The 144179-nt window shown below is 39.1% G+C and overlaps 5 protein-coding genes and 1 pseudogene across 12 annotated transcripts in view; 1 reads left to right on the top strand and 5 right to left on the bottom strand.

The window, feature by feature from the left end:
* Window positions 1-1749, bottom strand: part of LOC127414056 (eukaryotic translation initiation factor 5-like) — a 12488-nt gene extending 10739 nt beyond the window's left edge. For 2 of the 3 annotated variants that reach the window (XM_051651749.1, XM_051651751.1), the window contains exons 1-3: window positions 1640-1749; window positions 1287-1485; window positions 99-378 (exon numbers count right to left, since the gene is read on the bottom strand). In XM_051651749.1, coding sequence (XP_051507709.1) covers window positions 99-170 — 72 coding nt within the window. In that variant the 5' untranslated portion in view covers window positions 171-378; window positions 1287-1485; window positions 1640-1749. Of the gene's footprint in view, window positions 1-98; window positions 379-1063; window positions 1138-1286; window positions 1486-1639 lie in introns of those variants that run through there. The other variant, XM_051651750.1, reaches the window with a different exon arrangement.
* Window positions 1750-24377: 22628 nt separating this feature from the next.
* Window positions 24378-51828, bottom strand: LOC127414319 (tumor necrosis factor alpha-induced protein 2-like; annotated as a pseudogene).
* Window positions 51829-61113: 9285 nt separating this feature from the next.
* Window positions 61114-81370, bottom strand: exoc3l4 (exocyst complex component 3-like 4). 3 transcript variants are annotated; one of them, XM_051650674.1, is made up of 14 exons: window positions 81060-81370; window positions 78685-78993; window positions 78289-78372; window positions 76807-77022; window positions 72201-72819; window positions 69399-69516; window positions 69005-69130; window positions 68506-68606; window positions 67113-67211; window positions 64392-64515; window positions 63921-64043; window positions 63198-63350; window positions 62400-62518; window positions 61114-62012 (listed from the first exon to the last, which is right to left on the bottom strand). In XM_051650674.1, the coding sequence occupies exons 2-14, from the start codon at window positions 78977-78979 to the stop codon at window positions 61796-61798; spliced, it is 2394 nt and encodes a 797-aa protein (XP_051506634.1). In that variant the 5' UTR covers window positions 78980-78993; window positions 81060-81370; the 3' UTR covers window positions 61114-61795. The 3 variants fall into 3 exon arrangements, with proteins under 3 accessions (XP_051506634.1, XP_051506635.1, XP_051506633.1); XM_051650675.1 differs by having other exon boundaries at window positions 81255-81370; XM_051650673.1 differs by lacking the exon at window positions 81060-81370 and adding an exon at window positions 79371-80125.
* Window positions 81371-82102: 732 nt separating this feature from the next.
* On the top strand, window positions 82103-89544 carry si:dkey-45k15.1 (exocyst complex component 3-like protein 4). 2 transcript variants are annotated; one of them, XM_051650677.1, is made up of 14 exons: window positions 82103-82201; window positions 82705-82762; window positions 82965-83105; window positions 83215-83833; window positions 84272-84380; window positions 84485-84613; window positions 85654-85754; window positions 85837-85950; window positions 86040-86163; window positions 87726-87848; window positions 87931-88083; window positions 88161-88282; window positions 88385-88526; window positions 88788-89544. In XM_051650677.1, exons 2-14 carry the CDS (start codon window positions 82741-82743, stop codon window positions 88788-88790), a joined length of 1902 nt encoding a protein of 633 aa, XP_051506637.1. In that variant the 5' UTR covers window positions 82103-82201; window positions 82705-82740; the 3' UTR covers window positions 88791-89544. The 2 variants fall into 2 exon arrangements, with proteins under 2 accessions (XP_051506637.1, XP_051506636.1); XM_051650676.1 differs by lacking the exon at window positions 82103-82201 and having other exon boundaries at window positions 82629-82762.
* A 10512-nt stretch (window positions 89545-100056) lies between these two features.
* LOC127413501 (protein LBH-like) lies at window positions 100057-113430 on the bottom strand. 3 transcript variants are annotated; one of them, XM_051650686.1, is made up of 5 exons: window positions 112817-113430; window positions 104402-104486; window positions 103268-103484; window positions 102379-102451; window positions 100057-101127 (listed from the first exon to the last, which is right to left on the bottom strand). In XM_051650686.1, the coding sequence occupies exons 2-4, from the start codon at window positions 104483-104485 to the stop codon at window positions 102399-102401; spliced, it is 354 nt and encodes a 117-aa protein (XP_051506646.1). In that variant the 5' UTR covers window position 104486; window positions 112817-113430; the 3' UTR covers window positions 100057-101127; window positions 102379-102398. The 3 variants fall into 3 exon arrangements, with proteins under 3 accessions (XP_051506646.1, XP_051506648.1, XP_051506647.1); XM_051650688.1 differs by lacking the exon at window positions 112817-113430 and adding an exon at window positions 108226-108384 and having other exon boundaries at window positions 102407-102451; XM_051650687.1 differs by lacking the exon at window positions 112817-113430 and adding an exon at window positions 108106-108365 and having other exon boundaries at window positions 100059-101127; window positions 102407-102451.
* Window positions 113431-115474: 2044 nt separating this feature from the next.
* Window positions 115475-128256, bottom strand: LOC127413490 (neuroblast differentiation-associated protein AHNAK-like). Its single transcript, XM_051650670.1, has 4 exons — window positions 128242-128256; window positions 127762-127915; window positions 127491-127660; window positions 115475-127395 (listed from the first exon to the last, which is right to left on the bottom strand). The coding sequence occupies exons 1-4, from the start codon at window positions 128254-128256 to the stop codon at window positions 116596-116598; spliced, it is 11139 nt and encodes a 3712-aa protein (XP_051506630.1). The 3' UTR covers window positions 115475-116595.
* Window positions 128257-144179: the final 15923 nt, after the last annotated feature.

Here is a 144179-nt window from a genome sequence, read left to right as displayed (position 1 = left end):
GAAAAGAGAGGATAGATTAGACAATATATCCTTAAGCTTTTATATTAAAAAAAATGCATTCAGCACCAAAAACAGTCTCTTTTTGGCATGACAGGTACCTTGGCAATCAAACGGGGCATCTTGTAGCGGTAGAACTGATCCGACACATTGCGGTTGACGTTGACAGACATTTTGAGTGATCTGAGGCACTATCAGCAAGATAAAAAGATCTCGAATGGGACTTTTTGGGTATCTTCTGTCTGGAGAAGAGGGGATGACATAAACAACTGCAAGTGTGCTCGGTCTCTGACATGAAAAAGATCTTGCCACAGTGGCTGCAAACTCTTTGCTCCTGGACTAGGTTTCCCCCGCTTGCGTTCCAACAGCTGTGCAACAGCTCTGAAAGGTGAAGAGAAAAACACTGTATTAGATTAGAATACAAATACAATGTATGAGTCACATGGCCATGAATATAGGGCTTGTATGCCTCAGAGGTACATCTGCTAGAGGCAAACAACTGTCTTGTCGTGAAATGAGAAAAGAAGAAGAAAAAATTAATGTAGCAGAGCCCCTGATCAAGAGCTCGACTACATACGTCACTGACTGCGTCAGCAGATCCGAGTATGACTCAAGCCAAATGAACACGTGGTGAAAAATAAATTTAAACGCAGTGTTACTTAACGGAATAAACTTTCTAATACCAATCAAATGTAAAATTACAATTATAGCATTTTATCCAGCGCGTGTCCATCGGCTAGTACAACTGAATAAACAGAATCTTTCGAAAAAACAAAGCGACAGATATAAAACCACGACTGCGCATACTATTTCAGTATTCGTTCTTTATACATACATATATATATATATATATATATATATATCGATATAGATAGATAGATATACACACACACACTTGTTTTGAGGTACAGCGTTATGTCGCGTCACTTGTTTTAGCCCAAGGTCGATATTCACATGGTTAACCAATCAAGCACAACCCAAGAAACGCTGTTTTCCCATCGAAATAGTGACGTCGAATGCCAATAACGTACCACAGCGAATACTAAATGATTAAAACAATCCAGACCTCAGAAAGAGTCCGTAAAGTTGTGTGATCGTCGCGCTGCTTCTGAGTGCGCAAAAGCACAATGGCGCCATTTTGTTTCTGTCAAGCTACCTCACACCCATTAGCTAACGCGGTGTACACGTTTAAAAAGGCCTCAAAGACAATCATGTCCACCTCGTCTGTTCATATAGCTCACGTGTATGTGTAATACACATTAAGAGTAACTAGTCGCTCGTATACTCACCGTTTCCGTAAAATAAAGACATAAACACAACGCTAGTCGTCCAGCGACGCAGTGAAGGGTTGACAGCGGAGATCCTGGAGATGGTTTGGGTCGTGATCCAAAGAATGTAACACGACACAACGGGAAAGACAGATTAGACCTGGGAAGTGCTGAGCGATGCAGCCGATCAGAAGGGGGGTATCAGATCTCCGGGGAGAAGCTGGATTAGGAAGAGAGAGCTGCTTTTGTCAAATGTAACTTGGTTAGGCACTTTCTGTGACACTTATAAAGCTAACCAGTCGCTAAGGATATGTCTGGGAAAAATGAATTCACCAGCAGTTTGTATTTTGACATTCGTTAACAACACGCCTTACCTCTCCAGAACCTTCTTGCTCTACGCAATGGTAGAATGAGCTGTGCGTGCTGCTCACGACGCTCAGTATCCACATAGTCCCGCCCACTTCGGTCACTCATTGGACAAACTCACTTCCTGTATCGAATATAACAACACTGACTTGCTCCTTTTAACGACAATCATCGCTGTACCACCTATAATTACCATTTTGTCTGCGTTTTTTTCATATAACTCCCTTGCAATACGCAATGGAAAATTATAGGTTATGTAAGTTAGCCTAGTTGTCTGTTTTGTATAATAGAAAAGTAGACTTTAATCTACACACTGTTGTCTAAATAGTGTTAAATACAATAACATACATCTGCATTAATGGAATGAAAAATAATAGATGTGCGGTGGAGTTAAAATCAACGAGGGCATCATACAACAGTCAGTATAGGCCAACAAATGAAACCTTGAACTTTGCATGCTATCAGGGTGTAAAAACAAGCAGAAGCTAGTCATAACCCTGCATCTTAAAGGTGCACTAATCTTTTCTGCATTAAAAAAGTTTTACTCCTAGTTGTTTTATTCTACATGGAGAGGGTCCCCTCATGGGGGCTGCCATGTTAGGATCACATGACCAGCTGAATACTACTCACTAATGCAGCCTTCACATACTATCGGAATTATCGTAAATACGAGTTTCCCACTCTGAACTTGCACACAAATGACCCCTCAAGTCGTAATTACGACTGGGAAACTCGGAGATAATTTTGATACCGAGTTTCCGAGATGGGAGCAGTCCTAAACTTTCAACATGGCGGAGGAGAGTACATTTTTGTAAATACAGCTAATTGTTAGCGCTTGCCATTTTGTTCATATTCATTTATGTATATCAGCAACCATTCTATGCATGTTGTACATTTTTACACTGTGAAAATAGCTTGTATTTGACAAAAATTCCATTATCGTCAGCAAGCTAACTGAATGATATGTATTATGGTATGTATGAATGAACCTGGCGTCATCCATGTTTCCTGTTCTTTCCTACAACAAAGCACTAGAGACAACATACTCTTAATTACCACTTCAGAAGTGGGAAGTAGGGAAATTTCAATAGCACATGAAGGCAGCATTAATCTCAGTTACCGCCCTCTTATTGGACCGTGTACTTCCACACATGGATTAAATTAATCATGGCTGACTGTGAATAGTGAATTCTACAATGGCATCAATAACTGAAAACTATTGCAGCTTGATTTGATTTGTATGATGCTGCATTCCAACATCTATAAGCTGTCAGTATATGTCCAAGACAACATACATAAAATATTTCTAAGTGCACCTTTAAAGTAGCCCAGGCTGGTCTAGTTTGATGATTTTAGAGTTTTTTTGTTGTTGTTTTAATTTATTTATTTTTTGCACTTGTCAGCTGGTCAGGCTGCGAAACCAGCTGGTGGACCAGCTGAACACCAGCTTGGCCAGGCTGGGTACCAGCTTTAACCAGTTTAGAGCAGCAAACCACCTTAGGCTGGTTTATCATATAGAGCTATGTAGCATAGGACCATGACTACTAGCCTGAGATAATAGGCCAACAAGGCCCTTCTTATTCAGAAGAGAGTTAAAAGATAAGGCCAAACATCCAGTTTAAATTGATATACTTATTAGAAGCAGGCGTACACTATCCTTCACATTACTTCAGCATCAAAACACCAATCAGCAAAGGTTTTTACAGAGCCAGATGTTTTACTGTCGTTTCGTGGGCGACTAGTAAAGCTGTAACTCCATGGTAGCATGTAGGGGAAATAGCTGTGCTCTCTATTTAATCTTGACTTAGACAATAATGCCTGAGCTCACATGTTGTGTGTTGGTTCAATAAGCACTGGCAAATCCAAGTTCTGTTTCAATTTCATTTTCACTTTCATTTCAACATTTGCCATTCTGTATTGTTTTTTTAAATGTTCGAAAGTTGTGTTTTGATTTTAAATTATGGCACACCCAAGGGTTCACTTTCACTTTCATTTTCATTACATCACGTGATGTAATATCATGTCATCACCCTTTATCCATAAACCTCCAACAAGGGGAACTAGCCATGAGGAAAGTCCCAAGCAACCTAGAAAATCCCCATAAATATGCCTGGTTTGAACAATGCAATCTCAACATTTTCTTTGGTGCAACTGTAGAAGAAATGAGTTCTAGATTTGTCTCTGTTAAACAAGTAGTATTTAAAGAAAAAAATATGTTACGGTTACAGTGGCCCAGGCGAAAAAAGAAGGGCAGGGATGCAGATGGTCGGAAACCTCTGCTGGACAACGTGACTAAACCGCACACAGAAACAACAGATGGTAAAATACTTGCTTGTTATTGTTCTATAATTACCATTGTTTGAATTCCAGGACCTTTTAAACTAGTTAACTAGTTATGGTAAAAAGTGATTAAAATGGTGTACAACTTAAAAAAAAATTGTGCATTCACATACATTTTAATTATCATAGATTCAGGTTATTTAAAATTTGTGCAATAGTATGTATAAACTGCCAGTATTTAGGATTTTAAGATTTGTGGCATCGGCCAATAACTGTGCCTAACAGGCTAACCAGAAGGTGTCATTCTACCAAATGTCAATTCCCAAATTTACTGTCAGCCTTGTCAGTAGATACTGCACATTTTCGTTTTCAAATATTTAAGTGAATTGTTGAGTAAATATTGTGTAAAATAATTTTTCATTAAATTTCAGCAATTTCTGGGTACATCTCATTTGCTTTCATTAAATTATTGTGTTATTTGTGTATATAGTTGTATTAGATCAGAGTTGTATACATTTTTCCAACACATTAAAGATTACTGATTAATCTGTAAGATTAAACAACATGAGAAAACTGTCCTGATAACATGAGCTCATGAAATTATAGCATATAATGAATATACTAAAGTATTAGCTACTTTTTAGGAGTTACTCTGTTGAGAATTCCTCATGATTAGACAGTCTAGGTAGGATATTGCATAACACGTAGCATGGTTTTAAGGAAACAATGTATTCACAATGCATTCTGACTAGCACAGTTTAGTTAAAGTTTACCTGTCCATTCTCTTAATTGAATTTACCTGTCTGTGCAGATTTAAGTTAACATTACATTTATTTTATGGGTACAGCTGATTAATCTTACATAAAGGATGTGTGTGAGTAAGGTAATTAACCCGTTAGGTAAAAGTTTATCAAGACAAAGCCTTGTCTGAAAGTTTAAAAGTTAGTTTTATAAGTAAGTTTAAAGGTCAAACAGACATTACAGTTAGGCATACAGCCAGCCAGCCAAACAGATAGATAGATAGATGGATAGATAGAAAGATAGATAGATAGATAGATAGATCGAGCAATGTAAAGCAGATTAAAGGCCTTGTGGTTTGTTTACATTTTAATTTTTGACATTTGGAGTTTGAATTAATGAGCATTCCGTTGGCACATTTACACATTCCGTCAAAACAAGTTCATTGGGATGCTGCAAAAACTGTATTCCGATCAGTTAGAAAATAAATGGCACACTATTCCAGAACAGTCTGGAGGTCTGTGCCAAGTTTGATGGATGTAGCTTGAAAGCTTGGTCTTGGTGAAGGGATTTTGAATAAACTCTAGAACATGTTTGTAGAATAATAGTATGTTGGCTTCGTCAAGCCAACATAACTAAAACCTTTGTCGTCATGATGCATCTTTTTCATCTAGTCTTAGTTATCATTGACAAAATCAAAAAACCCTTCATCAACGAACAGTTTCATCAGTAATTTCATTGAGATTAACACTAGGAACCACTAATCTTTATGAGTTAAGAGCAGCATGAAATGATGCATCTCATTTGATTTTAGAATGAACAAGGTTTTGAAGGAATTACATTTTCATACACAAATTCAATTTATCTGATTTTAACAGGAGAACAGATATTAAAATGCATAGAAAGTACAGACCAGTCTGGAGTGTATTTTCATCTAATTGCTCCAGAGGCTGAAGTAAATGGGGAGCAAGTGCTCAGTATTCTCAGACAGATTCTACATGGACAGTCAACCCCCCAGGAATTTGACGCTGCAGCTGCCATGGTGAAAAGCTGGGGCAAACTGAATGGCATTACCACTGGAAAGAAAGAAGGCAGATATGCACAAGGCTGGCTCTGTGAATACCTGCAGGAAATAGATCAGTTTGTAGAGCAACACTTTCCCACACTGCCAACAGAGGGACCCAAAGGATCTCATACGCAGTTAGAAGACTATCTGAAGCTTGTGGGGAGAGACATGTGTAATGAGGTGCTTCGATTAACATCTGTTTTGAATGATGCTGGACTGCTAGGTCATTTGATTAACAGTTACAGCCATCACCTCTTTACCAAGTTGGACCTACTTTTAAACAGGGATCTTTCAGTGAATGAGACCTTCCACCTTCTACGGTGGGGAAAATGGGTATTCTTCAGGTAGGCAGTTTATTTTTCACTGTGAAAATCAAAGGATACTTGAGAGGCACCATTTGGGATTCTTCAGATGCCACACTAGTGGAATTCTCTGGAGAACCTTTAGGCACCTTTTAAATCACAAATATCCTATTCATATACAGTATACAATACTTGAGTAATAAGTGTTTCAAAACCTTTCCCTCATTATGGGGTTTATGAAGGAACTGTTTACAGTCTTATTTAAAAGTTATTTCAGGAACTAAAAATAATTTTCTGAGGGAACTGAAAGGGTGTCTAGAGGTTCTTCTGAGGGTTCCACCAGTGTGGCATCTAAGGGAAACCCAAATGGTGCCTCGAGAATCTTTTCATTTTGTACAGTGTAAATTCTTGTACATTCTAACTAATGAATAAACAATCAAGTTTGAACTGTTGAAATGTATGTAAATATGCACTTATTTACATTTCAGTCCAGACCTAGCAGATGTCTTCAGAGTCCATGACCCTCTGCTGTTGTCAGGGTGGTTTGAGAGAGCAAAGGAAAAACTGCTGCAGGTATTTCAGGTAGGACATTTCAGAATATAAATGTTTGTATGAATGAATTTCCCATTATGATAAAGCACACACCATTAATGTGTAAGAGGATCCAAAACAGTGTGATATTTTGCAAGTGATTAACACAAGTATCTTTGTCCCACTTTGACAGAAGGAAATCTCTAATACTCTACAGAACATTCTGTGCTATGAGGAGCAATATAGACCTAATGGGGACTCAATGGATGAAGAAGATTTCATCAGAGTGCACCTTGATGTTATTCAGGTAGTTCTTACACAGAGAGAAAACATATTTGTCTTGGTTGTGCAAAAGGACTACAAGAGGGGGTTTAAAGATGATTTATTGCATTCTAATTCTATGTTCTATCTTTACAGTGTCTGAATGCTGTTATTCTAAATGCCAAAGAATTTAGTCTGACCTTGACACATGAGGTACAAAAAATCTGTTGTGAAGAGCTTCATGGTTTTGTTCAGATGTAAGTAAAAATAAAAAATAAATGAAAAAAAAATCTTCGTATTAACAAACATTTCTTTTAAAATGTGTTTGTTTTCTGTCTCTGTTACACCACAATACCAAAACGACATGAACATAATATCCTTTTGAAAATAAAATACTATAATACGAATTTATGAGTCCTACGTGTGTTTTCAAAGGTTTGTGCATACAGAGAAAAAACATCTAGAAAAACTGCAACCGCTGAAGACAGAAAACGCTGTGTATCTTTTTTGGCTAATCAACACCTGTAGGCAACTCAGGTGAGTTTTTATCTTTAATGGTGAATTCAATAATCTGAACTATGACTCAAATATGACTCAAAGCTGTATAATTAATTGGCTTTTCCAAACAATTCAAGTATATTAATTCATATCCCTGCATGTAACTTTACTGCTGTTTTCTGCTGTGTCATCATAAAACCAGTGTTTATGCTTCTATTTTTCATTTGCTGTAGATTTTTTGCTGCTGAAATCAACAGTCTGGAGATAAACAACGGGGATGACCTAGTAGACATGGTCTTTGTGTTACAGAAGATGGAAGATGACGTTGTATCTATAGTACAAAAGATGATGAAACACATGGCACAGGTGCGTCATTACAATCATCAGCACACAAGTTTTGGTAATTCCCAAATAGACAGGATTCTAAATAAGGGGAGATCCCTGAAACTCCATTGTATTAGTTAGGCTACATATCTGCCTATCAGGTTCTTCAACAATAAAACCACTGTGACATCAACAACAATACTGTAACCTTTCCTGACACATTGTATGGAGTGCTTGATCGATGCATTCTTTGTGTTTGCATCAAGTTATATTATTTATTCTTAATGCAGTTTTACAGTAGATTAAATTGAAAAACTGACATTTTGAAATTAATTGCAGTTTATCTGTAAATGGACATTTCCAGGACAATTTAAGAAGTTATTTCAAACAAGGGAATGAGCATATTCATAAACTGACAGAGGCAATCCTAAACCTGTGTGCATCTCTACCCCAGACTGATGTGGGAAAGGAGATCCAAATGGTGGGTTCTCTAATAATAAATCCAAATCCTTTTAAACTTCATTCTACTAAAACTGAAAACTGAAATTACTATCCAACCCTCATTTCTACCCCTCTCTATCTTTCTAATAGATCATTGTGAATCTAGCTTACGACTGTGTTTCCCGTGTGTACCTGGATTGCCTCATGAAGATCAAGTTTAAACAGCTAAAAAAGAGATGGGGAAATGTTGAAGAAAGGATAAAAGAGGATGTTCTCTATTTTCACGAAACATTCACTGAATGGGTAAAAAATAAACGTAATGTATTTGGCTTTTAGAAATAACAATATAAAGAAATAAACAATTTATTTGAGCATATAATTATCACTGATTGATGAAGTGTTGAATGGATTCCTTTTACAATTATTAAATGAATAAAAAGGGAACTGATTTCTACCCTCACTTATTAAAGCGAGCCAAGCAGTGCAATGTAAATAATCCAAAATGATTTTGGCAACATTTTTGCAAAATGATATTATGTGGCTCCTTACATGTATCACAGCAGTTGCATGGTGAAATGTCCACTGAGGGGTGGTAAAATTGAGTTGAATTTTCTCCTAAATAGACGAGGTTAATACTCTATTGATCTCCTTACCATAAACCTTAAACCTAAACTTAAACAATAGTGTCAGAAAAAGCAAATAGAAAAACAGATGAGATTTTTAAGGTTAATGCTTGTGACAAGGTTCTTTCACTCTCTCAAGGAGGACGCGGGAGACGGCGAATCAAACTCAAAAGGTATCTTTATTTTCGCTCACTCTAATGTTTTTTTGTACACGCAAATGATGCCCACACACACACACACACACACACACACACACACACACAAGTGCAGGCTCGGCTTGGTTCTGGATCGGCCTTTAAATCACTCTTCGCTCTCACTGCAAACACAAAACAGCGGTTAGAGGTGATTTCTCACAGGTGCCAACCCTTACCGCACTCACTCTCTCGGCCTTACTCTCCACAGATGTCGCTCGCCACACCCCCATCACCACATACCACCATCGCCCGACTCAGGCCAGGGAGCCATCCGGCCTGTCACTTACTCCCCCACCCATTTCTGGAGAGGAAATCCACAACAGCCATCTGCGTCCCCGGCCTGTGGACCACCTCGAGGCTGGAGAGCTAGATACCAACGGGTGATCTGCGCATTGGTATCCTTCATGTGATGGAGCCACTGGAGTGGCCCGTGGTCTGAACAGAGGGTGAAAGTGCGCCCCAACAGATAGTACCGGAGGGTTAGGACCGCCCACTTGATGGCCAAACACTCCTTCTCGATTGTGCTGTACTTAGTCTCTCTCATTGAGAGCTTGCGGCTAATGTACAGCACAGGACGCTCCTCCCCCTCCACCATCTGGGACAATACCGCTCCCAACCCCTGTCCGATGCATCCGTCTGCAAGATAAAAGGGAAAGAGAAGTAAGGAGAGTGCAATAATGGCTCACCACAGAGTGAAGTTTTTATTTGTGTGAACACTTGCTGACACGGCTCCATCCACTGGACCGGATCTGGTGCCCCCTTTTTAGTAAGATCAGTAAGCGGGCTGGTGACGGTCGAATAATGCACAAACCTACGATAATAGCCAGCTAGCCCCATGATCTGTCTTATCTTCTTTTTGGTCTTAGATCTTGGGCCAGCTGCAGTCACCGCGGTCTTATCAATTTGCGGCCGCACCTGTTCATGACCCAAGTGGAAGCCCAGATACCGTACTTCCACCCGTCCAATTGCAAACTTCTTAGGGTTTGCCGTGAGTCCTGCCCATCTCAACGACTTCAGGACAGCCCTCAGATGCTGCAGGTGCCGCTGCCAATCAATACTGTAAATGATGGTATCATCCTGATAGGCAGCATCGTAAGCAGCGTGCGGTCTGAGGATTCTGTCTATGAGCTGATGAAATGTAGCTGGGGCCCGAACAAACCGAAAGGAAGGGTGACAAATTGGTGTAGGCCGAACGGTGTGGAAAATGCATGTTTTTTCACGGGACATAGGAGCCAATATCCCTTTGTCAAATCCAGTGTCGAATAAAAGCCAGTATCCTAACTGATTGAGCAGTTCATCAATGCAAGGCATTGGATACGCACCAAATTTAGACACCGCATTGACTTTTCTATAATCCACACAGAACCGGACCGACTTGTCACACTTTGGAACCAACACCATCGGGCTAGCCCAGTCACCGTGGGATTCTTTTGTTACCCCCATATCTAGCATGGCCTTTAATTCTTCCCGGACCACTTTTTTTTGTGTTCGGGTAATCGATAGGGACGACTGCGTACCACTACCCCTGGGGTCATTTCGATATGGCGCTCTATGAGATTCATAAGACCGGGAAGAGGCAAGAACACGTTGGAGAATTCTCCTTGCAACCTGGCAACATCTGTGACTTGTGACGGTGAGAGGTGGTCTCCGTAAGTGACTGGGGTGACTCAGTCGGTGGCTTTTAAGTTAATCTTCGGTCCGAGCTCCTCCCTCGCCAAAACCACCATTACCAACGTCACGGGGATCACCTTTCTCTATGGTTTTAGGAGATTGAGGTGATAAATCTGATGTGCTCCACCTCTATCCATTCATTTCACCTCACAATTGATTTTCCCAACCCACCGTGTGACCTCAAAGGGTCCTTGCCACTTGGCGAGTAATTTAGAGCTCGACGTGGGGAGTAATACAAGGACTTTATCTCGCAGTGCAAATTCCCGTCACTGAGTAACCCTATTATACAGCCGGCTTTGACGTTCTTTTTTTACATTTTCTCCTCTTTTTCTCCCCAATTTGGAATGCCCACTTCCCAATGCGCTCTAAGTCCTCGTGGTGGTGTAGTGACTCACCTCAATCTGGGTGGCGGAGGACGAATCTCAGTTGCCTCCGCGTCTGAGACCGTCAATCCGCGCATCTTATCACGTGGCTTGTTGAGCGCGTTACCGTGGAGGCTTCACGCCATCCACTGCGGCATCCACGCACAACTCGCCACGCGCCCTACCGAGAGTGAACCAAATTATAGCGACCACGAGGAGGTTACCCATGTGACTCTACCCTCCCTAGCAGCCGGGCCAATTTGCTTGCTTAGGAGACCTGGCTGGAGTCACTCAGCACGCTGGATTCGAACTCGCGAACTCCAGGAGTGGTAGCTGAGCTACCCAGGCCCCGGCTTTGACATTCTTGAGCCTGGAGCAAATTCTCCTGTGTTAATTGCCCCAGTGTGTGGAGTTTTGCTCTCGAGTCAAGAACGTATTGAATTTTGTTTTAGCTGTTTGAAGGTTCCTCCACCCAATTTTCCTGTTGGACAACGAGCATACAGTGCAGTCGATGCCCATATAATAATTCAAATGGGTAGAACCCCGCGGAGGCTTGCGGGACCTCTCGTACTGCAAATAATAGGGGCTCGAGCTACTTGTCCCAATTTCGAGTGTCTTCCTGCACAAACTTGCGAATCATATTCTTTAGTGTCTGATTAAATCTTTTGACCAAGCCGTCTGTTTAGGGATGGTAAATGCTGGTCCAAATCGATTTAATCCCCAATAATTCTTACAGTTCACGTAGTGTACATGACATAAACATTGTGACCTGATCAGTGAGGATTTCTTTCAGAATCCCCACTCGGGAGATTTTTCTGAAGAGTGCCTCCGCAACACTACGTGCTGAGATGTTGCACAGAGGCACTGCTTCTGGATATCGCGTTGCGTAGTCCACCAGAACCAAAACAAAGCGATGCCTGTGTGCCGTCCGCACTAATGGCCCAACAAAGTCCATGCAAATTCGTTCGAAGGGGACCTCGATGAAGGGAAGGGGTCGCAATTGCGCTCTTGGGGTGGCCGGTGGATTCACCAGCTGACATTCATTTGCGAACATTCCAGTGAATGCCCGGCCAATAGAAACGGGCCATTAGATGGTTCAGTGTTTTTTCCTGCCCTAAGTGACCCGCCATCGGATTAAAATGAGCCGTCTGGAATAACATTTCCCGATGGCTCTTCGGTACTAACAATTGAGTTGTATTTTCCTTTGTCTGAGCGTCCTGTGTCAATCGATATAACCGATTCTTGATAATTGAAAAATACGAATATGTGAGTGCAATGGCTGGAGACGCTGACCATCAATCACTTTCACTTGATCAAAGGCGTGTCTCGTCTCGTACCTGTTCCAGAGGGAAATCCCCTGCAGGGAAGCTGGTACTTCCCTCTCCCTTACATCAACCTGATGCGGAGTTGACGTAGACGGCCCCGGCTCCACCTCCCAAGCCAATTCATAACAAACCACTAACCGAGACACTCTATTGAGGGAAATCTGTGTGGATGGGTCCTGTAACAAAGCAGTAAATGCCGGCCAATTCGTACCCAAGATTAGTGGATGGGTGAGGCGGGGACTAACCACAGCCTCTACACTATGCTTTTGCCCCCAAAATTGAATGATGACCATCACTAACGGGTAATCGTGAATATCCCTGTGCACACTTTACCTTCACCTGCCGGCTTGTATCCAAAGCCACGGATTGAATCAAGCTTTGGTAAATGGAGGTTTGATTACAACCTGAATCCGCCAAGGCTTTATATGTACCCTTTTTTATACTCACAAGTATCCGGTACACTCCTGCTCGATCGGGGGCGGCCTGTGGCACATCAGGGACTCGGACCAATGTCTCCACCTTCATCGTAGGGCATCGGTTCTGGAAATGCCCAGGACCCTGCTCCAGCAGACCAGCACAGACTTCACGCCCACACCCGCAGCAGTGGATTCACCAGCCTGTGAAGGAGAGCTTAGAGGGTTAGGGGAAGCCAGCGGGATGAACGGCCCACAGGACCAGGGGACTGGTTTTGGGGAAGGAATTCCCCGTTTCTGGGGAACAGGAACAGGATACGGGGAAGGGGAGTGGGAGGGAAGGGAGAAAGAGGGGGAGAGAGAGAGAGAGTAAGAAAATGGCTCGCCATCCTTTTTATACACTGCTATATGGTCCTCAGCCAACTGGATTGCCTCCTCCAGCGATGCCGGATGGAGGCACTGGACCCACTCCGCCATCCCTTTTGGCAGCTGGGAGACGAACTGCTCCACCACCACAATGTTGATAACATCGTCGCCGTTGCCCTTCTCCTCAGCCAGCAACCACTGCTGGCAGGTATCACGGAGCTGTTGTGCGAAGGCGAATGAGCAGCCGACTTCGCTCAGCGTCAGTGTGCGGTACTGCTAGCGATGCTGTTCCGGGCTGCAGCCAACCTGTTGCAGGATTTCTTCCTGAAGGTTGGCCACCGGAAGTTGGTGTGCCACAAGCTGGGCTTCCCCAGACAGCAGTGGTAGCAGATGGACTGCCCACTGTGAGCAGGGCCAATTTAGGGCTCTGGCTGTGTGCTCGAAGAGCTCCATGAAGGCCTCCGGGTCGTCCTGCGGTGTCATCTTCGCTTGCGTCACATGGGGTCCTGCTGCTGCTTGGGTTACAGCCGAAGCCCCCGCCTGGGGCAGCAAGCTCCGCAACACCCGCCGGTCCTCTGCTTCAGCCTGGAGGAGCACCTCGAAGCGGTTCTCCTGCTTCATCCGCAGCTCCATGAGTGCTTGCTGTTGTGCTTGGTGGATGCTGATGAGGGACTTGAAGACTTCTTCCAGCAGTGAGGATGGCAGCGTCATGGCAGCGTATGCTTCCTCCTTCCCGGGTTTCGGCACCACTGTGACAATGTTCTTTCACTCTCTCAAGGAGGAAGCGGGAGACGGCAAATCAAACTCAAAAGGTATCTTTATTTTTGCTCACTCCAATGTTTTTTTGTACACACAAATGATGCCCACACACACACAAGTGTAGACTCGGCTCTCTCTCTGTCGTTCGGTGTTCTGGATTGCCCTTTAAATCACTCTTCGCTCTCACTGCAAACACAAAACAACTGTTAGAGGTGATTTCCCACAGGTGCCAACCCTTACCACACTTACTCTCTCTGCCTCGCTCTCCACAGACGTCGCTCGGCCACACCCCATTACCACAATGCTCAATCGAGTTTAAAACAAAACCTACCTACCTCCCTACCCTAAACCATAAACCTTGCAGTCAGTAACTTTTTGTTTGTGTCATCTTGGACTTACAGTGAGACTTAGTGGTGTGCATACAGTACCATTCAAAATAAATAGTTTTCAGTTACAGATGCCATTTTAGAAATTCACTATTCACAATCAGCCATGATTAATTTAATCCAAAAGTGAAAGTGTCCAATAACAAGACGGTTATTGATATTTAGCAAGTAGTATTCAGCTGATCATGTGATTCTAAAATGGCAGCCCCCATGAGGGCATCTCTGCCCCATGTAGAATAAAACTGCTTTTATAAGGTTACTGATATGACTAGAGTCCTTATCTCATGTGAGTGCTCATAATTTTATACATATGTTTCTGTGGTGATGTGGGCGTGGCCGAGCGAAGTCTGTGGAGAGCGAGGCCGGGAGAAGAAGAATGGTAAGTAATGACACCTGTGCCATATTAGCTGGAGGGGGATAAAAAGGGTGTCCAGACTGCCGGAGGGGATAGAGAGAGACGCACGACACTGATGGAGTGTGATTCTGTTTGGTTCACCCGGCTCCCGCTTCCTCCTTCAGAGTGAGGAAGCAGGAGCCGGGTGAACAATCCGAAATAAATTTTTCAGTTTTTCTTCAAATGTGTTCTGGTGAAGAAAGAAAGCCATACACACCTGGGATGTCATGAAGGTGAGTAAATAATGAGAGAATTGTAATTTTTGGGTGAATTATCCCTTTAAAAATACTGTCATAAAAGCAAATGTGAGATGAAAAATGCGATTGCTGAAGCAACCACAGTATTTGTGGTGCTTCTATATGTTACCATCCAAATTGTGAATTTAATTTATGCGAAAAACCATTATATCACAAAAACAATGTGTGACTAAAGCTGCGTTTCCATCCCATGTGTTCAAAAGAACAAAATCTCCACTTCTGGATAAATTGTAGCCTCTGTGACAATTTTATTAATAAAATACTCAATGTTTGAAAATGCAGACAAAACACTGTAAATAACTTTATTTCATGTCAGGGAGTGACAGCGCTCCCAGGACTGTGTGACACGCTATGTGTGTGCATTCCTCCATCCTTATGACTTTACAGTGGAGATCTATAAGATATTTTTCTAAAGTTTCAATAAACCTGCTCTTCGGCTTAGTTCAAGTTTGTATTTGACTTATTTGACTTATAAGTCCAGTTATGAGCAAATTATTCAGTTACATAACTTTTTTGATGCGCACCTTATATTCCTAACAAATTCAGTAGGAGTTTATTCTGTAAGTGTGTTTCCATCATAGTTTATGCGCATTTCTTCTTATCGAATAAAAAAATTATTCACCTCAAGTGAGCGAGTACGTTTTAAATGCTCATTTTGGAGATTTTATTCGCATCTTGATGTTTCCATCCAGCAGTTTTTATGAAATATCCCAAAATGCACATAAAAATCCATGGATGGAAACCCAGCTTATGACACTTTCAGCACATATGTCGACTCACATGCTCTTCAGGACTCATACCCCAGTCCTTTGCACCAGAAATGCAATGCTCTATCAGTTGAGCTGCTGTGTAATTTGATCGCATTTGAACAAGCTTCTAAATGTGGTTTGTTATGTTATATAAACATTAAAATGTATCACCTTACAAGTCATGCATTATATTAAAAGTGTTTTGATGTCATAACACGTGTGAGGAACAGTGTGAAAAGTGTTCATGAACTGACAGTCTGCTGTTTTACCCATGATTTGTGTGAAATGGAATAAAAGTCAATGTTGTTTGTAGTGCCTCTGGTGTTTATTTCACCAGGGAACTGCTGCAATACATACAATGAGCCATGAAAAAAAAAAATCACTAAAATGTAGGTGTAGTAATGTGATTCTGTGAGAGAGGAATGACGTTATTGCTCCATTGCAATGGAATATTTATGGACAATGCACAGTAATGTATAAGTCTCTTATTGCCTTTTTCCTGCAGAATGGGAGTGATGACCCACAGAACCAGCTCCTTAAAAGAATGAGTGAAGTATTGTTGCACTGTGATGCAGAGGCAATGAAACTTACCTGTGCTAGTTTGTTCAAAGACTTTCAAGAGGACAGGTAAACTCATCCTTGCCAATAACACTCGACTCGTCTCTGTAAAGCCTATAGCAACTTTAAAGCTCCAAGAAATGCCTATGATGAGTGCAGTTACCTTTCCTGTGTTGACATATTTTCTATTGAAACAGGAAGTTTACTTTCTTTAAATAGCCATTAGGATTTAGTTGACATCACAGCCATGAACCATGATTTATTACTTCCTATTGATAATCAGAAGAACTTGGTATTAGGTATTGGATATTAATAGATGGTTTTTGTGAGAGTATTCTGAGAAGTTATTGGTGTTTATGAAAATGAGGATTTAGTATGTGCCAAACAGATGAGTGAAGTCTTCTCAATGTTTTTTAGCAAGCAGTATTTACCTGGTTTGCTGCGCTGGAAGGGGGTATTATCTGAGCAAAAGGTGAGGGAAGTACTGGATGCAAGCCGACAGGGATGTCCAAATCCTGGACGTGTCAATCGTCATCTCCTGATGGACCTTTGCTGTTGTCTTTGTTATGAATAACAAAGAACCGTCTGTCAGCTTTCTTCAAAATGTGTTTACAAGTGTAATGTGAGGGCGTGACTGTTTAGTGACATAGTTATGAACTTGACTGTTGTTTTATTACCGGTATGTAACACAGTTCAATGGAAAGGAGGAGGCGAGAACCGGGTTAATAATATTTTAATAATAAACTTAAGCAAAAAGAAAGACAGACACATACACACATTGAATTGAATTGACGCTACTGTTTACATGTCCAGTTATGAACTTTAATTAATGTTCTATTATATTTATATAACTTATATTATTATTTGTTTATAATATTATATACAGTATTTATACTATGAATATTATCTTATGTCTAAATGAACTTGACTTACCGTTATTTTATTTATTGCAAATACAGTCATACAGAGAAGCCTATACTGTGGTGTAGCTGGAGTATAGAGATAGTACATGTCACTGTAAAAATAATTTTGCCTTTTAATTATCATAAAATAAAATGTAGAGTTAGAAAACAGCCTTGAATTGAGCTTGTTGAGATAACTTAATGACTTAATGATGGTTTTTGTTGCTAAACCATTCAGCTGAAATCAAACATATAATTCAAGAGAACTACTCACATCAAGCTCACATATTCAGATTTCCAGCATTCACTGCGGCATGACTAAATTTAGCAAATTGCAGACTGTTTTTGTGCTGATTGTCAGAAAGTCAAGTGTACTTAAAAAGACATCAAGCTCATTTAACAAGTTATATTGATTTTAAGTAAACTTTATGCTATGTTTAAAAAACTTTGTCTCTTAAGCTGACAACTTACATTTAAAAGGCAGCACGAACACTTTTTGAAGTTGAAACCAGTTTTTTTTATACAGTGCAGATATGAACAGTTATGAACTGAATTTTTGTTTATAGAAATGTTGGACAGCATTCCATTTTTAATAATTATCCATATATGTGCAGAGACAAGGAATCACTTGCAACCACAGCAACACTTGTGGTAAATAAAACATTATTTGAATTTAAAATAAATAAAACAAACCAACAGGTTTATATTCAAATAATTTTTTTTTTTTATCGCAAGTGTTGTTGGATTCCTCTCTTTTATAAAGTTGATAGACAGTCAATTTTTCAAGTATAGGAAGATGGAAGTAAAAACATATACACTACAGCTACATTCTGCTTTCTAGTACAGCACACAGCTTGTCAGGAAAGCTTCATTAACAGAGCCTTTAAAGACCTTCAGGAACTTCACACCTATTGTGAAAGCAGGTGGGTTTTCTTAGTGTTTTAAAAGAAGCCTTGTACCTTGAAACACCACTAAACTCTAGCACATAATATCATGTTGGTAGACATCCATTATAGACTTTCCTAGAATCCAGTGGCTGCTGTATCACACATAGCTGCAAAGATAAGTTTTGTGTAAGTGAAGTATTTGATACTGATTAACATAAATCAGTTTCTTCAGATGAACATTTTTATTGGTTGATTCTCAAACATAACACAGAACAAAGCAAAATATACATGCACAGAGTCAACCATTATCCCCCTTAACCCCCATTAATTCCCTATCCCCCTCCCAACCCCCAACAATCATTCCCATGGTCTAAGCTTGAGTATACACATATAAACATGAAGAGAGAAAGAGAGAAAAAAAGTGGTTTCTCTCCACATGGCCCTCACCAAGAGCCTTCCAGAAAGGTCATGTATTTGTCCCATTTCTTACCATATGCATCTAATCTGCCAAGCTGTTTGTATGACATCTTTTCGAATGCTGCCACCCTGCCCAATTCTGTGAACCATTCTTGAAATGAGGGAGTGCCAGTTGACTTCCATCCTCTAAGAATGATTTGTCTGCCAATCATTACACTAGTTTGTACCCAATTTTTTTTATATTTGTCACCTACTTTAATAACCGCCCCATCACCCAATATACATAGACTGGGGCAGAATGAAATCTGAGTATCTAAAACCTCACAGATAAAATTCTGGACTCATATAAAAACTTACCCAGAATCATTGAATCTTAGCACAGAACCACAGAGCATGGGCTATGTCTCCATCCTCCAACTGACATCGCCAGCAGGTAGGTGTGTCTTTTAAACCAAGCCTAAACAATCTAGAGGGAGTCCAATAGAAACTATACAAAATCTTAAACTGAATAAGGCGTACCATTGCATCCCTAAACATAGTTTTAATTTTTTTTTATTCTTTCCCACTCCCCATCCTCCAATACCAAGTTCAAATCTCTTTCCCATAACCACTTAAGAGCTGTTAAGGCCCCTTCACCAAGACTCTGTAACAACAAGGAATAATACACTGAAGCTTCATACCCCTTTCCAAAGGATGTGAGCACCATACAAAGAATGTCTGCAGCTTTAGGGTGTTGTGTACTACCACCAAAAATAGTACAAAGTAAATGGCGCAACTGTAAATACCTAAAAAATTGAGACTTAGAAATCCCAAATTGCTGTGTTATATTTTCAAATGATTTCAAAGCTCAGTTTTCATAAAGGTCACCAAGTGTAGCAACACCCCTCTCCAACCATTCTTTCCAGAAAAATGGGGACTTGTTAATACATACAGTAATTTGGGGTTCAGCCATATGCTTGAGGAAACATTTAGGTAAGTATCAAAATTTAACAAACCTTTGTCCATACTGAATGTATGTGTGAAATAATGGGATTTTTACTTCTCTAGGCAATTTAATCGAAAGACTTTACAATGGTGAAATTGGGGCAAGGACAGCTTGTTAAATTTTGTACCAGGGATGGGCTCTCTCAGATGGAAGAGACCAGAGGAACTTCTAGAGGGAGAGACTGTAGTAAATAATTGAATTTGAGGATACAATTATTTTTTATAACACTGACCTTCCCAGCCATAGACAAATGTAGTGAAGCCCACCTATCCACATCACACGAGAACTTTTTAATTAATGTGTCAAAATTAACTCTATTATTAACAATTTTTTATTGATTCCAATCATAAAACATACAAACACAACATAAAAAATGGAATCAATTATTCACATTAAACCCCTCCCCCCGAACATAACAGCCATCCCATCACCCAGGATACAGAGTCTGGGGCAAAATGAAACTTGAGTGTCCAATACCTCACACATAAAGCTCTGAACACTCAACCAAAATTCTTGGATCTTAACACATCCCCAAAAAACATGTGCTGTGTCCCCATCTTCTGACTGGCACTGCCAGCAGGTGGGTGTGTCTTTAAGACCCAACCTATACAATCTAGAGGGAGTCCAGTAGTAATCTAGTCTAGTAGTAATCTATGCAAAATCTTAAATTGCATCAGATGGACCCTTGCATCTCTAGATGTAGACTTAATGCTTTTTAGAATCCTAGCCCACACTCCCTCCTCCAATACCAAATTTAAATCTTTCTCCCAAAAAAGATGAAGCTCCGTCCCCCAGACTCTGAATTAACAGGGATTAATACACCGATGCCTCATGACCTTTTCCAAAAGCAGTAATCACCACTTCCAGAGTATCTGCCACTTTAGGGGGGTGTATGGTGCTCCCAAAAATAGTACAGAACAGGTGGTGCAGCTGTAAATACCTAAAGAACTGTGATAGGATCTTAAAATGTTGAACCAAATTTTCAAAAGATCTCAGCACTCCACTCTCATGTAGGTCACCGAGTGTAGTAACCCCCCTCACAATCCACTCGGGTCAAAATTAACTCTAACTAAATCTCATATTCACTGGAAATAAAATGGATAAAAACCTAATGCCTTGCTTGGGCCACTGAAAGGCACCAGGTTGGAAAGCTGTGGTAGGGTAATATGCTGTCAGAGCAAGAGCTTCCAATTTAGACCAATTCACCCTGTATCCTGAAAATTTGGAGAAATAATTAATAATCCGGTGGAGGCTTGGCATAGATCTTCTAGGGTCAGAGACAATAATATGTCATCTGCATAGAGTAAAAGTTTATGCACCACACCTCCTACTACAATACCAGTAGAATCATCCTCTTTTCTTATTATGGCTGCTAATGGTTCCAGGGCAAGACAGAACAGCAAAAGGGAGAGAGAACAGCCTTGCCGGGTTCCCCTTCCAAGACAAAAATAATCTGAAATTAATCCATTGGTTTGCACCGCCCCTGATATTTATAGAGTTACTTAATCCATCCAATAAAACTGTTCCCAAACCTGTAAATTTCCAAAATCTTAAAAAGATAGTCCCATTCCACCCTATCAAACGCCTTTTCGCCGTCAAGTGAGATGGCACCAAGCGGGGTCTGATCATTCGCTACTGACCACATAATATTACATCTTATATTATCAGAAGAACTATGACCATGAATAAACTCCACTTGATCTATATGTATAAAAGATGTAATTACTCTGCTTAATCAATTAGCCAGAATTTTAGACAATATTTTTCCATCTAACTGGATCAGGGAAATTGGATGATAACTTTTATATTCATTTGGGTCTTTTTTCTTTTTGAACTGATCAGGGCTTGCGTCATGGTTGGCGGTAGTTCACCTTTCTTTAATGACTCTGTGTAAACTTCTAACATAATTGGAGCCAGTTCTGTGACATAAGATCTAAAACATTCTGTGGCAAAACCATCTGGCTCCGGTGCCATACCTGTTAGCAAGGCTTTAATTACCTCAACAAGCTCCTCCAAAGTAATATTTGAGTCAAGAAAGTCTTTTTGGTCATTCGTCAATTTAGGAAGTTCTAATGGCTCTATGAAGTTGCTGATATCCTTATCGGTAGATGAAGACGTGGAACTATAAAGACTGAAATAGAATTCTTTAAAGGCCTTTTTAATATCTCTAACAGAGGTAAATATATTGCCTCCAGAAGACTTCACTGAATGAACGGTGGAAAAAAACTCTTTCTGTTTTATGTATCTGGCAAGAATTTTCCCTGCCTTTTCTCCCGACTCAAAGTATGTCTGTCTTTCCCTGAATAAGCAAAACCTTCTGTGACAGAATAGTTTTCTGCCTATATTTTAGCTATGTTAACTCTCTAAGACCATTGGATGACATTCTGTTTCAGCACTTTTAACACTCTTTCTAATTCCATGACTTCCTGTGCTTTGATATTTTTAATGAATGAGGCATATTGTATGATCCGCTCCCTAAGAACTGCCTCCCATGCCACTCCTACAGAGGACACTGAGGAATAATTGGCCTCCATAGAAACATTAACTTCTGTCTTTGAAATGCTGGGTCCTGCAGAAGGGATGTATTAAAATGCCATCTATATGATTTTCTTTTTTCTATATGTGGCAACATCTCACAACACATCAAAGCATGATCTGAAACTAAAATGTTCCCAATTGAGCAAACGGTGGCAAATGGAATAAGTGATGATATATATATATATATATATATATATATATATATATATATATATATATATATATATATATATATATAAATCTATTCTAGAGTAAATCTTATGAATTGATGAAAAAAAGGTGTAAACCCTCCCAGATGGATTCAGAAGTCTCCAAATATCTGTAAGACCAATATTGTTACACATCCTCTGTAGTGTCAACATTGCTTTAAAGGGTCTACACACTTTTGCATCACCATGACTGAGGACCGGATCCATTGAAAGATTGAAGTCTCCACCCAAAACCTTATCAAAGAGGATCCCAACGGCTTGTAAATTTCTCTCAAGATTCAAGTTCTGATCATCAGCATTGGGTGCATAAATATTAGCCAAAATAAGATTTACCCCGTATTTCAGCCAAAACAATAATGACTCTTCCTAAATTATCTTTAATCTGTTTGAGACAATTAAATTGTAAATGCTTACTTATCAGTGTGATGACTCCCCTGCTCTTCCTCGAACAAGCACTGCAAAACACATGCCTACCCCATGCTCTACCAATTTGTTTTAGCTTCCTGTGCAGATAGGTGCGTTTCCTGAACAAACACTATATACAATTTTTTATGCTTATGAAAAGATATAGCCTTCCTTCTTTTTATAGTGTGCCCCAGCCCATTAACATTCCACACTGAGAGAAACATTTTACCTATATTAAAGTGTGACATATTGACATGCAAAAAAAAAAATGTTGTACCCAAGGCTAAATTATATAGACCATGATTCAACATTGATGTAACCATAAAATTCTTAATAACCCACTGAACAGAAAAAAAACTTCAACCTTGTGCATAACAGTCCCAACTGATGTCCATCCCCGGAAATCTGACAGTCCATTCACGCACATGAGACACCATTGCTACAAGATTGCTTCAGTTCAGTGTTTTTTTGTTTTGTTATTTTTGTTTTGTTTTTTACATACACCATACAATTGAACTGCACATAAAAGTTTTCAGTGAAATAGGCCCCAGTAAATAACATCAAACCCACAAAATTAACAAATAAACTCAATAATAAGCCAATAAAGGAAAAGAAAAAATGATAATAAAAAAAGTATATTGAGAGAGATAGACAGTGGGCAACCAACCGCATAACAAAACCTCTCAGACTGCATCAGCAAAATGCACAATGTGTAGTCCCACTGATTCAGTGCTGGCAAAGCCACCCACTCACTCCATTGATTTAATGAAGGCCATACCTATCCGTGGGCATGTGAAAGTCTTATGTCCATCCTTGGCATCAATTGTCAGTTTAGCTGGGAAAAGCAATGTGAAGCTCACATCCTGTGCATGAAGTAATTTCTTACACTCTTTGAATCTCTCCCGTTTCGCTTGAGTGACACTTGCAAAGTCCGGAAAAACCATATTGTTGTAATCCTCCCAGCACAACTTGCCTTTATTCCTCGCCGCACATAAAACAAAGTCTCTGTCTGCTGACTGCAAGAATTTTGCCAGAATGGATTGGGGTCTGTCACCCGCTCTGGGAAGCCGACCAAGAGCTCTGTGCACGTGCTCTATTTCCAGATGATGGCGTGCTGTGTCAAACAAATTCGTAATAAGCCCATCCAGGAACTTGACCATATCTTGACCTTCCTTTCTCTCTGGGATTCCAATGAAACAAAAATTATTACGTCTGCTTCAATTTTCCATATCCTCTAATTTTTCCCACACCTGATCCACATCAGTTTTGATGGCTGGCGGGTTAGTCTGTAGCTCTTTTCTGGCTGCTTCCAGAGACTCAATTCGCTTTTCAGCCTCATCCATTCTTGTGATCAGGGCGGAAAGTTTCGCCTTCATAGATGTGATCGCTCTACGTATTTCCGGGAGGCCCTCCATGTCGGTCGGTTTTCTTTAGCACTACAAAAATGTTCACAATATCTTGACCTACATCCTGAGGCATGCTGTCATTCCCATCCGGACCCCTGCCATCTTGCTTTTAGAAGCGTCAGACGTGTGTGACCGTAAATGCTTTTTAATGAACCCACAGGCCAACGGTTTCAAATTCTTCGACATCCTACACTCCCCGCGCTGTTTAACAATCAAAACTAAATCAGTTCTCACCGAATAATGTTGATTGAAAGGATAATAGTAGCAAAGTGTAGCGGAGAACTCCACTAGGCTGCTTCCACTAGCATAGCGTCATGTGAATCCCCATAAATACTGTTTCTTTATACACATAATCCGCATTACAATTGAAACTAAAAGTGCAACACATTATGAAGGATAAAGATAAATATTAAAGAAATAAAGCAAGAAATACTTAAAAATGTTGATTTGCAATTTTATTACACAAAGAATTTCAGATATATACAAAATGAATGCACAATGCAGTAGCTTAATCAGAAGCAATCTTCAAACGTTAAGCAAAATGTACTTAATCCTCACTATGAAAAAGAAGCTCTTGCTGAGCTGGAGTGAGTCCTGCTCTTCCTTGAGCTGATCCTGACTGCAGGTGATGCTCTTTAGGATGCTCTTTAGGACTGAGGCAGAAAGATTTCTCTTGAGTTGCAGCCAAGCAGAAATATGACATTCGCTATAAAAACAAACCCACAGAGCTCAGTCGTGAGAGAGCAACAATGATCCTTTGCCTGAATAATTCTCTGACAATGAACCACGGCATATGGAAACAAGCATACCTGAAGTCAGGGTAATCTCTTAACAGGTTAAGCAGCTCTGACTTAATTCTGTCTGGATCTTGAAGTTTTAGCAGTCCCGCTAATTTTGGAAGAATGTCTTTCAACCAGTCCATGTTGGATCCCTGTAAATAATGAATTCACGTAGCATTAAAGAGAGACTCTAACATTCTAAAAGGAATAATTATCTTGGCCTTTACCATTTGTGTGCATGTATATTCAGGTATTTAAAGGCAAAGTGTGTAATTTCTGCAGTGCACCATAAGGCCAGAAACATACTTTACGCAAGTACAGTATGTGTATGTATATGTGAGTGCTTGGTCAACACTGTACATTGCCAATGTGCAGTCCTGTTGAAAATACATAACGTGTTCTTATGTTAGTGTGGCAGTAACAAACCTCGGTACTCAAAGAGGCAATAGTTTTCCTTCAAAGGTTTGTGCTACCTGGCACGACGCCACAGAAATCCAGGCGATCAACAAAATACCCCTTTGCTCTTGAAAAAAGTGCAACCAAATGAACTGCAAAAATAATGACAATTTACGAACAGGTTTCCCAAACTCTTGTCCCGCCTGCCAATGGTCGAATAAACACATAGCCCTGCCCCCAAACTCACGCCATTGGTTGAGCCAATGTTGAAATGTTGGGCAGGTCAGATAGCTTAAAAAAAACAACAACAAAAAAAACACTACTGAGCCACAGCATTACACTTTTCGGTGAAATCAGTTTAGGAATGGCTTACTTATAGTTGTCTCTGCAAATTAAGCTGGGATAGGGAAAGTATTTTAACATCAAAAAAATTACACACTTCCCTTTTAAGTAAGAGTACACAAGGGTTTTGTAGTACTTACAGCTGCAGTCAGGCGTGTATGTATACTCTCACTATTCTTGCAAAGTGCTGCTGCCTGTTTTTGCTTTTCTTTATCTGCAAGTCTGATCATTTGCTTCATCAGTTTCTATACATATTCAGCAAGAAACTCCTTATGCAGCCCACCAAGCAGCTCCTAGTCATGAATTAAACAAATGAATGAATCAATCTGTGCTTTACTCAATCCTTATGAATCCTTACCAATCTGTCCTTGGATATCTGCTGTACCTGGCAACTCTTTCTGTCCAAGTTGTGGAACTTCTGAATATGCCTGTCGACCTTTGCAAGCAACTCTTCACATATGCCTTCACTGTCCTTGAGCCAATTGTGGGAACCCAACTTTCTGTACAACTCCTACAAGAACATATATTATTATACATAATGTAATTTAACTCTAGTCATAAATTGGACGTGGCCCCTTTAAGGGTTTTACGATACCCGCTTTCCAGCACTCTCTCGTGTTAGAAGCGTAAGAACATACATTGTGCAAGAGAGCTCCCGGTTTTGTTCATCGGTTGGAATTCTTTGGGTAAATATAAAATTTGACACAAAATGCTGATCAATTACATGAAATACTGTATGCGTTCAGAAGAGTCTCATGTTAAAATTGAGTGTTCTCTTTATAACATTAGTTCGAAATCTCACTATGGGGTAATCCCTTGGGCGTAGCCAATCCTGGAAGCACCAATAACACCCAGTCTGTCAGTTGACAGACCAATCACAGCAGTGATGAGGGAGTCCCACCTCCCTATATAAACCACTGTCATAGGTGCCTAATTCATTCTCGTTCTCTTCCCCATGAAGCTATTTGGAAGCTATCCTCAGCAGGACTCGTAAGATGTGATCGCTTAACAGTTCATCAGGTGAGCCATTCAGGTACGTTGCAGAACGGGGCTGTTCTTTTTGCGAGTATATTCTCTGTCAAATTGAATATATTTTCTGCTGTATTGTTTTGTTTTCTCTGGGTGGCATGAACCAGCGCATTGAGGCAAGTTTGCGTTTTTTTCTGCAGAGCTTCTACCTCTACGGCAAGAGGATTAACACAGAATCAAGTGGCACGTTGTGATGAACTGCTTCTGTGTTCTTGAGGTTGGGTTCTGTCATGGTAACTGCAAGCTCGGCAGAGTGAAGGGAAGGATCCCTCCCATCTGTGCGCTTGTGTATCTATGATCTCGCCGAAGGATTCCCACCCGCTATGTATTGACTGTCTGGGGGTCAGGCATGCACAGGCCTCACTCGCTAATCCCGAGTCTTGCCTGCATTCCTAACGTTAGTATGGAGAGTTTTGGAAAGGAGGGTGTGGATCACATAATTGAATAATGAGGATCCCTATTTTTCTCCACTGCCAGCGGAGGAAGACCCCCCACCCCAGCTGCAAGGACAGCACAGCTGGGGAGATCTCATGGACGAAGTCTCCCCCGATCTTCCTCCCCTCTTTGAATCAGCCCCTTTGGCAGGGGACAGGGAAGAGGAGGAGGAGGAATATGACACTGATTTTCATCTTTTGGAGGACAATGGTGAGGAGGATGAAGACGATGCCATTCTTCCCGCTCTTCCCCCTTCCCGGCCGGGTAGCACAATGGACGCGTCCCCCTCTCCTGTCCAAGGAGAGCTGGACCTTATTGAGATGTGTAGGAGGGTGGCAGCCAAGTTCTCCATTGAGTGGCCGTCACAGCAGACTGGCCAGGGTACAGAGAGGGATCTGAATGAAGGCAAACGGCTGCCTTCTCGTGCTGCCCTGGTAAAGAAATGCATTTCAACCATCCCAGAGTGCATCGTGGATATGCGTCAGTTTTGGGACTTGCCTTTTTTATACAGAGTGCCTGTTAAAGGTTACTCTATGCTGGATGTGCTTGAAATGGAGGATCTGAGGATGTCCAGCCCCCCTCCAGTCGAGGCGTCAGTGGAGAATCACCTTCAATCTGATTGGCGGGAGGTTTTTTAGTCGGCTCCCGCTTCATTGCTGGAATGGACGGAGAGATTGTCGGCCTCCTTTTACCAAAAGATATACTGATCTTCAGCCCTAGCTGTAAGGGCTCTTAACGCCACCTCGCTCCTCGCAGCATATCAGACCGAGTTGATGGAAGAGATGGGCCGACAAATTGATGAGGGTATGGCGGATGTGGCATTGTGAGAAGAGCTCTGCATTATTACGGATCTCAATCTATGTACAGTAGGTCAAAAGGGGCTGTCCAAAGCTGCGGCCGCAGAATGGGTCTTGCGTTGTGGGCGAATTGTGCAGTGTGATTTGAGGAAAAAGGATGGGGAGGCATTCGAGACCTGTCTTCCTCAAAAATCCACTGCTCGCCCCCCACTGGTGTCAAGTTCCAGGTTCACAATCCATTTTAGAGGTGGACAATCTGGTTTTAGAACCCATACCAGGCCTCCCCCACCACCCCAGCAGTCAGGGCAGGGAGGGGCACAGCCAAACAGCCCCAGCCAAGAATCAAGGCTTCTTTCATGGTGGTGCGGCCAAACATCGTCCATCTAACCCTCAGGGGAACAAGAAGATACAGACGACTTGACCAGTGTTTTGTTTCCGGACACGGAGTGGGTGAACAGCACTCATGCCATCTCTGTTCCACTCCTCCCTCAAGAAGTGAGTTTGTTTTCCACAAGAGGACCCAGAAGGGGAATCAAACCATAAGTTTTGTGTTGCACGGTTCATACTCAAATGTATGTTTTGTGTTGGCACCAGTTCCCCCAGTGCCTATCAGTTTGCATCTCCCCTCTCCACGGGGTCAGAAAAGAGAGAGGAGGAAGGTTTGCACAAAAACATGTATGTGACAAAAATAAAAATCTCTTTTGTGCATCCAGGCAGTGGGCCAAGGGCACAGCAGTGTGTGAAAATAAATCACAAAATAATACCAAACTCAGAGCTGCAATCACCAGCTCCACCGCTAGTGAGCAAAAGCTTCAGTGGGCCCCTCTGTGTTCACTCAGAAAGTTGGCGCGCATGCACAGTTCATCCCTGGGTTTTATATATACGATAAGACAGGGTTATCGGCTGCAATTCGCTTTAAAACCACCTCTGTTCAACAGTGTGTTAATGCAACAGTGGAGGGGGAGTCAGCTCAGATTTTAGAGGAGGAAATAGCCAATTTTCTGAGCAAAAGAGCAATAAGGATTGTGCCGCTGGAGGACAGCTGTCAGGGCTTTAATCCCCAAGAGAGGAGGAGGTCTCCATCCCATTCTGGATTTGCGAAACCTCAACAAATACCTCAGTGAGGTAAAAGTTCAAAATGATCATGCTCAAAACACTCCCTCAGTTTATTCGTCCCAGAGACTGGTTTACGTCAGTCGATCAGAAGGATGCGTATTTTCATGTGGGCATCTACCCACCACATAGAAAATTCAAAAAAGATTTGCCTATCAAGGAATAGCTTACGAATTTTGGACGGTGACTTTCTGACTTTTATTGGCACTGAGAGTCTTCAGCAAGTGTGTGGAGGCAGCGCTAACACCGCTGAGGTTAACGGGTCTCAGGGTGTCTGCTTATCTATACGATCTACAGCTGTGCGTGCCATTACGGCAGCAAGCAGAGATAGATACAAGAATGCTGGTGTCTCATTTAGCGAATCTGGGTTTAAAAATAAATGAGACAAAGAGCTGTCTGATGCCCTCACAGGAAATAATTTATCTGGGTCTCATATTGAACTCCGATCATTATCGAGAGTTCCGGGATCACGATCGGTATTGAGCATCACTCACAGGTTGGGACGTGGTGTGTGAAGAAAGAATAGTGAATGGAGTTTGGCCCAGGTCACTACAGAATACACACAGAAACTTTCTGGAGTTACTGACAGTGTTTTTAGTGTTGAAGCAATTAGTACAGTTCCTCCAAGGCCACAAAGTCCTAGTCAGATTGGACAGCACAACAACAGTGGCATACATAAACAGACAAGGAGGCAAGCATTCACAGCGGCTACACAGCCTTGTACAAAAGCTGATTCTGTGGAGCGGTGCACGCTTTATCTTATTATGAGCAACGCACGTTCCAGGAGCGATGTATTCAGGGTGGATCTCCTGTCCAGGGGGAATCCTCTTTACAGAGAATGGAGACTTCACCCTCAGGTGGTGAGTCAGCTGTGGGAGAGATATGGATGAGCTGCCGTAGATCTCTTTGCATCACACAAAAACGCTCATTGCCCTCTGTTGTTCTCTCTGGCGAGAGACGGTGTTCCTATGGGTGTGGATACTCTAGCGCATCCTTGGCCAAACGCGCTACTTTATGCATTTCCTCCAATGAGTCTCATCATTCCAACTCTAAAAAGAGTAAGAGAATATGGAATATGATCAGTCATACTGATCGCCGTGAACTGGCCGGGGAAACTGTGGCTGGCGGAGATAATTTGACTTTTATGCACCCAGCCTTGGCAGCTACCACTGCGCAGGGATCTGCTGTCGCAAGCACGGGGGAAATATTTCACCCCACCCCGGACAGAGTAGCTCTTTGGCCCTGGCCCGTGAAAGGCTAAATTGAGTGTCACGGGTTTACCCCCCAGGGTGATTAAAACAATTCAGAGCATGAGAGCTGCTTCAATGTGCTCCGCGTATGATCGGAAATGGGCTGTGTTTGAGCAGTGGTGTGCACACAGACACATTGTTCCATTTTTATGTTCAATGGCAGATGTTTTGTGTTTTCTGCAGGAACTTTTAGATAAAGGCTGGGCCTTTTCTACTGTCAAAGTTTATCTCGTTGCCATATCGGCTTGCCATGTGGGAATAGACTTGAATACAATGGGCCAACACCCGCTTGTTTGTAGGTTTATGATGGGTGTCATTTGAACGGGGTGTCAAAACCACTGGTTCCATCATGGGATTTGTCCGTGGTCCTGAACGCACTCTCAACCTCCCTTTGAGCCAGTTATAGTATAGAATTGAAGCTCCTTTTGCTAAAAGCAGCTTTATTGTTGGCCTTAACAACTGCAAAGCGGGTTAGTGAACTACATGCTTTGTCAGTTCATCACTCTTGTATGAGCTTTGCAGTGGATTTAATCGAGAGTGTCTCTTAAAACAAATCCAGCCTTTGTATCTGAGGTGAGCGACTCCGCGCTCAGCTGTAAGCTGGTGGATTTGCTAACTTTTCACCTGTCCCTTTTTCCTCACCAGAGAAGGAGCGGCTTCACTGTTTGTGTCCAGTTCATACTCTGCGTTTAGACATGGAAAGATCGAAGGCATTGAGGAAGAGTAATCAGTTTTTGTTTCTTGGGCTGATTCCTGTAAGGACAAACCCATATCATGACAGCACCTGCCTCATTGGGTAGTAGAGGCTATTATATGAAACTGTAATAGTCTGGGGCTGTGACCTCCAGAGGGTTTGAGAGCTCATTCTACCAGAGGCATGCTACCTTGTGGGTGCTGTTTAAAGGCATTTCAGTCCAGGACATTTGTGCAGCTGCGAGTTGGGCATCGCCTCACACTTTTGTCCAGTTGTATATATTGGATGTAACAGAGCCGACATTGGCTCATTCAGTCCTTGGTGTGGGTAGTCAATCTGCCGATGTGTAAAAAAAAAAAATCAACAATAACACAGTGAAGCACATGTATGTTATTTTGACCCGTCCCCCTCCCCCCATCCATTCTTTGCAAATTGATTGGGTGGGTATACATTGGACACTACAAGTCGGTTGACGGTCTGCTTCGGACAGCATTTCTGCAATATGGGAGTTGGCTATATCCCATAGTGAGATACCGAACGAATGTTAGAAAGAGAACTTTAGGTTACTCACGTAACCCCAGTTCTCTGAAAACAGGAGTGAGGTATTTCAACACACTTGCCTCCTTGCAGTTGCATGGAGAAGAGATATGCGGAGAATGAAGTACCTATGACAATGGTTTATATAGGGAGGTGGGACTCCCTCATCACTGCTGTGATTGGTCTATCAACTGACAGATGGGGTGTTATTGGTGCTCCCAGGATTCACTCCTGTTATCAGAGAACCGGGGTTACGTGAGTAACCTAAAGTTTGTTATGGATCATTTTTGAAGGATGCATATGGATTGTGGAGTGTGGAGTCTGACCATGTTTTTGCACAGGTGAGAACTGGGTATGTAAATTTAGTATTAATCTTATCTTATTTAATTATTTATAGCCCAGAGTGTTTTCCATTTAAGTGAACATGTGTAATGAGAATTCTTTTTTTTAAACTGTTATACATGTCCTTAAAGCCTGGTTAAAAATGCAAAAAATTATTTGAGTGATTTAAGCATGTGTTAAATGCATAAAGTGATGTGAATGATAAAGGCATGTATTAAGGTGATGTATGCTGAAGCATATGGGTTGGCTAATGACCGGTTTGTATTTTCTTTTGACATTAGCCTCTACCATATTTCTTTCTTTTTTTTGTATTACGTTGAACCATATTTCATTTTTGTATTTCATTTCTGTTTTTTTTTTTTTTTTTTTTTAAAGCAGCTGACAGAATAATACCCCAAAATATATTTTTTGAATCCGTGGTGATCATTTACAACCCACCGGCTACACAAATATAGTGAATACTAAAGGAATGGGTCATAATGTGGACCAGCTTAAGCAGTAGTTTATGTAGTCATCTGATGAGTCAGATAAGCAATCCCAAGAGCGAAATTAACAAAAGGATTTAAACATTTTTTTTTTATCCAAATGGAAGAATGGAGACCTGACAACCAACACACGTGACAGTATTTTGTGAACTTCAGTTCAGCTTTCAACACCATCATCCAAGCTATACTCCAGAATAAATTACACCAACTCTCTGTTCCCTTGTCTATCTGTCAGTGGATTACCAGCTTTCTGACAGACAGGCAGCAGTTGTAAGATAGGGGAAACTCACTTCTAGCACCTGTACAATCATCACTGGTGCCCCCCAGGGATGTGTGCTCTCCCCACTACTCTTCTCCCTCTACACCAATGACTGCATTGCCAAGGACCCCTCTGTCAAGCTCCTGAAGTTTGCAGATGACACCACTGTCATCGGCCTCATCCGAGATGACGATGAGTCTGCATACAGAAGGGAGGTTAAACAGCTGGCTGTCTGGTGCAGTCAAAACAACCTTGAGCTGAACACGCTCAAAACGGTGGAGATGAATGTGGACTTTAGGAGGAGCACCCCAACACTGACCCCCCTCACCATTCTAAACAGCACTGTGGCAGCAGTGGAGTCATTCAGGTTCCTGGGCTCATCCATCTCACAGGACCTGAAGTGGGAGACCCACACTGACTCCATTGTGAAAAAGGCCCAGCAGAGGTTGTATTTCCTTCGCCAGCTTCCGGGAACGCGGAGGAGCATAAACAAGCCAGTTATGCCCTCCGAAAAACTATCAGAACAGCAAAACGCCAGTACAGGAACAAGATTGAAGGACAGTTTAACACCACCAACTCTAGAAGCATGTGGCAGGGAATTAACATCATCACGGACTTTAAAGGGAATAAAAACTCCGCCATGAACACCGCTGCCTCTCTCCCGGATGATCTAAATACTTTTTATGCTCGTTTTGAGGGAAATAACACCACCCTCGCGGAGAGAGCTCTCGCTGCCAAAGCTACAGAGTTTAGTTCACTCTCCGTCTCTGTAGCGGATGTAACCCGATCCTTCCGACGGGTGAATATCCGCAAAGCTGCGGGCCCAGACGGCATTCCGGGCCGTGTCATCAGAGCGTGCGCGAACCAGCTGGCTGGTGTTTTTACAGACATTTTCAACCTTTCCCTCTCTTTGTCTGTAGTCCCCACATGCTTTAAAACATCCACCACTGTGCCTGTTCCAAAGCAATCAAAAATAACTTGCTTAAATGACTGGCGTCCTGTTGCTCTGACCCCCATCATCAGCAAATGCTTTGAGAGACTAATCAGAGATTACATCTGCTCTGTGCTGCCTCTCTCTCTTGACCCGCTGCAGTTTGCTTACCGTAACAACCGCTCCACTGATGATGCCATTGCATCTACACAACACACTGCTCTCTCCCACCTAGAAAAAAAGAACACTTATGTGAGAATGCTGTTTGTAGACTACAGCTCAGCATTCAACACCATAGTGCCCTTCAAGCTAGATGAGAAACTCCGGGCTCTGGGCTTAAACAGCTCGCTGTGCAGCTGGATCCGGGACTTCCTGTCAAGCAGACGCCAGGTGGTTAGAATAGGCAGCAACATCTCCTCATCACTGACCCTCAACACTGGAGCCCCACAGGGCTGTGTTCTCAGCCCACTCTTGTATTCCTTGTACACACATGACTGTGTGGCAACACATAGATCCAATGCCATCATTAAGTTTGCTGATGACACGACGGTGGTAGGTCTGATCACTGACAATGATGAAACAGCCTACAGAGAGGAGGTGCACACTCTGACACACTGGTGTCAGGAGCACAACCTCTCCCTCAACGTCAGTAAGACAAAGGAGCTTGTGGTGGACTTCAGAAGAAAAGACAGAGAACACAGTCCCATCACCATCAATGGAGCACCAGTGGAGAGAGTCAGCAGCTTCAAGTTCCTGGGTGTCCACATCACTGAGGAATTCACATGGTCCATCCACACTGAAGTCGTTGTGAAGAAGGCTCATCAGCGCCTCTTCTTCCTGAGACAGCTGAGGAAGTTTGGAATGAACCGCCACATCCTCACACGGTTCTACACCTGCACTGTAGAGAGCATTCTGACTGGCTGCATCTCTGCCTGGTACGGCAATAGCACCGCCCACAACCGCAAAGCACTGCAAAGGGTGGTGCGAACTGCCAGACACATCATCGGAGGTGAGCTTCCCTCCCTCCAGGAAATATATACAAGGCGGTGTGTGAAAAAAGCTCGGAGGATCATCAGAGACTCCAGCCACCCGAGCCATGGGCTGTTCTCACTGCTACCATCAGGCAGGCGGTATCGCAGCATCAGGACCCGCACCAGCCGACTCCATGATAGCTTCTTCCCCCAAGCAATCAGACTTTTGAACTCTTGATCTCCCACGATCAAAATACATCAGCACTGCACTTTATTACTCTTACTCTTATATCTCACACCGGACTGTCATAAATTATATAATTATTATATATATTCTCTCTTAACAACTGACTATCAACCGACAGCCTGAATGTCAATACAGTACAATACAACCTACTGTACATTCTATATATACTACTATATATACTTTTTTATTTTTTTATTTTTATTGAATAATGTGTATCTATATTGTGCGTATTGTATACTGTACAGTGTATGTTATTATTTGTATATTGTGCTGTGTGTAATTATGTGTATATTAGACTTTAAATTGTGTTGTGTTAATTTGATGTTTACTGTAAATTGATATATGTCTCATCACTGTCACGACTGCTATATTGATCGGAACTGCACCCAAGAATTTCACACACCATTGCACTTGTGTATATGGCTGTGTGACAATAAATGTGATTTGATTTGAGCTGAGGAAAATCAACCTGCCACAGACGCTGCTGATACAGTTCTACTCAGCAGTCATTGAGTCTGTCCTCTGCACTTCAATAACTGTCTGGTTTGGTTCAGCTACGAAATCAGACATCAGAAGACTACAAAGGACAGTTCGGACTGCTGAGAGGATTATTGGTTGCCCCCTGCCCCCCCCCCCCCTTCAAGAACTATACACTTCCAGATTGAGGAAAAAGGCTGGAAAAATCACTCTGAACCCCACTCACCCTGCCCACTACCTTTTTTAACCTTCTGGCCGACGCTTCAGAGCTCTGAGCACCAGAACCGTCAGGCACTGGAACAGTTTTTTCCCTCAGGCTATCCATCTCATTAACAGTTAAACTGCCCCATTGAGCAATAACTATGTGCAATACACAGTTTAGTCTTTCTTATATTTATCCAACACATCCAACCTCTTCTGCCATTTCATTCCTCTGAGAAAAAAAAACTAAACAAAAAAACCTTTACACTGTACATAACAGATTTGTATTTACACTGTACATAACAGATTGTATTAGATTTGCACTACCCATGTGTATGTGTGTACAGGTGCATCTCAATAAATTAGAATGTCGTGGAAAAGTTCATTTATTTCAGTAATTCAACTCAAATTGTGAAACTCGTGTATTAAATAAATTCAGTGCACACAGACTGAAGTAGTTTAAGTCTTTGGTTCTTTTAATTGTGATGATTTTGGCAGTGGTGACATTTAACAAAAACCCACCAATTCACTATCTCAAAAAATTAGAATATGGTGACATGCCAATCAGCTAATCAACTCAAAACACCTGCAAAGGTTTCCTGAGCCTTCAAAATGGTCTCTCAGTTTGGTTCACTAGGCTACACAATCATGGGGAAGACTGCTGATCTGACAGTTGTCCAGAAGACAATCATTGACACCCTTCACAAGGAGGGTAAGCCACAAACATTCATTGCCAAAGAAGCTGGCTGTTCACAGAGTGTTGTATCCAAGCATGTTAACAGAAAGTTGAGTGGAAGGAAAAAGTGTGGAAGAAAAAGATGCACAACCAACCGAGAGAACCGCACCCTTATGAGGATTGTCAAGCAAAATCGATTCAAGAATTTGGGTGAACTTCACAAGGAATGGACTGAGGCTGGGGTCAAGGCATCAAGAGCCACCACACACAGACATGTCAAGGAATTTGGCTACAGTTGTCGTATTCCTCTTGTTAAGCCACTCCTGAACCACAGACAACGTCAGAGGCATCTTACCTGGGCTAAGGAGAAGAACTGGACTGTTGCCCAGTGGTCCAAAGTCCTCTTTTCAGATGAGAGCAAGTTTTGTATTTCATTTGGAAACCAAGGTCCTAGAGTCTGGAGGAAGGGTGGAGAAGCTCATAGCCCAAGTTGCTTGAAGTCCAGTGTTAAGTTTCCACAGTCTGTGATGATTTGGGGGTGCAATGTCATCTGCTGGTGTTGGTCCATTGTGTTTTTTGAAAACCAAAGTCACTGCACCCATTTACCAAGACATTTTGGAGCACTTCATGCTTCCTTCTGCTGACCAGCTTTTTAAAGATGCTGATTTCATTTTCCAGCAGGATTTGGCACCTGCCCACACTGCCAAAAGCACCAAAAGTTGGTTAAATGACCATGGTATTGGTGTGCTTGACTGGCCAGCAAACTCACCAGACCTGAACCCCATAGAGAATCTATGGGGTATTGTCAAGAGGAAAATGAGAAACAAGAGACCAAAAAATGCAGATGAGCTGAAGGCCACTGTCAAAGAAACCTGGGCTTCCATACCACCTCAGCAGTGCCACAAACTGATCACCTCCATGCCACGCCGAATTGAGGCAGTAATTAAAGCAAAAGGAGCCCCTACCAAGTATTGAGTACATATACAGTAAATGAACATACTTTCCAGAAGGCCAACAATTCACTAAAAATGTTTTTTTTTTATTGGTCTTATGATGTATTCTAATTTTTTGAGATAGTGAATTGGTGGGTTTTTGTTAAATGTGAGCCAAAATCATCACAATTAAAAGAACCAAAGACTTAAACTACTTCAGTCTGTGTGCATTGAATTTATTTAATACATAAGTTTCACAATTTGAGTTGAATTACTGAAATTAACTTTTCCATGACATTCTAATTTATTGAGATGCACCTGTATGTGTGTGTGCGTGTACGTATGTGTATAATTATTTTTTATTTATTATTATTATCTATGTCTTGCTGCTGTTTTTGTATTGTTGTACACTGGAAGCTTCTGTCACCAAGACAAATTCCTTGTATGTGTAAGCATACTTGGCAATAAAGCTCATTCTGATTCTGATTCACTGCCAAGATGAACAGTCTCATTTAAGGCCTTTCTAAATTAAAATAATTAAAAGCCATTGTGTTGGCTGTGGTCTGGTTCATTCAAAGTCACAATTAGCACTGATGTTACAGCCACTTAACTTTTTTTGAAAAACGCTGTCCATTACCGCATACTTTGGACAACAGTGATGTTAGGAAACTGAAAATAGAGGTTTTCAAATGGAGTAGTGTTTATGTGGCCTAAATTGTGAACAAAATTATCTTAAAAGTCAAAATAAGCACGAGTGCAGATGTTACATTAAGAGCTATCTCTACATGATCTAACACTTAAAAGTACTTTCTTTGGTGTAACCCAATTTATTTAGGCTCATTCAGTATTATAATTCAGCATTATTATTAAATAATTAAATAACATTATTATTCAATTATTATTAAATAATTTCCATGATTTGAATAAAACCACTTAATTTAAATTACCACATAAAATACATATTTTGGTTAAACAACAAAACATTTTTACAGTGCATCCGTATGATATACTTACATCGTAAGATCATTTACACTATACAGTATGTACACTTTATAATGAGAAACGTGTGGTACTAGGAATTTAAACATAATTAATGGTAAAATATAAACAAATATATAATGTCATGTAAAAGGAACTTGAAAATTGATCATTCCCCAATGTATAATTTCTTATAGCTCACCAGCATGGTACTAGCGACACCATGATCATGGGTTTGATTCCCAGGGAACACACAAAATGATAAAATGTATATCATGAATGCACATTAAGTCACTTTGGATAAAGAGTCTACCATAAATATAAATGCAATTTATAGCATCCTAAACTGGAGCATCAACATACAGAACCCTCTTGAACTTCATATGTTAATAGCTTGACACGATTGGTATCATACAATAATGTTTTTGGAATGAGGCTGACTTTGTTTTTGTCATGACATTACACTGAAAGAACTTTACCTTAAGATCTTTATGTACATTAGCAGTGAAGTAACGGTGGCTGTCCTCTCTCATGGTAGTCAAAAAAGACAGACAATTTGTTTTGACATCTTCAGGGAACAGATCTGCATTCTTTATAATGTACTCCCTGTGAAAACAAAACACTCTTAGCAAATCTCAGAGAGATTTTATATAATGTTACAGTTGCTCAGTATGACTCATCTGAACTGTGTGATGCATGAGAGGTTGGCCATCAAAACAGCCTCAGAGTTTGTTTGCTTGCTCTTGATGACTTTGTCATTAAAAGCTTTGTATCTGTGGGAAAGAAAAGTTAAGCTCTGCATCATTATAATCATTTACGTAACATAGATATCATACAGGTATAAATTACAATGCCATGGACGATCATCATATAGAATATTGTTGGTAAAGTTTTTTCAGTGAACACCCCTTTTAACTTAATCATGTTAAAGGAAGGGGGCCTGGGTAGCTCAGTGGTAAAATATGCTGGCTACCACCCCTCACTAGTTTGCTAGTTCAAATCCCAGGGTGTGCTGAGTGACTCCAGCCAGGTCTCCTAAGCAACCAAATTGGCCCAGTCCCTAGGGAGGGTAGAGTCACATGGGGTAACCTCCTCGTGGTCACGATAATGTGGGTTGTTCTCAGTGGTGCACATGGTGAGTTGAGCGTGGATGCCGTGGTGGGTGGCATGAAGCCTCCACACGCATGTCTCCATGTCTCAACAAGCCATGTGATAAGAAGCGGGTTGACAATCTCAGACATGGAGGCAACTGGGATTTGTCTTCCGCCACCTGGACTGAGACAAATCACTACGTGACCACAAGGACTTGAAAGCACACTGGGAATCAGCCATTCCAAATTAGTTCACCCAAAATTAAAAGTTCTCTCATCATTTACTCACCCTCATGCCATCCCAGATGTGTATGACTTTCTTTCTTGTGAAAAACACAAATGAAGAGTTTTAGAAGAATATTTCAGCTCTGTACCTCCATACAACGCAAGTGAATTGTGGCCAGAATTTTGAAGCGCCAAAAAGAACATAAAGGCAGCATAAAAGTAATCCATACAGCTCCAGTGGTTTAATCCATGTCTTCAGAAGCGATATGTGGGTGAGAAACAAATCAATATTTAATTACTTTTTCACTACAAATGTCCATTTTCACTTCCACATTCTTCTTCTTTTGTTTATGGCAATTCACATTCTTCATGTATATCACCACCTACTGGGCAGGACGGAGAATTCATAGTTAAAAAGGACTTAAATATTGATCTGTTTCTCACCCACACCAATCATATTGATCAGTGATTGAAGTGGAAGAAAGTCATTGTTAGTACTAAACTTGATTTTTTCGGGGAAATATAAGATACTCTGAGGCGCAGTCTCCGTTTTTGTTTACACCGTATGCATATTTAAAAATAAGTAAATAAACTTGGGGTTTTATTAACTGAACTGGGGCCAAACTTTTAGTTCCATATTTAACTTACCTAACACTTTTATTGTAACTAATATTTTAACATGAAAAACAAAACTGTTAATAATATGTTTATTTACATTAAAATAGTATTTAATTACATTAAAAGAGGTTTTTAATTAAAATGTTCAAGTTCTGGCCGTATATTCCTGTAATTTATCTGATCTGGCTGAAGAACAAATATGACCTCACACCCTCAACTAACAAATAGGTTTTGATTAACTTTACTTTGAAATTTAAAACATACAATGTAGTGTTATTGCTTATGAAAACAGAGGAAGAGAATTTAGATATGCTAAAGTCTGATCTTTCACAATATCAACCCACATAAGAGAACAATGGCAACCTAATGTAGAACTGTCTTTTTACACAAAATAAATGTAGCCTAAAACTGAAAAAACAACATTATGTCTGTTTTTCCTTTTTCTTATCATCCTCACATTCAATGAAGGCAAAATTAGCCTTTCCTTGTCCCGCACACATGAATTTGCACACAGGAGCCAGATAATTGTGCAGATAATAATCATTAGAAAAGGTGAACAAACTGATTTACATTTATGCATTTGGCAGACACTTTTATCCAAAGCAACTTACAGTGTACTTATTAGAGGGACAATACCCCCATAGCAACCTGGAGTTAAGTGCCTTGCTCAAGGACACAATGGTTATGGCTGTGGGGATCAAACCAACGACCTTCTGATTACCAGTTATATGCTTTAGCCCACTACACCACCACCACTGATTTGATGATATTCAGGATTGTGAACTCTGACACACATCTGTATATAGAACCAAACACTGTCAGGGTTTATGCATGTATGCCGGTTCAGCTTCACATAATCTTTTTACGGGCACTACAGAAAAGAATGGAGAATAAAAAGCTAATTTTCCTGTGTATTTTTTTGAAGGTTCTGTTTTTGTCATCGATTTGCCTTTTGTGTAAAAAGGTTGTGCATATACACCGATCATGATTGTTGGTGCCAGATGGGCTGGTTTGAGTATTTCTGTAACTGCTGATTTCCTGGGATTTTCACATACAACAGTCTCTAGAATTTACTCTGAATGGTGCCAAAAACAAAAAGCATCCAGTGGCAGTTCTGTGGATGGAAATGTCTTGTTGATGAGAGAGGTCAACAGAGAATGGCCAGACTGGTTCGAACTGACAAAGTCTACGGTAACTCAGATAACCGCTCTGTACAATTGTGGTGAGAAGAATATAATCTCAGAATGCTATTCTGAGATGCAGGTTGCCGCTGTTTTGGCGGCACGAGGGGAACCTACACAATATTAGGCAGGTGGTTTTAATGTTGTGGCTGATATAAATAACAATGCTACCATGCATTGTTGTCCATTACCTCAAACACTACCATGAGAGATGTAAGCTGACATCACTACTGTAACAGCTTAGTCTGTAGCACTCAGCATAGAATAAGACATGATAAAATGTGCTTACCCAAAAGTTGCTGGAGAAGAGAGTAAATGAACTATGCCCAGACAAGCTTAAACACGCGTGCTCCGCTGGAACTGGACCATGGATCTCAAGCACCTGTTGAGTGTTGTTAAACTCACCACTAAATTTTGCGCAGAGAGCGCTCGGATGTTTACCACAATTTTATCCGAATCATTTGGAAGGTCAGATAAAAGTGATTGGCGGACCTCATAGAATCACTGACTTTTTAAATAAAAATATTATGTCGTACCGGGAGACTCAGAGAAGTGGTGGTACGAAAAAATACTAAATTAGAGAAGTGCAGGTAGGCCTACTGCGTACCGGTGTGTACCCACCCACTTCAAGCACTTATACTGATTCTGAAGACATGGATTAAAACACTGGAGTTGTATGGATTATTTTTATGCTGCCTTTTGTGCTTTTTGGAGCTTCAAAGTTCTGGTCACCATTCAATTGCATTGAATAGACCAACAGAGCTTTCTCCTAAAAATCTTAATTTTTGTTCAGCAGAAGAAAGAAAGTCATACACATCTGGTATGATGTGAGGGAGAGAAATGAGAGAATTTTCATTTTTTAATGGACTATTCCTTTAAGCACAGTCATAGGATGCCAAATAAATGTTGTTTTGTCTGGAAGAATCTGACTGGCCTGCCTGAAGCCCATGTAGTGTTGGGTAATCACATACTTTTGTAATGTAGCATAACTTATAGTTACTTACTCTCTCATAAAATTGCTCATCTCACAAGTGACCCTCTGTGCTTTTGTGCCATCGCCCAGCACCTCTCGAGCAGACATTACACTGCAATGAATGCACTAGGAAAAATGGGGCAGAAAAATAAATATTATCCTCCAGAATTCCATTATTTGGTGTAAGAAAAGTATTGCTAGTTATGTTGTTCATTCCCCCAGACTTAAGTACCTCAATGACATCAATAGCGAGAGCACAGGAGTACAACTAGTCCCTTGTTTCTGGAACTGCTCCCTCCTTCCAGCTTGCTTCTGCTCTGATCAGAGCTCTGTGAAACCATGTGCTCACCTCATTCTAGCCAACAATAATGTGAGAAAATAGGACAAATGACATATTTAAAACTCTGGCTTCATATTTGTGAATAACCACATTAGTTAATGCATTAAGAACTAACATTGAACAACTGCATTTTTTTTTTTATCAATTAACACTGACCAAGATTACTAAATGCTGTTAAAAAGTATTGTTCATTGTTAGTTCATGATAACTAATACATTTTAAAATGTTAACAAATGGACCTTTATTGTAAAGTGTTACCTCTAAGTGTGCACAATAAAAAGCACATTTAAAGTAATATTGAAAACATGGAAATGCTTAAAAATTTATTGAAGGCATTAAAAAGCATCAAACCCCCTTGCTGGTCAAAAACTGTTGTTCGAGTGGTCTAATCATCTCTTCCGGAAACAATAGCTCAAGTTTTGTGTGATCAATAACCTCTTTTATCTTTCTGTCGTTTAGAATACTGCAAGCAAACAAACAAAGATAAAATAAAACTCTATCTAGAAATTGCACTTCAACCCATAGAAAAGAAAGCTAAAATACAGTATCATCAATGAGACCAACGAGATAAATATTTCAAGTGATCCTCCTAGATGGCAATGGAGAGCAAATTCTCTGGACTGTGAAATCCAAATTAATTTTATATACTCTGTACTTATTTTATAATTCACTTACTTGGGGTAATAATAGTTCACCCAGAGCAGTAAATGGAAGCAATTATCATCACACAGTCCATACTGAGCAATGTCTCTAAGCTTGGCACTGAAGGTCTGATGATACAGCATGGCATAAAACTGGCACACATTCTCTTGTTCTAGGTAGCAGCTGATCGCCCATGTCACGACTTTCAACAGGTCTTCCTTGACTTGTTTTCCTTTACTAATGATAGATTTCTGCACTGAAAAATGTACATTAACACTTGAGTCCAACTGTGTCTCTTCCACCCGACTCTGAACCAGCCGCTCCAGCACTGCATCATGGTTCTGTTTACAATGACTTGGCCTCCATGGTGGGCGTTCATTTTCGTCATACCCTTCTCAGCATCTGTCCTGTTCCTCCTCTTGTAGAATGGCTTGGACTGCCTCTCTCAGTTCCTCCTGTTCCTGTGTACACTTGAGGCTGAGGGAATTCTCCAGCGTTCGCACCACAGACTCCAACCTGAATTCGAATAAGGCTCCACAAGAGGCGGATCATGCACCGTGTTTCAACTCATTCATAAGCATTCTGCAACGTGTCTCGCTTCCTCTCAGCATTATTGACATATATTGACATATATTGTACAGCAGGAGGCAATCATACTCCTAAGGAGCGAATGACCACAACTGTACCCTTCAGTAATGATTGCAAGTCCATTTCTCCTGCATATCTGCATGCCGTACAGAGCCAAAGCTCTTATTTCTCAGATCATTTTATGCTGATTTTCACATTGTTTATTAAGATGTACTGTATTTCCCAGCACATATCTCCTGCATTTCTGTATGCAGTGCAGAGCAGCAACTCAGTGCATTCCTAGATAATTCACACCTATTGCTATGTGATGCATTTCCTATGCAAGAAGTATATTGTACTACAGGTGACAGTTATATTCCTAAAGAGCGAATGGCCTTAAGTAAATCCTTCAATGATGATGGCTAGTCCATGCATATCTGTATGCAGTACAGAGCCAAAGCTGTTATTTCTCAGATCATTTTATGCTATTTTTTCACATAGTTTATGAAGATGTACTGTATTCCCTAGCACATTCTTTCTAAAGTTTCACCTAAATATGATTATTTTGTCTTTTCTACAGCAACGCCTGAAATTGTGCCTTCTGCAGGGTCTCACCAATATTACTTCCAGCAGGTCTCTGTGTGAGCCCATCTAAATTCCTGTCACTGGATTGTATGCAGGTTTACCTCTCACTTTCTCTATCTAGGTGTCTTTCCAAGACTTCACCATTACCTACCGAGGAGCCAAAGATGGTAACCATTTTAGTTAAGAAAGCACAACTGCGGTGCTTCTGCCTTCGGCTCAAAACATCCCTAAGCAGCACAAATGTGCTGTCCGCGTGCCACAACTGCGGCGTCTTTTGGGTTATGCAACAAACCCCCACGACACCGCAAAACAGCGCAAACATGCTGTACAGGTGCCGCAACTTCCGTGTCCTTCAGGCCATGCAACAAAATTCCACCACACCGTAAAGCAGCGCAAATGTGTTTTTTCCAGGTGCCGCAACTGCGGAACCTTTCAGGGCCTGCCACTAAATCTCCCACAACACCGCAATCATGTTTCCTGTTTCCTCTTATGTTTCCTCTTATTAAGACTCGAGGGGCACAGCTCAAATGTATACCCATCAAACCGCTATTCAGCAAGGTTCTTTACTCCGCACCACCCACCATTCGAATGCAGTGTGGGCTCTCCCGTTCGAATGCAGCGTGAACCTCAGCGCATTGGTCGCAGGCTCTCCCATTCGACAATGCAGGATTTTCCGTTCGAATCACAGGGTGGGCTCTGCAATTCGAATGCAGTGTGAGATTTCACGTCATTCATTCCGTGGGCTCTCCCGTCCGAAAAGTAGTATGAGCACTCCTGTTCGAGTGCAGTGGTGGTGTAGTAATCTAAAGAGCCTTTTAGCTTTTCCTGTTAACCGTGGCATTGGCATTTCCTTTGCTCATGGTCTAAATGAGCCCGCCAAAATGTGATAAACTATGTGTGCCCTATTTGATACTGCAGCCACATTACCCCACCAGATAATGTGCTGCAGTGCCCGCCCACGCTCGATACTGCCACAGCATTGCCCGCATACTCTCAATTATGCCACAGCATCACCCCTTTCACATTTTGATACTGCTGCAGCAGTGTCCAGCTATGACAAACGTAATAAAGTTGTATTCTTAACTAATTTTTGCTTTCCTCAAAGCTGCATATGAACGTAATTGACACGTTTTCCATAACTAACCTTTTGCTTCCCTTACAGATGTATATAAAGGTAATGCATTTACGTATTCCTAACTAACCATTTGCTCCACTACACGTAAGTACAAACTAACCTTTGCTTCCATTACAGGTGTTAATAAATCTAATGAAGTCTTTTGTGCCCTACTCGATACAACAGCAACAGTGCCCACCCATACCAAATGTGTGTACACAGTTGTTAATATTTTCTTCACAGGCGCTTTCAATGTCTAAGTTCGTACTTTCATAGAAGTGCATCTACAGCAATGGAAACACAGCAGCGCTCCCACAGGAGCTCCTTCACTATGCCCCTAAATACTCAATCCACTGCTGCCACAGTGCTTTAAACTCCGCTCCCACAGAAGGCCCACTTTACTCTACTGCCGCAGCAGCTTTTTTACCATGCTTCCGCCGAAGCCTTTTTTTCTTCGCTTCTCAGCAGCTGCAGCTAGCATTATAGGAGATAGCGGTCACCACCTCCTCTTCTCAAAGCACCATATTTCCCTATCTATGGGTAGTCTATTGAGTGAGGCTACCCCCGCAAACAAGCCCCGTTCCTCTCCTTCTCATTTTCCCCGTTCGATTGCTTGCTGGCCTTACCCATTCGAATGCTGTGAGCGCTCTCTCTCTATGGAGCAGTTTCCCGTTCAAATCGCAGTGTGAGCCCTCCCTTTCGAACACAATGCGAGTCAACTAGTGCTCACTTTCCCCATTCGATTGCCTGATGGGCTTACCCGTTTGAACGCCGTGAGCGCTTTCTCTCTATGGAGCAGTCTCCCGTTCGAATCGCAGTGTGAGCCCTCCCTTTCGAACACAGCATGAGCCTTCTCCCCATTCGATTGCTTGCTGGGCTTACCCGTTCGAATGCCATGAGCGCTCTCTCTCTATGGAGCAGTCTCCCGTTCGAATCGCAGTGTGAGCCCACCCTTTCGAACGCATCGCAAACCAACTCTCATTCTCATTCTCCCCGTTCGACTGCTTGCTGGGCTTACCCGTTCGAATGCCATGAGCGCTCTCTCTCTATAGAGTAGTCTCCCGTTCGAATCGAAGTGTGAGCCCTCCCTTTTGAACGCAGCATGACCAACTAGTGCTCACTTTCCCTGTTCGACTGCTTGCTGGGCTTACCCATTCAAATGCCGTGAGCACACTCTCTCTCTCTATAGAGCAGTCTCCCATTCGAATCTCAGTGTGAGCCCTCCCTTTCGAACGCAGCATGACCAACTAGTGCTCACTTTCCCTGTTTGACTGCTTGTTGGGCTTACCCGTTCAAACGGCGTGAGCTAAACCTCTCTCTTAGAACAGTTTCCCGTTTGAATCGCAGTGTGAGCCCTCCCTTTCGAAAACAGCATGAGCCATCTCTCATTTTCACCATCCCTGTTCGCATACCGTGAGCCCACCCACTTCTACGATGAGTGATAGTCTCTCATTCGAATCGCAGCGTAGACCTCTCGACCAGCAATCGTACAAGAACGCACCTTCAAACAAATGCTTAAAGCACTCCCTCTGTAATCAGGACTCGAGTCGAGTCTCGAGCTCCGAGCCCTCCAGTATACGGACAGCAAGCTAAATATGTTTACTGCTTCAACATAAGATTACATTAACATATGAACTACTGAATAACACGTATTACGCTTTTTCACTAAACTGGAAAACACCCTGGGCTATAAATCATTAAATAAGATATGATCAATACAAAATTTTCATACCCAGTCCTACATGTGTAAAATGTGGTAAAACTCCACACATGCAATCCATATGCATCCTTCAGAAATAACCCATAACAAACACTCATTTATAACATACGACTCTTCTGAACACATATTTAATGCAATTATGAGCATTTTGTGTAAAAAATGTTTTTTTAATAAATGATTTTATTGCTGATTTGAAATATGTTCTTTTTTTTTTTTGTAATTAAAAGTTTTATTGATTCATATGCACATGACAGTGAAAAACTCAACACATATATAAAGAATCAACATTTTACATTTAAACCCTACTAATACAATCCCATCCTGACCCCTAACAAACACCCCTGTGGTCCCACATAACACACACACACACACAATCCCCCCAAAATAAATAAATAGAATAATAATAAGCATACATGATTAAACTAAACTACACTCTCCACATCCGCTCCCCGAGAGTCCCCCAAAAAAACTAAATATTTGCCCCATTTTTGAACAAATAAGTCCCTAAACCCCAGCCTTCTACTAACCGCTTCCTCAAATGCAGCTACCCTCCACATTTCCACACACCACTCCGAAAATGAGGGTGCTCCACTTGACTTCCAACCCCTTAAAATTACTTGCCTGCTGATCATGAGACTGGTCAGAACTCAATTTTTAATGGGATTATCCCCTAAATTCATGACCACCCCATCACCCAAAATACAGAGTCTGGGACAAAGCAAAACCTGAATGTTCAAAACATCACACAAATAACTCTGAACCCTCAACCAAAACTCCTGGATTTTAACACACCCCCAAAAGACATGGGTAGTGTCTCCAACTTCTGATTGGCATCGCCAGCAGGTGGGTGTGTCTTTAAGACCAAGCCTATATAATCTAGAGGGGGTCCAATAAAATCTATGTAAAACCTTAAATTCCATAAGGTGAACCCTTGCATCTCTAGATACAGACTTGACATTTTTCAGAATCTTAGTCCAGACCTCCAATACCAAACTCAAATCTTTTTCCCATACTCTCTTGAGAGAAGTCAAGGCTCCATCCCCCAGACTCTGAATTAGCAGGGAGTAATACACTGATGCCTCATGACCTTTCCAAAAACAGCAATCACCTCTCCCAAAGCACCTGCTGCTTTAGGGGGGTGTTTGCTACTCCCCAAAACAGTACAGAGTATGTGATGCAGCTGTAAATACTTATAGAACTGAGATCTGGGAATCCCAAAATGATGAAACAAATTCTCAAAAGATTTCAACACTCCACTCTCATACAGGTCGCCGAGTGTAGTAACCCCCCTCACAATCCACTCTGACCAGCAGAAAGGGGACTTGTTGATACATAATTTGGGGTTCAGCCATATGCTTGAGGCAACATTTAAATAAATGTCCGAATTAAATACTCTGGCCACTCTTGATTTTTCTACAATTCCCTTAACAGAAATAACTTAAAACCAACAAAGTATCCAAAGAGAATCACCCGTTTCCCATATTGTGTGTGTGTGTGTTTGAGGGGTGAGCAGAGCTTCAGCGTGTCTTCATTGGGAGACAGGCTTTGAGTTTTCATCACATCTGTAATGTTTGTACTGTGTGACTATACAGAAAATATAGTGATTTCTGGATTACTACATCAACATTTTCCTGGGATGATGGATATAAATAATTTGAGAGTGGGTAATTGAAATATATTATAAACGTAACCATTATGAAATCTAATTTAAATGAGGAAAGTGTTTCGTGCCTGTTACTGCATAGTTGACTTGCATCAAGATGTCGTTTTTAAGTAAATGAGTACAGTATTTTATGTTGATTCATAAAAGCCTTTATTGTAAAAGATGGTGTTGATAAATACTAGGTTTAAAGTGCATTTACTTTCATTATCTTCAGGAGAATGGCTATGGTCAGAAGGCCTTTCAGGAGCAAGAAACAGCACATCTACAGTCCTCCTGGCTGTGAGGAGCCAAGAAGGCTAGATTTTCTGCCAGCAGAAAACAATGTCCGACTGAGTTGGCCTATTGACAACCAAATAAAACGAAATATTTTGGATAAAATGTTTTGGATGCTCATTAAAAAATAAATTAAAAAAATTACCCAAAGAGACCAATTAGAATAAAGAGTTCAGATTACTGCTTCATAAAAAGGGAAGGTCTTTTTCCTTGTCCCGAGACTCGTTCTGCAGTAGTGCACATTAATGGTGTTCATCAGAGGTTTCCTCTTCGTGCAGCTGCTGTTGGGCTTTCCATGCATCATTCCTCATGTAGTAGAAGATTTTTGTGTATGTAAAGAGTTTTTCATGAAGAACCACTCTCCTGTAATTCCTGGTGTTTTAAACAATTTAAACTCAGTGGATTCAAATCCCTACAAAATAATCAGGGTGAGAACAGGTATGCGACACTCTCCGATACAAAGAACAAAATTCTTGTGTTCTGTTCTCAGCCTACAAATACACTGGAAAAGGCCATTTCACGAGACCAAACCAAGAATGGATGATTGAATCAGAGGTATTGCTTATCTAACATTCTTTTCTAACATTTTTATGTTTTTCAAAGAAATGTGTTTGATTATCTACAAAATGTATTGGTAAAAAGCTTTAAATCTTAACTACTTAGTTTCTCTATTTCCTCTACTTTTGTATTAAGTTTTGTTTTTTAGCTGTCTATTAACCATATTTGTTTATTTTTCCTTTGCAGCTTGAACCACAGAACAATGAAATGATTGAGCCATTTGTCAAACAGGCTAATAACTACTCCACAGACAGAGACAAACACAAAGTTAACCGTGGTCACTTATTTCCCAGCTGTCACGCAGCTGACATTACTGCGCAATCTACATTCGCTTTCACGAAATTGTGCCACAGAAAGTAAGCTTTAACATAAGCTGGGCTCACATGGAGACAAATGTTACACAGATCATGGAAAAAAACTGCACTGATAATAATTATATAGTCTTAGCCTATGTCCTGACAGGAGCTATACCTGGCAACCAAATGTTAAACAAAAGAGTAAACATTCCCTCAATGATGTGGACGGCTTTTTGCTGCTATGACAGTAAGAATAATTCATAGGTCTCCAAAGCTCACAGGGCCAGAAACTATTGAACCAACCAGCCGGCAGAATTTACAGGATCACTTGAATGAAATAGAGGTGAATGGAGTGCAGCTCTTCATGGAGGAGTGTATGAATGATTTATCTGTGAGTGGTAATCTGTCTCCATGATGTCTCCATCAGAAAAAGTCTGTGAAAAGGAAGAAAAAATTTAACATCTACAATGTCCAGACAATCAGCCTCCATCTGACAAAGTCTCTAAAGAAAAAATTAAACATCGAAAATGTCCAGACATTCTGGCTTCATCAGACAAAGTCTGTAAAGAGAAAGAAAACATCTTTGGACATCGACAATGTCAAGACGATCTGGCTCTATCTGACAAAAGCTGTGAAAGTGTCATAGATCACCTTGTGACTAATGCACTGTTTCCAACACACTGCACAGGAGCACACATTAAAACAAATTCTAAATCCATTAGTCAAAGATTGGAAAGAGAAAGAAAATACTGGACATAAAAATGACCAAGAAACATCTGACACCCCCAACCAATGGAAGAAAACATTGGGCAAAAGTGTGGCAAATTATCTACCTTATTTGTCAGCAAAACTAGGGTGCCGCCATTATCAACCTTGAATGTGGACCACTTCTGGTATAAGCCACTTAGAGCTATTTTAGCTATGCAAAATACTGCATTAGGCTGCTTTATATTACAGGCTCACAATAAATGGCGACATATTATCATTAATTACGATTTTCATAAACATTGGTTTTGAGCGCATATAGTTTTACCGTTTATTACATTTTGCCATTGTTTAATCACACACTGTTGCACCGGCAAAATGAATGAAATCAGGCGCTGACATGGACAGTCCTGGGTGCCGGCTGAAACGCCTCCACAAACTTTACACAACCAGCAGAGAGAAGAAAGATGCTGGAAAAATGCTGCTCCAACTTTCTTTGCACCAAAACTGCATCTTGTTTCATCTTGGCAAAATAATAAACGCATTTTACTCTCCGTTTTTGTCAGAGAGCATTCTCTCTTTCTTAGCGGTGCATAGTAAACAGACACGAAGATCTTGCATTCAGCATCTCAGCTAGAAATTTTTTGTTCTAAAGATGTTCTGAGAACATTACCATGCAATGTTCTAGTAATGTTTTCAGCGGCAAGTTTTCTTTTTGTTCCTAGAATGTTCTCCTAAAAGTTAGGATAACATTGTCTAAAAACATTCTAAAAATGTTTAGTGGTAACCTTCTATAAATGTTTAGTGATAATATTTTTAGAACATTATGCCCTAACATTCGTAAAAAGTATTCAGCGGGAAGTTTTCTTTTTGTTCCTAGAATGTTCTCCTAAAAGGTAGGATAACGTTCTCTAAAAACATTCTAAAAATGTTTAGTGGTAACCTTTTTTAAAATGTTTAGTGATAACATTGTTAGAACATTATGCACTAACATTCTTTAAAATAATTCTGTAAGAAGTTATATTTTGTTCCCAAAATGTTCTCCGAAAAGGTAGGATAACGTTCACTAAAAACATTGTGAAAATATTTAGTGATAACACTGTTAGAACATTATGCCCTAACATTCTTATGAAGTCAGGCTTTTTTAATGTTCCCAGACAGTTATTACTTGAGTAGGATAACATGCTTTAGAAACATACAAATGTTTTGTGGTAACAAACTGTTTTTAACTCTATTAGAACACACAGCTTCACATTCTTTCCTCCACTGTTGAAGCTCTTTAAATATTCAATGCAAAACAAAGGAATTGGCGAAATTACATAAAAGAAAATATGAAAAAATGAGATTAAGAACATTTCAAAGAACATTTTAAAACATTTGTGTTCATTTTGTTGATTTATTCAGAGCTCACAGACTTCGACAACAGTGAGGGGCCGCTCCTCTCAGGTGCTGCTATGTCTTCATGGCGAAGAATCAATGGACTTTCATTGCCCTCAGTCACAGATGCTCCTCCATTATCCACCTGCATTATGACAAAAATATGAATTAAAATCAGAATAATTTCTGATTCCTCAGGTCTTTTTTTTAAGCTGCAACCAGCAGGTAGTACAAGTCACAGCTGGTCAGTTCTTCTGTCTATCAGCCTCAAATCTGAAGGGTGCAATAACGATTTGTGCCACATACTACACATAAATAGGGGCTGCTGTTGCTTTTCATGTGTGCTGTAACTCACACGAACATACAATAGGGATTGTGGTTGTTAAAACAACAGGATAGCATCTGGACTAAGGCAGTGAATAATTCCTCACAAATTCTTCATCAATACTATACAAATAATTGATTTATATTTACTACTAAAAAAAGACGGATAAATGAACCAGTTAAAACTGGTAACTCCATTCTAGTCCTGGGCAATGCGGCTTTGATGTAAATTTTTCTGACAAAGTAGTAGTTTCTTTGGTTTTGACAAATGAAAAACTTTCTATGAAAATGTACATTATCATCTCCAGAGTCACCAAAATCCAATTTATACCATGTAACTTCACAGCTATGTCAGCTTCACCCTAATCAAACCACTGTCTGTCTCCAGTCCATTTTCCATAATACTGCGAAGGTCAACAACAACATCATCATCAAGAAGGTCAAGATTAGTTGGCTTTGACAAACCAAAACAGAAAGCCAATGGGAATACTGAGGGAGGAGATAAATTCAATTGGCACAATACTGGCCACAGTGTCTGCTTACTACTTTTGAAAAGCGGCAAGCCATCAATATTGAAGGAAATGTCAGTCAAATCTAGTTCATAAATGTCCTTTAAAGGATACATTTTTAAATGTTTCAAAAGCTGGTCTTTGCAGCCAAGGTAAATATACTGCATTCCCAATTTAATCTCTAACTCAGCACTTTTGCCAGTGGCAAGCAAAGTTTTTGCTGTCCTTGGCAGCTCTGGGTGTCATTTTCTATCAAAATCTTTAACAAAGGATCAACTGCATTGTGTTTTACATGAAAGTCATTTGCCCACTGTGCAATGGAATGTCTGAGTGGGGGGTTAGTTTCCCTATTGCTGCTCTGAGACAGTAAATCATCAAAATCTCTCTCATTTGCACTATTCTGTTCGACAGAAGCCTCGTCTCCTGTATGTTCTTTATTGATAAAGCAGTGAAGTACACTGAAGAGGGATGTCTGTCCGTAAAAACTCTGATGCAGCTATTTGAGCACTTGCACATTTTTCTTCTAATCTTTTTGCCCTTTTCCAACGGGATAAGTATTTTCTGTCTGACATCGCAACTTTCCTAAATCCTGAACACACGGCAGAAAAAAAATACTGATGAAAGATCAGAGCAGAGGAAAAAAATTACCAAAAAAGACATACCGAGCATAATGTGAAATCCTTGCTGTTTTCACTGTAAAGAGAGAAGAACACAAACAAATGGCAGTATGTGTAACATTCATGTGAAGTGAACCATGATAAGTTAATCATAATAATAATGACACAACATCCCTGGATAAGTGCATTTTATAGGTGTCACAAGAAGAAGATTAACAATAAATCACTAATGATCATAAAAATATCAGATAGCTGTCCGACTGCAAAGTGAACTTTTCATCTCTGCCCTTTCTTCTGAGGCCGAGAGATCACAGAATTCAAAATGCAAGACGTTTTCAAGATCAGTGTCTGAAAATGACAATTTTTCATACCTTTTCAAATCTTCAATTTCAAATATGACTTTCGAGACTTTTTTAAGACTCGCATAACCCTTGAATGGTGAATGTAAGTAACTTAGCAGGACAATAAGCATGTGCAGACCCTGTACTGAGAAAGAAATTAAAAAAGTCAGAGCGGGAATTTTTTGTTTTGTTTTTGGTAACGTTATTGAATAAAGGTAAACTACATATTGTGACCATCAGTATCACCCGAGCAAAATGCAGTATAATTTCCAACAATTAGGCCTACCTTTGCCATCATTTTGTATGCACAAGTGACTAGTAAATTAGCATTAACAAACACATCACCCTAAACTAATCCTTTTTACCCGGTCTCTCAGCACTTACTGAAAATTAACACCCCTCATTCGCTGTCTCTTGTCACCACTGTGTAACTGCTAAGATTACCTTTTCCCAGGCTAACTTCCCGTCCACATCAGGGAAATGATAATGCTAATAGCAGATGGACAACATTAATAACATTAGTTATAACGTTAAATGAAATAAGGAAGACGGGCCTAGTACTAACTAATGAAAATAATAACTGCTAATAAATTTGTGTCATTTCTGAATGTTTACCTATATTAATTTACAATGCGGTGAGTTACATCATTAGCTTACCTTCATGTATCACAAGCAGCAGAAAGCCCGGTCTGGCACGGTCTATTGGGGAAAAATTAACGGTTTCAAGTGTGTCCTTTTGATTGACATATCGATGGAACCAATGGATCAATGGTTATCTCAGAATCAAGAGAGTTGTTTTGCTCAATCGTCAGTTTAGGAAGATCTAATGGTTCCACAAAGTTTCTAATATCTTCATCAGTAGACGAAGATGTGGAACTATAAAGATCAAGATAGAACTCTTTAAAGGCATTATTAATATCAATAGCTGAGGTACAAATTTCACCACCAGCAGATTTCACTGAGGAAATTATAGCAAGAGACTCCCTCTGCTTTATATATCTAGCCAAAAGCTTCCCTGCTTTGTCCCCCGACTCAAAGTATGACTGTCTTGCCCTGAATAACCAAAACTTCTTCCACGACAAAATAGTATTATATTTATATTTCAATCGGGTTAATTCTCTGAGGCCATCAGATGACATATGGCGCTTCAGCTCTGCCTCTGCACTTTTAATATTTCCTTCCAACTCCACAAGTTCTCGTGCTTTGGATTTTTTAGTGAATGAGGCATACTGTATGATCCGACCCCTAAGAACCGCCTTAAGTGCCTCCCAAGCCACGCCCACAGAGGATACTGAGGACCAGTTGGTCTCCATATAAACACTGATTTCAGTCTTTAACATTTGTTGGAAATCAGGATTTTGCAATAGGGACACATTAATGTGGCATCACCTCTAAACTCACCAGAGCAAGATCTGAGACTAAGATATTTCCAGATGAAATTAGGGATTTGGATATATAGAAAATCTATTCTAGAATAAATCTTATGGACTGATGAAAAAAACGTATAGTCCCTACCAGATGGGTTCAAAAGTCTCCAAATATCTGTAAGACCAAGATTTTTTACACATCCTGTGAAGCGTCAATTTTGCTCTAGGGGGTTTACACACTTTTGCTTCACTATGATCAAGGACTGAGTCCATCAAAAGATTAAAGTCTCCTCCCAATATTATATCATGAGGGGTGCCAGCGGCTTGCAACATCCCTTCAAGATCTATAAAAAAGCCCTGATCATCAGCGTTAGGTGCGTAAACATTAACCAAAATCAACCTTTGCCCTTGAATTTCAACTAACACAATAATTACTCTTCCTAATTTATCTTTAATCTGTTTGAGACATTTGAATTGTAGATGTTTATTAATCAATATAATGACTCCCTTGCTCTTACCACCCCATATCTTCCCAAATTTTTCAGCTTCCTGCGGGGAGAGATGTGTTTCTTGAAGAAACGCAATATCATATTTTTACTTTTAATAAAAGTAATAACCTTCCTTCTTTTTATGGGGTGCCCCAAAGAATGAACAAAAAGAACGTGTAGATTCATTCACAGAACTGTCTCAAAGGTTTGATCTTCCACAAAACAAATTCCAGCTGATATAAAACCGTTCAGATTCCTCGGACAGACAAACGAATATTCAGTGAGCCGGCTGTTATGAGTTCAGCGAATGACGTAATCATTCCAATGTCCTGTAAAAATACTCAACAAAACAACCTCCAGCCAGCAGAAGGAATAAGCACGAAGAACAAACAGATTAATGCACAACTGTTCCAAAGGAGTGTTATTCAACAGAACAAGCTCCAGCCGCTAGAAAAACCGGCATCTCGGTTCCCCGGATGGTCGAGTCAATTCACTCAGAGGCCGCAAAAAAGTATATACCATGACTTACACGTGTCAACTTTATAAAAGACATCCTTTGTGTGAGCATGTAGATATTTTGCGGTCATCCGTAGTGTCCACTCTCAAACTGGCCGGGAACTTCAATGCAAAAGTAATCTTTCATCAATGCAAAAGTTTCTTTAAGGAAAGTGTTATTCACAAAACAAACTCCAGCCGCTCGGCGGAGCCAACGGAAAAAGAAAAAAGAAACCAAAATGATGCCCAGCTTCCTCAAAAGCCAGAGTAAGTACATCGGGTTGACCCACTCACATGAGAAACATCCAATGGTTTACTCACCCATTGATTCAATAAAAGACATTGCCTGATTGGGACATGTAAATACTTTGCGACCGTCCTTCGTTTCTATTCTCAGTTTGGCCGGAAACATCAGAGCAAAAGTGATCTTTCACTGATGTAAGAGTTTCTTACATTCCTTGAACCGATTGCGTTTCTCTCTTGTCGAACTCACAAAGTCCAGGAACAAGAAAATATTATTGTTCTTCCAAGAAAGCTTTCCTTTGCTCCTCGCCTGGCGCAACACAAAATCTTTATTGGATGATCTCAGAAATCTGGCCAGAATCGATCGGGGCCTTCCTCCCTCAGCAAATCTGTGAGCTGGGACTCTGTGAGCTTGCTCGATTTCCAGCTTGTGGCCTGTTATGTCGAGCAGACTCGGGAAAAGCTCGTCTAGGAATTTCACCATATCTCTGCCCTCCTCATACTCAGGAATTCCAACAATTCGAACGTTGTTCCTGCGGCTTCTATTCTCAAGATCTTCGAGCTTTTCAAGGAGATGTTCCAGATCAACTTTGGTCGCGGGCAGATTAGCGGTTAATTCCCTCTCCAAAGATTCCAAACAATCGATTCGTCTCTCAACATCAGTCACTCTCGTAACTATCTCAGAGAATTTTATTTCCATCACTGAAATCGATCGATGTATTACAGCGAGATCCTCCAAGTCAGCAAGAACCTTCGTAAACATCACCGACATATTGGACAACTGACGCTGGATCACCTCTCCCGCTGCGCCATCCAAATCGAGTACCCGGTCTGTAGGTCTGTCGGGGCTTTCATCCTGAACACTTAAATGTCTTTTAATGTCTCCAGAGCCTGAGGATTTTGACTTCTTTGCCATGTTTTGCCTCAAAGAGCAAATGTGTAACTGGGTGTATCAAATTTCACCAGATTATAATATGAAAATAATGCAAAATTTAGCAAAGTGCGCAGAGCTCGTCGCTCACACGTCTGCTTCTTGTATGGCGTCACGTGACCTCCATTTTGTGTAAAATGTGATATTTACCCAAAGAATTCTCAAAGGATGAGCAAAATTGGGAGCTCTCATTCACAATGTATGCTCTTATGTCTCTAACACGAAAGAGTACCAGAAAGTGGGTGTCACAAAACTCGATTAAATTACACAAAATTTCTCCACTTGGCTACATATAAAATATAAAACTTATGTAAAATTTCTATAACTATCTAAAACATCTTTTGTTTGCATTACAATGCTTACATTACAATGTTTACATTTCTTTCCGTAAACCAAAACAACAGCAAACCCCTGCAGTACCCATAAAATAAAACTTACAAAAGACTGATTTAATATTTGAACAGTACTGCTGATATGGGCCTGTATCAGAAGTCTTAGGCTCTTGTTGAATGGAGGTTGTACAAAAGCACGCTTGTGTACTTCACACAAATTTACACTTTTTAGGGGTAAGTTGCTTAATTTGTAGCAGAGAAATATTGGAATATTGTAATTGAGACACACAAAGTCCCTAAAACCACATTACAGATGTTGAAACAAAATGTGTTAGAACACTCTCCAGTCTCTCAACGTAACAGCAATGAATGTGAGAGCTCATAAATTCAAGACATTTGATTTTGTTTTAATATTGTGTATTTCATAAACTTTCCAAGGAAAAAATAAATTCAGCTCCTAAACTCCATCAATAATCCACTACACAAAAAAGCATTTCTTGATCATACACAGTTACAGTTTCAAGGTATCAATATCTATCTATGATAATAAGTAAGTTGTTACACACAACATAAAAAGTAAGAAATTTACATTTGAAATTAAGGGCTGTGAAATAATAGTCATTTGAAAGATTATCAAAAACATCTCTCAACCTCACCTGCAATTATGGAAATAATTTTAATCTCATGATCCATGAATGGCCAGCTCCAAATCAAAGCTCTCCATTGCAACGTGTTCAGTTTATTTGAAGAAGAAATGCACCCAACAGTGTAGTGAAGTTCTTACCTTGAAAATGTATGGTCGGTGACTTCTTTCTTAGAGAGTGTGCAGCCTTTATCAACCTTACTGCCACTTTTACCTGAGCCAGGTAAACTTCTTTGACTTTCATTCATTTTTTTCCCCTTTAATCTAGGCCTAGGGGATTCTGGAGCTAGTTGCCACACTTTTTACTCTGCTGAATATTTCTAGGGTAGGTTTTCTTTTGAAAGTTAATTTGTGTGTGGACACACATCCAAATGTCTTGTCTATAAAAAAGTTGTTTAACATCAACACATTTATTGGTTGAAAGGAACAAAGATACAGTTTATTGAACACACACCGAGCTTTTGTGACCATGATAGCAGGGCATATTATCACACTACACTCACAAAAAAAAAAAAAAAAAAAAATTGTGTTTGGCTGAACTTGATTCAGTCATGGACAGTGGTTTTACCAGTTTTCTTTTCTTAAATTAAAATGACCATGTTAACCATCTGCTAATGACTACTTGCATGTATCTAGCCCTCTCTGACATATTTGGCCCTGCAGTTTTGTCTTTACTCTTGGATCTGTTGGTGCAACAGCATACAAACTTGCATAGTCTGAAGATGGGTAAACGCAAGACCATTTCTGGGCAGAAGAAAGGAGAAGACGCTCAACCAGACTCCGCTTGAACCACTAGAGTTTATAACTTCTACAGAACCAGAATCGGAAGGCACTGACAGAGTGCTGGAGAATAACCTACTAGAAATTTCCTTAATGCTTTTGTCAGGTTGGAGTGTGTAATGACTGTACAGTGGCCCCAAAAATTATTTGGACACTTAAATCACTCTTAAAAATGGATTGCATTAGATGGCAATTTATCAAACCAAGTGACATTCATTTTAAATAAATATATTACACACACATTTTTCAAGCAAAACATTAAAACATTTTTTTTTTTTTTTTTTTTTTTTGTGGGCACATTTCCTACTTTGGTCAGTCATACAGGTTACTTCTGCTGTTTCAACATAGTTTTGCAGGTTTCAACTTGTCCTCCTAAGCAAAAGTGACCTAAAGTAGTTTGTCCAAGGATGTCCAAACGTATTCAAACATCTGAGGATGGCACAAAGAAAGTGAAAGTTCAACTAAAAGTTAAGGTTATTCAATGGATTTTTTGCAGGACCTTAAATTAATCTCATAAACAATTGTCTGCTTTATAAGGTTCTTGAGATGGCTATACAGTTCTTTGGAGTTCTTCATGTAACATTAGATACATAGAGTATACATAAATAGTTTTCTCTAGAATTAGACAATAGAAAGTGTTTTGAAGAACTTAAAATGTTTTCAGGCAAAGAGAATTTGGTGCATTTTATTGAGTGCTAAACAAATATACTACTTTAGTATAGAGTGAGTGGTTGTTGAAATCTGTTTGTCTATGTTTTCAAATGTCACCAGGATCTATAATCTATTTTGAATCTTTATTGTGACACTTTTCAGTCACTTTCACATGATATCCTAAAACGGCACCAAGAACATATTTCAGTGACAGCCGCCCCTGGAGTAGCCATGAGGTTAAGTGCCTTGCTCAAGGGCATGATGGTGATGGCTCCTATAGCCTACTCCTTGTAAGGACAGAGTCAGTCCTGAGCCAAAACCACACCAAAGGGGACTTTTGTGCTGTCACGGAGGAAGTGTGCAGGACAAAGAAAACACTTGACTGAACAGTTGATGGAAAGTTTATAACCTCAGAAATCTCCTGCAATCTACTGTCGCATTAATAATCCTGTCAATAGAGGGCGATCAAAAGTAGTTTTACCCTTACCTGATACTGATTACTGATTCTAGGAACTAAAAAACTTTCAGAGAAGATTGCCAGCAAGTTTACAGACAGAGAGCGAATTGGAATGCTCTAAATAAGCAGGTAAAATGCATCATGCAGCTCCGTGCGTCATTCAAATAGTGCTCCTCACGCACAGCACACAAGACTCGACTCGCAACTGATTTCAATACAGATTACCCCAGAAAAATGACGCAATACTCTAACGAGCATAAATATGCACAGCACGCAATTTTTGGGTAAAATATTCGGTTTTGCATCACATTAAACTGTCATATTTATCAATACTTTTTTAGTATTGAATGGATTACAAGTATATTTACAATAAAAATTTCTCTCACTTCATCTGGCATCTTGGATTTATTTTCTGGCAAGTTCATCACGGTGCATTCTGGGATCACCTACCCTGGGAAGGATACATGTGATGCTACCTTAGAATGTGACCAAAACAAGATATCTTAAGAGGCAGCATAATTAAGATATCTACCTTTTGGAACAGCCTTCATGTTGGGAGCACGCCTATGATGTCTTAAAATGCTGCCTCCGGAGGACGCTCACTAGGTTTTGGAACAGACCCTTAGTGGCAAAACTATCATTCCATACAGTAGTTTGTGCATTCCGGTTAATATTGACCAATAGCTCAAATAGCCTCAGTGACACCAGTTGAAAATGAAAGCTTTTTCAGAGGTGCATAAAGCATGTTATTACATTACACAAAAGCTAACAAAGACAAACATTTTTTACAGTGTTCTTTGTGAAGAAAAAAACACACTAAAGGACCCCTTGAGTTAGACACATACAACTATGCTAACTTTTTGCTAACCAGTCATATTTTCAGTTTCAGTAAGGGGCGGGACATTTCCAGCATCTAATGCTGATGCACAAGCATCCCTGGAGTAACCATAATATACGCTGTAAATTTATTTCCTTGCTAAACGTAAATATATACATATACATTTAAATTTAAATTATGCAATTCAACTTTGTGAAATACTGCATGTTATTGCACCCCTGCTAGTTTTTGATGCTCTTCGCAGATGTTGGACAACTGTGTCCCGTAATAATATCAAATGTCTTTTTTTTTTTTTTTTTTTTTGCCCTTTACTGCTGTCGGTGGTGTCTTTTTCTTGTGATATCAAATAATTTCAATTTATATTTCTAAGTAGGAAAACACTCACTATACACAAAAAAGCATATCATAGTACACAAATAAAACAAATAAGCATTAATTCTTATGTAGGCTTTATATGGTAATACAAGACAACGTGTTAACGTGAACATTACTAAACTCATATTAACTATACAATGCTTAACAGTTTATTGTGTATTATGTATGTATTAGTTTATTAATTTGAGTAATAATAAAGTATTAACAATTTTCATATTAGCCTAATAAAATGAGCCTTAATGAGAACTATTAATTTAAATGCATATTTAACATCAAGTTACCATACCATTGTTCTTAGCAGTGTATTGTACACCATGCCAGCAAGAAACCTACCCTGACATACATTTTGTACGTTTATGTGGGACTATAATTACAACAGTCACTACTACACCACTGCTTATAACCTCTATTGCATCAAGTGATGCCCAAAAAGTAACTGAGAATTTTTTTCACAAAACATCTTACAATACAACCACACTAGATTTAAAGTGTGATCCTCAATAACAACACATGATTACAAAAAATTGCACATTAATATTATATAAACTATATTTTTGTATATTTTGCTTAATTTGCATGCCGGATAATCTTGTAATAATACAAGATTATAAAGGAGACATAATAACATAGTATTGCTCATTGTTCATATCACGAGGCATACAGCCGCTATTATCTACAGTGCAAGCATCGTGTCCACTTAAAATCAAATGATGTGCCTTTCTTTGGATTAGCTGTCTGGCACAATGAGGGAAAGACATGAGAAAGGTGTACCAGCAAGGCAGTCTGTGTTAACTGCTGCTTGAATCTCACTGAAGAGGGCATACTCTTTATTTCCCACATTCCCAAAGCTCTCTTTCAACTCTGTCAGCCGCTGCAGTATAATATGTTTTTCCCTGCCTCTGATAATTCCTCGGAAGTACAGCACAGCGGAGAGATGGCTCTTTCTGGAATGGGTGAAACAATAACAGATGTCAATGAATACTTTTCAAACCATAAAATATCCACTAACTTTGAAAGGTTTTCCTACCAACTTTTACAATGACAATTTTAAGTTGAACAAACACACTGGAAACCTTGTTGGCATTAAGAGCAACATACATGGGGTCAAATACAAGCAAATCCTTGAGGTCAACCTGTTTCAGCAATTTTGCATTTTTGAAATTTTTTGTTCATTCTTTAATAAATATATACAAAGCTCATAACATGCATACTTGGGAATGTTGTAATAAATACTGAAGCACTATAGAAATGACTTGGGGCTGAACATAAATCAGTTTGTTAAATGAAAGGACATTGTAAACTTTATCCACAGCAAGTAGTGCAAACCTCACCTGATGTCTGGATAGTTCTCAACCATTGGCTGTAGGTACATTTTTACATCAGTTTTTTTACATCCAACAATCTTGCTCAGCTGGTTCCCGACTGGATGAAGCCAATCTAAGGTAGAATTCTGTGGAGAATGATGCAGTAATATGCTTGTTTGTTTTGATTACCAAATTCACATTATAAATGCAACTAACAAAATGCATAGATAGGATAACAAACTAAATAGGCTTTTACAAGTGATGAGAAAAAGCTTCCCATATCTTTTGTTATTGAGATCAAAGGCTGTGTGTCCAATCATACTCTACAGTACTCTGACACGAATTCATCGGTCACTTTGTAAAAGCTAGCCAAGAGTTTGCGTGACATGCCTTTATCCTCAAAACTATGCAAAGAAAAAAAACGGTTTACTTGCAGTGAAGATAAAAATGTTTGTGCTGAGCACAAATTGTTTTGTGCTGTCAAATATTGGCTAAGAGCCAAGAGCATGCCATTGAAATGCAAGAGACATTTTGAAAATACATATTTTCCAAATCTGTTATGTTAATAATTTTGCACATTGTTGGGCCTATGCAGTTTATGGTAATATTAATGCATTTTAATGTTTGATTTTAAGGCCATTTTTGTTTACTTTTATGGATACAATAAACAACTGTGGTATTGTTTTGGGTCACCACTTGATGTCTAATGTAAAATCTGAGCCCTAAACCAAGATAAGAACCACTGATTTTTAGACAACATAATTGAGTATGCTCAAACACAATTCAAAAGCACTGACATTCCAAGTGGCATTATGTGGATTTTACCATATCTTGAAAAAGATCCTTCAGTTCCTCCCATTGCATCGTGATCTTAGAGGCAGCTGTCTCATTCTTCCTGTTTTTGCATGAGTAGTTATTCTTCATCAGCTGAGATACATATTCTTTTACCACAAAAAAGTGTGCTTCATTCACAAAGGTCTAAAGATGCATAAACATGGGAGAGACAAATAGAGATAGAGATTTTACATAAGAATACTTGAAGATGTGTTTTAAATAAATGGCCATAATTTACATATACTGTAGATGGCACATTGTATCTGTGGTGCAGTAGTTAAAATCCCACAATTTCAAATCCAATTCTACCCCCCACCCCATACTGCCCTGCAAAGGCAAAATGGAGTAACTACAGGTTTTGTCAAACTTGATTTTCGTATAACTGAAATCAGGTCTCTTGTGCTACGATCTGTCCTGTGACAGGTGGGTTTGACTCAACTATGCTCAGATTCAGAGAAAATGGAGTGACACTATTTTATTATACATATACACTACCGATCAAAAGTTTTGAAACGCTTACTCATTCTTTATTATAATTTTTATAATAATTTATAATAATTTGTGCAGAACAAGCCAGATCTGGCACCTATTTTAGAGGATTCCTCTATATATTTTTCATGTAAAATTAAGTAAAATAATAATAATTGTCAATATACTGTATATATAGATATATGTGTGCATAAGAAAACACATTGCGAAAGATCACAGTCTCACCTGTTTAAATGTTGGGCTCATGTATTTGCTTTGTTCAGACAGAGTCTTAGTCCTGCTGACCAGATTTGTGAAGTCTTCATCAAATGAAAACCATTTTCTCGTCATTTGTCTCCTGAGAAAGGGCTGCAAAGAGAAGCTTCTTGTTAATTTTTTTAATCATTCCCTCCACTAATAAACATATTCAATTATCTCAGTTTGCACTCTCATATCCACAGGCATTATGGCACTGTTATAAATCAGTGATTCATTTTCTGCTGCTTTTTAGAGCCCTGTACCTCTAAGTATAGCCATATACTTATTGCCTTGAATTTAAATAAATAAGTAGTTCCTAAGAACTTGGCATCATGCCAGTCATGTCAACCGTCTACATGACAAAGTGAGTCTTGAACTCCTTAGTTATGTCTCTCAAATAGCAGAATAGCCTGTGTAGGTGTTTAAACTGAGAAATGTGTGTTTTTCAGAAGCTCACACCTTAACATCTGTTTTGAAGTGGTTCATCAGAGTTTGACTCAGTCGGGTGGTCAGTCCATCGATTTCCCTTTGAACCTGCTCAAACTGAATTGGACAGCTCTCCTTATAGCAAGCCATGTGCTCTCTGGAGAAATAATGCTGACATTAAAGTGACATTACAGCACAGAATGTAGTTAGCTACACTACAAGTTACTATCAAAAAGTAGCTAGCTACATTGAAGCTAATTAATGAGGCAATATTTGTTTTACAATGTTACTATCAAACCAATAATATTAATAACAAAATTTACTCTAATAGCATTTATTACCGTATTTTCCAGAAATAAAGTCGCATCTGTATATAAGTCGCACTGACAGAGGGTGCAAGATTACATCAGCATCTACGCATCTTATCACAGAATATTGGGGCTTGTTTTTATCAGGAGTATTTGCGTAATCGTGTATAACAGTTTTTCATATTTTGTTTATGTTTCATGAAACAAACGCGACAAATAAGCCACATCTGTTGTAACTCTATGCTGTGCACAAATAAACAGCTTTTAGTCTGTGAGTAAAGTAGTATGCCTGTTGTATTCTATTCATTCATTAATATTAGCGACTGTCGATCTGTGGATATTTCTGATATTTGCAATCCTCTTTGCTACAGTATACACTATCCTGTTCACTAACATTAATGATTTTACTAAAAGTGTGATAATACATTATTTTATGGGCATGCGAAGAGTTGCGTTTAACAGCGGTCTTGTTACAACAATAATGTTATGATGGACAGAATATTTAAACTGGTCGCATAAAGCACTTTGTAAATGAATAATATTCTGAATAGACTATTTTAAAACATTACTAAAATCTCTATGACTGTTGTTTTCATCTGTTTGTATGTAAGCAAATGTGTTTTATTGTGCAGCGTGTTTGACCGGCTGGTTACATAACCCCAAAATTATGTATAAAAGTCATTTCGGACTATAGGTCGCAGGACCTTTCAGATGTTGAAAACAATAATGCAACTTATTTTCCAGAAAATACAGTAACTAATAAATGCAATAATTAAATAAATTAAATGTATTTAATACCCCTGTAGGTCTTGTAAAAGTAAACACACCGTGGTTGATCGCTTTACATCAACATCAGACAATCTCTTCTTATCCAAGTGTGCTGTAATAAGCTGGCAGTAGATGGCGGTAATGCACTATTTTAGTTTGTGATCTGCTGTTACAAAAGAAGAAGAAAAGCCACTGCTTGATTCCGAGCAGCAGTCAGAATACGCTTCAAATTCGTCAGACGTTTTGCCGGTAGGAGTTTGGCTTCTACGCAATAAAGAAGGCTATTAGTTATAATCTGACCAAAACATGATGTAGAGTTTGGTTGCGCTACACAGCTGCTTGCTGGAAAAAGTAGTTTGCTCCTGGAAAAGCTACACTGTTTTAGAAGCAGCTGAGCTACTGTCAAGCTACAGAAAGTTACGTTTAAAGTTAAGTTAGTGGTATCGCTACTTGTAGTTACCTACTCCCCAACAATGTTTTTACTATCAATCTCCACTTTCACATTCTTCCTCTTTTGTTTTTGGTGATTTGCGTTCTTCGTGCATATCGCCACCTGCTGGTCAGGGCTGTTCAAAGGTGAAGATTTACAGTAACAATGGACTTAAATTTTGAACTTTTTCCGACCCACACCTATCATTTCACTTCTGAAGATATGGATTTAAACTCTGGAGTCGTTCGGATTAATTTTCTGCAGCCTTTATGTGCTTTTTGGAGCTTCAAAGTTCTGGCCACTATTCACTTACATTGAATGGACCTACAGAGCTGAAATATTCTTCTAAAAACCTTAATTTGTGTTCTGCATAAGAAAGACACATCTGGGGTGGCATGAGGATGAACTATCCCTTTAAGAAAACTGACTCGTTCAGTTTGTAAGAGGAAGTGACAAAAAATATCAACATCTAACAACATAAATGTTGATTTAGATGTACATAGAATAATTTGACAAATTTTACATCTGCTGAGTTGAATCCTCACTAGATGTTATCACACCTGATTTATCTCTTCTTCTCTGTTTGCTTAACTCCCACAAGCATACTGCAACTTTATGTCATGCTTTCTGGGTTTTGGGTTGTAGTTAAGAAAATATGAGCAAAAAATTATGTGAAATCTCTGAATTTTATGAAAAAAAGAAAAATATTCTTTACACAGTAATATAGGCATGATGCAAGAACTGGGCTTGGTGGTTAGGTCACTGCTATGCCCCAGTCACAGGCATTTCCTCTCCCAGCAGCCTTATTGTGCTCTATTTTGGATTCCTTGAAATCACGTGATGATGTTTGTGTTAAGGTATGTCTTTAGAGAATGTACATTGCTTCTTAAGCCACGTATATTCAAATTCACCACTGCACTGAAGTCTATGTTGAACTGTTAGCTGTTACATGAATATTGTAGTGTTAGCTCCAACGGGTATGCTTTAATTCTCAATATGCTCACAACATTTGCAAATCATCCTAATTTTAATCTCTCTGTCTGTGTGCATCTGGGTTTGTAATTGTACTCTTTGTGAGTACAAACCTTCTGAATTGGTCCTCATGAGATAACGAGGAACAAAACTTCTACAGGTGGCTAAATATAATTTTTACTCCCAAACACATGTAAAGAAAACAGCAACAACAAATATTACAATCAATGCTAATTCAGGCAATGTGTAAAGTTAACAACTGACAGGATGACTTACTTTAGGGCACTAAAGCTGTTCATATAGCTGATGTGATACTCTGCCCAAAGAGAGGAGTTAGAGAGAGCATTGCTCCACTCAACAAACGCTGACTCAAATCTTGAAGAAATAAAGAGATAAAAAATTAAATACTATTTACAATCTAATGCAAAAAAATGAAAGGGATAGTTCACCCCAAAATTATGATTCTCTCATTATTTACTTACCCTTCTGCTGTCTCAAATTTGTATGACTTTCTTTCTTCTGTGGAACACAAACAAAGATTGTGTTCAAGGATGTATGAGCTTTTCTTAGTCCATACATTGTAAGTCAATGTGGTCCAAAACTTTCAAGCTTAAAAAAGGACATAAAGGCAACATAAAGGCGATCCATACGACTCGAGTGGTCTAATCCATGCCGTCTGTAGTGATACTATCGTTTTGGGTGAGAAACAGACCAAAATTTAAGTCGTTATTCATTATAAATCTTGACATCCGGACCGATTGCAACAAAGCACAGGCTTCCAAATGGTGATGCTTTGACGCTGCATGCAGTTGCCAGGTCCTCAATCCTGATATCATTATACATCAATAAGATGTTGCATTTTTATTTTCTAGTGTTTGTTGTAAACCTTTTGGCGACTGCAGCACATTTTAAAAGTATTCCAAAAACACTCAACCCGTGACTCAATTATATTAAGATCTATACTTTCAAAATCGTCCAACTGGGCATGAAAACTGTGAAACCCTGTACACTGTGTCTGGTTTGTGCACAGCACATGCCTCAGTTGCGTAGAAGAGTGTGAATGAGCTACTCTCATTAGCGTGCAAAGGAGACTGCTGATGTCAAGATTTTTAGTGGAAAAGGAGTAACATTTGTATCTGTTTCTTACCCAAAAAACGATCGTATTACTTCAGAAGACATGATTTAAACCACTGTAGTCATATGGATTAATTTTATGCTGACTTTATGTGCTTTTTGGCACTTGAAAGTTTTGGACCATGGACAAAAACACCTCATACACCCTTCAAAATATCTTTGTTTGTGTTGTGCAGAAGAGAATTATATGAGTGTGAGACAGCATGAGGGTGAGGAAATGATGAGAGAATTATCTTTATTTGGATGAACTATGCCTTTAAATATTGATTTGGTTTTAATTAATGGTTTTACAAAAAAATAAAAAAATAAAAAAATTAGGTAAGCAACAACATTTTAAGATCCAGGTTTATCTAGATTGCTTGATTTCTGGACCGCTATATTGTTGGGAGTAAACAAATGTGGGAATGTGTCTCATTTAAACATGTGGCATTAAATAGGCACATTTGACACAAAGAAAACTGAAAGTGATTTGGCAACTTGAACTTCTTGAAAACAGAATGATTGGCAATTATCATGTTAGTTCTTTATTACAAACCGTTTTGGAAATAGTTTCAGTTCCTCCAAACAGGCACGCACAACCTTCTGCTCAAGGTTCACATCAATCCGTCCGGATCCTTGAACAAGCCCTTTAATATTCTGGAAGAGACAACAACATACATTTATGGTGACCCCAAAAAGTATATATATAAAAGTTTTTTTTTTTTCTAGTTATGAACGGTATATCTCTTAACATTTTCTTTTGTGAAATGTTTTGCTTGAAAAGTGTCCTTGTGCTATCTTTCTCTAAAATAAACTTGGTTTGATATTTTGAATGCAATGCAATGGCATTAATAATTTTTTAAGTGTGGCTTAAGTGTCCAAATACTTTTTGGGGCCACTGACTGTGTATGAGCAGAAAGGACCTTTACTTCCCTCTACTGGTAAAGCAAGGCCCTCTGCAGTGTGTGACCATAAGGAAGGAAAATCAAGGGACTTCCCTTTAAAACTAATGTGAGGGAAGATTTGCCTTATTATGATCAGGCAATTATTCTCACCGTCCAGATATCCATGTCAATGTGTGAGCTGTAAAGCCCTTCGTCAGTCTCCGGTTTTCTTCTTTCTTTCCACATTTCCTCATTCTCCAGCTCAATAATTCGATCAAATGATGTTCTCATGTCAGCCTGTTTAGAGCAAAGGAACTGATATTTCATTCAGAAACTCTCAAAAACTCCATTAAAGTTTCTCTCATCTAGAATATTTACAGCATAATATGGCCACATAAACAATTATGCATTTCCAGGAAGTAACCGCATCAACAGAAGTTGCATTAATTTTAAGATTCAGGAGCGTTTCTACATTCTGCCGCCCAGTTGTTTGCCTTTGATATTGTACTTTCTACTAGATATTCTACTAGAGCTACCTCAGATTGCATATGTATATATATCTCACCTGTAAGTGACTGCAGTATTTGCTCTTTATCTGATTAAGGAAATCTTTGTCCAGTGGCAGTGCTCTCTGATCTTCCTTCATCTCTGGTTGCAGGGAACAGCTACCCATTATCTTATCACTGTGGAAAGAGAAATTAGATAAAGTATTAGCTATAATCAAAATCCTAACCCTTACAGTTATAACTATAATCATACACATAAAATTATAATAATTATAATCATATTATAAGTATTATACATATAATCTGATGACTAACATCCCTATTCTAAAGCCCATGAATATTATTTTGAGTTCTTCATAATGAATCCTAGTGGATCACACATAAGTTCCTGTATAAGGTCTGAAGGAGACTGGCATAAATTAAAAAGAGCTGTATCTCATCCTGAAGTAAAGCGAGCTCATTCTGTAGGTGGGTCTTTCAAAAACATATTCTTATTTATTAATTTTTTTAATTTGGAATGCCCAATTCCCAATGTGCACTAAGTACTCGTGGTGGCATAGGGACACGCCTCAATCCGGGTGGCAGAAGACGAATCTCAGTTGACTCCGCGTCTGAGACCGTCAATTCACGCATCTTATCACGTAGCTTGTTGAGCACGTTACCGCGGAGACATAGTGCATGTGGAGGCTTCACGCCATCCACCGCAGCATCCACGCACAACTCACCACGCGCCCCACCGAGAGCGAACCACATTACAGCGATCACGAGAAGGTTACCCCGTGTGACTCTACCCTCCCTAGCAACCGGGCCAATTTGGTTGCTTAGGAGACCCCGCTGGAGTCACTCAGCACACCCTAAACTAGTCGAACTAGCGAACTCCAGGGGTGGTAGCCAGCGTCTTTACCACTGAGCTACCCAGGCCCCTCAAAAACACATTCTTGAGACCACAAGACCTTTCCCAATTTGGGAAGTGGATGATTGAAGCTCTGCACTGTCGAGAGCTTTCAGTTGATGCACACAATTCTGACTGGGCTTTATGAGTTGAAACTCACAATGATATGAAAGTAACACCCTTTCTCTTTATTCTCTTTTATGTGTTTAACATACAATTAATTTCTATAGCCCTTTATATAGCCCTTTATAACATCCCCTGGTCTGGCAAGTACATATAGTAAACTACAACGCAAGCATTACTTTGGTGTTTGGTGTATTTATTGGTGTATAAATGACAATGCCAGTTTTATCTTTTTGTGAACTTTGAGCTTAAAGGAATAGTTCACTCCAATATGAAAAGTCTGTCATTATTCTGCAGAAGAAAAAAAATCATATTTTAATTTTTGGGTGAATTATTGCTTTAAGCATTAGTAAAAACTATGACTGCAGTTTATTAGCATTTCCCGTTTTAAGAGTCAAGTCAGGCTTGAAATCAGTGTCATTATATGGACCACTTTTATGGTTTGTTTTAGTAATTTAGGAGCTTAACAGCCAGCCTGATCTCAAAGTGAAATTGGAAAGAGTAGGTCGACTTTTCTTTAGCAAAAATCGGTACATGATGACCGAATTTTAAAACACAGCCCCCAGTGGCCAAAGCAGTAAGTGTTGTAGGGTATACAGGCACATGTGAGCTCCATTTATGTCCAGGAGAGGTTGCCAACAGCTAGATGTGAAGGCAGCTATTTTCAGCTGTACAGGATGTAATACAGTGAAGAGTAATGAATATTTTATGGACTCCACCCCCCAACTCAAACCTAAACCTAACCATTAGTGGAGTAAAAATGAAATATTGGAGGGAAAAGTGCAACTTCTGAATCACGTGCATTACTGATTAGGCGATAGCGATTACTTCCTGGTTTCAACATGGATACGAACCCGGGTGGCTGCTGACACAATGTGTTGCTGGTCAAGCCATGTGGGAAGGTAAACACTCTGAAACCGATGCAAAAATGTACTGTCACCGATTCTAAGGTACCGGAACTTTCGGAAACAGTGTGCCGATTTCCTGTGTGATCATACTGCAGCACCCGTCCCCATTCACTTTCATTAGATGGACTAGAGCAGTGAGTATAATCTTCAAAATATCTCCTTTTGTGTTCCAGAGAAGAAAGGAAATCATAGGTGTTTGTGATGACATAAAGGTGAGAAAATGATGCAACAAATTTTATCCTTGGTGAACTCTTATTTTAATAAAAATAATAAACATTAAATGATATTGACTTAAAGGACCAATATGTAACAATGACATGAAGTGTTTAAAATATGTACTGCAGTCCAAATTCAAAATATTGGAGAGAGTTGTACCCCCCCGCCCCCTCCTCCTCAGACTCGAAGTTCAGGCGGGTTGCAGGTTGAGGACTCAGCATCCGTTTTAAAGTGTCTCTGGGCTTTAAGCTGTCTCCATCTTCCAAACGCATCTCCAATATTTATCCGCGTTTTACTACACCTCTGATCATGGAGCTTTTTAGATGGATGCCGAGGCTTTTTAGGTCGGGTAGAATCTGTTATCTCAGATCCAGTTCGTTTGCTGGCATCCATTGCTGCAGCGCACTGTGTTTGCTTGCTAACTTGTTTCAAATCTGGCAACCCGGGGTGTGAAATGCTATTGGGAAATGGGCAGTGGGCAGGATCACACAGGCCAAAACACAAACAGAAATTCCGGCCTGGAATGGACATTTCAAAGTAGAATATACTGGCTGTAGTATTGTTTTCGGAGAAGCCAGTATTTCAACTTATCATGTTTCCTAAAGCTCTGATAACATATTATGATAATTTTATGCTTTAGTACAGTATATACATTACATTACTCCTTTAATCTACTATATTCAGTGAAACTAAATATAAACTTAGAAAGGCCAGCCACCTACCTGGGGTAGCGATGGATAATAAATTCTAGAAGAGCGTAGTAATCTTTCACCTCTGTCACATGTTCCAGAAGTCTCTTTAAATGCTCTCCCAATGCCTCATGATGGCAGGACACATAGGTTTCAAACACTTTAAAGTCTGCTGGATATGAGTTCAGAAGTTCTGCCTTCACTCTCTTCAGATCCTCCACAATAGTTTTACCCAAAAGCCCCAGATGCACCGCCAACCAGGAAGTGTTCTGCTCACGACTGTCCAGGTGAACCTTCTTCAATGTATCTCTAACCCCGTCTCGTACCGCATCCCTCCATGCCTCCCTCCATCCTGGCATCCCCCCTGGCTCTCCTTGTCTCTTCTCTTCCTCCAGTATAATCTGGGCCACATACACTAACAACTCTTTATTGCGAGAGGGCAGAGCACTGGAGTTGCGTACTATGTTAGACATTTTATTCCTTAGTGTCCCATACAGTAGGCGGAGGTCTTTCTCTTTGTGGACTAGATCAACGGGACAGTCTTCTTTCTCCAGAGCTTGACACTCACGCTGAAGCTCCAACCGCAGGGACAGTAGGTTCACATAGGCCTCCTCTAGAACTTCCATCTCAATCAGTTTGTTAATCTCCATTACTATACCAATTAACACGATACAAAGGGAGAAGAAAGGAGAAGAGAATGAAGATAATAAAAATTTGTAAATTAGCAATGTAGGAGCAGGGCACTACAGCTATAACACACGTGCATCAATAGCTATAAAGTTGCAATCAATTTTAGAGGAAAGATGAAAAGATCTGCTGTCTAGATATCTGCCAGGAATGAAGGGGTGATGTTTTGCAAAAAGACCCTAAGTGTACGCTCTGTTTACCATGTGAAATTTCATGGATCAAAAGATATTTCAGGGGATTCTGATAAGAATCTTGCGACTACGGCATGAGTATGTCGGCATATCAGATGTCCTTTACAGATAAATAGATATGGAACACGAAAAATTACTTTGATTGTGAGTACTCTTTAAAACAAGCTTACACATGAAAAGATAGAAACAGAACATCCGGTTACTTGTCACAGCATTCATCTACAGACCTTATTCAAAGTAGCACCATTTTAACAGGAATGACAACGAAGCTGTGAGGGATAGACTCAGTCTCTTCTACGGGTTGTACTGTTGTTTATAGTGTTTTGAATTGCTGAAGAAACATTGCAAAAAAAAAAACATTTTCAAAAAATGTCAGTAGACAGATAACACGAGTTGTGGAAAATTAAATGTGATCTAGGAGCTTTATACAGCTTTATACAGTGCATACCTTTGAAGAGACTTTAAGTCTATCCCTCACAGTCTCGTTTTCATTCATGTCAAAAATCAAAGATGGCGCTACTGTGAATAAGGCATTCACATAATAATGACAATATATCAATGACAAATTTGTATATGCAGGCAGTCAACATGACATGTCAAGATTAATCAAACTGTGAATTTGGCAACATTCTGCTACTTAAATCGGTCTGTGCTTTCCTGAAATTCTAACCATTGCTCCCAGAGGCTGAAGCTGGAAGTAAACTTATGATGAAATGTCCACACGGTGGCGGTTGGTGATTTTTGCGTGTGCACATTATGTTGATGCTTTCACCGCTCCCTGTTCAGCTTATTAAAGGAATAGTTCACCCAAAAATGAAAATTCTCATCATTTACTCACCCTTATGCTATCCCAGATGTGTATGACTTTTTTTCTTCTGCTGAACTCAAATTAAGATTTTAAGAAGAATTTCTCAGCTGTTTTGGTCCATACAATGCAAGTGAAAGGGTGCCAAAATTTTTAAGCTCCAAAAATCACATAAGTCACCATAAAAGTAATGCATAAGACTCCAGTGGTTAATCCATATCTTCAGAAGTGATATGATAGGTGTGGGTGAGAAACAGATCAATATTTAAGTCCTTTTTAACTATAAATTCTCCTCACTGCCCAGTCAATCTCCACTTTAACTTTCACATTCTTCTTCTTGTGTTTTTGGTGATTCACATTATTAATGCATATCGCCCCCTACTGGGCAGGGAGAAGAATTTCTAGCAAAAAAAGGACATAAAGGTGAAGTGCAAATTTCTGCGCAACTAGTGGCACCAAACATAATTACAAAAATAAAGTACGAATTTATTTGAAGCTCGACAATAATGAGCTAACTTGTGTGGCATTACCAGAGTGTAGCTTACCTGTCGAGAAGCAACACGGCAAGAATTGAACCCAAAAAATTCCCTCAAAGTCCTCCACCATGTAAATGATCAGTCTGGTTTTCCTCCATTCTCTGTCTCTTTGTCTTTTGCAAGTCTTCAAATTTTGGCGAAGCTAAGTTTTGTTTCCTCTGTAATACGTCTGCCATCGATGTTCATATTCTCCCGGATGAACAGTTTACCACAAGTATCCACACCTTAAACTCACGCTATAGATTTAGATAGAAATTGATGGCCGGAGCTGAGTGGGCCCCTCAAAATATAAACATTGATGTTTTGATAGTGCCTGGGAGGCTCATTGTTTACACTTTTGGAGGAGGTAAACCCACGAATGGCTAACTTATATTTGTCAGTGAAAAATAAACTTGGATATTGGAACGGATTTTGGCAATAAAAAAAAGTGACACACTTCACCTTTAAATATTGATCTGTTTTTCACACACACCTACTGTATCATTTCACTTCTGAAGACATAGATTAAGCCACTGGAGTTGTATGGATTACTTTTATACTGCCTTTATGTGCTTTTTGAAGATTCAAAGTTCTGGTCACCATTCACTCACACTGAATGGACCTACAGAGCTGAAATATTCTTGAGAGAATATTCATTTTTGGGTGAACTATCCCTTTAATGATGGAGAGCATTAAATACGTCTTTTAAATTATCAAGTTGCACTGAGTTGATGAATGCATTTGTGTGTAGCACTGCATCAAGTTCTGTCCTTTATGTTGTGTTGTTTGTACAACTGGCAATGTTAATCCTATTCAGTTGCAGTAATGTTAGAATGTTAAAGTTGAAAGAATCTTAGTTGCTGTTATGGTCATTGTTACTCTTACTGTCTTTGTTACCCGTTTCAAATAGCTTTTTTGCTAGATGATGATAACAAAATGTATTATTATTTTTAATAATTTTATTATTATTATATATTATTATTATTAAGAGTCCTGCAATGATGATCACACATGCCATGCATAACTTTAAAAAAGCCTTTTTTCTTTTTAAAATCTCATATTGCATCCCATGTTTCTAGGGTACAGTAATGTTTGGACAGAAGTTCATGTTAGGGCGCATATAACTTTAAATTGGGTGGATGGTACTTTCTCTATTGTGTGCAGGGGGGTTTGGTAGCATTGCCAGTTCTTGAGCAGGAGTTTCCATTTTGTTCGTGTGTGTTTAAATATGTGTCGATCTGGCTCTATGTGTTATTTTAATGGTATGATGAGTGCTCATTGGCTATTATCAGCTGTATTATGTTGCGGATGCATATGCAATCTTGTTTAATTAAAATAAAAGTAATAAAAGGGTGAATTTGAACCCGCAACCTTATACAAATATGACAACAATGTTACCACTAGACCAACCAGTCAGGTTTCTTTTGCTGGAGCCAATTGATGTGTTTTTCCACGAGCTAACAATATCCTACGACAGACAGTAGCAGATTTAGAGCTGAAGTTATCAAATTAGTTATGCACAGTATGTATATTAAATATTTATTTGAGCGCTTGAATTTGTAATCAAGAATGACCATTTATCAAAACTAACCATTTAAAACAAATTTTACTTTGCATAGCTTAATTAATATTTGTGAGTTTCGCAAATTCGCATTCCTGTGAGAGTGGGTAAAGCATCAACATAACGTGCATGCGTGAGAATCTTGATGGTTACCTTCTAGACACGACCCAGGGTGGCACCAAAAGTGAGTTCTATTATAGCTATAAATTATGTAATAAAATCAACAGCCCTAACTCTAAACCTAACTGCAAGTGGAGTTAAAATGTAATTTTAGAGAAAGAATGCAACCTCTGAATCAGGCTCACAACTGTTTATGTGAACTGTTATTTCCCGGTTTCCACAGGACCAGAACCCATGTCTCGGAGATTAATCGCAAAAAGCACCATCAATAGTGCCACAAGGAAAGGTGAACACATTTGAATTGGTGCAAAAATGTCCGATGGGAGATAGCGGTTGTCAGTAATTGACTGAATGGGTTCGATTTTAAGGTACACGAACATTCGGAAGCATCATGTTGATTTCCTGTGTGATCATGTTGGACTAAAACTATTTGAAACATAATTTTCCCTAATCCTTTTATAATTGTTATGCATAATTGTTTATGATCTCAGAATAAAACATTTATTAACATTTATTTGAACTGCAAGTTGTGAAAATCACCTTTGTGGATTTAGTGAAGCCAGCAAGCTAAAAGTTTAAAAGATGAAAGAATTCAAATACACTGTAAGTCAGAGCACCTAAAATGTACACTTTGCTTTACATTCATATACATTTTAACTGAAAATCATGACATTGAAAAGAAAGTTCATGTCCATGTTATTTCTCAACTACCCATGTACAACACAAAAGTTGTGATACACATACTCTACAACTTATTTACCAGACAATGGCATAGAAGGGATCTCTGGCAGAGTATATGTCTCTCTGAGCTGCAACACCTCATCTACATCTTCTGGTTTCTGCTCTTCAGATGAAGTTATGGCCTCTGTGACGGGTTCTAGTGGTTCCTGCTTGAATTTTTTAGAGCCCAGGCCCAAACTCTGCCTGATGGACGCTCCCCTCTTTACCAATGTTCCTGTTATTGCAACTGCAGAATCTGAAAACATAAATAACAGCTGATGTGAGGGGAATATTCATGTCATGTGTAATATTCAGCTGATCCTTTTCTTAAACAAATGTTTCATGCACCATCACTTTGAGTCATGATCCAGAAACATATTTTGAGTTTTATGCACTAAACTTGAATGGTCTTGGTCAACATTAAAACGATTATTGTAACATACTGTACATAATAATAATATAATTAGAAAGCTGATATTTTACTTTTTAAAACTCAAAAGGTTTTAAGGTCACTAATGCTCTGTATAACAATGTACACTGTCTGGCCAAAAAAAAGTCGTCGTTTAGATTTATATAATGGTTATGATCTAGGGATGCTTCAATTGGTCAGGTCTAGGCTCAACAACGTTATGTGACAATAAAATGAAGTTAGCTGACTACCTGAATATACTGAATGACCAGGTTATCCCATCAATGGATTTTTTATTCTCTGATGGCACGAACATATTCCAGGGTGGCAACGACAAGATACATCGGGCTCAAACTGTGAAAGAGTGGTTCAAGGAGCATGAGGAATCATTTTCACACATGAATTGGCCACCACAGAGTCCTGACCTTAACCCCATTGAAAGTTTTTGGGATGTTCTAGAGAAGACTTTATGGAGTGGTTTGACTCTCCCGTCATCAATATGAGATCTCGGCGAAAAATTAATGCATATAATGCTAAATAAATGTTGTGACGTTGAAGGTTGTCGAAACAATGCTATGATGAATGTGCGCCGTAATCACAGCTAAAGGTGGAGTTGATGGTTTTGAGTCGAACCAAAAACTTTCTAGTCTTACAGGTCCACCACTGAGTGGTGGCCAATTCATGTGTGAAAATTATTCCTCTTACTCCCTGAACCACTCTTTCACAATTTGAGCCCGATGAATCTTGGCACTGACATCCTGGAATATGCCCGTGCCGTCAGGGGAGAAAAAAATCCATTTATGGGATAACCTGGTCATTCAGTACATTCAGGTAGTCATCTGACTTCATTTTATTGCTGCATAACGTTGCTGAGCCTAGACCTGACCAATTGAAGCAACCCCAGATCATAACACTGCCTTAAATCCAAACGGTGATTTTTTTTTTTGGCCAGGCAGTGTAGATTAACAGTGAAAATTAACAGTGATCTGTTTTATTCTAAATTTTACCCTTTCAATAAAAGCAGGTGTTTATTAAACATTTTAGATTTATTATTATTTAAGATAAGATCAAGTACATAGTGAGTCTTTCTAGAGGGTGTTGTGAAACTTTTACCTGACACAGTTCTGGTAAGAGTTTTTTTATTTTGAAGTGGGGAAGATTGCTGGGAAAATTGTGAGGGAGATCCTGTGCTGAAGCCTAAAGAGAGGAGGAGAGAAACATGCAAGAATATTTCAATCTCTCATCAAAATATAATTAATATACACAAAAGGGCTTTATTGAAATCAGTTTCTGGGCAGACAGTTCTTATCATATCTCTAAATATCTCAAAAGATCTGATACTAGGATCTTGTACAATGCTGCTTTTGGCCACCAGACGTATCAAGTTAAAACAGCATTGTTTTACTTCAGAAGTACCTTATCCTCTTACACTGACCTTGGGAGGCCATTTTAGCAGGTCAAAAACAAAACACTTGTTCACAAAATCTTGCAGTTCCATAATGCACTTACTTGGAGAAGGCGGTGGTTGTAAGGGAGAGTTCGAGGGTTGCTTTTGGTCATTGCTAGTCCTCACTGACCTTTTGTTTTTGGAGGTCAGAGGGCTCTTTTCACTGACCAGTTTCAAACTCGCTCTGAATGACTTCATAAGTCCAACCATCTCCTCCTTGACAGGACTGTCCAATTGTCTTCCACCATTTTTCAGACATTTTGTTTGGAGCGCGTCTTTTTCCCAAGCTGGTGGGTCATTGACCTCATTACCGCCGTCTGTTTCTGCTTTTTCACTCTCTGCCATTTTGCCATGCATCAGTCTGATCCAGCCTACAGAAAATATATCAAGAGCTTTGAAGAAGTGCAGAATTATTGTCCCAAGATGACAATTCAAGGTTTGCCGGGTATTAACAGCTAGTCCTGATCTTGAAAATGCATCTGTTAAATCTGTCAGCAGGTACATCATGATCTGGGGAGTTTTTTTGTTGACTGTCAACATGGCAATTTGTTTTTCACCAGGGTGAAATCATGTAGAAAGTGTATACTATCACAACAACGGAAAAACTAAACTCACATTAACAACACATTCAACAGAAAGAAACTCAGTTCTACAACAAATCTCTCCAACTATACATCTCACAGAGTCATATACTATAGTTACTGACAGCATATTACTGTAAAATCATAGTAAATGAATACAGGCTCACCTGTAAACTGTGTAAGAACAGGGACAAAGTAAAAAAAAAAACACTGGAAGTAATACAACATTTCTTCAATCACAAACAAATGTGAGTGATCTAACTTTCTGAACACGAAAAGCTCAGAAGAGTTTCCTTTCCACTTTCTAGGGATAGGAAGTGCAATCATTTCACTCTGTAAGAAATTTGCAACTAAAAATGAAAGGTGATTTTTGGATGCCCAGTATTTGTATTCTGTTATCTAAAGTTTTAAATCCTTTGAATTTACTCTAATTTCTGTTTAATCTCAAGGGTGTTGGTTAAAAGTTAACAAGAATGACAGATTCTTCCACTGTAGCTCGTAGCTACTGCACAGCATCTTATCTTGGCTGTGCGGTCAGGGGCAACTGTGGCCAGATTTCTGAATATTTATAACATTATTTAATTTCAAGTTGCCTATATAGTTGAAGGCTCTTCTTGACTCATGAGCTGATCAATATATTGTAGTGTAAAGAAATGAACTATTTTCAAGAAGTAATAAAGGTCCCACTTTGTCCCTATAACTTTGGTGGTAGCACTTCATAATAAGGTTACATTTGTTAATATTAGTTAATGCATTAGGTATCATGAACTAACAATGAAAAATATATTTATTTACAGTATTTATTCATCTTTGTTCATGTTAGTTGATAAAAATACGTCATTGTTAGTTCATGTGCAGTAACTAATTTTAACATATAAACTTTTGTTTTTATATATGTGTTAGTATATGCTGAAATTAACATTAACCAAAATTAATAAATGCTGTAGAAATATTGTTCAGTTGTTAGTTAATGTAACCTTATTTTAAAGGGTTACCACTTTTGCTATAAACACATACAGTAGGCAGTAATTACTGCTAAAATATTTCCAGCTGAAATAAATTGTCGTCATAATATATAGTAATAAAGTCAGTGAGATTAAGAAGTAGCAAGCATTTTCCCAACTACCCCAAAGCACTATTACAATCCTCACTTACAAGCTGTTTGTTGCCATTGTTACACACTGACTTCTTGTGTTAAACTCAATACTATGATTTAGTTTTGACATTGTAAACAGGCTATTTATGAGTCTGTTTTACTGCATTTTGTATGAAGGCATCACATGCATAAAGGCAGCGTGGTATATTTAGGGGTTGTTCGCACCGAAAGTATTTTACGTCTATCCACACTGTTTTACAATTGTTTTCCTACGTAAAGATGCGCTAGACAGGCGTCTCGCTGCTTTTTATTTATTTTTTTATTTTTATTTAAAGTCTGCACTGTTTATAGTCGCCGTAGCAAGTTAAAAATTACTCAAACTGTATAAAATGCGAATCGAGACACCTGCGCATTCGTGGCGCAGCGTCTTTCTTTTATAGCGCTTTGGACACGTTCGGTGTGAACGGCCCCTTACGATCGCAGTATGTGAGCTACGACCCTTGTACAGTACCACCGCTCTGGGCATTATTCCAAGGATTTCCCGTTAAAATGACGCCTTACATTTAGGCAACATCTAAAAAAACACGTTTTCAAATTTATCTTCGACCAGTTTATCGATACGGATTACAGGTTGAGGTATTTTGAAGGTCAGTCAGTCATAAAATACGGTTAAAGACCAGATATTTTGAAGTTTTATGTATGTATGTATTTGTATACATTGCACTGTAGAAAGGAATATCGGCCCCTCACCCTCACTCACCTGACCACCTGTGTTCCTTGTGAAAGTAGGACAATGGCAAATTATCTTAAAAACTGACGAAAAACAGACATGTGGCAAACACACCGCGCAAAAGGATTCACCCTCGCAACATGGCACACCATAAATTTCCACTAAATAAAAGTAAATCTCGCGAAACGAAACCGTGTAGCTCTTCCAGCAGTTTGTGGGATTCACCTTGACACGTCACTGAATAGGTGCATTGTTACGAGCACATGAGATGTTCCAGGAACCGCGTTTAACTTATCCATCAAACTAGTTGAGTTCAGTGCAGATGAGCTTTGCGAGAATCACTGTATTCGCTGACTTCAGGAGTTTTGCTTTTAGAAAATGATTACAAATCACTTTCAGATTTCCATAATCACTAGGAAATTCAATTGTGCTTACCACAGAGAAAAATAAATGATGGTGGTGGCTATGCATGGCATTATGTGTTACCTGAAATGCACTGGCAACACTTTACAATAAGGTTGTGTATGTGGACAACATTAGTTAACACAATAGTTATCAAAAGAACGAACAATACTTTTACATGTTAATTTAAACAAATAGCTACCAAAACATTTTTATATTAAAAGTTGTATATGCTAACTTTAGTTAGTTGTATTGTGAACCAACAAAGCACAATGTAGATTAACATTAACCAAGGTTAATAGCCTAATTGCTAGTTCATGATACCTAATGTATTGTCTAATGTTTATGTATAGAGTCTTATTGTAAAGTGTGACCAGTGTACTTCATTTTAAATACAAAGTTGTGTATTGTAACTGCATAGGAACTCTGTTTATGGAACTTTCTATTAATGTGTAACTAAATGGACTTTTAAACATCAGCCAGGTATTAGATTTATCTTGGTTGGCATGATCTTGACTGGATGGTTAAATTTTTACCCCCTCTGAATTAGAGATGGTAAAAATGTTTGTATTATAAGAGCCATTTATTTGCTTCCATATCATAATAACCAATTCACCTCTTTATAAATGCTTTAATGCAACATTAAACCTGCTATACATGCTTCACGTCTAAACACGTAATAAAGCAGGTGAAAGTGAAAGTTGTTTATCTGGGTCACAAGACGGCTGCACTGTAGAAAAGACATCAGACACTCCCTAACTGTTTTTCAGGTAAGAGCTTAACAACAAAGGCTATATACCTTCCATGCTGTTTTCTCTCTTCCATCTACTATGAATAGAATAAATAGATAAAAATGTATTCAGGAGCTTTTTGTAAATCAGTTCATGAATGTTTTAGAGGTGACACACTGAAGTGATTTCAATCATTTGCAGATGAGGCTGAGTGATGTACTGATTACATTTAAAAGGACTGACAACCTTTAATATTATTCTTCATTGTGTATGTTCTACCTTTTTTAATTTTTTTAATTCTTCTGCATTGCTATATTACTATAATTCTTCCATATTCATCATTTAGAGATTGAATTACTCACTAATGTCTTAGAAACTCGTTTATGCTTAAGGAAGAGCAGAGGTTTATTACACATTATAAAATTGCTATTTAAATGTTAAGAAAGATAGAGCACCATGATACTATTGTGTTTAAATGGGGAATGGTGCATGTTGTTTTACTTTCATGTGATGATCTGACTTTTATCTCATCTATTTTATAGACCTTTATTTAGTAAGAGTTTGGATTAGGTGAAACAATGGCAACGTCTACCAGCTCGGGTAGGAAAATATCAGTGTCAATTTTACATATTTGTTGTGAGTGCAGTGAGACTTTCATATAACAAGTGTTAATGTAGTTTTTTTATATATACATCTTTTTCCACATAAATATTCTATGGAACTTGATTTGGAGAGAAAGTTTATTATTGATTGATTTTTGGATGTTAGTTTTGGTTGGTCATTATATTTTCTGTTTGTACAGTGGGCAAATTCTTACGACAGCTGTCTATAAGAAAAAACACTGGGAACGTGAAAAAGAAACGACTTATCCCGTCACGGACACAATCTTTAAAAATGCAGTTTGAATTTAAAGACACAGAAATCCCTCTTAAGCCATGCTCAGGTGAAACCCTATTTGTTGTTGTAATAAAGGTGCCTTTCATGCGTAGTGCTCCATGTGAAATTGATCAAAACAACTATCTCTCATATTCTCCCTCTTGTTTTCACAACAGTTCAGCAAATCAGAGATTATATAGTAAATGATATGCTGAAAGAAGCCTATCTGAATCTGCTCTCCCTGTGCCTGGAGCTTCAGCAACAGCGGGCAGCTCTGGGGGAAGGAACTTGTCCTATGGATCTAGTCAGTAAAGAGACAGATATCATTACGCTATTTGAGACCCTAAGAAACAAAATGGCTGACATTGTGTGCTCAAGTTCTCTGCCTTCTTCTCAAAATAAAGAGTTACTAATGTATGTGGCCACCATTATACTGGAGGAAGAGAAGAGACAGATGAAGCCAGGGGGGATGCCAGGGTGGATGGAGGCATGGAGGGATGCAGTACAAGACGGGGTTAGAGATACATTGAAGAAGGTTCCCCTGGACAGTCGTGAGCAGAACACTTCCTGGTTGGCGGTGCATCTGGGGCTTCTGGGTAAAACTATTGTGGAGGATCTGAAGAGAGTGGAGGCAGAACTTCTGAGCTCATATCCAGCAGACTTTAAAGTGTTTGAAACCTATGTGTCCTGCCATCATGAGGCAGTGGGAGAGCATTTAAAGAGACTTCTGGAACATGTGACAGAGGTGAAAGATTACTACGCTCTTCTAGAATTTATTATCCATCGCTACCCCAGGTGAGGTGCTGGCTTTGGTGTTGAGATGTTATGCCCATTCAAACTGATTTTTGAGCCAAATTATATTTTATTGCAAATTTCAGAAAATTAATTGTATCTTTAGAAATTGCAGTGTTTTTTTTTTATTATTTGTTTGTGTAGAATAATGTGTAGAATAATGCGAATAATGTCTAAACTTGATCAGTCCAATCAAGTCCCACCTCAAGTAACAGATCATTTGCATGAAACTGAAAATTCTCACATAATCCACCTCCTCCCATGTCACACCAAACTTGTAGGACTTTCCACCCCTGTGGAACACAAATGGAGTTATTATAAATATGATTAAAAAAAAATAGGCCTCTTACGAAGCTGTTCTACTAATAAACAAATCTAGTTTAGTGCTGCTTCACTTTCAGAAATTCATCCATTGTTTGTTATCTCATTGGCATTACATAGTGAGAAGATTATGGGTAGTTTCTCAATCCTGAGAGAGGAGCAGAGAGGTCTTAAACTGGCAGAAGACTGCTTAAATAAAATCAAGAACTCTTTGTGTCATCGCCTAAAGGTGAGCTATCACATGCACAGACAGTGTCGAACATGCAAATACACCTAATAAGTATTTTTTAATGTGTAACATCGGATCGTCTTTGTTGGCATATTTGTCATTAGGAGGACTTTACAGCTGCACTGGAAAATATCATCAAGATTGAAAGGGAGGAAGTGTGGAGAATAAAGAAAACTCCTGACAGAACAGACAATAGATTCCTCACCTCACAAATCCACACGGACATCAGTCAGGTATAAAAATATAATGTTCTTTGTGAATGCAAGAGATTTTTCAAGTTTGTTATCGTTCAAATGGTCTCAGTGCGATTGGTAGAATGGTCTCATTTCCACAGTCATGACAAAGATTTTAGAATTTTGAGAAATTATGTCTCTGCTTTGGGGTGTGTCTTCATGGGGTCTTCAATGTAAATGATCACCAGTGCTCAGGAAGGAGTCACTGTATTCCATTCAGTTCTGTTGAAGCCTATTGTTTCCATTTGATGCAATTATTATTTTGGTCTGGATATTTGAGGGGAACTGAATTCTGTAGCCAGATCAACCCCATGATGTTGTGTTTTGAACATACAACACCATGCCTTATAAAGTCAGGTATACATCTTTTACTCTTAAGATTCATCTTTGAGCATGTTGTGTATTGATTATTTCTGAACTTGATTAATTATGTAATTGGCATAAAACATGTTTACCTGACTATTAAATGGTTAAACTAGATTCAATTCTGACTTATTCTGAAATGATTGACTTTAGTAGATTATGTTAAATCCATGCTACTGCAAATCTGCGATCAGGGTTAGTATATACCAAGATTCAGCGTTTGATGGAGCATGAAGCATGTCAACTGAGATCTTAGATTTCTGACTAACCATTTGGCTTTAGTTAAGTGTAATAGACTGTAAAGTCTAAAAGAAAGACAACGTAATGTTGATTGACGTGTCTACATAGTATTAGTCATGACCCCTCTTTAATGTTAATTAAATGTAATGTAATATTATTCTAGTAATAGGAAAATATAGAACTAAGCAAAACTACTATTTGGGTAATGGTATGTTTGTCAGCTTTATCCAAATAGTATTAGTCATTTACCTCTTTCTAGTGATAATGTTATGTTAATTACATGTATACAGATCTATAGAACTAAGCAAAAGTACTGTTTCGAAATAGATAATCTGTGGTAATAATGATTTTAAATAGTATTACACAAATAGTATAGTATTTGACATGTATAGTATTGAAAATATAATCAGACTTCCGTGTTTGATTTGTCTTGTTAGCTAATAGCTAGTTATGCTGACAATCTGAAGAATGTCGATGAGAACCTGAGGAATTCGGTTGTATGCTTTTCTCTGGAGGAGATAAATCAGTTTCTTAGAAGGTTTGTATCACAAGATCATTACACATTAAACGGATCATTACTGTTTTGTCATGCACACATCATTCCTTCTCTTTTACTGTAGATTTGAAAAAGAGTTTTCACAGAATACTTGCTCTCTATTGACCTCTGATCTGCTGGACTCCTGTCTGTGGGTAGAGTATCACATCACCTACATGAACAGTTTGAACTTACTCAAGTGAGTACTCAATGCACATATCTGTATCACAATAAAGTCAGCTTTGTGAGACACATGTAAGCCAATCTTTTGTGTTGCTGTTGTTACAGAGAGCATGTGCTCTGCTATAAGGAGAGTTGTTCAGCTCAGGTGGAGCAGCTGGAGAAAGAGGTGGATGGACTGACTCAAAGACTCAGCCAAACCCTGATAGAACATTTCAAAGCTGACATCAAGGTGGGCCTTACTGTATGTATGACATACATGTGAATTTAAAGGTGCACTCAGTTATTTGTATTTCTAATTTATTATTATTATTATTATCATTTGCTAAATACTAAACTTTAAAACAGAAAGAAATTGTAATAGTAGAATAGTATTTTGGAAAATAAGATGCATAAGATGAAAACATAAGATGAAGATTCTCATCATGTCAGTCTTACAGAAAGAGCACACTCAAGAGCTCTGCCATGTCAACATGATCACATAGAAAAATGGCATGTTGCTTCCGACTGTTCATGTACCCCAAATCGACCTCATTCAGCCGAACTATTGACAGTATCCCCCTTTCTGATATTTTTGCATCAATTCAAGTGTGATCATATTTTTCCTCTAACGCTACTGATAGCATGCTGAACAACCTCCTAGACACGGGTTCTGGTCCTGTGGGAACAGTTCACATAAAATATGGTGAGCCTGATTCAGTGGTTACATTTCGCTCTAAAATAACATTTTTACTCCACTGACGGTTAGGTTTAGGGTAGAGTTAGAGTTTTAGGAGTAGAGTTAATAAAATATGCTTTCCTGTTTACTGTATTACAGTACATGATTTTTAACTAAAGATATAATTTGGTTTTGTCGCCACTCTGTGGATATTTCACCCAGAGAAACTGGAGCTCACACTTGCCGACATTTTCCAGCTTTGCCCACTGGGGACCAATGATTTTAATTTTGGTAAGTTCAGACTGATTTCAGCTGAAGAACGTTCGACCAAAATTTCAAACTTTTTGAAGTTAATCTTTGTCATTTAGATAATCCCCTGAAATTTGATGCTTTCACTTGCGAAAGTTATTAAAGGGATAGTTCACCCAAAAATGAAAATTCTCTCATCATTTAATCACCCTCATGCCTATCCAGATGTGTATGACTTTCTTTCTTCTGCTGAACACAAACAAAGATTTTTAGAAAAATATTTCAGCTCTGTAGGTCCATTCAAAACATGTCAACAGGGTCCAAAACTTTGAAGCTCAAAAAGCATGTAAAGTCAGCAAAAAAGTAATCCATACGACTCCAGTGGTTTAATCCATGTCTTCAGAAGCGATATGATTGTGTGGGTGAGAAACAGATCAATATTTAAGTCCCTTTTTACTATAAATTCTCCTCCCTGCCTAGTAGGTGGCGATATGCAGGAAGAATGCAAATAGCCAAAAACAAAAGAAGAAGAAATGGGAAGTGAAAATGGAAATTTATAGTAAAAAAGGACTTAAATACTGATCTGTTTCTCACCCTCACCTATCATATTGGCAATGGCTGTTAGCAAATAGCGCATTTCTACAATGGCTTTGGTAAATGAGAACTTTATTTGTTAATGTTTTTATGTGATGCTGAATCTACGCCGCCAGGTGCGCAACATAAACATGAATATTACTGAGTGCACCTTTAAATAAACCTTGGGTAAAAGTACATTCACTAAAAACAGCATATTAGATATAATTGACTAATATTTGCTTTTAATATGGATTGCCAAATTATTGTCTGATTAATAAAGTACGATGATATTTTTTGTTTTTTTCCCAAAGCCTTACATAAATGGCATGATGACAAAGAAGTGGCTGGAAACAGATGAAGATTTTAACGAAGTGATATCCAGAATTGAGAGTTATTCTGGGCACTGTAAATCCATGAGAAATCCATCAGCTCAAGTAAATGCCCTTTTCTTCCTCTCAAAGATGGTATGTAATGTCTGCAGAGAACCACTTTTAACATCTTTGTCTGCATTCACAGTTTTTTGTGAATGATGTGCACAACTACGTAGTGAAGGAATACGTCTCCCAGCTTATGATGCAAAAGTATTCATGCAAAAATACAAAGAAAGAAGATGCTGCTGTAAAAATAAAAGAACAGTGGAATGAGCTCAATAAACTGTTTGAGGAAATGGTAAGACTCAGTCTGGCATGAAATCATATGGAATATTCAACAAGTTAGATGTTCTGATAATATCTCTCTGTACTCAGGGATCATCTTTTCACTGGCTTTATCCAGTGGGGTATTACCTTAGTGACATTATTGGAATGGACAATTTGAAAAATATAAAAGATATCTTAAATCCTTTGGTTAGTAATTACCCAGACATCAGGTGAGTGTCAAAAACATTCAGTAAATCACCATTTACTTTTTTTTTTTCACTTTTACAAATATAGCTGTTAGTGTTACTTATTACTTACCATCACATTTCTAGCAAGAAGCATTTGTCAGCTATTCTGAACTTCCGAGGCACTGGTTTTGGTTTAGAGAAGCAGCATGTGATCAAACAGTTTATTCTGCTTAAAAAGGATGCAGGGAACACTAATCATGAGCACTCATTCTTCGCTGACATGAAGGTACCTAACTTTTTGTATTTTTGAAATTTTCTTATCACAATTCATCAAACTATTATGCATTTTCAATCACAAATCTAATGAGTGCTTTACAACATCTTTTTGGAAAAATGACATATTGTTCAGGTTGAATTTGATTTTGTGATATTACTGGATAGCTTACCAATTTAAGGACAGGCTGCTTTATAAATACATGTACTCAGATGTTTATAGACTATGAGTATTCACATTAGGTGATTCACTTTTATGTTTTATCTTTTACAGTGAGATCTCTGCTTCAGGAACCATTAGACTGAGGTGTGCCAAATGAAATATATGAATAAGTCACACTTTTGATGATGTTGTTAAGGAAAACTTGGACACAACAGGCAGTACTTTTGGTTTCCACTTGGGGGAGACAGCAAACTGTACTGTAGATATAAGATTTGCGTTTCCTCCATATTACCAAATCATGCAAAAAAGAGAATAGATTAATTCTGTTTATCTTCTGTGATAACAATCATGTAAATGTGGTGCGTAACACAAGCAGGGATAGAGTAGGCTATAAATTCAACTACAGGTACAGGTAACAGGTAATTTGGGGGTTATTTATATTTTGTCCTTTTCTCATTTGAGCTTTTTTTTTTGGTGAAGCCATGCACATTTAAAACCTGTTTTTAGCCAAAGCCTACTATACTCTCCAATTCTTATCAGTCAAACCGCATGAAAATTAAATCCATTTATGCCTGTAACTACAGAGTGTTGGTTGTGTTATTTAAAGGAATTCTCTGACGTCTTTATGGTGTATCGGCTACATTTTCTAAGCCAAAATCTTGACATCTATTTCATTTTGGGAGACTTATAGAGATATGTAATGTGAGATGCAACATTCATGTGGTCATAGATTTATGTTTGTATTTTTCCTGTAATTTCATATCCTTTAATTTGTCATGCTTTGTAATGCCTTAACTATAAGAGGTGATGGACTTGATTGTTTTTTTTATGTTAAATTAAACATATATTTTTTTATCTCCACATGCAAATAAAGAGTGTATTTGTGTGTTTGCGTGAGACTGCGTGTGATTTCAGGGCAGCATGCTTTGCCGCTGGCTTGTGTCCAGATGTCCTGAGGATTACAATCTCAGAATCAGAATCAGCTTTATTGCCAAGTGTGCTTACACATACAAGGAATTTGTCTTGGTGACAGGAGCTTCCAGTGTACAACAATACAAAACAGCAACAAGACAAAAATAATTAAAAAATAAATAAAAATTTAATAAAATAAAAATTGAATAGAAAATAAAGTATATATAGAATACACAATAAGACTATATATATACCTATATATATATATATATATATATATATATATATACACACACACACATATATATACACATATACTGTATATACATACACACACACACACACACACACACACACACACATATATATATATATATACACATATACACACATTAATACATACAGACACAGACACACACATACACATACGTAGTGCAAATTTAAATACAAATCTGTTATACATAGTGCAAGGGAATGTTATGGCAGAAAAGGTATTGTATGTTAGATAAATATAAATAGACTAAGCTGTGTATTGCACATAGTTATTGCTCAATGGGGCAGTTTTACCTGTTCATGAGATGGATAGCCTGAGTGAAAAAACTGTTCCTGTGCCTGACGGTTCTGGTGCTCAGAGCTCTGAAGCGTCAGCCAGAAGGCAACAGTTCAAAAAGGTAGTGGGCAGGGTGAGTGGGGTCCAGAGTGATTTTTCCAACCTTTTTCCTCACTCTGGAAGTGTATAGTTCTTGAAGGGAGGGCAGGGGGCAACCAATAATAATCTCAGAAGTCCAAACTGTCCTTTGTAGTCTTCTGATATCCGATATCTAATGCACAGTCTCTAGAGTTAGATGTCATGAAATGGGAGGTGATTTTAAAGATATTTGTAGTTCAGTTCAGAGTTTGAATGCCAGAGGTCTCTGGCTCTTCCACAAGTTTTGCATTGCATCCCCTTTTGTTTAACTGACACTTTGCTCACCTTCCCTCTGCACCACATAACCATCTCTTTCTCCTTTCCTTTGTACAAATCCATAATCCCTCTTTTTTTCAGATTTGCCTTACTTTGCCTGTTCATGGATCTGAATATTTTCTCTCCTCTCGCCTTATTTTCCAGTGAAAAATTGAGAAGAAAAAAAATCACTGTAAAATAATAACAATTGTTCATAGGGATTTTTTTCTTACCCCATTGGCAAACAGTTTTTTCTTGTTTTAAGCATAAACCTCACTAAACTCTTTTTTTTTTGGTTCGTTCTGAGAAGAAACATTTTTCGTTCCAGCTCTGGTATTCCATGGCCTCCTTTTAAAATGGTAACCGGTTAGAACTAAATAAAGCAATGATCAGGGTTGAGAGGGTTACTTTTGAAATGTATTCCACTACAGATTACAGAATACATGCTGTAAAATGTAATTTGTAATGTATTCCGTTAGATTACTCAAGGTCAGTAACGTATTCTAAATACTTTGGATTACTTCTTCAGCACTGGTAGATTTTTTCACTTGTTTTGACTATAAAAACTCTGTCAGTACAGTAAGACAAAATACACGTTAAAAATACATTCTCTGAAAAACCTAAATATCTTATGCAGTGTTGTTTCTAAAACAAGATAAATTTAACTGATCTTGTTTTAAGGATTTGTAGATATTTTTACAGGAAAACAATACAAAAATTATTATCAAGAATACAATTTTTGCCCTAATATCAAAGGTCTTACTAGAAAAAAAGAAATTATGATCCAACGTGAATTTTCTTGATAAAAAAATATGATCGTGCCTGGTAACGTGCATGTAAAATGGCTAGAAACAGCATTTTAGCTTAGTGTAAAGCTGACAATTTACACAAAGTTTATTTCTATTTCTTCTGCTCCAAACTTACTTCAAACTTACTTCTCTGTCTGCTCGTATGAATGTAACACATCATAAGAAAGTGATTCACCGCTGTTCAAATGCACTTTGGATCGAATCATTTATATGTATAAATGTTTTTCATCTGAAAGGACTAAATATTAAATGAAACAAATGACAATAAAATGCAAAGTAATCTCTTCATTAATCAAAATACTTTTTGAATGTAACTCTATTCTAATTACCAATTATTTAAATTGTAACTGTAGTGGAATATAGTTACTTATATTTTGTATTTTAAATACGTAATCCTGTTACATGTTTTTCATAACTCCCCAACCCTGACAATGGTTAATAATGTTCTTTTTTAAATTACATTGCTCATGCTAAGGGTGGGTGAAATACCAGTGGCAAGAGAAACAAGCGCAAATCAAGCAACTTGCCTCACCCAAAATAAGTGAAAAGCAAAATAAGCAATCCAAATTTTTCCCATGTAAGGAAATCAGAATATCAACAGGAAGTAGTGTCATTCTGAATATGTACTGTGATAAACCCTTTGTTCTTTGGTTTCATGAAAAAATTATCAGAACGTAATTAACTGGTTACCAGCATTTAAAAATAAAGTTTTCACTCTGGAACAACTGAAAGAGACTTCATTCCCTTTTTCATTTACATTCAGCAAAATGTATGGGGAGGGGAAAGAAAAATCTTTCTGAAAATGATTTTTGCATTGCTCTCCTCCCCTCTCCTTTCCTATCCTCTTCCTTTTCTCTGAAGAGGATGCAGCTTATTCAAATATTTTCTAGCTGATTTGTATATTGAGACAGGAGGCAGCTGATGACTTCCTGTGTGTCACATCATTTTAAAGATGTATGTGAGTCTTAAGTTTGTGTGTGTGCATAGATGTCAGTGGCTTTCTCTGCTGCTCAGACCTTAAGTATTATATTTAGCTCATCATAGCGTGTTCAGACCGTTCATCATGTCAAATGCCTTGCAGCATTCTCTCACCCTGACTTACCCTGACTTATCATGCAGAGCAGGTGTCATACTGAGATACAGAAGACACATGCACATAATCACCATGCACGTCAGCCATGATAAAGTTATTTGTCTAAATGAAAGCCTCTTGAGTTTCCCAGCCCAACTAATCTACTTTATATCACTGTATAGACTATCATTGGAGGACTAATGAGGCTAACATTAGATGAGAAATCAGTAGAGTAGGATTCAGTATTTAATGGTGACATAGTGCTTACAGTAGTTAAAGAAAAGCATGAACGATGAGCATGCATTTGGGTAAAGATGTAAAGTTTAATTTCCTCTCTCTCAACCACTCTTTATACACATTTCTTGCATGTTTATGCCTCATACGGCTCTTCAGTTTCCTTTCAGACAAAGAGCTTTGATTAGTGCTGCTTGCCAAGGCATCAGTTTTACTATTGCTCAGACTTTTTTAAAACCCTTAACCCTAAGTATTCAACTTTGGCACATGCACCATTTGTACAGAAAAGATTTCGAAATCATATGAGTTGGCTCATACAAAAACGTACAACTTTTACTCCCATAGAGAAAAATAAAACAACCAACAAACAATGTTATTATGTTTTTTTCCTCAGCTTAACCCTTCACCCAAACCTAAACCTAACCAAAAAAGTCTAACCCCTAACTCAAACCCTAAACCTAAATAAAGTGTTGGATAGGAGGCAAGCTAAAATGTGATGCCTGTATTGTATTGATTTGAAATTCTGTTTGTTGATTGGCTGGTCTCCATAGGAATTAAAGTCGTACAATATCTTATTTGCCATCTTGTACAAATTATTATGAGCTGTCATGAAACTATGTTGGATTTGGACAATTAAGCAACCACCTAGCAACCACCCATCATATAGCAACCGCCTGGCAACCACCCAGAACTCGCTTGTAACCACTAGTGATGCATTAGAAACATAGGTACTGCAGAGCAAACCCCTGGCAACCACAACACCCTAACATTGAGGACATAATATTTTGAGCAGGCAAGCATCACATACATTTTTTTTATGAAATGTAAAAATCTTGTTTGCTTTGAAGTCTTAACATCTTTAAATCTACACTTGAAGGGGGAAGAGCCTGAGTGCTGGTCCAAATGCAGATTGTAGCTTGACAAAAAATAAGACCAGACTGCCCTAGTTTTCTACTCTCAATTCTAGAAATAAAGCAAAATTTAACTTCAAAAGGAATCTCTATGTGGCTTTAACACAGCCATTCATCTGCTATTAATTTTTAGTTCCTGTAACTTAACCAAGAAACATCTATCACAAACGTACATACACTTACACAGGGGGACTTTTTTGGTTCTAAGCTAATATTGTTGATGCAAATGTTAAGTTTTGCATGCATAATATTGTAGGTCTGCAGCCAGACGCAAAACAAAGGTCTGAACCCATATACTGTAGATGTGAGCGATCCAGACAAACATGGCTGACTTTAACAGGAATTATGGTCTAAACTGGTTTAACCAGGTGCGCACCAGTTTGGCCAGGCTAGGAGACCACATTTAACCAGCTAAGACCTGCTTAAAACACCAAACCCCAGCAAACCAGCTTATACTGGTTTAAACAGTTTTTTTCAACAGGGTAAATGGACTGACGCTGCTGGTCTTAATGTTATTGTGTACGCTGACCTAAGCCTCACCCCCAGTCCTCCCCGAAAGGCTTATAACAGAGATCTCATGAAAGCTCTCTTCACAAACAAGCGCTGACTGACAGACAAGAGACAAGCTCTTCATGATCCATCTGTCACCTGAGCCAGACCTGCCACAGTAGATGACACAGAGAGCACAAATAAGCATACACACACAAACACACACACACAGTGAAAAAACACAGAAGTGTGAAATGATCAGGGATGTGTATTGAGGTTGTGAGGTCAGCAAAAGGATTGACATTGAGGAAACAGGTTATATTGTAAAATTGTATATTAATATTAAAATTCTATAAAGATATTATTCTTATGGTCAAATGGAATCCATTTCATGGAATAACACATTATCAAGAATCACTACTGCTACACACACATGTACATGCAGATGCATGCAGGCAAATGGAGAACTTCCCATTGTGGAAAACATGGCAGTCATTTTGATTAGGTAACTGTCCATTCTTGCATTAGAATTACTTTCCCCCATGGGTAATGCTACTGTTTTGGGCTACTTAATTTCCCAACTGATTGAACGTATTTTCTGGTAGAGACCATATGCGCTCTTTTTTCATGGAGAATCATTTTTGCTCCAAAAAAGAAATATTTCTTTTTTTTTTTTAAAGCATGAATAAACCTCTTTTAATGTACATTCCACTCATTTACATATAATACACAAAACAAACTAAATTCAAACATTTATAGTTCCTTGGAAACGACTGTTTACACCAGTACACAAAAGAATAATGCACATACATAAATACACAGACAGGTCTCCCAAGAGGTTAATGGAGAACAAATACATTTTGAGAGTGATGGACAAAAAAAGAGAACATGAAAAAATATAATTATTTTCTGCATGCTATCAAATAAAAATAGTGTAAAAAAAGTGTAATTTCTGTGCCTCTAGTGGCACCAAACGGAATTGCAAATATAATGACTTTTCAAACAGTTTTCCCAAACAATCCCCCCAATCTGTCATATGGTCAAAAAATCAGATAGTGCTGCCCTGACCTCATGCCATTGGTTGATGAACTGGTTCTCACAATTGGCAATGTTGCTATGACAGGCCGCACAAACAAACAGAGCGATGTTTTCGTAACCTCACAGTGCCACGCTATTGATATTTTTTAGAGAAAAAAGCAACAAAGCTTATTTTTTTTACATGTTAAACTGTGATACTATAACTACAGTTTAACTCTCTTTAACTACAGAAAGGAACTTTACTAAATAACTTTTCAGTATGGCAGACTGATCAATGGGAGGTACACCTCTGAGCAGATATTTGATGCATTTTTGCCCATGATATGTTAAAATAGTGTAAAATAGACTACCAGTAAATCTCACCAAAATTCATGAGCAAACAAGGCCGTAAGACTGGGACATCGCCTCTGATGATAATGACGATGGTAGTGATGATGATGATGAGCAGTATGCAGCCGATAGCTGTGTTGCTAATCAGGCTCCTGCTGAACTGGGTCAAGTGCCACTATCCATGTCTGATGTAACCAAACCCCTACATTGAACCATCACCATAGTTACCCAGCACAAGCACGGAGGGGTTTTGACTGAAGTGGAAAAGAGATAAAAGGAAAAACAATGACATTAACAGTGGACAGCCAGTGTGAATCTGGAAATGTTCTACTTCTGTGACAGGGGCACGTTAGGATTTTTGGGGCCCCTGACAACTTTGCACTCTGGGCCCCCTATCTTATCACAACCTGTACAGCATTTTTAATTAAAGTTATCGTTATTAACAAACGTGAACATAATCATGATTGCACATTCAATAAGAGACACTAAAAAACATATTTAAGTTTGAAAAGTTCATTAAAATAATAGAACTGTACAATAAAAAAAAAAAAATCAGATTTGTTTTTCCAGAGCGAAGTGGACATTAATCACAAAATCATGGAGGAAAAGACATGGGGGTTCTGCTGGGCCCCCTGTCTGTCCAGGGCACTTGGAATCGTCCTAACCTTACCCCCAGCTATGGCGCCCCTGGGTAGGCTACTGGTTACTAGTGTTTTAAAGGAATAGTTCACTTAGAAATGAAATTTCTGTCATAATTTACTCACCTTCTTGTCACTGCAAACCATATAACTTTTTTATGTGGAACACAAAAGGAAAAAAAAATGAATTTCCCATTCCGTCTTCTTAATACGATTGCAGTTGATATTGATCTTTAAATCATTTAAACAAAAGCAAAAATATCATAAAGAAGTCCATGCGCCTTGTGCATAATATTCCAAGTCTTCTGGACGCATACAGTACTTTTTGATGAAAATAATCTGAAATTAAGGTAATTTTCCACGGAAAATCTTGCCGTGTGTTGCGCGTTCTTAAGCGCTATGAGAGGAGCTTGTTCACAATGTGTTCATGCGAGATCATAGTAGCACTCATGTGGTCAGACCTGTTCATCATCGAGGTACACATTCCGATATTTAGAATGGCAAGAGAGATGTTTAAATTTTGGACAGTGACATTACTACTAGACAGCCAGAGAAAATCAATGAAAGTAGACCGGCTGTCAGGGGGTTTCTGGATCACAGGGTAGGCAAATGTTACATGCTGCAGACAGAACTAGAGTCATCAGGGTTATGTTAATCACAGCAAGGTCATCAATCTCCATGGAAAACTTAATCTCTGCATGCCCCCTTTCCCTTTATGTCCCAATGCTCTTCAAACACAAGGGCAATCTCATTTTAACCTCATCTTATTCATAGTAATCGCAGTTTCTTAAATGATTGTGATTGAACTCAAAATGCTCATGTTGTCTTAAGTGCTCAACTTTCACACCTTGTCTGTCTTTTGCATTTTTTAAACATCATATTCTGAGCTCTCATCTGTTTAAACATGTTTTCTACTTCTTTCTTTTTCCTTTCCTTTGCATTTGTCTTAGTGGCTGTCAACATAAAAGTCCGGGGTACTTAAACTCTTGAGTCTGGCATCAGTCAGTTTTCTTTTTACCTTATCTGGCCCTTAAAATTGATTTTTGTTGGTGTAACCTCATGCAGAGAGGTTGATTCAATCTTATTTAATAATAATTTAGAATAGATGTTACCATATGAATTGCATCTTTCAGGTTACTAACAAAACTTTTTTCAACCTGATCTCATAAAAATTACATGACCGTGGCAACAGTTTTGCAAAACAATATTACTTGGTTCTTTATACGTATCGCTGCAGTTTCTAAGTAAAATATTCTCTATATGGCACTAAATATTTTTTGTTAAATATTCTCCAAACAGATGAGGTTTTTAAGGTTAATGCTCTATTAAGTTTTAAATAGAGCTGTCAAAATTAACGCATTAACGCATGCGATTAATTTTAAATGTTTAACACGTAAATTTTTCTTAATCACGACTAACGCATTTAGCAATTTTCACATTAGATTCTGACATTTCATTCAGCTCCATGTGAGATCTGAATGCTGGTTGGAATTGGACGGAACATTTGCGATGTGTCTGGTGGGGACATTACACTTACACATACAACACACACACACACACACACACACACACACAACAGACATTCTATGTCAATAATCAAATGATGGAGAAATAACCTCTTACAAAGCAAACCCTGATGGAACTTCAAAAATCAAGTACTTTGCGTTCTTTGTGAGTTGGATATTTACCACAGAAGCACGTCAAATCTTACAAGCAAAAAACACGATAAATGGCACTGATTGTTGGAGCTTGTTGGAGTTCTCCTGTGGAAGCAAGGTCTGCCGATGCGTCGCTCAATTTAATATAATTTCAACTTTGTACTCGTTGCTGCGGAGTCAATTTAAATAAAGTATCATAACGTGTGCAAGACAAAACCTAACCGATAGTGTCAGAAAGAGCAAATGTGAGATGAAAAACAGATGAGTTTATTAAGTTAAAGCTCTATCAAGTTTTAAATCAACAAAACCTACCTCCCTACCCTAAATCTTTTTGTAATTAATTTTTTTTCATTGATTCAAAAATACACAACAGAGAAAAACACAACACATACACATCGAATCAACATTTTATACACACACACACACACACACACACATAATAAACATACATAATTAAACTAGACTTCTCTCTCCCCATCCCCTCCCCGAGAGTCCCCCAAAAACGCTAAATAATTACCCTATTTTCTGACAAACAAGTCCTCAAACCCCTGCCTTCTATTTGCCACCTCCTCGAAAGCTGCCACCCTCCCCATCTCCGCACACAACTCCGGAAATGATGGCGCTCCGTCCGACTTCCAACCCCTTAAAATAATTTGTCTACCAATCATGATACTGGTCAGAACCCAATTTTTTATATGTTTACCCCCAAATTTATGACCGCCCCATCGCCCAAAATACCAAGTCTGGGGCAAAGTAAAATTTGAGTGCCCAAAACGTCACACAAACAACTCTGAACGTTCAACCAAAATTCTTGGATCTTCACAAACCCCCAAAAGACATGGGTTGTGTCTCCAACTTCTGATTGGCATCGCCAGCAGGTGGGTGTGTATTTAAGACCAAGCCTATACAATCTAGAGGGGGTCCAATAGAATCTGTGTAAAATCTTGAATTACATAAGGCGCACACTTGCATCTCTAGATGTAGACTTTTAGAATCCTAGCCCACACTCCCTCCTCCAATACCAAATGTAATCTTTCTCTCATAATCTCTTGAGAGAAGACGAAGCTCCATCCCCCAGACTCTGAATTAGCAGGGAGTAATACACTGATGCTTCATGACATTTTCCAAAAGCAGTAATCACCACTCCCGTAGTGTCTGCCACTTTAGGGGGGTGTATGCTACTCCCAGAAACAATACAGAGCAGGTGGCGCAGCTGTAAATACCTACAAAACTGAGATCTGGGAATCCCAAAATGTTGAACCAAATTTTCAAAAGATCTCAACACTCCACTCTCATACAGGTCAGTGTGTAGTAACCCCCCTCACAATCCACCCTACCCTAAATCTTAAACCCAAAACCATAAAAGTGTTTATGAACTGGCAATCTATAGTTAATTTCACTGGGAATACCTACAACAAGCCATGTTAAAATCATTTTGCAAAAATGTAGGTATGGTAACGTGATTCTATGAGACCAGGTACATTTTTTTTTTTTACACTGTAGGTGTGTTATTTTGTAATTATCATTTGTATTTGATACATTTTCTAATTGTTTCTTATAGATAAACATCTCAAGAAACAATACGTAAATAAAAGTAAGTACATCTTACGGTTTTTAAAGTGGAGTATGATTTTCTTTTACATGATATAAAGATTGGATTGGGTCACAGTAACAATATAATATGAGATATCCCTAACTTGTTAATACAAAATGTCCCTATGAAGTTAATACTCCCAGTAGATAATGATGTGTGGAAGAAAGAAAAAGAGGGCAGATAAAGATAAATAGATTAAGTGTGATGCATGTGCACAAGAACCAGCATTTCACAAGTTCACATGCTCATGTAATCCTTGAGTGATAATGTAAATTGATTTGGCTTGCTGTCCGCAGAGAAGGGCTCAAAGGTCCTCCTGGGCAACTTAATTAATTAATGGAAGGTAATTGATATAATGCTAGAAATAAAAGTGGAGTTGGGGTGGTGGGGTAATGCTGTAATAATGGTCACTGGAGTATGTTGAGTGGCTGTTTATATACCCTTGGTTTTTGATTGACAGTTTTAGATGCTCCTCAAGAACTTTCATTTGGTTTCCTATTTTGGGGATGCCACATAAATCCACCAGAAATCTCATAACAGCTGACAAGAGGACGTTTTGGTGTATGAGCTTAAAAATTATTTAATATGGTGCACATAGTCCAAAACCATTAACAGTTTCTAAGAAAAAGAAAATGTTTCTCTCAAGCTAAATGCTGCAAATATATTATGCCATTAATCTTAATCAATGAAGAACACAAACTCAGCAGTACTCTAATATTAATCTTTATTAACTAAAAATCAAAAAAAAAAAAACAAACAAAAAAAAAAAAACATATACATGTTGTGAAAAAAATTTCTTTAAAAAATATTAACAATATTTTTTCTACTAAAGAAGGAAATCAGATGCAATCTTAGTAAATAAAATAAAATGAAATAAAAGAAACATTTTTACATGGTCTGATCAGGATTAACGTACAAGTTTTCCAGTAGATGCGTCTGTTTGTTAATTTTTTAATGTCCAGTTATTAATTAAAAAAAGAGGACCAAAACACATTTTTAATGCATGCAAACCAAAACAGTTATAAAAGGAGATGGCAGTCTCCTCTGATGGTGATGAGCTGTATTTGTGTTGAGCAAACACAAGCCTTCAGTTACAGTAGTATAATTATGTTACAGTAAACAAAATTTAATTTTAAAATATAGACTCTATACAATATAAATACACATCAAGCCAGTTTCACCGTGGAAATTTATAGATTAAAGGTGCACTCAGTATAGTACTTTTGAAATATGTTTAAAATCATGTAAAAGATGAACAAGCCGAATACTACTCTCTTTATCTTGGTTAATCCCTTTTTATCAGACACTTTTGCTCACAGAATAAATGTATCACAGCTGACTGTAAATAGGACATTTGTAAAATGGTAAGGAAGCTCATGGTAGGTCTCTCTTTAGAGATTTACAAGTTAAAGTTAAAAATGTATTAATCTTTGTGGAAAATTAATGTTTTTCTTTAACTACCAGAACCAGACTGTTGCACTCTATAGTGACAGTGATGCTTAACTCAACAAACACTGCTAATTAAAGCCAGGGGTTGACTTGAGATGAACCCAACATACTGTATACAGTCTCTGTCCAGTAGAGGATTCCAGCTCCAGCTATTGTGCTTTGTTTAGCACAGCTTTGAAAGAATTGTGTATGCGCACAACAAGCCTCTAATAACTGGAAGTCTGCAGAGAGTCAGACAGGGTTTGGAGAGATAAGTAAGTCCTTGTCCTCATAATGATTGACATGTTTGAAGTTCTGCTGCAGCCGTTCCTCACAAGCCTCAGCCAGATGGTGCAGAGAGAGGATGGAGTCTCCTCACATAATGTTTTCAACCGCTGAGGGTGTAATGAATAATGTCCACATGAATATGAGATTCACAGTTGTCACTGCAATAGTCTGATTATAGAGAGTGTATTCACAGGCTTTTGGGATACATCAAAGTGAAGGCATAATACTAAATCAATGCATCTCTCTAGATTTGACATGGATAAATAAAGCATCTCAAACCAGAAGTGGTTGGTGAGAAGCCAAACAATGCATTTAATTTAGAATTAATAATTTAATATTTCACTCTCAGTTAAGACTTGATTAAGGCCATACTATATTGTGTTTAAATACCCCATGAAATCAAAACTGGAGTTTTGTGGCTTTTAGTCCATGTCTGTTTGCTTCAAGGCTATCTATATGCCTAAAAGTTGGAAAAATTCAGTATTAGCAGAAATACACATTTAAAATTGACAGACTTTCTATTTAGGGAATACAGAGCAAAATTATGGATGACTCACACTGCACTGAATGTCCCTCCCCTAATACTACCAAATTCTGACTATCAATAGCAAGCAGAAACTAATGGCTGTGATGAAAACTAAAGGCTACTGGCAATAATAAATAAAAAAATAAAAATAAAAAAAGGGACGAGCTCTTTCATATGTCCCACCTCAACTTACTGTTTCAATAGGAAATACATAAACTCAGCAAAGAAATCTGCGCTCATCAAGCAGTTTCATGGGGTCTTTAATTTCCAAGTAGCTCCAAAAAATTCTTTACACATTTATATTTGTTTATAAATGAATGTTGTGCATTTATATTTACCTATAAATATGAATATGCCAATAAGGTGGTGCATCCCTTCAAATTTTGTTGAGTATTCCAAATTGATTCAATATTAGGATAGTATATCCTTTATGTTAGAGCTTGATTTTTTTTTGTTCTTTTTTTTTTTTTTTTAACACCGAGTTCATAATCAGTTCAAAATGTCAGTATCAGGAAAGTCAAACACACTTGGCATTCCAACTGAATGCAATGTAAGATGTGTGAAGCCAGAACTGTCCTATCATATCTTCAGAAGTCATTTAAAAATCTGTTAAGAGTTTGATCTTGAAAACTAGAAAAGACTTTTAAAAAGTGTTGAAAAAGAGTCTTTTTAAAGCCATGTATGTGCTGTAAAAGGTGCTCAGATATGGCATTGTGAGCCCTGATTTTCATTACAATTGCCTGCCAGATTGGCTGCTCGTGTGGTTGTCAGTGTGTATTGTATGTGTTTGTTTCTTGGTGTGAGAATCTTTAAAGTGAGAACTGAGACTTGCGATAATGTCTTTATTAAATTTCAGTTACGCTCAGCTGCTCCTGATGTTTCCACACTGCTGCACTTGACTTCATCTGAGGGAGAAAAACCCAGAACTCAGTTGCTCCCATCAGACCATTGCACATGTTAGTGTGGGTAAAAATAAAATTGCACAATTCTAAACATCCTTTAAACAAGATACATTTCCTTGAGAAGCAAAATTGAAAAAGATACAGGTTCATTTTTCAAACTGCATTGGCAAATTCGTTTTCAAATTGACAAATTGTTTTGTTATTTTAAGCATTAATTTAACAAAAATGAGTGCGCTGTGTGGTTACAACAAGAACAATTTGTAATTTTTATAAGAAATGAACATAATTCAAGATATATTCTTTAAAAACAAGTCTTATTACTGTACCTTACACAATTTTGTCTCAAGTAAATATATCATGTTTTAAGAATTTTAGATATTTTTACTGAAAAACATGACAAAAATGCTGATTGAGAAAATATTTAAAGGAATATTCCGGGTTCAATACAAGTTAAGCTCAATCGACAGTATTTGTGGCATAATGTTGATTACCACAAAAATTTATTTTGACTTGCCCCTCCTTTTCTTTAAAAAAAAAAAAAAGCAAAAATCTGGGTTACATTGAGGCACTTACAGTACAATGGAAGTGAATGGGGGTTAAAAGTGTTGCCACAAGACGTAAACAATATGCGTGTAAACATGATTTTAGTGTGATCAAATTCTACATTAATTTTTGTGGTAATCAATATTATGTCACAAATGCTGTCGCTTGAGCTTAACTTGTATTGAACCCAGAATATTCCTTTAATTGCAATGATTAATTGTGAATGAGAGAGAAAAGCATTTTTCTCTGGCTTATTCTCTCAGCACTCTCACACACCTGCACTCTTGCTGTGAGTTTTCAGGGTTGGTGAATCGGACATCTGTGTGATCTCTTGGGAGGGTGTGTGCTTATGGCTGGAAGGGTCTGTGCTTTTCAGGTCATCTGGGGGCCAACGTAACTCTCCGCTCTCCACCTCTCCCTCTGTGGGCTCCACCACAATGGAGGGCAGGCGTTTGGACAGCTTGGGGTGGCGCTCCTGTGTCTCTGGGAAAATCTGAACATACAGTAGATATTTTATCTGTGGGATTGTTCACATGTTTCAAATTTTGCTTAGGTTTACTGACAAAGTGAATACAATGAAAATTCTGGCTTATTTACTCGATGTTGTTCAAAACAGTATGACTTTTTTTTTCATCCGTGGAACACTAATGGTGAATTTCTGAAGAATATCCTTTGCCAATAAAAAAAGTAAGTGGACTGGAGAGGTCAAGGTCCACAATAGCAAAAAGGCACTATAAATATCCATATATCGATTTGTGAATAACAGGCTGAAATTTAAGTTATTATTAACTGAAAATCTTGCCATCTGCCATGGCTCTCAAATCAAATATGGCGGCATTAGACACACTGCATCAGGTTGGACGTCAATGACATTTGGTCACGACAAACGCAAGAACTAATGATGTTTGATGTCACAGACATCTAAACTTGATGAGGTACATATAATGGTACCATATTTGATATGGATAAAGAGCTACAGCAGAGGGCTAGATTTTCAGTGAATAACGACTTTAATTTCAAGTATAGCTTCAGAAGACTTGTAGTGTATTGCGTAAGACATCTTTAATTATACATTTTTGTCATTTTGGAGCTTGATAGCCCCAGTCCCTATTTAATTTCATTATAAGGAAAAGAGCATCAAGGATATTCTTCAAAAATTCATTTTTAGTTTTTCCATGGAAAAAATTCTCAGGTTTGGAACAACATAAAGGTGAGTTCGTTTTTATTTTTGGGTGAACTGTCTCTTTAATCTGTTGATACGTTGACAGTTCCACAAAAATAAGAAATACATTGGCCAACCAGTGTCCCTGTTGAGGGCGTTGATCAGCACTTTAATCTAAATATCTAAAATGAGAAGGCTGGTGTCTGGGGATGGAATGACCAATGAATAGACTTGGATTGTACACCAACCTGAAAGGAAACGCCTTGCTCTCCTGAGTCACTCACAGTGAAGTCTCCTCGACTGTGATCTGGGTTGTTTATTATATCTGTCATTCTGTTAAAAAAATGAAACATTAATGAGCCTAGAATTCAAGCCAACCATTTAGTGTTCTGCATCATTTTTATCCATTTCACTTCTGTTTTATTTGTATGAATAAACAGCTGCTCATGGTCAGATCTACTGAATGAAATCAGGAAGTTAAAGTATTTATAAAGCTTCTATTTTTGTTTTGTTTTTATTAAACAAACAAAAATTAAAGACACATATAAAAGAGATTTACTGTATATTATTGTAAACTGTGTATGTCGTAATGAATACAAAGCATTTAGATTATCACACAATCCAATAGATACTGTATATGCATTACCTTTGGTGACCTTTTGTGAGAGCACATTAATATTAAAAGAATAGTTCACCCTAAAATCAAAATTTTGTCATCATTTAATCACCCCAATTTCCAACCTTATGAAATGAGAAAATGTATTTGCACTCTTCCATGAAACACCAAAGAAAATCTTTTAGCTTTTGTTTTTCATTCAAGAAAACTTGACTGTGATTTTTCCTGCTAAAGACCCAAAAATGTATCAGAAAAGTACTTCATATGACTTCTAAAGCCATGCAATAGCTTATTGGGAGCTCTCAAATCTCATTTGAAGTCGCACTTTTTAAACTTGCCGCTGTACAATCGGGCACGTGACACACTAGTCTAGACCCCATCCTGTTTGACATCAACAGCTGGTTTTCTGTCATCAAATTTTGGGATATCACTTTGGGAAATGGGTAATGATGGGCAAGGAGGAGACGGGAACCGGCTGAGCAGTCAAAGAAACTTTTAATGACATAAATCAACTTAAATCACCTTAAACACACAGACACACACACACACACACACACAGCGGCCGTGTGTGTCTCTCTCTCTCTCTCGAACTGGTGCCTCCAGCTTGTCTTTATCCCCCTCCCGGCTGATTAGAACAATTCAGGGACGGGCGTGCATCCTCACGGCCCGGCCACACCCTCCTCCTCGTCACACACTTAAAAACTGATGGATGGAAAAGCCAAGATGCGTATAAATGTAAAACTTACACACTCACTTGAGGTAGATAATTATTTTTATTTGATAAAAGAAATGTGCATTCACCTGGTGAACTCCTATAGAATTTATATAGGAATATGCATAGATCTGCATTAAAAAAAGTAATGTGACTAAATAATTCGTTCAAAACTGGACTACCAGCAGACCAATATCGCATCTCAAATGTTGCTCTGGTCATTCTGTAATGCCTGTATCCTGAAAATTCAAAGCCTGTGTACAGTTTTCAGAGCAGATAGGTCGAATACACTTTTGTTTCAACAGAAACACATCTGAAAATATATAGATAAACATGGCAAAATCATATGGATGGAGGAACACACACACATAGCGCTCTTAAAACTCTCTGATGCACTGCCACTCCCAGTCATAAGACATCTGCCACTGATCTATAGAAAACAAGTTCTTCAGAATGTTTCGTCTGCGTGCTCTAAACCGCAACTTGTCTTTGTTCACAAATTGTTTTTGCAATACCCAAATTTTCGCAAAAAATTGAAATAGCAACTTGGATGAAAACATAGCTAATAACGTCAAACCTGGTGTGACACATCTAAAGCCGCTGGTTTAAACACAAGCACGAATGAGATTTAAGAGTTCCAGCCAAGGGTAAGATTATCACTGAATAACGACTTAAGTTAAGGTCTATTCCTCACACAAAGCTATTGTAAGAAAGCAAAAAAGAAAATAATATGAAGTCGGAAAGGGCGAGTAAATGATGACAAAATTTTACTTTCTGGGTCAACTTTTTCTTTAATATAAAAGAGGCACTTTGATCTATATTCATGCTCCCACATGTCTGTTGCAGCATTTGCATGATCGTTCAGTCTGTGATCCCTAAAAAAATCCCTTCCTGCCTCTCTGTCAAACGAACCATTTTTCTGCCTAAGTCCGATTACCAGAAGTGTGCTTTTAACAAGTAACACAAACAACCAAACGCGCCACCATAACTTTGCTCCAGGCTTTGACCGCATTGTGACATGGACAGCACTGCCGTCCTGCTGCAGGTGGGTATGCAAATGCATCCCCACAGAAGCGTGCTAAAATAATGACCTTTCAAACAGGCCTCTGTAATTCTCACTCAGGCTGCTGCTGCTCAGCAGGACTCTTTCCTATTTACAGCCTGTTTTGAAAAGACAGAAGTCATAGTCAAATGCTGAAGGATAATAAAACTGTGAACACATAAGCCAAAACACAAACACTCCCACCCACACGTGCACTCACAAATCCTGTTCAATTATTCAGCATTTGAAAGCTGGATAGCACAAAGACCTATAAAAACTATTCATGTTATATTGACATTAGAAATCCAAATTAATCAAATGCAGAATTTGATCATTTTCATTTAACACAAAAGGATTCACTAGCCACAGCCATTAACTATAGAGAAAAAAGGGGAACCTTTAGTAGTGGTGGTAATATAACCTTAACATGCTCTTCATTAGTTGTGATAAGTATATCTTAAGTTTAAAGAGAAAGGAAAAGAATGAGAGGGAGAAAGGGTAAAATAATAAATTAAACTGATTTGTGTTGTGTGTTAGAAAGACAGTACTGTAGTTCTTTCTCTATGTTGCCATGGAACAGTATAAGGAGCATGCTGGGTCTAATTGTTTGAGTGGTGTTCTTCATAGAAAGGTGAGGCTGTTAAATTCAGTGCTTTTATGTCCACATTATGCTGTACTTACATAGACTGACATTGAGAGATACTCTTTCTTAGAACTGTCCTTTAATTATGGGTTTACTTTTAAATATAAACATCCCATAACATTTATCACAATGTTCTTTGAACAATTCACCTTTAGGAAGCCTGCAAAATCCAACAAGTATCTATTTTCCTTTAAGCTGGATTTATAATTGATCAAAAATAAAGAACTGAACTGAACTCACACCAAAGAACTAGACATGACTTGGCATGCACAGTGAAGTCTGTGCTTGAGATCCAAAAATCATCTGGCAGCCAGAACACTTTGGCAATGAGTGAAAATGATATCAAAGTGATTTCTTTCAAATTCCAGCCTTGCTCACGGGCACTGTTGCATGCACAAATGCAGATGCACACATAAACACACCCATAGACCTCAAAGGATGTGCAGTAATGTAAAATAGACTAGACTTAACATACAACAGCTTACATATGTGGAGGATGTTATGGGTGATATTAAATATTTTAATATTTTACATGAACTGAAACTATTATCAAAAACTCTTCTACTAGCTTTCAAGTTGCATGGACTTTGAAACTCATATTCTGTTTTGTTTTCGGAGTGACATGATTCTAATCACAGCAATTATCAACCACAGTTTAGTTTTTAACTCACAAACCTACAAATGTTTTGTGATTTTATAGCCTTTACATAGATTGTACTGTTAAGTATAACTAATATGCAATCTGAATTCATTACACAACAAATCAGGCACTGCAAAACAGATACTGCATATGGCATTCAAACTCCATATTTTCCAGCAATATAACCAGTAATCATTTGAACTGGTTCCCTGAGATTTTTATAACATTTCCAGCTTTCTTTTTAAAACTTTAAACGTGCAATGGACTAGCATTCAGTACCATATATGGTAGATGCCTACCTTTCTTTCTTTCCCCTCGTTCTTTTCTTACAGCGCGAGGTGTGTTAGTATATTCGGTATATTCTCCGCTGAACACCGACTGAAACTCACACAGCTTCGGTTTACATGAGTCCAACCCACCTGCCTTACAGTTTCAGTGTACATCTGACCGGCAGCGGAAAGTTACTGTTGAATGCTGTCATAGTTCTTGTAGTGATCCAGCCAACGTCATTCATTTACATGTTGAGAGCTGAACTTGCACTGCCGTGTGATTGGCTTTGAGAGCGTCATCGCAGCCTGTTTGATCTGGTAGTTTTCAGCATCTCTGCTGTCCACTCTGATGCCAGATGATGATGATGATGATGATTACGCAAGGGTTCGAGTGAGTTATGAGGATCTCTGGCCCCTTGGGTGTCAAGTTGGTCAATTTAAATACAGAAACAAATATAGCCCAGATACTTTCCTGCACCAGAATATTAGAACAGGAAAGTACAGAGGAAGGCATACCCTCGCTCAGAAAGAGGGGAAATATACATTATGTTACTGATTAATAGTGTTTTTGTGAAGTTAACGTGTTATAATGGATTTTAAAGCTTGTCTGGTTATGAAGAAATGTGAATTGGTCATCGTTGGAAAATCACTTCACACATGACTGTTCACATCAGATTAGACCACTGATGCCCCCTGCTGCACACAACATCAACACAACACTTTCATCCAAGCTGTTTGCGTTTTATACAGAAAAGGAGGGACGAATCGAAATTGTTTGCTGTCCTAATCAGGGTCGGCCCTAGCATTTTGGGGGCCCTATGAGGATTTTTAAACTTGGGCCCTCCTACCTACAGGTACACCAAACCAAACACACCAAACATCAAAAACTAAGTAAGCTGAAACTGAGAAAACAAACAAGTCAATTTATTTTTAAAGTATAAAGTTTAAAAAAGCTAATTATCAACTGTTGTTTATTAGCACAGGTATACTTTGAAAGTAAAAAAAGGAAAGAATATACTTCTTTTTTTAAACTAACCGAACACAATCACATGCATAAATTAATATGATGAACTTTAATGAAATTCCAAGACTGTGCAAACGAATAAGAAATAATTAAATTACCAAATTAAGGTAAGGTAGATGGTATTTACACTTATTAAGAATAATGACATATGCTATTTGCACCCAGGTGTAAACTGTTCACTGCTTTTTTTTCTTCTTTTTTTTTTTGAAGAAATAATAATAAAGGATTATTCTGCACTACTCGTGCATATACATTTTTTCAAGAATTTCAGCTTTTAATGAGACTTTGACTTTTTTTGTTGTCTCTTGACAGTTACGCCATGTGACATTTTCTATTTTAAGCCCCAGAAAATAAATAAATAAATAAAAATAACTTAAAAGAAAAAAGAAAAGAGCATCACGTCATTAACGGATGTATTGAACCCAGAATATTCCTTTACTCTCAGAGATGGATTTGGCTTAGAACTCTTAATCACAACAGTACAAACTTTCATTAAAAGGCAAAAATGTTTATGAAAATTTGGAGGAAAAAAACAAACATTATTTTACAAGAGAATTTACTACTCATTTCGTGAAGCTTTGCAAATGATGTAATCAAAATTAAAACAATGGTAGGCTGCAATATACAAATATTGACTTATAGCCTATAGTCATTATAAAGAATAAAACAATATTTTCAAAGGATATTGCAAAAAGATTCAGATATATGCAAATATATACAGTAAGTAGATTGAGAGTCTACACTGTAACAAATGTCTGTAGTTTTCACAGCATTAATACTGTATAATGAGCAAATGCTTACTGTAGAACCTATATACAACATGTTGCTGTAGATCTGTAAAGCATCATGTTCAAATTTCTTTGGCAGGTGAATTCTACAGTAAATATATTGTTCCTGTGAATCACAATACAGAAATTTTGAGCAGGATTTTTATTTTTTTTCAGCAGTAGAAACAATAAAAAAAAAGTGTTTGCTGATGGTACACTTTGCATTATTTCCAACACAGACATTTTCTAGTTTTTGTTATCACGCAGACAGAGGAGGACCCGACATGTTTATATCCTCCATAACGTTGACAGTTACACAAATGATGGAGTATAACGATTTGCTGATGGACACCTGATTTGCTCCACACTATTTTGTTGCAAGAGCTTACTGACAAGATTCCACCTTTCTTCAGCCTTTGACTTCAGCAAGGTAACTTTGCTCATTATTTTGCAATGCTACGTTAATTCATGTAAAGTTACCTGTGTATTTAACTTTAAGAGTGCACTGGGAGAGAGAATTAGAGAGAGGCAGCCTCATTAGCTAATAAGCTGGTGTGCATAATATTACCAAAAGAAACTATTTGGACATAGATTTTGTTATCTGGTGACATTTAGTTGATAACGTCATCAGTTTGGTGTAGGAGTAACATTACTGGATGAAAGTTAAATTGGAATCGTGTGTGTGTGTGTGTGTGTGTGTGTGTACTGTTGTACCATACTACTGCCCTTTTATGTAGTGTTGTCAGTACTAGAAACATATTGTGGTATTTCTAATGGGAAGTAATGAGTCAACAAAAACTGTCATAGAGCCATCAGTCTTGCCTATAAATTTCTACAATAGTAACTAATTTCTTCCACTGCAGGGAAGAAGACTCCAGCCCAGGAAGAAGTATCCAGTTCAGGAACAGTAAAGTCTTAGACATTTTATTGTTTAAAATTCTGCAGTTTTTGGTTCATATTTAATTTGTGTTAAAATTAACACAAAATTTTAACACAAATTAAAATTACTTGAAAATATCTTGTGTGAGAGTTTTCTACAAAGTGATTTTTTTTTCACATTGAATCAACGTTACTAGAATACATGTGACTGTCAGGAAAGTAGTGTTGTTGTTTACAAAAAAATAAAAAAATAAATAAAAATTACAAAATGAAAAATACAAAATAAAATCTATTTAGTGCCTATTTTATTTAATGTATTTTCAAATTTAAAATGTTGAAAGTTTAATGAAGTTTTACAATAAATGTCATTTTTGTGACAAAAACAGTGTCTTCATTTTACAGTATGTAATTATTTTACAGTTATTAATTTACAGTATTAAAATGAATGCAGTAATGCCTGTTAGAGAAGTATAATATTTGCTGTGATCAAAAATACAGCATCCTATTACTCCAATGACAATTACAGTACTGTGATTATTACTGTAATAACAATTACAGCATTTTATAGGTACTGTGATTAAATTTAAAGTAAGCATACTGTGTAATGTACTACAGCATCTTACTAGCTAATTGCTGCCAACCAGTTAACGTACATTTTACAGTGTTCTTTTTACAGTGTAGGGAGACTTATTGACTGACTACTGATTATGTCATTCACAATGCTTCATGGGAATTGGAGATCACTGCTGAGCTGAGCAATTTACAGTATGTTTCCATGGTAACAGCGACTTATATGATTGGTGGATCTCTCATAAGGTTTGTGGGTAGAGTAGTTCTTCACTGGAAATTTGGCTATTAAACATGATGTTTTAAAAATGAGGTCACACTGAAATCATCGCTTAAAGGGATACTGTAGTTCACCCAATATTCTGTCATCATATATTTCCCCTCATGTTGTCCCAAACCCATATGACTTTCTTCAATGGAACACAAAAGGATTTGTTAGGAAGCATGTTGGGGACTGACAGCCTCAGTCATTATTCACTTTCATTGCATCTCTTTTCATAGTCAGAGGCGTCATGCCCATTCAGACTGAGGGGGCACGTACCTTCTTAGATTTGTGAGCCAAGATGATTTTTAATGGATTATTTGAACTTGCCAAAAAGTATTTGTACCTTCGATAATTAAATTAAATGATTATTGCATGTAAAAAAGAATGTATGTGGCAGAAATCTTTATTCACATGTCTAAATTCTGTCAGTCCAAGTCCAATCGAATCATGTATGTTCCGCTATAGGCTACACGGCGTCCAGTGGCTGCTTCAGAGATCACGCTCACGGGCAAGGTCGAGCGTTGTGTTATGGTAATAAAACTTCAGTGCATTTAACGTTTGCCAATTTTGTCTGATTTCTGTGGAACAGTCAATCAGTTTGTTAAAGTCTTATATCATTTATTTCTATGTTTTTGTTTGATCGGTCGCTGTTCATTTACTTTGGTGCTGAAATGCATTTGACAAGTTTTGCGGCGTCTTTACACTCTCCTTTCTTCATGCTTAAAGAAAGCCGCAGCTTACTATCTTATTTTAGTGTGAATCCTCTCCTTTTCAGTCATTATAAAAACTTTAAGAAACAAAACACAGTTTTACATGGGAGTGGGGGGGTGGGGTGCTCAGTTGGATTGGGGTTGCGGTGGCTGAACTTGGTGCCCCCTCAAAATAAATATGTGCATCATGCCCCTGGTCATAGTAGGTCTGTCTTGAAAGGTTTATACAGTACATACAGTAATTGTTAATGTGGCAGTGGGGGGCGTGGTCAAGCATCTCTCCGGAGAGAGAGAAAGCAGTAAGGGCGCTTACAACTGAGCTAAATTATGTCTAACACCTGTCTCTAATTTCAATGAGCACGGGGAGAGCGGCATAAAAGATCCACACCGCCAGTAGACGGGGAGAGAGAGACCGGCATAAGAAAAGCCATATCGCCACGGAAGTTATTGTGAAGTTGTATGTATGTGAAAGTCAATAGTTTTCCTGGAAAGCTGTAAAACTTTAAACTGGATAAATTAAAACACCCACCTGAACTGGGAAACCTCGCTTCTCGCGTCCTCCTTTCCTCGAACTCCCTTACACTGGTGCCGAAACCCGGGAGGAGGAGGGATTTCTGTTGCAGAGTCCTCGACACTGCCTCCACCCAGGGGAGCGCCGCTGCCATCCGACGGGGGATGGAGTAGCCTGACCACCCAGACGCGGGGAACAGCCGCCGTCCGCGAGGCGAGAGGGGACTGGACTCCCCGACCGCCAGGAGCGAGGGAGCTGCTGCCGGGGGCGGAGGAGTGCCCTGCCGTCCCCCTGGAACGCGGAGGGGTCGAGAGAAGACCGCCGTCCGTGGGGGGGGAGGAGGGAAGCGACTCCCCGACCGCCTGGAGTGGTAGGGCCGCTGCCAGGGGCGAAGGAATGTCCCCACGGGACGCCGGGAACGTGGAGGGGCATTCTGTCCGCTGGGGGTCGGAGGTCTGACTCCGGTCCGCCCGGGGAGGAGCGGCTGTCGTCCGCCTGAGAGGGTGGAGGAGTGATCGAGGACCACGCGACGGCGCATCAGAGAACCAGTGAGTTTCTTTTTCTCTCTCTCCTCTCTCTCTCTGTCGCTCCGTGTTGGCCTTTCCCTCACCTATTTTATCTTGTTGTTGTTGTTTTTCCCCTCCTGTCTCCTCCCAGGTCGAGGAAGGCGGGGATGACCCGCCGGCAGTCGGGGCGCAAGGCACGCCCCCCGGAGAGGAAGGGGGGATGTACGTCATGCCGGGGGCTCCCCGGCCTGAGGCAACGCCGGGAGGAGTGTAGAGCCGAGGAGGGCGGGGCCGGGCTGGAATGACGCACGCCCGGTCCCCAATCAGCCTGATGGGGCGTGCGAGGGATAAAGGCGGCTGGGGACGATAGTTCGAGAGAGAGAGAATTACAGGCAGCTGTACTGTGTGTGTGTTTATGGTTGTGTGTTTTTGTTTAAGTTGTTTATTAAATTATTATTTAAGTTGTCAAGCCGGTTCTCACCTCCTCCTTTCCATTGAACCCCCTTACAGTTAACAATACATTTTTCTAAGGAAAATGAATGGAATTTTTAGGCTACTTCCGGAACTGTTCTGTTGCTTTGTTGTACTCTAAATGCAAGGGAATTTCAGAGTCAGTTTTGCTGGATAGTTTTTTATTTATTATTTGTATTTTTTATTTTTGATGGTAGATTTTCTGATTTGTTTTCTTTTCTTTTTTTTTTTCTTTTTTTTGCAGCTGAAAACGGGATTTTAATGTGTTCGGTGAACTTTCTTGTTACCTTACTCACCATTTTTCGATATTTATTGGTGTTTTATTGTGCAAATGTTTAATCCGTCCTATTTATTGGTTTTATTTTTAACTCCCATTTATCTCTTGTTCTTATGTATTTATTCAAATATATTCTATTTAAGAATGGGGAAAGGTGAGGGTTAATTTTATTTAAGATAATGGTATGGTCTAATTTGCAAAGGCTGAAAATGTTTGTATTAAATCCAGCTGCCACTATGGGGGAAAGAAAGATAGATGACAAATGTTTGGAGCACATGGGACAAGGTTGCTAGCACTGCTTGAGTGCAACGAAACCCTGACCTCTATAGTTTAGGGAGGGGAGTAGGTACTGCTCTTAGTACCAAAAACAGGTCTAAACTTTTTTCCCAATGTAACCTTGTTTTTATGATTGCTTAAATACACTATTTATTTCCACATTTTGCACCAATATAAAACATCTTCTTGGACGCCATTCCTTCTCTCTGGTGTGATTCTCCCATCACAGGTGGAAAACACCCATAATCATAAATTCATTATGTAATTAGTGTCAGTGCCAGTAGGTGTGCAACCTGTAAGTATTTCAGTACATACAGAATATGTAGTTAATATGCAGGCTTGATTATGCTCAAGACAACAGTGCAAAACTTTACAGAGGCATGCCTTGAAGTTCCGTAAACTAAAGTTGTTATAACTGCATATAATACTGTACAACTAATTTAAGTTCAGCTTACTAAACTGATTAAGTTCAGCTAAATAAACTGAAGTTTTCATAACTACATTCAATCGGTTCTGATTACTTTTTAAATTGTGAGGGAAAACTTATCTGATTAAGCCAATTAAACTAAAAAAAAAAAAAAAACATGCAAAAAAGGCACTAAATATAATGAGTTGAATCAACAAAACATTTTTACATTGGGCTGACTACTGTTCATTAGAGTTTCATTATCATAAGAAACACTCCTGAAGTCCAAATGCTGGTCAAAATTCAATATCTGAGCAACCACAAAAATGCTTGCAGTTTCAATTTAAGGACAGTGCCTCTCCAGAGGAACATATAACACTACAGTGACAAAGAACACAGTCATTCTTTTGTTATCCTAAAGTACTGGTCATCTTCCCCTGGTCAAAAGTTAGTGGTCAAAGCAACCAAATAGTCTCAGAAAATAACTTATTTTCCAGTCAGTAAGAGCGTCTATCGGCATTTCAAAGTAGAATGTAGTATTATGTACTGTATGATCTGTAGCCACAATGCAGTGACCAAATATGATTCTCTTAGAATAAATCATAAAATAAATAGACACAGACTTTAAACTTTCACAAAGGAAATTAAGATAAACAAAAAAAAAAATCAAATTATCTCTCAATCAGCTCAAATCCCCCTTATTAGTAAGCAGTGAAGAAAATGTACTCAGTTGATGAACATTTCAGAAATAACTTTATTAAGTGCACAAACTGCTACTGAACGTATTGTTTTATTTTTTTGTGTAAGTCAGACACCGAGCATAATTTAATGTTTTACTCAATTTGCAGTGGCCAGTTGAAGTGTTCTTCTCACAATGTTAATTTGATTAATTTGACTATATATATGTTAAAAGATCAGTCATTGCTTATTAATAAACTAAAAATATGCATTGTCTACATAAATTTTTCTGAAAATCCATACATTTTATCAGGTGCAAATGCTTTATTATAAGCTAAAAAAGACTAATGACAGAGAGATATTTTCAACTGAATAAAATATATTTATATAGTTATTTGCATTTTCATTTTTTTTCTAAGGCCGCAGAAACAGATTTTATATGCAATCACATATTTTGTCAAAATAGATAAGCTCAAAGAAATAAATGCCTCAATATGTGATACTATCAACGGTCTTTAAAAGCCACACCAGCTTTTTAATTTTCGCGAATACATCTATTTAAACAGCGTTTGCTTGAATATTAGTGAGTTCACACTGTAAATACTATTCCCAAGATAATAGTTTTATTGTTTACCACACTGACAACCCACACAATCAACACTCTTAAAAATAAAGGTTCCAAAAAGGTTTTTTCCCAACAATGCGATAGAAGTACCATTTTTGGTTCCCCAAAGAACCTTTCAGTGACAATTGTTTAAAAGAACAATTTTTGAATAACCTTTTTATAGTCTAAAGAACCTTTTTCCTCTACAAAGAACCTTTTGTGCAATGGGAATGTTCCATGGATGTTAAAGGTTCTTTGCAGAACCATACATGCCGATCTAGAACCTTTATTTTTAAGAGTGAAATTATAATGTAATATTTCTTCCTATTTTTCCTTGCTTCTATATATAATTTTTCCAGTGGATATAATTTGTTTTAATAATTTATGCGTAAAATCTCCATTATCTAAACAACACTGTGTGATATGTTAATAAATAAGTGTCAGCGCTGGCCCAGCTTTGCATTTTAGCATTACAATTCAGCTGGCTTATATGGTTATATATAAAAGAACACTGAAACATACAGTACATTCAAAAGCATAAAATCAGCTGATTTGATTTACAACTCAGCCATATAGTGTTCATTTCCCCTCATTGTCATCAGTAGAGGAATCCATATGTCTTATAGATATTTCCGCACTCTTTTCACTGACCTCTTCAGTTGTCTCTACACTGTCAAAAAACTTCATTTTCTCAGTGTGCACTGTATCTCGCAGCCTACGAATAGAGGAAGCTGTCTCATCAGAAATGGGTTCTACAGAGTCTCCTTCAAATACACGTGTTCTCTGGGTAACAAGTACGGTTTCTTCACTTAACGTCTCTTTCACAACATGCCTTTCCACTAAAATGTGCTCCCCACTTTGCACTCTGGTTTCCTCCACTGTCAACACCGAGTCTGATCCGAGTGTTACTTGTAAAGGCGAGGTGTGAATTCCACGGACATCTAAATTAGTAAGGATTGCAGCTTGCTGTGTGTCTGGTATAGCTTGTATGTTTGATGTGATGATATGAATTTCCCCTGACATCTGTTTAAGAGTGTCCACTGAGGGTGAGGACATATCTGATGAAAATGGGATATTCACTTTCTCTGGCTGGTGAGGCTCCATAGATATCAGTTCACATCTGGCTGTGGAAGTCACAACCTCCTTATTTACATCGTTGACCCCAACAGTGGCAGTAGGTTCAGCATATTTTACTTTTACTTTTGTAGGCGAGGTCTGTGAGAGGCCAAGTTGCTCAGTGGTTTGTGTGGAACTTATATCAGCAAAGGCTTCAGATGACCTCAGTGACAATGTTGGGCTGATATTCTCCTCCACAATCTCACTCAGGGGGCTCTTCTCAGGTTCCTGGTTCACTTTACTGGATTCTTTCTCTACATCATCGTTCATTGAAACTTTCTCAGCCTCCTTAGGTGGTTGAATTACTTCTTTCTCATTGGTCTTTGCAGTTTTGGTTGGAGAAAATTTGGAAAAACTGAACCAACCTCCCTTCTCAGTTTTTGCTTGTTCTTTGTTAACCTCTGTTTTCTGATCTGTCGAAGCTTTCATATGCTTTTCAATTTCTTCAACCTTAGCATCCACTAACTTATCACTTTCATCTGAGGACTGGCTGAATCCTAATTTTGGAAATTTAAATTTAAACTTTGATTTTTCTGGAGTTCCTTTGTCCCTATGTTCTGCTGATGCCTCGACTTTGACTCCAGCCTCATGATCATGCTTAGCAGATGGCTTGTCCTTTTGTGCTTCCATTTCTTCTAATGTTGGAACATTAAATTCTACCTCAAAGCCCCTGATAACATCCCCAAGGGTAGGCATTGTAAATTTGGGTGATTTTTCAGGCTCTTGTAGATCATCTTTGGGTTCTGTTTTAGCATCTGGAGCACTGGCCTTTATGGTTGTGTCATCTTCTCCATCTTGAGATTTTGTTCTTGAAATGCTAATTTTTGGCATTTTTATGGAAGGAAGTTTGAATTTACTCGGTGAGCCTTTGTCCCCATCCACTTTTTTAACAGCAGCCTCTGGATTCTGTTCAGTGGTTCCTTTAATTTCACTCTCTCTGCTTATTGCTTTAGAACCTTGTACTTGTATGGTCTTGTCTCCAGTACTAAGGTCAGAGTTAGTGTCTGATTCATCAACCCCTGCTTTTATGTCAGATGTCCTTTGAGCTGAAATTCCAAATTTTGGCATTTTAAAAGCAGGTAATTTGAATTTACTTGGCGAGCCTGTAACAACTGTATTGTCTTTATGCTCTGTGTCTACCTCTGTTTTCTGAATGCTGGCACTTCCCTCTTGTGAAGCTATGTCTATTGTTGGGAGACATACTTCGGCTGGGGTCTTCATTTCTGGTTCTGTGATCCCAGTTTCAGGTGCTCCTTTTTTCACCTCCTTTGCAGCAACTCCCAGCTCATGGCCTTTTACTTTGGGTAATGAAATCCCAAACTTTGGAAGTTTAAATGTATTTTCCTGTCCTTCTTGATTAATTCCTTTAGCTTTTGGTTTAGTATCAATGAAAGTGGCCTCCACCTCTGCAACATCTGATGGATCCAACTTTGATGTCTCTCCTTTATTATCCAATGAACTAACTTTAGTTTCCTTGATGTCAGCAGCATCAGCCTCTGGTTCTTTGTCAATGGCCTTTGAAGTGGAAACTCCAAATTTGGGTAATTTTATTGTTGGGAGTTTAAATCTTGTTGGTGAACCAAATTGTGGACTTGTTATTTCTATTTCGCACTCTGGTGTCTTAATATCTTTCTCACTTTCTTTTATTTCTGTAAAGCCCTCTGGCAAGGAAACATCTGCTGTTGTTTCAGTGGCTTGAATATCTTGGGCCTTGCCATCTGATTTTGAAAATCCAATTTTTGGAAATGCAAGGCTTGGCTTCTTCATTTTTGCACTAATTCCCTTAGAACTCATATCGGTTAAATCAGTATCAACATTGTCTGTTTTAGAAGGCTTAGCTTCTTTGGCTTCAGTTTGAGAAACCTCTGCCTTTGAAACATTAATATCAATTTCAGGACCTTTCAGTTTTTGTAGAGAAAGTTTTGGTAGTTTGAATTTACTTTCTTCTACTTCAATTTCAGTACCTTTAGCTTCCATATCTACTTCCACCAACTCTTTGGATAGATTTAGCTCTTTACTCTCTATACATAGTACAACCCCTGGTATTTCACTCTGAGTTTCCTCAGGCCCCTGGTCGACGTCTGGACCTTTTATTTTAGGAAGTGCAATTCCAAATTTTGGAATCTTAAATTTGCCATCATGTTGCTCTATATCGATTCCTTCCCCCTTAATGTTCACCTCAGTAGAAGCATCCTCAACATTTACTGTTAGCCCTTTTATGTCAACACTTGATACATCTGATGAATTTTTAATGTTCTCATCACAAAGACTAAATTCAGGCCCTTTGATATCCACGTTTGCTGTTGGAATATCTACTGTCCCCTTTGATGCTTTCATTCCAAATTTTGGGAAATTGATTGTTGGAAGTTTAAATCTTGTTGGAGAGCCAACAATTTCTTTTTCTGGAGATTTAATATATTCAGATTGTTCTGAAACCTCAGCAATTCCCATTGATATCTCCACATCTGTTTTGGGCAGACTCACACCAACTTCAGGAGACTTTAGATCTGGTTTTGAAAATCCCAATTTTGGAAGTTTCACTTTCAGCCCTTTGGAATCAACGTCAGCTTCATCTGCTTTCACCTCAATTGTAACATCTTCAATTGCAACATCAGGCCTTTGTACATTTACCTGTTCTTCAGATAGTGGGCCAGTCTCTGCTTTTGTTTCTTTACCCTCCACCTCTGTCTCCTTTAACTTTGGCATTCCAATTCCAAATTTTGGCAGCTTGAACTTGCTTCCCAGCCCATCAATTTCAGTCCCTTTGCCCATAATGTCCACATCAGCAGAGGGACCCTTAATGTCTATATTTGTTTGTACCTCTCCTGATTCAGGAAAACTAATTTCAGGTTCTTCAATGTCTGCATCTACTGTTGGAATATCAGATGTGGCCTTTGGGTATTTAATTCCAAATTTTGGAAGGTTGATTGAGGGCAGTTTAAATTTGGACAGAGAAACAGTTGTTGGATCATCTTGTTTGTTCACTTCATCTGGGAAATTAATTTCTGCATCTTGTTCTTCAACAGCTATGTTGCCCTCTATGATAGACATATCAGTCTTTGGTTGAATGGCATCAGTTTCTTGGCCCTTAATATCTGACTTTGAAAAAACAAATTTTGGAAGTGAAAAACTTGGTTTCTTCAGTTTCACATCCAGTCCTTCCGTGTCAACCACAGGTATGTCTGCTTTGCCCTCAATAGATATATCCTGTATGTCAACATCAAGTGGGAGTTGTATTACCTTCCCCTCTGCTAGATGAATATCAGTTTCTCTTTTTGTGGTACTCATATCAGATTCTTTTTTTATTTCTTCTGTGTCAATGTTTGGTATTTGTCCTGAATCTTCGATGTCTCCTTCGGAAACACTAATTTCTTTTCCTTTGATATCTCCTACTGCTGATAGTAAATTTACAGTGCCTTTTGTGGTTTTGACTCCAAATTTTGGCAGGTTAACTGCTGGTAGTTTAAATTTAGTTGGAGACACATCAATTGTTGGATCTTTCTGTTCAGCCTCTAACACTACCCCTGGAAGTGTACTTTCTGCTGTTTGTTCTGTTACATGCACGGTGCCTTCAGGTATAGATACATCAATCTTGTGTACACTGACATCAAGTTGTGGAGTCGTTGTGTCTGGTTTAGAAAACCCAAACTTGGGAAATGAAAAGCTTGGTCTCTTCACTTTTCCTTTTCCTTTGGAATCAACCTCAGGTATGTCTGCACTCCTCTCAGTTTCATCATCTTGAACTGTATTCTTGGGTGGTTGTACTTCTAACTTTACTTCAGGTTGAGAACATTTTGTGTTTGTGGCCTCAAGTTCTGATTCTTTAATATTAATATCTAAAGCTGTTTTTTGTGATTTAACTCCAAATTTTGGGAAGTTGATTGAGGGAAGTTTAAACTTTGTTGGAGAGCCAAAAAATTTTGAATCCTTTTGGTCTGTCTCCATCTTTGACACTTTGATATCTACATTTGCGTCTTCTATGTCCACACTGCCTTCTGGTACTGGGACATCCATTTTCTGAACACTTACATTAACCTCAGAAGTTTTTACTTCTGGTTTTGAAAACCCTAATTGGGGTAATGCCATCATCACATCTGGGCCTTTAGAATCGTGTTCTGTTGTGTGAGCTTTCCCCTCAGTTGTCATCTTAGGTTCTTTGATATCAGTTTCCTGTGCTTCAGCAGATATATCCCCTGCCTTTAATGTACTTAAATCAGACCCTTCTACTTGATAAATGTCAGTACCAAGGTTTGGCAGCTTAAACTTACACCCTTGTCCTTCAAGTTCAGCATCTTCAACCTTTAAGTCCACATTAGCAGATTGACCCTCTGTGACCAGATGAGGTCCCTTCATTTCAACAGATAGGGCTTCGTTCATCATTTTTATTTGTGTTTCTGGACCACTTACTTGAGTTCCTTTGACAGCTATATCTACATCAATCACTGGGGCCTCCAAAGGAAGCACATCACCACTCAATTCTGTTATTTCAGGTTTTGTTTTTGAAGCAGAACTTCCAAATTTGGGTAGTTTGAAACTGGGAAGTTTGAATTTGATTGGTGAACCTCCTTTGGATTTATGATCTTTTAACATCTCTGTTGTTTGAATTTTTATGTCAGATTCTGGTTGTTTCACATCCGCTGCTGCTGTTATAGATATATCACCTATCTCAGTGTTAATCTCTGGAGATTTAATGTCTTGTTTAGAAACTCCATGTTCTGAACTCAGCACTTTTGGCACCTTCAACTTTATCCCAGTTTCCTTAGCATCCCCAGGCATGTCTACTTTTCCCTCAGTAGACAGACTTTCCATTTTCATGTCATGTGTTGGTGTATCCTCCATATTGTCTACATTATCCTCCATTTTTGATGCACCTTTTTTACTTTCTGGCCCCTTTAGCTTTGTAAATGAAAATTCAAATTTAGGCATCATAAATCTACTCCATTGACTTTCAGGATCAATGTTTTTGGTTTTTATTTCAGCATCCACTGGTTGACTTTCAAAATGTAGATTTAATGGTTCTGTATATTGAGTCGCTGTTTCTTCTGAGTTATCAAGTTTGGTTTTATTTTTTGACACAGCTTCTGATTCTTCTTTTATTTCTGACTGTGTTACATCATCTGCTTTTTCAGTAGATTCCTCCATAGGCTTTGAAATGGAAATGTCAAATTTAGGGAGAGAAATTGTTGGAAGCTTGAATTTAGATGGAGAACCAGTAGTACTTTTATTTTTTACCTCGACTGCAAACTCTGGAGCAGGAATTTTCACTTCAGTCTCTTTGATCTCAGTGTGTGGAACAGATATTCCTTCTTTTTGGAGACTGGGGTCAGCATCAATGATCCTAGACTCAGATTTGGAAAATCCAAATTTTGGAAATGATATTTTCTGTTTTTTAAATTTAATATCACTCTCTTTTTCTTTAGCCTCTGAAATGACTGCATCTAATTTAACTGAAGGAAGTTCGACTTCAGTGTCAAGTTTCTTGGCCTGCAGATCCATACCTGATGTTGAATCTTCTTTAGCTGGCTTTTCATCAAGACCATGGTCTGCAAGGCTTATCTTAACATCTGGTTTAGAAAATGCAAGTCGCGGAGAGAATACCTTTTCTTTTTTCTGTTCACAATGAGCATCCTCCATCATTTCTGACTCTGGTGTAGAGACATCAACTTCAGGTTTGGATAGACTTTTCATTTCAAGTAATGATGGTAATTCCCCAGACATTTCAGCCTCTGGCAATTTAATTTCCATGGTAGGTTTATCTTTGGTCACTCCAGGCATTTGTTTGTCAAGGTCAGAGCTTGTTGCCTTTGGAAATGAGACTCCAAATTTTGGAAATGTAATTGTGGGAAGTTTAAATTTTGTTGGAGATCTTCTTGACACTTTTTCAGTCTGGTCAGCCTCATCATTTGACTCTTTCGTGTCTATAGTTAATTCTTCTTTGTCCATACTACCTGCTAGTTTGGAGGTGTCAACATTTGGAAGGCTCAAATCAGTCTCAGAAGCCTTAACATCTGGTTTTGAAAACCCAAATTTTGGAAGTGAATAGCTTGGTCTTTTCGTCTTTACATTTGGGCCTTTATAATCATCTTCTGGTTTGTCAAATGTGTCTCTGGGCACTTCATCATAAGATGAATGTACCTCAGTTTTTGCATCCACTGAAGTAATATCACCTTCTTTCTTTGATGTACTAAAATCAGTGTCTGGAGTTTTTACTTCTGAAAGGTTAATTCCAAATTTTTGCAGGTTAACCATATTTTCTTGTCCTTTGGGCTTTGCGTCTTCAACCTTTACATCTACACTAACACCTTCTGTGGTCATAGAAGATTCGTTGATATCACCTGATGGTGCAACGTCTTTTAGTTTCATACTTATTTGTTCTTCTGTAAGTCTTACATCAGGTTCTTCAGCATCTATATCCACAGTTGGCATATCTTTCGCTACCTTGGATGCTTTACCTCCAAACTTTGGCAAGTTGATAGAGGGGAGTTTAAACTTTACTGGTGCACTACCAATAGTTAGATCTTTTTGTTCAGCATCACCCTTTGAAATTGTGAATTCTGCATTTGGCGCTTTAATTTCCATATTGCCTTCCGTCAGACTAGCCTGAACCTCTGGTTTAGAAAATGAAAGTTCTGGAGATGGTTTCATACTAACTTCATCTACTTTTGGAATGTTAATGTCTGTAATTTCTAATTTTCCCTCTGACATAGACATTTCAACATCAGGCTTGGATACACTGAGAATAGTCTCTGAGATATTTATGTCAGGTGGTGCTGTAAGTTCTCCTGATAGCTTGGCCTCTGGAAATTGAACATCCATAGTAGTAACCTCCGTGCTGACACCAGGCATTTGAATATCAGTCCCAGCATCGGTTGCCTTTGGAAAGGAGACAACAAATTTTGGAAGTTTAATTGTGGGAAGTTTAAATTTTGTTGGAGAATCTGTTGAATCCTTTAACTCAGCCTCTGCCTCTGCCTCAGTGGTCTTACTTTGAACATCTTGTTCTGTTACATCAGCACCTACCTCTTGTAAAGAGCTGTGCACTGTTGAAAGAGACACGTCAGCATCAGATTTTACAGCTTTAGAGAATCCAAATTTGGGAAATGATAATTTCTTCTTCTTCATTTTAGACTCAGTTTCTTTGATTTCTGCATGTGGCAGTTCAGATGACTCCACCTCAGTTTTTCCATCAACCTTTATGGTAGTTCCTTCAGATAAGATTGTTTCATCTGGTAGAAGACCACTTTGTTCTGTCTTCTCTTTTGGCAATGAGATACCAAACTTGATCATTCTACATCCACTCTCCTCTTGTGCATCTTCTACAGCCTTAATCTTTATGTCAGCTTTACCAACCCTTTCTTTAGTGGGCCCTGGTGTCTCACTAGGGATATGGTCCTTGCAAAATTCAACACCTGCATCAGTTTCAGGCTTTGAGAGTCCAGTTTCCTCCTGCCTTGTTTTTCCCTCTGACTTTGGGATTTTTACTTTTGGAAGAGAAATATCTAAACTAGGCATTTTTATTTTACTAAAATGTATTTCAAAACTTTGTTCTTTGGTATCAGTTTCAGATGTTCTCTTCTCAGAATCTAATTCAACCTCTGTTGTGTCATTTTCTTGCATTGTAACATCATCTTTTATAGTTGTTTCAGCTGATTCTTTTATAGATTTCCCTCCGATTTTAGGCATTTTGAATTTTGGCAGTTTCTTTTTATGTGGAGAGACATCAGTGTTTGTGTCTTTGTTTTTTAATTCAGCCTTTGCTGATGATGGCTCGCATGCAGTAGCTTTCGGTTCTCCTTCATTAGTAGACGCCATCTGTTGAGTTACCTCTAGTTTTGGGGTTGTCATAACTGTACTTTCGTCATGATGTAGCATTTGATCACCCTTTACATCTCCTTCTTGAGACTTTTTAAATGTTGTCTCTTCAGCAGATTGTTTGATGGCTACATGTACTTCATTTTGAGAAATCTTTTTTTGTTTTGTTTCATCATGAGATATTTTTGCTTCAGCTTTCATTTCCTTCATTTCATCACTTTTGGATGAGGTGGCCTTTTCTGGTAACTCAATCCCAATATCTGGGAAGCGAATGTCAGGTTTCATAATTCCAAAACTTGGCATAGATTCCTTTGCTTTCTTTGATTTCTTCTCATGTCCTTTTTTGACCACTTTGATATTTGACCTTTCAGTTATATATGCATCAGTATAGTCTTTTATAGCATCATCTTGAGTGTCTTTGGCTACTTTTCTTTTTTGCACCTGAACTGATTGCTCAATGGCTTCCATTCCTGGTATTTCAATGTCTTCACGTTTTGGAAGTTTTAATTTTACATCTGGGGAAGTACTAATCTTGTCATCCCTTGCCAACATTTTGCCTGTTTTGGACTGTTGGGCTTCAAACTTTGCTTTTGATTTGTCTATTTTTTTCTCAGTTATACGTGTTTCCTCATGAAGATGCAGTTGTTCAATTTTTGGTAATATGAAGGCTTCATCTTTTGTAACAAAAGTAGGACTTGTCCATTTTTCTTTATCCATTGTGTTTTCAGTCAACTTACTGCTTATTTCTGTGCTCAAGCTTGACATTTTACAAGGGGATCCTTTAGGTGTCATGCCAGTTTTGTCTGCCTTCATTTCCATTATTTTGATTTCTCTCTGTACAAGGACCCCTGTGATGTCTCTCTCGGGTAATTTAAATGCTGGGAATTTTGATACTGCTTCCTTTACATCTTCAACATTAAACTCTTCAGCTTCCCCCTGAACTTTTGAGATTTGTATTATCTTCTCAATTTTTGGTTCTTTCATTCTAGGTGACTGTAAGTTGGCTTTTGATCCTTTGTCCTCCATCCCAGGAATCTCAATTTCCTCTCGTTTCAGGAGAGGGGCTTTGGTTGGGTCTTTCTGTCTTATGATTATTGATTCATTGTAGTCAAATTCAGATATATCCACCTTAGGCAGTTTAAACTTTGACTCTGGTCTTTTACCAAGGTCAGTTAGAATTAAATCAATATTTGATTTTTCTGTTAACTCAGAAGTTGCTATTTCCAAATTTGAGCTTTTGATAACTTGAGCACTACTACCAGGACTCTTCCCACTTTTATCCACATCCAGAGCATTTGGCTTTGGCTGGAATAAAATAGGTGTTGGAGTGCTTGATTTCTTTGTGTCCATGACAGTTGAGGACAAATCCTGCCTTGTTTTAATCTCAAAAGTGAAAGAGTCTGAAGACGTAAACTCTAGTCTATTTACTGTTTTTGTAAAATGACTCTTTGATGCCGCTATGTCTGCCAGTGGACCTCTGGTTCGAATCCCATAACTTTCTGTTTCAAGAACGTTCCTTTCTTTCTTTTCTTTGTCACTGCCAATCCCTGGTGATTTTTGCATCAGTTCTACATCTGATATGTCCAGAGAAACATCAACTTTAGGTATGCTCATGTCAATTTCTTCTTGCCCTTGGGTTTTCTCTAAAATCTCTTTATATATCAGCTTGCTATCAGAATCAGCTTGATGTCCCTCTTCCTCTCTTTGTAATATCAAGTTGGGGCTGGATGTCGATGGATCTGAAGTTCTCATTCCACTTGAGACAGACTTTAATTGGCTCTCTGTTCCTAATTCAGACTGATCCTTTCCTTGAATGCTAACCTTTAACTCTGATCTTTCTCTCCTTTCTTTGCTATCCTCCCCAAGAGCAACTGTAATATCAGTAGTCTTTAATGTATTGTCCAAGCTAATAAGCTCAACCTTATGCAATGATTCAGTCACTGGCAAAGTTGGGCATGTATATTCATTTCTTGTTTTAGTAGGCTCCGTATTATCAGCTTCATCCAACAGTTTTGGGCTCTCTACCAAATTAATCACTGGCTCCTGAAAGCTGTGTTCTTCGGCAATATTCACAAACATTTGGTTATCCAAGACCTCCATACTGTCTGTCGTTAGTTCCTCTCCATTTTCTGGGGTCTCTTCAACGGACTTGCTCCTGCGACCTGTCATCCTCATCTTAAGCTTCATTTTGTGAATCTTTTTCTTTTCTTTTCCATCTGGAGACTTTAATGGAGACTTAATAGGTGACTCTGTGTCACTTGTTAGTGGACTTATCTCTAATTTTCTCTGTTCTTCTGCTTCTGATGTGCTGTGAGATCTCTTAAAATTCGCCCTCCGACCCTTGCTAAAGGAAGGACATTTTGGCCATGAGATGCGATCCTGTTGCTTTTTTGTCTTTCTTCGGCCTCTCATCTCTGGTTCACCACTTTCCTCTCCCTCAGCCTCCTCACCCTGTGAAACATTGAAGAAACATATATGAAGTGATTGAACTTTTAGAGGCTTTGAGGTATTCTGCAATCGACAATAATGGACAGTGCGATATTTACAATGGTTACATCTGGCCTCATTGACTCATCATCTTCTTGTGTTCTTGTTGGAACAGGTTTGCGTTTTAGACAGAACTCCACTTTATATGGTTGTGCATGCTCAAGAATCTGGAGGGCGTCTTCATAAGACACATTATCAAAGTATACTGTAGCACTAAGTATCTGGTCACCTGAAATGTCAGATGGAAGGACACTGATGAGGACGCAAGTGACAAGTTGGATCAGAACAAATTAAGCTATATTCTTCCTAATAATAAGAATGTCATCACACCTTCATTCACACTTAGATGCTTTGAGGCAGGTGATTCTGGTTTTACTTCCTTGATAAAGATGCCGTCATTTCCCCCTCCACTTACAACCAAACCCTCAGCACAGACTTCCTTTGCAGTCTTCACTATCATTTCTGACTCATCATTTTGCATCTCCTGAAACAGAATGCAGAAGTAATTTATAATCCTTTTCAGAATTTCCACTGTCCACATTTCTAATCAGTAATTATCTTTTATGGTACATCATCTGTAGAGAAGACTTTAATGAGTGAATTTACAGTACTGTGCCACTGTTGAGCTAATCATGAAAAAGAGTACTGTATTATAAACAGACTCGCCGTGTACTCAAGTGCACTTTCGAATTCCGAACCAGCGTACAAGATATACTCATATTTTGGCCGTATTAACTGATTGCATAATTCCTTTAGTGAATTGGATGCTAAAAGAGTGAAAGTGAATCCCCCACCATAGTTTTTTCTTACCTCTGTTTGATTCATTTTGGCAGAGGAGCGCTTGTCAAACAGTGACCCAAAACCAATCCTTTTGCCTTTTTTTGAACTCTTGGTGGGTGAGTCATAGAAGTCACCTTCAGCCTGGCAAAATTTGTATTGAATTTACATTATTATAAAACTGAATTTTCACAATCACTTGTAATAAAATCTAAAGTAGAGTGTGATGATCACCTGTTTTACATATTTTTCTGTGGTAGGGAATTCCTCAACAGGGGACGAACCCTGAGGGCGAGGTCTTTCCTCCTCTAAAACTTCAGGCTCCTCACAAGCCTATTACAATAAATACCAATGAAAGATAGTGTTAATCAAAACATGGTGTCAATATATCATTAATAACTGTATATTTGCTGAATGTGCTCTACTTGAATGTAACTCACTAAATCATCAGTGTCTTGCTCTGGTCCTTTCAGCCTTCGTCCATCACCTGTTGTGATGAAAAATGCAAAATAAACACAACAGTTATCAAGGGAGCAGTTTCAAGCTTCTTGATTACATAGGCTTCACAGCTCTCAGCAAAAAGCTGTTATGGGAATGTGTCATGGATGAAATGTAAGAATCCATCTCAACCTTCAACAGCCTGCTGGTCATCTACAGTCACCCATTTATAGGATTCCTTTATATTTCTGCTGTTTTACAGCATTTACTGATTGGAGAGTCAATGTGGGATATATTTTGTCAGACCAAAACTGTGGTATCTGCAAATATGCAGGAGCCTTAGACAAGAATTTTGTGATTTCCTGGCAAGTATTCTCACAGGATCCAGACATTCTACCTGCTTCTGTTGCTTCCTGTAAAGTGAGGCACTCTATTGATCTGAAGGGGTTGGCTTACACCTCCAGCAATTAGACCAAGATGGAAACATGGGCTTTGAGAGAGCAGGAGAAGAAGGCCTAAAAGAAGTGAAACTAATATGGTTGTTAATATTATTTGCAGCTGTGGTATTGTACAAATAATAATCATTTAAAATAAAAAATTTCCCATAACAGAATGCACTTACAATAAGCGTCTCATTTAGGTACTTCTAAATTTTCCCTGAGCTTCACTCAGCCAAGGCCATTAACCTACACTTTCCTCAAGCACTTATGGGGGATCAAGGCACACAGGTTTAGATGGCATTAAATTATAGAGTATATTTATATGTTTATGTTTACCATGTATTACAAAAATAATTTTTGATTTGTGTTTCGTGAAGAAAATGCCAGTTCTTGCGAGGCAGCAAAAGAATTGTGTTAAAGATTTACACTTAGCACGCTCTTTGTTTTCAGTGTGCTAAACACATAAAAACATAAAGACAGTCACTATGCAGTGTAAAAGCAGAGATAAATGGTTAAATATATGAAGCGAAAGCAAGACCAATCTCAATTCGGAATGTAAATATGTTGATGATGTCATTGCTGTGTGTAAAACTTTGAATGCTGAGCCAATAAGAATTTTTCAAAACTGAATCGTAAATTTCTAAATTATAAAGTTTACAAAAAATAACAACAATAGATGTGAGAGTGAAATTATCCACAAACATGTCCCCCTCACTTTTAGAAATAACTAAATTAATAACTAAATAATAATTAAATAATAATTACATTTTAAACGTTCAGTTGAAATGCTTTCTTTCAAATTATATCATATATTCTTAAAAATATAATTAATTTCTAATGATCAGACAATGAAAACATCATGGTTACATTCATAACCTCCATTCCCTGATGGAAGGAACGAGACGTTGTGTCGATGTAGTGAAACTTTGGGAGCCCCAAACATCTCTGATCTTTTGAAAAAAGGCCAATGGGAATTGGCCAGTGGAATTTGCATGCCACTCCTCCTGACATACGAGTATAAAAGGAGCTGGTACGCAACCACTCATTCAGGTTTTGTGCTGAGGAGCCGAGACCAGGTCCCGGCCATTTCAGCGGGTAGTTCAGCGTTGTGGCAAGAGGGACACAACATCTCGTTCCCTCCATCAGGGAACGGAGGTTACGAAAGTAACCATGACGTTCACTATCTGTCACTCACTCGACGTTGTGTCAATGTAGTGACACTAGGGGTCCCTATACAAAACGCCACAACTACCTGAACTGTGTTACGTGGACTGGCGGTGCGAGACCGCTGTGTGCCTCGTAGCCAGCGCACCAGGCCGTCACGTAACCTCCCCCAACGCTCTTATGAGCGTCGAACGGTCCTTCAGGAACAAGTCGACTGCCCAACAAATAGGGACAGGCTAGCCCAGCCGAGGCCTCTTTTCCTCTTTTTTCTCCCCAAAAAGAGTGGAATTTGTTAATCAACTGGGAGCCATAAATGTCCACATTGGGGGTGTCCCTCCCAAGGGGAAGACACCGCAGAGACCACACCCCACCCAAAAAAAGGGGGGGGGGTATTTTGAGTGGAAATATGTCACATGGTCTTACCGAGTCTTGTCGGAAGTATGTCATGTGGAGAGGTCCCATGATAGGTCCTACCGAAGGGGGAGGAGTTTCTACAAAGCATGGCAACCGGGGGCGGAGGGGCCTCTGCCCAAGGAAGACGCAGTTTACCGACAGGGAAACGATTTTGCGGAAGATATCACATGGGGTTGCCTTCGGGGAACCAGCATATGTGGAGCACCTACCTCAGTACAGGGGCTCATTAGCGCACATACTGGGCTGGCAGTAAGTTTCTCCGCAAACTCAACTACCACAGGGCTAAGGAGGAAAGTCATACAGGGATCACAGTCTGTGAACACGACTGGGAGTCAAGAGCGCACGTCTTCACCTCAAAGGAGGGGAAAGGCGCTATGCGCAAGCGGTACACCCGGCCAGCTGTCCCGGAACTTACCTGCTCGTGCCTGCCAATACACGGGACGAGACCGGCTCAACCCGGAGATTGTAGAACCTCGCAAAGGTGTTGGGTGCTGCCCAGCCCACTGCTCTGGGCCATCGCGATATGCCATCGCGATGGCGTCAATGACCCAGTGGGCGATCCTCTGTTTGGAGACAGCGCTTCCTTTCCGCTGTCCATCAAAGCAGACAAAGAGCTGCTCGGAGCTTCTAAAGCACTGCATGTGATCCAAATAGATGCATAAAGCTCGCACCGGACACAGCAACGCCAAGGCCGGGTCTGCCTCCTCCTAGGGCAGCGCTTGCAGGTTCACCACCTGATCCCTAAAAGGGGTCGTGGGAATCTTAGCCCGGTCGGGGTCTCAGGATCACGTGAGAGTAACCCGGACCGAACTCCAGGCACGATTCGCTGACAGAGAACGCCTGCAGGTCCCCTACCCTCTTGATGAAAGTGAGTGCAGTCAGGAGGGCAGTATTCAAAGAGAGTGCCTTAAGCTCAGCTGACTCCAAGGGCTCAATGGGAGCTCTCTGTAGATCCGAAGGACTACAGAGAGGTCCCACGATGGGACGAGGCATGGTCTGGAGGGATTTAACCTCCTAGCACCTCTCAGGAAACTGATGATCAAGTCATGCTTCCCCAAGTACTTACCATCTACTGCATCGTGATGAGCCAAAATAGCGGCTACATACACCTTCAAGGTGGAGGCGGACAGCCACCCCTCCAGCCTCTCCTGCAGAAAGGAAAGCACAGATCCGACTGCGCATCTCTGGGGGTCTTCGCGTCGGGAAGAACACCACTTAGCGAATATACGCCACTTCAAGGCATACAGGTGCTTCGTAGAGGGAGCCCTAGCCTGAGTGATCGTGTCTACCACCGCGGATGGTAGGCCATTTAGGTCTTCCGCGTCCCATCCAAGGGCCAGACGTGGAGATTCCAGAGTGGTAGTGGGTGCCAGATGGTGCACCGTCCCTGAGAAAGAAGGTCATTCCTCAGGGGAATTTGCCGGGGGGGGGGGTTGGAGGCTGTCATGAGGAGAGTGAGATCCGAGAACCATGTCTGGGTGGACCAGTAGTGTGCTACTAGGATGACCTGCTCCTCATCCTCCCTGACCTTGCACAGGGTCTGTGCAAGTAGGCTCACTGGGGGAAACGAATACTTCTTACGTCTATACCGAGGGGTGCCTCGGTCAGGGCGTACCAAAGCGGGCAGTGGGAGGATTCCCGGGAAGCAAACAGGTCTACCTGTGCTCGACCGAATCGACTCCAAATCAGCTGGACCACCTGGGGGTGGAGTCTCCACTCTCCTCTGAGCGTAACCTGTCATGACAGTGCGTCCACTGCGGTGTTGAGGTCGCCTGGGATATGAGTGGCTCGCAGCCACTTGAGGCGCTGCTTATTCCAGAGGAGACGGTGGGTGAGTTGTGACATGCAACGGGAGCATAAACCGGCTTTACGGTTCATGTACGCTACCGTCGCTGTGTTGTCCATCCGGACCAACACGTGCTTGCCCTGGATCAATGGCCGGAACCTCCACAGGGCGAGCAGTACTGCCAACAACTAGGCAGTTGATGTGCCAACGCAGCCACGGGCCAGTCCAGAAGCCGGCAGCTGTGTGCCCATTGCATACGGCGCCCCAGCTCGTTTTGGAGGGGTCTGTTGTAACCAAGATGCGCCTGGAGACCTGCTCTAGGGGAACCCCTGCCCATAGAAATGCAAGGTCGGTCCAAGGACTGAAGAGGTGGTGACAGATAGGCGTGATGGCCACGCGATGTGTCCCGCAGCACCATGCCCATCGCGGGACTCGAGTCTTGAGGATGCCATATGCCCCAGGAGCCTCTGAAAAAGTTTCAGTGGAACCACTGTCCTCCATCTGAATGCCTTCAGACAGTTCAGCACCGACTGTGCACGCTCGTTCGTGAGGCGCGCCGTCATCGAGACTGAGTCCAATTCCAAACCGAGAAAAGAGATGCTCTGAACCGGGGAGAGCTTTCTCTTTTCCCAGTTGACCTGAAGCCCCAGTCAGCTGAGGTGCCAGAGCACGAGGTCCCTGTGTGTGCACAGCAACTCTCGAGTGTGAGCTAGGATTAGCCAGTTGTCGAGATAGTTGAGGATGCGGATGCCCACTTCCCTCAGCGGGGCAAGGGCTGCCTCTGCAACCTTTGTGAAGATGCAAGGGAAAAGGACAGGCTGAAGGGGAGGACCTTGTACTGGTATGCCTGGCCTTCGAAGGCAAACCACAGGAAGTGTCTGTGTCGAGAGGGGCGGAGTTCGAGGTGCCACGTCGAGGGGACTTGAGCCCCATGGCCGTGCTGAGACCAGGGACATTGAAGCACTTACCTGGCTCCTGCCACCCACCATAAGATTGGCCGAGGAGGGGGGAGGAGGAATCTCGTCCCCGTAGTCCACCGGAACCAATCCCGTGTGGGCGTGTTTGTGCCACAGCTTTGTGCACAGGTGCAAGGGGTCCGCCGCTGGAGTGCCATACCTTCAAAAATGGGATGGTGGACGGTGGTCGTGACGATGGCCGTGCGCACCGGACATGTGACCCAGGAAATGAGAAAACCACTCTTTTGTTGAACTTTTGGGTACCGCAGCCTCTTGGGCATGCGGCAAAAAATGAAACAAAGGATTCTCCTCCTGGACCTCCACTGGGGGATAGAGTGGTCTGTTCACCAGCTCCAGAGAAGAAGGTCTTCTCGCCCCTGGGTCGCCCGTTCGCAGCTTTCCTCGGGTTCTTAACGGCCGGACGTGAGACGGGTGGCGTCTGCTTCCTGCATTGAGCTCCACGCCGGGGCCGGGCCACGGGGGCGGGCTGCGGCGGAGCCGGTGTTGTTGCTGCAGGAGGATGCTCTTGGCGACGAGCAGACGGGGTGCGGGGTCTTGAGCCGCGCCGGGGCAGGATGTGTTGTATGGCCTCCATCTGCTTCTTCACCGCCGAGAACTGCAGGGTGAAGTCCTTGACGGTGTCACCGAACAGGCCAACCTGGGAGATTGGGGCATCAAGGAACCGTGCCTTGTCAGCCTCTCGCATCTCAACCAATTTGAGCCAAAGGTGGCGCTCCTGGACCACCAGGGTGGACATCGCCTGCCCGAGAGACCGCGCCGTGACCTTCGTCGCCCGGAGAGCGAGGTCGGTTGCCAAGCACAGTTCCTGCATCAATCCCAGGTCAGAACTACCCTCGTGCAGCTCTTTTAGCGCCTTGGCTTGGTGTACTTGCAGGAGAGCCATGGTGTGCAGAGCGGAGGCGGCTTGTCCAGCGGCACCATAGGCCCTAGTTGTCAGGGATGACGTAAACCTACAGGCCCTGGATGGGAGCTTCGGGCGCCCGCGCAAGGTGGCGGCGCTCTGCGGACCCAAGTGCACTGCGAGCACCTTATCCACCTGGGGGATAACTGAATACCCCCTGGCCGCTCCACCATCGAGGGTAGTGAGAGTGGGGGAGATGAAAGACCGGGACCGGGCAGTAAAAGGTGCCTCCCATGATCTTATCAGCTCCTCATGCACTTCCGGAGAAAGGAACCAGGGAGGGGCGTGGCCGTGGGAAGCACCCTGAGCCCAGGAACCAATTGTCGAGCCACGTGGGTTCAGGGGAGAGTGGAGCGTTCCACTCTAGCCCGACGCTCACGGCTGCCCGGGAAAGCATGTCTGTCATTTCCGCGTTGGCCTGAGACTGAGCGACCATTCCCGAAGGAGGAAGCCCAGCCGAGCTCAACGTCTTCCCGGGCTCTGAAGAAGAGGTCGAACTCACCCTGAGATGAGCCAGCGGTCTCGTCCGAGCGCCCGACCGGGGCAAGCGAGCGTGCTGGGGAATGGGAGGTCCGTGGGGGGATACCCGGCGGAGGTGGTCCCATTGATGTCCCCAAATCGCCCCCAGTGCTAACCAACGCGGCCTCAAACCCGTAGGTAGAAGGACCGGTGCGGGGAGCTGCTGGGGTGGCGATGGCAACGTTGCCATGGTTATATTCTCGCAATGAGGACATGACCCATCCACGAACGATGTCTCCGCGTGGGCAGCACCCAGACACGTAAGACAGCGATCGTGGCCATCAGAAGCGGAGAGATAACGACCGCAACCAGGAATAACACACAACGGAAAGGCATCTTTAAAAAGACGTTCCGTGTGTGCCGCTCTTTTTGTGAATGAAAATATACTCTTTTAGAATATACTCTCTTTTTTCGCTCTGCCGAAGTGCCCAGGGGCATTCTCTGCACTCCACAGGCACAGAGGGGGAGAAGCCGCTGAAACGCGCCGTAAATCCAGCAGTTTTACGAGGTGAATTGGAGGAATTGTATTCAGTGCACTGAATGCAACCACTCGGCTCTGAAGAGAAAATCTGAATGATTGGTTGCATACCAGCTCCTTTTATACCCGTATGTCCGGGGTAGTGGCATGCAAATTCCATCCGCCAATTCCCATTGGCCTTTTTCAAAAGATCAGAGGTGTTTGGGGCTCCCAAGAGTGACCCCTAGTGTCACTACATCGACACAACGTCGAATGAGTGACAGATAGGGAATTTGGGAATACAACAGTCTATACTGCAAATGACCCAGTTTTAATGATTTGCAGTACATTGTTTAAGTAACACTGAGAAAACTGAATTCAGAAGTACTTCAGAATAGGTAGGTTTCCATTTTAAGGCTGGAAATCAAATATGTGAGCTCTGCTGTGTGCGTTTAAGTTTGTGATTTAAGGTTCTGGTAACATACTGTGTTTATTGCCTTGAAAATACTGTTTGCTTTAGAATCGTACTGAAGTTACTTCATAAACACTGAATTAAATTCATGTGCCAAAATGGAAATAATTCAGTAATGTTGTATAAATCTAAAAATTTGACTAATAATGATTTTTAACTGCTAAACAAATTACAGGTAAACATTGTAACACAAGTTTAAAATTTTAGGTCAGCACCTACCTCATCTACATAAGCTACCTTGAGGAATATGTGTTTTATTCCAGACTGTAAGACACCTGATCCACACCTTGCATTTAGAGGACTGTTTGTTGGTAGCTATTGCTTGTTATAGTAGATGTGGAGATGGAGGGCCCTGCCCTTTTTGTAGACTTAAAAGGTATGACACAACCTATATTCAGGGCTCTGGCTCTAGCTGCTGCTTGAGCAATTATGCTCAAGAACAAACCTTTGATGCACAAATGCATGTATGCATGAATGAATATGAATGAAAGTCTAGAGATTTTAGTGATTTTGTGAGCAAAGCAATCAAGGCTGAGATTTTGCTCTGAGGGTGTGTATGTCCTTCTATTCTCCAACAAATGTTGTAATTGTTGTTTGTTTAATTTCAAATTGAGTCGAAGGAAATAGTCATACCACTGGTGTACATTGGGATTTGAATGGTGATTGAAAATAAGATGTCATGCAGTTGAGGGATGTTTCACTGTGTTTTCAGTGATGCAAAATAATAAACAAGCCAGAAAAGTTTAAAGAATATTGCACACTCAGTTCACTCAGTCCAAAGCAAACTGTCAATCTCTTACAAACACTATGTGCATGGATGTTTGTGTTTACCAATTACTACACTGACTGTCAAATCGAAGTTTCTTTTTTTCTCCACAAAGCTATCATTATCTCATCAGTTTAATTACCATGCACTTTTGCATGCGACAAACCACTTAAAAAACAGGGAAACAAACTGCCTATTGAAAAATCAGTCTCATTTTTATCCATATTGATTTTTCTTTAACTTGCTTGAGTTTGACAATGAATGGTATTTGCATGGTCTGACATTCTGACATTCATAACAGTTACTCCCTGATCAAATATTTGCTGACAGGGTGCTACTCTAAAAGTGATAAGAATGTGTTTTATTTAAGTGACTAATCAGGCTAATCTTGGTTACTAAAGTATCATTTATTTAAACACATAGGAAAAGCTGTAATATACACTACTTTTATAAATAAAGTACAAAAAGTGTTTATAGAAGTTTATAATGTAGAAGATTAAACTGCATTTTAAATGTTCATTATGTTGTTTCATTTTAATGTATGCTATTGATATCATCACTACTGAAATAACTAGTGGACATTGTCTTAAATTTGTGCACGTTTCAGGTGTAATATAATAATCAAATTGAAGTTTAACTCTCCTTAAGTGGCTGCTGTGATAGTAGACATTCATGATTCTCATATAAACATCAGACATAGCTTGTGAAACTCTGCAAAGCAATTTGAATTAGACAGTTGTGTGATTGTTATCATTTTAATTATCCCTATACATAAAGATGTGTTGATTAAAAAAATTGACATGCATTAATAAACTGTTATGACTCATAGGCAATGAGGAATGAGGCATCTGGACAATGAGCCATTATATATGTATTTATATGTATTTATTTAGGGGTGTGGTGGTCATTCTTAGTGCTCTATTAGACCAGTTGAAGACACAACATGGTCACATGACATGCGAAATCGGCATTCTGCTTCCGAATGATCATATGCCCTGAAATCAACCCAGTTCTTCCAAATGACAATCACCATCTCCCAATCCAACATTTTTGCATCAATTCAGCTGTGATCACCTTTCCCTCCAGTGCTACTGAGAGCATGTTGCATGCGCAACCTTCAAGACATAGGTTCCAGTCTTATGGAAACCAGAAAATAACTGTGTTTACTCCATATGAGCTCACATACAGTCACTGGGGGGCAGTGGATCAAATTTCAGTAAGCACCAGAGGCGTGCCCAAATGGGTGGCATGTGGTGGCCCTGGCCACCCCTAGAATTTGATTAGCCACCCTAGGTGCCTCCCCAAATTCTAAGCTATAAATGGCCATTTCCCAAGTTGGAGGCGGGCCTTCAATATGACCAGGTAGAACTAGATTGTATTTACTATATTTATTTACTACGTATATTTCTTTACTATCATAATGTAATGCATTCAGTCTTTATCCATCTAGTCTAGTACGTCTTTTAAGAAAAGTATTAAAATAAAAATACAAATTCAGAAAACAGTTTTAATATCAAGTAAATTAAGATATTTTTTTTAAAGCAATGTTTAATTAATAATCAAACTACTTTTGGCAGTCTCAATATATGGCTATATTGATTAAACAAAACAGAAATCCATGCACATTCTTTATGTGTTGGCCTATCATAAGATTAATAAATATCTTTAATATCTTCGTGTATTCAATGTTACGTGATACTCTGTTCTTAAAGAGACAGTAACCATATTAGCAGTGTCCATAACATACAGTTTTAAGAGACACTACATATATATAAAAATTAAACTGAAAAAATACTAAATTGAAGTTATTTGGAGTGTATTTACATTTAATAACAGTTAATCAATTATTTAACTAAATAACACTCGTCTATAGAAATTCCTGAAAATTTACTTTTCTTATTCTAATTAATTTTACTAATCTTATTCTTCTTCTGATTCTTATACTTATTAATATCAGGGACACTGATTTAAACTTTATGCCACTCTTGAGCTCATGAGTTTGTGCCCCACATGGGCCACCCCAGTCAAAAAATCTAGACACACCACTGGTAAGCACAGACCGATTTTGAACATGACCATTTTTCAATAGGGACCCAAGGTTTAAATGAATGCAGAAATTTAATCTGCATTAAATACATAACATGACATCATCAGCCAACTGAATTCCAGTTGTATTGACATTACTTGTAAAGATGTTATACTGTTGTGCCCTAAATAAAGTATTTTTCTAAGCATACTTAAACTGACTTATTCTATATTAAGGGGTCATGTCATTTTTTCAGATTAAAAAAAATAAAAAATAAAAAAAAAATAAAAAAATAAAATATTTCTCAGACCTTCTTAAAGGGATAGTTCACCCAAAAATAAAAAATATTTTATCATTTACTCAACCTCATGCGATCCCAGATGTGTTTGACTTTCTTTCTTCTGCTGAACACAAACAAAGATTTTTAGAAGAATATCTCAGCTCTGTAGGTCCTTACAATACAAGTGAATAGTGATCAGACCTTAGTATCTCCAAAAATCACATAAGGAAACAGAAGTAATCCATAAGATTCCAGTGGTGGTGGGGGCCTGGGTAGCTCAGTGGTAAAAGACGCTGGCTACCACCCCTGGAGTTCGCTAGTTCGCTACCCAGCCAGGTCTCCTAAGCAACCAAATTGGCCCGGTTACTAGGGAGGATAGAGTCACATGGGGTAACCTCCTCGTGATCGCTATAATGTGGTTCGTTCTCGGTGGGGCGCGTGGTGAGTTGAGCACGGATGCTTCGGTGGATGGCGTGAATCCTCCACACGCACTATGTCTCCGTGGCAACGCACTCAACAAGCCACGTGATAAGATGCGCGGGTTGACGGTGTCAGATGCGGAGGCAGCTGGGATTCATCCTCCGCCACCCAGATTGAGGCGAATCACTACGCGACCACGAGGACTTAAAAAAAAGCGCATTGGGAATTGGGCATCCCAAATTGGGTGAAAAAAAAAAAAAAAAGCTTCCAGTGGTGGTTAAATTTATATCTTCAGAAGTGATATAATAGATGTAGTTGAGAAACAGAACAATACTTAAGTCCTTTTTACTCTAAAACGCCACTTTAACTTCCACTTTTACATCTCAAAGTGTAATTGTATTGCTTATATTATATCCCTATTATGTCACTTCTGAAGATATGGATTTAAACACTGTACAGGTCATATGGATTACTTCTATGTTTCCTTTATGTGATTTTTGGAGCTACAAAGTGATCACCATTCACTTGCATTATATGGACCTAAAGAGCTGAAATATTCCTCTAAAAATCTTTGTTTGTGTACTGCAGTAGAAAGAAAAGTCATACACATCTGGGATGGCATGAGGGTGAGTAAATGATGAGAGAATTTTCATTTTGGGTGAACTATCCCTTTAACTGAAGCAATTAAGGATTGACAAAGTTGCAGCATGTAATATTTATCTTTCATAACCTGTCAGGAGTCATTGAAGGCTTTGGGAGATGACATATGAAACATGCACTACAAGATAAGTTCTGTAATCCTGGAATTTTCCAACTACTGATCCTGTATGTAAGCACATCACCCATGACTGAGATTACAGACATTAGAGGTTTGTGGAGGCGAGGGCATGGTCGAGCATTCGTCTGGAAAGAGAGACTGAGACAGACACCTGACGCTGTGTGTATGTGTTGATTGCCCGGCCCTCAGCAATAGATTGAAGCTTCACCATTACACCTTATGCAAATGTGTTTATTGTTTTGTGTATTAATAAAAAGAGACATTCTTGAGTTTGAATCACCATCTCCCGCTTCCTCATTCCATTGAACTGTTACAAGGTTGTTTTCTGCTCTTGTGGCCACCTGGGAGGGCCTAGAGCTCTGCTCCTTAGTCACACTTATACGGTTAATTAGCTGCTCGGCAAGTTGCAGCGAGCAGGGACATCAATTTTGGCTTGCAATAAAAACATCATACACAAGCCTCTTTCAGAGTCAAGTTGGGCAGACTTGTTTTTATTCAAAATATAATTGAATTTCAGTGATGGAGAGGGGAAATAATTTGATACAGAATTGGATTTTCCTCCATATTAAGAACATGGGACCAGGTTCCCTCGTGTTTCCAATCAATCAGGAACATTAATTGATACATTTATGTGCCAAGAACATAATCAAACCTTTATAATTTGTGGGTTAAACAACTCAAAATTTTCCCATTGTAGAAAATAATTTGGTGTGACAGCATCACCACTGCAGATATTTAGGTGAGGCTGGGAACATAGTGGCATGAGGACAGGTTAAAAAAAGGTTTAGATCCACTTACAATCTACTTTTGGCACATACTTAGTATATACTGATAGAATATACTGATACCATTTCCATGAACCATGGCTTATAAACATAGAAAAGACCAGGGCAAGTTGTCAAATGGGATATTGTCATAAGGGCTGTTTTTCAGTAACTATGAGGTTTTGAGTGAAAAATCCAATCACACAATTGAGTTTCCCCCCATCAGAGGTTTTGAACGTTGGTTTTGAACACCTAATTCAACCACCTCCTATATTAGAATAATTCTGTCATTGTATCTTTGCTATAGCTGTTAGGTAAACAAGTGTACATAAAACCACACTACCGTTCATTAAATGGGTCATGATATGAGGAATAATATTTTACTTTCATCATTTAGGTCATTGCACTATAAAAACATACTGTAAGTTTCAGAACTGAAAACTTCCTCCTTAACAGAAAAATATAATTTATTTAAACCAGGCTGTTGAAACAGGTCGTTTGGAATTTGTGGAACTTGTGATGTCACGAGGATCAAATACATCTGCATATGACTGCCATTTCAGCAAGACATCAACGTCTATTTTTTGTCATTGCACCCTTGGCCCCGCCCACTGGTGCTCAGTCACACTCACTCAGGTGAAGAGGAGAGAGATGGCCTGTCATGGGAAATTCTTCTACACCAAAGGGGACTTACACAGGACACCTTCATGTGCCTATCTCGATTTAAGTTTTTTTAAACATAAACATGCACTAGATGAATGGCTTTGACCATTGCATGCTTCTCGCACCGCTTTTAGAAGACACAATGTCAAGTTATAACTCAAAAAAGGAGAACCCCATTCTGTTTCATCTTGCTGTTTGCTGTCTTGCTGTTGTGCTGTTTTGAAGGCGTCCTGGACTGTTTTTGTGCCCATCTGTGCTACACTATATGGCCAAAAGTTTGTGGACACCCCCTTCTAATTAACAAATTTGGTTACTCCATTAAATCCAGTAAAGAAAAATCTTAATTTTTCTTTATGTAATGGCTTGGGCTTTGTGTGCTTCCAAATTTGTGGCAACTGTTTGGGGATAGCTCTTTTCTGTTCCAACATGACAATGCCCCTGTGAACAAAGTGAGGTCCATAAAGAAATGGTTTACTATGTCTGGCATGGAAGAAATTGACTGGCTTGCACAAAGCCCAGACCTGAACCCCACTGATCACTTTTGGGGTGAACTGGAACAGCAACTGTAAGTCAGGCCCCATCGACCAACATCTCACTGATAGCCTTGTGTCTGAATGAGAGCAAATCCCTGCAGCCATGTTACTACATACAGTATAGTGGAAAGCCTTCCCAAAAGAGTGGAAGCTGTTATTACAGCAAAGGGGGAAATTGATGCCTAATGAAATCAAATGATCATCAAGCACATATGGTGTCCACAAACTTTTGGCCATATAGTGTATTTTTAATTGTTAGTCTTTTGTAAGCATGTACAGATGGACGTCTTTGATCGTTCAATGTGTTTCCGGAGATGTACGCCGCCTTTTAAGAGCGGTACAAGCACAACATTTAAAAACGCGTATCATTCTGATGCTGCCACTGACTGGGAGAAACACATGCCGTTCTGTGTGTAAACAAACACAGAAGATGTGAGATGTTGCTCCTGTGAAGACCAGCGTCTCTGATTTGGCCTGTTGAAGCACCCAACATCACCATGGATTGTATAATGTTTGCATATTCAGAATATTTCAGCATGGACTGTATGTGTTTTCGGCTCATATCAGCGTGGATTGCTTGTAAACCAGTCACAATATGATTCATGCTTTGCAAAGGAACTCTTATTGAAAGATGGGGCAGTTAAAACACTATTGGACCAAAACCTTGTGTAACCAGTTTCATTCATGACTGTTTGATAGTTGCTGTGATTCAATGAACAGTTTGATACATTTAGATGAAATGTGTTGGGTGTACATTATACATTAACCCTGGAATGTAGTTTTATAAATTATAATGTGAAGCTTGTTCATTTTCTTCAGAATGGCTGTCTTGGAAGGTCTGCACGATGTTAGCCAATCAGAACAGTGGGCGTTAACACTGAAGTCTTAAAGGGCCAGATAGCTAAAAACAGTGTGTTTCAGACAGAGCGCCAGAGACAGGGTGGAAAATAATCATATATTATTAAATTATGACTTTTGGTGAAAAAAAAAGAAAAAAAAAAAGAAAAAAAAAACTTTACTAACATTATAAGTGGACCTCAGATAATAAAATATAATAAAATTATAAAAAAGAGTATGTCATTACCCCTTTAATACGAGTCAACTATACTGTATAATGAAGATAGATTTGAACAAGAAGGTTGAACTGTGTTCCAAGGAAAAGTGTATTTTTCTTAAATGTCAAATAAGGCAAGCTGACGTGTTTTCAATGTTACAAATGTAAACAGTTTATTAATCACAATATTTGTTGGTCAAAACAAAGGTTTGATGTTTTTGTACGGTCAACATTTTCCATTAATTCTATCTTTATCCTGAGCATTAATGACCTTTAGTAATAGTGGTAGCAATGACCTGTAGGTATGTGTCTATAAGTAAACTGACTTACAAAAATAAACCTACTCTAAGAAATATTGACTAGAGCAAAAATTGTGACACATAGCCCATGTCTCCCCTACATACAATGCACAGTGTTGCCCATACAGTGACAAAACACCATCAGGGAAACACACAACACTAAAATAATGTAATAAACATTAATTAAACAACATAAAAAGTTACATAAAACATCCCAATGTACATATCTGATTTCAAAAATATTAGGAAGCCTTACGTAATATAAAATATACTGTAATCAAATGTAATGCGTCACAGAGGTACTTCTGGTAACATCCTTTTACTATTTTTAGTCAATTATAAAGTGACTTTCAAAAACATAATTTGAACAAGATTCTGCTGTAAAAATATAGATTTTCCCCATAAAATTGTATTTATAGTTAATTTATCATACTTTGATGAGTAATTTTACTCTAAGGTAATTAATAACTTTTTTTTTCCCCAGTAAAAAAAGCAAAACAAAACAATTTAAACAGTAATTTAACTTAATATTTAATAATTATATTGTCTTGTGAAACCTAATAATTTTTCACCATAGATAGTAGGGTAACTTACATTTAACAATTTCTTTTCTTTCTTTTTAAATTTTTATTGAAGAATTTTACATTTAATTTCAGTTTCTGTGCAAATAGAAGCTAACCAATCCACTAATTCAAAGTGTTCTTTCTCAATACATAAGTTACACCTTGCTCATCATGCTTACTCATTGTTCTCTGGCAATTATCCAAGTCTCACGAGCTTATGTCTCTCACAAAGACCTTGAGCCGGGCCCAACACATAG

Source organism: Myxocyprinus asiaticus, chromosome 23 (assembly GCF_019703515.2).
Source record: "Myxocyprinus asiaticus isolate MX2 ecotype Aquarium Trade chromosome 23, UBuf_Myxa_2, whole genome shotgun sequence".
Lineage (NCBI taxonomy): Eukaryota > Metazoa > Chordata > Actinopteri > Cypriniformes > Catostomidae > Myxocyprinus > Myxocyprinus asiaticus.
The sequence above is the reverse complement of the archived record's forward strand: the minus strand, read 5'-3'. Positions and strand labels throughout refer to the sequence as shown.

What these genes read in the sequence shown, in the direction of transcription:
- exoc3l4 (XM_051650673.1), bottom strand. Translation starts at nt 79,530, where the DNA reads ATGATTGCACTTCCTATCCCTAGAAAGTGGAAAGGAAACTCTTCTGAG. An exon ending in ATTATCCATCGCTACCCCAG is followed by an intron (nt 69,517 to 72,200) that starts GTAGGTGGCTGG and finishes CTCTTTCCACAG; the next exon opens with TGATAAGATAATGGGTAGCT. An exon ending in ACTTCAAAACAGATGTTAAG is followed by an intron (nt 64,044 to 64,391) that starts GTGTGAGCTTCT and finishes TTCTCTTTGCAG; the next exon opens with CCCTTTCTCAGGAGACAAAT.
- si:dkey-45k15.1 (XM_051650677.1), top strand. Translation starts at nt 82,741, where the DNA reads ATGGCAACGTCTACCAGCTCGG. An exon ending in ATAAATCAGTTTCTTAGAAG is followed by an intron (nt 85,755 to 85,836) that starts GTTTGTATCACA and finishes CTTTTACTGTAG; the next exon opens with ATTTGAAAAAGAGTTTTCAC. An exon ending in TGAGAAATCCATCAGCTCAA is followed by an intron (nt 87,849 to 87,930) that starts GTAAATGCCCTT and finishes CTGCATTCACAG; the next exon opens with TTTTTTGTGAATGATGTGCA.
- LOC127413501 (XM_051650688.1), bottom strand. Translation starts at nt 104,485, where the DNA reads ATGACAGATATAATAAACAACCCAGATCACAGTCGAGGAGACTTCACT. An exon ending in AGCAAGGCGTTTCCTTTCAG is followed by an intron (nt 103,485 to 104,401) that starts GTTGGTGTACAA and finishes CTGTATGTTCAG; the next exon opens with ATTTTCCCAGAGACACAGGA. An exon ending in AACTCACAGCAAGAGTGCAG is followed by an intron (nt 102,452 to 103,267) that starts GTGTGTGAGAGT and finishes TTTCTCCCTCAG; the next exon opens with ATGAAGTCAAGTGCAGCAGT.
- LOC127413490 (XM_051650670.1), bottom strand. An exon ending in GCATCTAAGTGTGAATGAAG is followed by an intron (nt 127,661 to 127,761) that starts GTGTGATGACAT and finishes CTGACATTTCAG; the next exon opens with GTGACCAGATACTTAGTGCT. An exon ending in TGAGGCCAGATGTAACCATT is followed by an intron (nt 127,396 to 127,490) that starts GTAAATATCGCA and finishes AATGTTTCACAG; the next exon opens with GGTGAGGAGGCTGAGGGAGA.